This window comes from Mauremys reevesii, linkage group 3, assembly GCF_016161935.1.
Source record: "Mauremys reevesii isolate NIE-2019 linkage group 3, ASM1616193v1, whole genome shotgun sequence".
Classification (NCBI taxonomy): Eukaryota; Metazoa; Chordata; order Testudines; family Geoemydidae; genus Mauremys; species Mauremys reevesii.
Genome location: NC_052625.1, coordinates 2,050,641 through 2,154,657, shown reverse-complemented (window position 1 = coordinate 2,154,657; position 104,017 = coordinate 2,050,641). Strand labels below are relative to the sequence as shown.

At 45.6% G+C, this 104,017-nt stretch overlaps 1 protein-coding gene and 1 long non-coding RNA gene across 2 annotated transcripts; both read left to right on the top strand.

The window, feature by feature from the left end:
• The first annotated feature begins 14,053 nt into the window (after positions 1-14,053).
• On the top strand, positions 14,054-14,692 carry LOC120400322. Its single transcript, XR_005595722.1, has 2 exons — positions 14,054-14,210; positions 14,489-14,692. It is a non-coding gene; the product is annotated as an uncharacterized LOC120400322 (long non-coding RNA).
• Positions 14,693-41,881: 27,189 nt separating this feature from the next.
• Positions 41,882-86,309, top strand: BUB1 (BUB1 mitotic checkpoint serine/threonine kinase). Its single transcript, XM_039531011.1, has 25 exons — positions 41,882-42,017; positions 42,625-42,684; positions 42,771-42,915; positions 45,808-46,004; positions 47,232-47,275; positions 50,420-50,523; positions 61,912-61,961; positions 62,073-62,263; positions 63,487-63,647; positions 64,304-64,635; positions 68,459-68,517; positions 68,899-69,036; positions 70,504-70,599; positions 71,788-71,878; positions 72,292-72,373; positions 74,216-74,396; positions 75,958-76,045; positions 78,340-78,578; positions 79,092-79,232; positions 80,304-80,419; positions 83,438-83,599; positions 83,838-83,995; positions 84,077-84,254; positions 84,951-85,057; positions 85,817-86,309. The coding sequence occupies exons 1-25, from the start codon at positions 41,995-41,997 to the stop codon at positions 86,010-86,012; spliced, it is 3,339 nt and encodes a 1,112-aa protein (XP_039386945.1). The 5' UTR covers positions 41,882-41,994; the 3' UTR covers positions 86,013-86,309.
• Positions 86,310-104,017: the final 17,708 nt, after the last annotated feature.

The following is a 104,017-nucleotide window of genomic DNA, read 5'->3' as shown; positions in this document are numbered from 1 at the left end:
AACTAAACAGGTTATTCCCATGCAAGGGAAAGAAAACTCTGCAACTCGTTGAATTTCTCCTGGGCAGTGGGTTTGCTGTGCCATGCCCTCTCCCTCAGTGTACGCCAAAGATCCTCCCTTATTAGGACCTCCCAAGATTTGCACATCTCAGGGGGATCGGCTGGAAGAAAGACCCCCCCGCCACTTGCTGCCTCCCAGTCCCCAGCTCCCTGCAGTCACTGGCCCCTATGGGAATCATCATGCTCCCCCAGCCATGGCTGCCCTGGAATATTCTCAAGGGAAGGGTGGAGGACACCTGCAAATTGCTGAAGACTCTGCCTACAGCAGCTTGCTCCTACTGGCCCCATGGATTTTGGTGGGGGAGAATATGGAGGAAGATGTCCAGCCCCCAACCCTTCCCCCACCCAACAAATCTGGTTTCTTGCATCGCTTTGGTGGAAGGGCTTCTGTGCGGCCAAGACTTGGGGAAATAGGGGAACATGTAACTGAGCCGAATCTTCCCACTTTCCTCCTTTCCCAGCCATTTGCAGTGTTGGAGAGGAGCCTGGAGGGTGACAATCACTCCTGTGCAGGGGGCCAGCACAATGACTATGTCCTACTAAGCCCTGGGCAAGACGTAGGGCTTGGGCGGTCCCCCTGCAAAGGGGAGAATTTCACTCTGGCCGAAATTTAAAAAGCACAAACTGTCAGACAGTTTCAGTGACATGTTTCTCACATCTGCAGCCTGTTTGCAATGAGTTCAGATAATCATCTGTTTAAACTTCCCATTCTCAAATCACATTCTTCCTTGGTGAATCACAGTAACTGTTCTCTTGGAACAAATCTGTTTCGACTTTGTCCTGATCTCCATTGTTGTAAACTATTTCAGCTATTAAGTTATATTTATTTTGAAGCTGCATTTCAAAGGTCATATGACTTACACCATTGAGTTTGGACGAATCCAGCACACTGCTTGTCAATAAACAAAACAAAAGAAGCCCTCACTGACTCTGCGGTGGATCTGAAAGCACGAGTCTCTGCTGGCTGAGTGAAAGGAGCAGTCCCATTAGTCTGGAGACAGTGTGTATTTAACTTCCATTGACATTAATCTTTCATGTGTATCAAAGGCTGAACACATCCCAAATGACAGCACGTCTTTATCACTAGCAGCAATATAATTCTGAACTTGGTATTCCCCTGTTTATAAGCCAAAGGACCGCATTAGCTCTTTTAGCTACAGTATGGCACTGGGAGCTTATCTTTAGCTAGTTATCAACCACGACCCCAAGTCCTTTTCAGTCACTGCTTTCCAGGGCATAATCCCATCTGGAAAGCATGGGCTACATTCCTTGATCCTAGATGGAAAACCTTGTATTTGGCTATCCTAAATGTATGTTGTATAGTTGTGTCTGGCTTACCAAGTGATCCAGATCTCTCAGTGACCTGTCTTCATCATTATTTGCCAGCTCACCAACCTTTGTGTCATCTGCAAACTTTATCAGCAATGATTTTATATTTTCTTTAAGGTCTTTGATATAATATTGAATAGCGATGAGCCAGAAACCAGCCTGTATAGGAGCCCATTGGAAACACCCCAACTAGGTGCTAATTCTACATTAGCAAGCACATTTTGGGCTCTAACAGGTAGCCAGCTTTTAATCCATTTAAGAGGCGCTCTATTGACTTTGTATGGTGCTAATATTTTGATCAGAATGTTGTGTGGTATTGTGATGGGCTGTCCACCCCACACAGAACTGAGCAAGGTCCAGGTGGCTGGGTGGGCCAGTTAACTCCACAGGCTGCACCTGGAGCAGGAGATTGATTAGGAACAGGCTCACCCGTGCAGGAACAGGCGGGGCCTATAAAGCCAAGCAGCAGGTTACAGAAAGACAAGGGAGGAGACTTCTGGGAACTGGTACACCCAGCGAGAGAAGGGGACCAGGCAGTAGGAAGCAGTCCAGGGAAGGAGCAGAGAGAGGAAGCCCAGAACTGCTGAGCTGAGCGTCCCTGGAGTAGAGGGCAGCCCTGGGTTCCCACACCAGCGACTGAGGGAGTGGCACCAGGGCAGTGAGTGGCCAGGCTGCCTAGGACTGCTGAGAAGGGGGAATGCTGAGCGACCTAGCTAGAGGGCTATGTCATGAGCAGGACATGGTGGATCCCGGAGCAAGAGGAGCTGCAAACCAGTCAGAGTGATGGTGTGTGAACTGCAGATGGGGGCATCGGCCTCAAGAGCTAATCCCCAGGAGGAGGCACTAGACCAGTGGTGAGTGGTGCAGCCCCTGACAGGTTGTGTGGGCCTTTTCCAAAGCCCATTGAAGTAAATCAGGGGTTCTCAAACTGGGGGTCGGGACCCCTCAGGGGGTCACGAAGTTATTACATGGGGGGTTGTGAGCTGTCAGCCCCCACCCCAAACCCCGCTTTGCCTCCAGCATTTATAATGGTGTTAAATATATCAAAAAGTGTTTTTCATTTATAAGGGCGGGGAGGTCGCACTCAGAGGCTTGCTGGGTGAAAGGGGTCACCAGTGCAAAAGTTTGAGAACCACTGAAGTAAATGAAGGACTCCACTGACTTCAACATTCTTCGGATCCAGCCACTTCCTCGGACAACATGAATCACAAGGATTTCTGCTAATCCTCCTTGCCAGGTGGGATGGGCTCAGCCAATGAGGGAACTAGAACAAGACCACGTGACTCTTGCCCAACCTTAACCAACCAACCCAAGCAATGTGATGCCTGAAACCAAGTGAGAAGGCAGCTGATGGAGTGAGCACAGGGCAGGTTGGTCTGCATGGGAGTGAGGCCCTGAGTTAGGCGCTAAATTTAACTGTGAAGCATGCGGTAGACTGAGGAATTATAACCTCTATAATCATAAAACCTTTTTCCTGAACAGTTAATAGGCCACAGAAAGAGTTAAACCCACCCTGACTCAGAGTTAAAACCCAGTCTGTCTACGCACGTCGGAGACCAGCCACAGAGCAACCTGGGTGGATGCTACCCAGTTGATTGCACACAGTGCAGACACCAGACCTCACGGATACATGATACACGCCTGCCCCCTGTGCGAGTAGCCTCAGAGCCCATGGGCAGCATCTTGAGTCCAGAGCTGCTGAACTGGAGGAGCAAAGAAGCAGAATTGTTTATAAACACCGCATATAAAGGACACTGTGGAGTGGGCCCTACCTTAGAACGGACTTCCCTGATCCTTGCATGGAGAAAGCCAGTCTCCTGCTGGATGGGCACCTAGGGGGTCTGGAGGGAACATCGTCTCAGATGGGACTCTCCTTCCAGCTGAGCGGGTGGAGACTGACAATTCCTCTTGCCACTGAGGAGGCAGCGGCTCTGGGAGATGGAATTACAGTAGGGAAGAAGAGACAGGCCGTGGGGACAGCAGATTTGATCATCAGGAGTGAGAAGAGTTGGAGAGAACCGCCTGGTGACTTGCCTGCCAGGTGCCTCGGGGGCAGAGAGAACAGGCCTGCTAGACAGACTGCTGGGGAGGAGCCCGTGGTAGTGGTACACGCTGGTACCAATGATGTAAGGAGGTGTAGGAGAGAGGTCCTGGAAGTTAAATTCAGATGGCAAGGCAGAAGGCTTTGGTCCAGGGCCTCAATGGTCACATTCTCTGAAATGCTTCCAGTTCTGCACATATGTGCAGTGAGACCGAAGGAACTTCAGGGTCTCAATGCATGGGTAAGAAGATGGTGTGAAGATTATTAGGCATCAGGCAACATGTGGGGGAAAGAGGAGCCCCCACAGAGGTGACAGGCTTCACCTTAATCAAAATGGAACCAGCATGCTGGTTTGTAACCCATAAAGAAGATGGAGGAATATTTAACCTCAGCCCTAGGGGAAAGGCAGCAGGAGCAATGGAGGAGCACACAACTCAGACACCTGTTAAAGACGTTGGTGATACAACAGAATCTTTGTATCCAGTTATGTATACGATGCAAATTACAACAGAACAAGAACAAGGACATGGTAAGAGCACAGAGATAAATTCTGTTAAAAATAAATAAATAAACCAAAAGGGTGTCAGATTAAGGAGTTAAATAAAAACAGACACTTGGTCAAGAATAAAAGTGATCAATGTCCATGTGCAAATGCAAAAGAAGCTGTTCTCTCTTGCCACAGAGGGCAGGACAAACAGCAATGGGTTCAAACTTCAGCACTGCAGATTTAGATTAAACCTCAGGAAACACTTCCGAACTGTAAGACCAGTGGGACAATGGAACAGACACCTAAGGAGGTTGTGGAAACTCCTTCACTAAAGGTTTTCAAAAGGAGGCTGGGTAGCCATCTGTCTTGGATGGTTTAGACACAAATCCTGCATCTTGGCAGGGGTTAGACTAGATGACCCTGGCAGTCCCTTCTAACTTTCTGGTTCCGTGATTCTAACATATTTTGTCAAAAGTCTTATGGAAGGCTATCACACAACATTTTGATTAAAAAAACTAGAATGATATAAAATTACCACAGAACACATTAAATGGATTAGAAGTTGATTAACTGATAGGTCTCAAAATGCAATCGTAAATGGTGAATTGTCATTGAGCAGTGAGGTCCTGCAAGGATCAATTCGTGGACCTACGCTATTTAACATTTTTATCAATGACCTGGAAGAAAACAAAAAATCACTGATAAAGTTTGCAGATGACATAAAAATTGGGAGTTGTAAATAACAAGGAGGACAGGTCATTGACTAGATCCCAGGGTGAACTAGGCGCAAGTGAATAATGTGCATTTTAATATAGCTAAATGTAAATGTACACATCTAGGAGCAAAGAACGTAGGTCATACTTACAGGATGAGAGACTCTATCCTGGGAAGCAGAGACTCTGAAAAAGACTTGGGGGTTATGGTGAATAATCAGCTGAACATGAGCTCCAGTGTGACACTGTGGCCATAAGAACTAATGTGATCTTGGAATACATAAACCGAAGAATCTCAAGTAGGAGCAGAGAGGTTATTTTACCTCTGTATTTGGCACTTGTGTGACTGCTACTGGAATCCTGCATCCAGGTCTGGTGCCCACAATACAAGAAGGGTGTTGATAAATTGGAGAGGGGTCAAAGAAAAGTCACAAGAATTATTAAAGGATTAGAAAACCTGCTTTATAGTGAGACTCAAATACCTCAATTTATTTAGCTTAACAGAGAAGGTTAAGGAATTAATTGATTATAGTTCATATGTATCTACATGGGGAAACACATTTAATAATGGGCTCTTCAGTCTAGCAGACAAAGGTCTAAAATGATCCAATGGCTGGAAGTTGATGCTGGACAAATTCAAACTGGAAAGAAGGTGTAATTTTTTTAACCACGAGGGGTAATTAACCATAGGAACAATTTACCAGGGGGCCTGGTGAATTCTCCATTGCTGACTGTTTTAAAAATCAGGATTATATGTTTTCCTAAAAGCTCCGCTCTAGGACTTATTTTGGAGAATGTCTTTGGCCTGTGCTATCCAGGAGGTCAGACTAGATGATCCCAGTGGTCCCTTCTGGCCTTGGAATCGATGAACCTATCACTCTAGGACTGCACTCCCAGCCTCTGGATCAAGAAAAGGAAACGGAGTGCAAAATGTTGAGAAAAGCCAAAGCAGCAGCAAAAGTCAACAAAAGGGTAATAACGGGGATGTTAGCTACCCACCTAGAAAACGGACTGGTGGCCCAACAGGGCAGAGCTTAGAGAAACGATTGCTCAGCACTTTCAATGGGTGGTTCTTGGTATGCTAGTCCTGGAACCCCCAGGAGGAGAAGCTGTTCTTGAGGCAGGCTACATCTACACTTGAAGCACTGTAGTGCTTCTGTTGAAGTCACTCGAGGCCGATGGGAGAGAGTTTTCCTGTCTGCTTAATTACTTCACTTCCCACGGGAGGCAGTAGCTATGTCAGGGGGAAAAGCGCTCCTGCCGGCACAGCGTTGTGTACACCGACTCTTAGGTCAGTGTAACTTACTTCGCTCAGGGGTGTGGGTTGTTCGTTGTAAGTTATACCAAAGTAAGTTCTACTGTCGACAAGGTTTGAGTCTTTGGAAGTGCACAGGAGCTAATTGAAGAAGTGATAGTAGTTGAGCCAGTAAATAATAGTGACCTCAGTATAATTAGGTTCAACATCCAAAAATCAGGTAGGGTACCAAAAAGTGACACAGTGACACTAAACGTTAGAAAAGGAGAGTTAAATAAAATAAGAGATTTAATTAAAAAGGCCCAAAGTTAAAGGTAAAGGAAGCTAAACACCTAGAGTAAGAAAGTCACTCCCACTGTGCCTCAGTGCCCCCATCTGTGAAATGGGGATAATGATACTGATGTCTTTTGTAAGACGTTTTGAGATCTACTGGTAAAAAGTGCTATGTCAGAGCTAGGTATTATTAGAGGTAACTTGGATGCTTCTTACTAAAACAGTAATAGATTCTCAGAAGGCCTGTGTACCACTTAACAAAAAGAGGACCAGGAAGGCAACGAGTAAACCAACAGAGCTAAATGACAAAGTTCAAGAGTCTATTGAGCCAAACAGAAATCCTTCAATATTTGGAAATCTGACCCTAATGACACCAACAAACAGAGGGTTAAATAACAGCAGGCAGCAAGTAAGTGGGAATTTAGAAGGGCCCAAATGGAGTTTGAAGCGCAGCTAGTGAAAAGGTATAAAAACAAACAATAGATTATTTGGTATGTCAGAAGCAGGACACCTGCAAAATAATTCTTGTGTCCACTGGATCACCAGGGGCTAAAGGGAGCGAAGGACTTGCTGAGAAGCTAAGTGATTTCTTTGCATCAGTCTTCACTGCAGAGGATGTTTGCATTTCCTAACCCAGACCTGTTCTTTCCTGGTAACATAGATGAGGTGCTCTGAGTGACGGAAGTGACAGAAGAAGATATGCTGGAAGAAAATGATTATTTAAAATGAAATAAGTCATCAGGTCCAGACGGTGCACCAAGTGTTCTGAAGGAACTCAAGTATGAAGGAGCTCAGTTGTTAGTAAAGACATGCACTCTCGCATTAAAAACAGCCACTGTTCCAGACGATTGGATGGTACAAATGTTGCACCTATATTTTTAAAAGGTTCTAGGGGTGATCCAGGAAATTCTAGACCTGTGAGTGTTACATCTATACCTAGCAAGTGGTTGAAATGATCATTAAAAACAGAACAATACACTTGGAAGACTGTGATATGATAGGGTCTAACCAGCTTGGATTCTGCAAAGGAAAACTGCATCTCACTAATCAGCAAGTTCTTTGACTGTGTCAATGAAGTAATCGATAAAGGAGAATGGGTTGTCATAGTTTGTTTAGACTTCCTAAAGGCCTTTGACAAAGTCCCGCACAAGAGGCTACTAAGAAGCGAAGCAGACATAGGATGGGAGGCAAAGTATTGTCCTGGGTCTAAACCTGGCTAGGAGACAGAAAGCAAAGAGTAGGATTAAATGGTCAATTTACATCATGGCAAAGGTGAACAGCAGGGCCTCAGGGATCCGCACTAGGTCCCATGTTGTTTGATATATTTATTAATGATCTGGAAAGGGGAGGGAGCAGTGAGGTAGCAAAACCTGCAGATGACACAAAGTTATTTAGGATAGTCAGAACCAGAGAGGTCTGTAAGGAATTTCAAACAGACCTAAAGGAGCTAGGAGAATGGGCAACATAGTGGCAAATGAAATCCAACCTTGATAAATGCATAGTAATGCACACTGCAGGGGAAAATGTAAATTGCTCATACACCATACAGTGCTCTAAGTTAACTGTATCAACTCCAGAAAGGGACCTGCATGTCGTTATGGACGGCTCCATTAAGAGTTCTGTTCAATGTGTAGCTGCAATCAAAAAAGCAAACAAGATGTTGCGATGCATAAGAAACGAGATGGTGAATAATACAGAGAATATTCTAATACCTTCTATAAATCAATGCTGCAGCCTCACCGGGATAATGTGTGCACAACTGATCACCTCATCTCAAAAAGGACACTGTAGAACCAGAGGGAGCTCAGAGAAGAGGGACAAGAATGATTAGGGGTCCAGTAAACTCTCAGCTGGAGAGATTGAAAAAATTGTTACCTGTGAAAAGAGATGAAGAAATGGGGATGTGATAAAAGTGTAGAACATAATGAACTCTCTGGAAAAGGTAGATCAGAAACTTCTGTTTTCCCTTTCTCATTACACAAGAACAAGGGGACATTCAATAACATTGAAAGGTGAGAAATTCAAACCCAATAAAAGGAAACTCTTTTTCACACAATGTGTAATTAGACTGTGGAACTTACTGCCACAGGAAGTCACTGGGGCCAAGAACTTGACAAGATGCAAAAAGAGATTGGATGATTACATGGAAAACAAGAATATCCAGAGTTATAATTAATGATGACAAATTCTGGAAGGGATAGTAAACCTCCTGCTTAAGGGTTAAGCCATCTCTAACTCTTAGAGATCAGGATGAGACCTTAATAGGGGCAGATTATCTACATCTGCTACTGCACGGTTCTTACACCTTCCTCTGAAGCACCTGGCTCCGGTCACTATCACAGACAGGATATGGGGCCAGGTGGATCTTGGGTCTGTTCCAGTCTGGAAATTTCTATGTTCCTAACCCAGCTCAAAAATAAAATCTAGTGCTGAAAACTGACCACAAACTGTTTGTAGACAGCTCTTATGGGATGTCAGCCTTCTCCTGTTAGCCATAACATCAGCATAACCCCGGTGGCAGCAGAAGAGGGAGGGGATCATTTCTGTCATTGTTAGCTGAAGTTGTGTGACCTACCATGTCATCAATTAAAAACGACTAGGGAAGGAGGGAAGAGCTGGGCACCAGGGGAATAGCCCTGAAATATGCACAGGCCATAGTTTGTCAAGAACTCCATGCTGCAGCTTTCTGCATGTCATCTGGTGGGAGTGACCTTGGCCTGGCCACCACAGCTGCTCCACAGCTGCGACTGAGCGAGCCTTGACATGGCCATCACACTCTGAGGCCTAAGCCTCTATTTCTTGTGTTAACAGCCAATTAGAAGTGTTGCCTTTGGACACAGACTTACCTGAGCTGTTCTTGTCAAATGAAATATAACAAGCTCGGGTTGTTCTCTAAGGGTTTTCTTCTCTCTGAACAGAGACCTACGGACCTTTTCATGTTCAGTTTGTCGAGTCAGGTTTAGCTGGCAGGGCTGGGAGGCTGGCAGGAAATTACCGCTGAGCTGACTGAATGGGGAGGACAGAACTCCAGCTTTTAGAAGGGAACTTCAGAGAAGTGCGTAAAGGATACCAATGTAACACCAGCAAAGGAAGGAGCTATTGCTAAAAGTCCTTGATCTCACACACACACAAACACTTACACATTAAAGGCGACGGCCTGCTAAAATCTGTGGTCAGTCTGAATTTACGAGCCGTCTCCTGTACACAAACCCGTTTTATGTATGTAACAGCCATTATTTGGTTTACCACATGCCTACTGCATAACAACTAGATCAACTGTTACCTCACACTTGCAACTTCTAATGTTTTTCCTTCTCTTGCCCCACTGAAGCTGTGCGCTTGGTTTCTCTGACCAGGGTGAATTCTCTTCCAGGGTAAGAATGCTGGCTCGAGTCCGTCACCGGGGACTGCATGTGACATTGAGCAAGGGATCTGTGGTCTAAGTCAGTAAGGGAGGTGTCATTAAGGGCAGGCAGCTCTTTGTGTCCACATGGCTGTCATTAGATGCTCAGAACCAGGTAGGACGCAGGAGAGGGCCTGCAGGGAATATGGCTTCCAGAAAGTTTTGTGGCAGAATAAGAAACTGTCAATTAGTGAGGAGCCTTGAGGCCATGTTGCAGAGTAAGGAAGTGAATGCCTAGCGCTCTAAGGAAAGGGCTTCATGTGTGTGTCATCATGATACCAGCAGTGCCAGAGGACATACAGGCATTGACTGATCAGTGTCGTGGCCATCAGGCTAGTGGGTGGTTGTCCCAACCAGCACTGTTGTGGTGTATGTGTGTGTATTTACTAGTGTACCTCCACTAAGGAAAACTGTTCTAGATAGCCATGCCGAGTCAATCTAACTTCCTCAGTATTTGTGGGCCATTGCTCACATACTGTGTGGGCACAGATGGTGTCATTATGCGATGCTGACACACTACTAACACCAGAAATCTTAGATTGGGGACTGTAACGGGGTCTGCTACTTGCTGCTCAGCAGCGCCTCCTCATGGCACATCTGGGGAGTTAGCTCACCACTGTCTGTTCCTCAGTCCCTCGCTCGTCAGGAGCTTCAATGCCTTTCCTGCATGGCTTAGCCCTCTGGCCAAGACACATTGATCCTCCCCTGCCGGGGTCTCATCAGGGTCTCTTTCTGCAAAGTCTTAGGCAGCCTCCATCTCCACTGCACTGACTGTGCCACTCCCACAGTGGCTGCTTGGGGAACCTGGGCCCACCCTCTTCTGCGGGTTCCATTCCAGGGACCCTCACACCAGCCGCTGAGGTCTATGCTCCCTCAGACTTTACTGCTCCGACCCAGGCTCCTACTCTCTCCCTTGGATCAGGGAGTGTGACTGCAAGCTCATCTCACTGCCACCTCTTCTAGTCACAGCTCCTTGGCTTTATAGAAGCTCCTGCCCGGGTGAGCATCATTCTCAATGAGTGTCATCGCCCCTTTGCTGCCCAGCAGGTGCAGCCTATAGCTAATTGGCCTCTCCTGCCACTTTAACCCCATCATAGGGCCAAAGGTAGATATTCCCATTCGGCTCCTCAGTCAGATACGAGTGTTGCAGGGGAGAAATGCTTCAAGCCTCAAGACGACTCATGCCGATGTACACACAAGTCAGGCTTTTTCATTCTGAAGGCACTGATGGAGCTGAGTTACGCACTTAAAGCAAGGATTATTAGAGAAACACCTGTCAGGGCTGGTCTAGATAATACTTAGTTCTGCCGTGAGTGCAGGGACTGGACTAGATGACCTCTCGAGGGCCCTTCCAGTCCGACAATTCTATGATTAAAAGTCTCTCGTACATGAATAATACAGTGGAGCCTCCAGACACATTGTTCCACCACAGGAGTAAATTCTAAGTAATCAATCTGCTAGTTTAGGAGTCTAAAAATGGCAACAGGACCTTTCCTACCTCACTGTTCTTCCCCCCTCCAGCATATTCTTAACCCTTCAAACTCTGCCTTGGAGTTAAAACTGGTTGAAAACTATTGGACAAGCTACATTTTGGGCGGGGGAATTTGTAATTAAGCTAAGTGCTTGAAGACTGTATAATTCTCGTAGTTGCAGTTCCTACATTGGTGCAACTCCCCTTCTTCTTAGGGTCCCTTTCACCTTTGGAGATGAAGCCTCATACTCTAGTTACAAAGTCCTTTTGCTAGGTAACAAAAACCCAGGCACGAGTGGCCTGCTGGTCTCCATTCCGTCCCTATCCCACCCTGCCCCCCAGCCTCATTCCATCTCCGCAGCCTGTCTCTAAATCCCCTCCCCAGCAGCCTGTCTCTAGCACACTTCTACCCCATTCCCCCCGCCACAGCCTCTCTCTGCCCCTAGTCCCCTCCCTTGTTTCCCCACAGCCTCTCTTCATCATGTGCCCCAACTCCTCATCACTCTGCTTTGCAATCTCCTCTCCTCCATGCAACCTTGGTGCTAGCAGGAGAACACAGAGACCTTTCTCATTCCCATGCCCAGCTCCACCGCAGCCACCGGCAGCCAGGAGCAGCAATAGCTGAGAAAGTCCCGCTAATGCCCTGCAGTCCTGTGCTGCAGTATGCTCAGTTGCTCGGTCAGGATGGTATGTACACAGACTGGTCACACACAGGAGCTGTGAGAGGCTGGAGCATGGTCCATGCAGATGGAATCTTTGGAGAATTTAGCTGCCAAACTAAAAAGTCTCTACTGAGCATGTGCCAACTGAGATTTTTCAGAGGCTTATGATTGGGCTCAGTTTAGGCAGATTTTCAGTGAGATGGCAAAAAGTATCTCCCTGGCACCAGAGTGACCCCAGTGTCAAATTTCAAGTCCCTGCTCCAAAGTATGGAGGCACTTGAGCTTCTCAATGAAACTGTTGTCAGAATTTTTTTAAGATGGGCAAAACAATGGATTTTCCTTAACCCCATTCTCAGAAAGGGCTGAACCTTTTTTTTTTTTTTGCTGAAACGTTCAGAAAAATTCACCCTGTGTCAGACACCCAAAATGGGAAATTTCAGCCGAAACAGTTCAAGTCTGGCACAGGTTCACAGATTCCCAGGCCAGAAGGTACCACTGTCATCCTCTAGTCTGACCTCCTGTATCGCACAGGCCAGAGAACTGCCCCAGAGCAATTCCTGTTTGAACTACAGCAGATCTTTTCAAAAAATATCCAATCTTGATTTTAAAATTGCCAATGATAGAGACTCTACCACAACTCTTGGTAAAGGGTTCCAATGGTTAATTACATTCACCGTTAAAAATTACCCCTTATTTCCAGTCTGAATTTGTCTAGCTTCAACTTCCAGCCATTGGATCTTTTTATATCATTGTCTGGTAGACTGGAGAGCCCACTGTTAAATATTTGTTCCCCTGAAGGTACTTAGAGTGTGATCAAGTCACCTCTTAACCTTCTCTTTGTTAAGCTAAATTGAGCTCCTTGTGTCTATCGCTGTAAGGCATGTTTTCTAATCCTGTAGTCATTCTTGTGGCTCTTCTCTGAATCCTCTCCAGTGTTTCAACAGTCTTCTTGACTATGTGGACACCAGAACTGGGCACAATATTCCAGCAACAGTAGTACCGGTGACAAATAGGTAAAATAACTTCTGTACCTACTTGAGATTCCCCTGCTTCTGAAACCCAGGATTGCATTAGACCTTTTGGCCACAGTATCACTCTGTTTCAGAGTAGCAGCCGTGTTAGTCTGTCTGGGAACTCATGTTCACAACCCCTAAGTTGTTTTCACAAGCCAGGCTTCCCAGGCTTGTGTCCTCTGTCCTGTAAAAACACCTTACGTGACGCTAACAGCCTCTCAGTGCCAACTGGTAAAGGGTTCACTGTTCTGTAACACAAGCAGACAGGCCTGACAAACTCATTACACTCAACACACTGCTTTCATTGTATTTATCCAAAGAGGGTCAAGTGAGGTATCTAATAAAAGCTTATGTCATACTGATCCTCAGTCATTGTGAGATGTACATACAGATATTTAAGGAGTTGTGTATACGTACTGAAAAGATGTTTTAAAATCTGTGCCCTGGGCAGGGTGAACAAACAGGTTCTGATAGACAAAGGGATATTGATTCACCTGTCTGCCTTGGGTTATACGTAAATTAGGCATTGCAAACCAACACTATGGAAGCCCCATTTTGAACATGGAGTCAGCACAAGGATGTGTAGCAACCTGGAGCCAGCACACCAGGAAGGGACACATGGGCGTTGCCCTGCCTCTGGGAACACAAACAATGAGTTTGGGGAATATAATGAGAAGCAAGGAAACATTTTGTTACCCTTCACCAAGGGAGCAAAAAGGACAACACGTTTTGCATTTTTGGAAGGTGGATCCCAGCTAGAGTTGGTGACGCTGGGCATTTGCTTTAAGTGAAACACTACTTCAGACCAGGATGTTAGCCAGTTAAAGCTAGGTTTACAAGACTCTAAGGCCTTGTCCACACTTACCAGGGGTTCAACATGTGGCGATTAATACATCGGCGTTCAATTTAGCAGGTCTAGTGAAGACCCGCTAAATCGATTGCCGATCACTCTTCGGTCAACTCCTGTACTCCACCTGAACGAGAAGCGCAAGGGGAGTCGACGGGAGACGCTCTCCCATCGACATTGCGTAGTGTGGACCCCACGGTAAGTAGATCTAAGCTACGTCATCTTCAGCTACATTATTCACGTAGCTGAAGTTGCATAACTTAGATCGATCTCCCACCGTAGTGTAGACAAGGCCTAAAAAATGTGTTACAGTTTTGTTTCATATGTAACTATTTCAGTTTCCATTAGCCAAATTCACTCTCTCTTAAACCACAGCCTTTGATAATAAACGTAGGATTGTTTTCACTATATTTCAGTGATGTGATGTCATAAAGGACCTGGTCCTGAGTCAAGCGGTGTGTATGCTGTTCCCTTGGGGACAGCAAACCTGGTAAGTTCTGTGAGTGTTCAGGGACAGGGGCTGGATACTACAGGGGATGCTTTCAGAGGGGCTGGCTTTCACCTAGTGTTAACTTGCAAGGCAAAGTAAGGGCTGGAGCTCGGCGGAGATAGTTTGGGTGACTGAGAGACTGGTGGTGTCAGGAAGCTGACATCCAGGTAAGCACAAGCAAAATCTTCCTCTAGCTGGATGCAGGGGGTAACAAGGTGACTCACAATCCTGTGCATCCCACAAAAGTGCTACAAACTACACACTTTGTTCCGACATGTACATGTTTATGTTTAGCTGTATTAGAATGCATATTGCTTGCTTGTGGCCAGTTTACAGAGCAATCTGGATCACTTGGTATCAGTGACCTGTCCCCTTCATTATTTACCACTCCAGTTTGTGTGTCATCTGCAAACTTTATCTGTAATATTTTCATGTTTTCTTCCAGGTCAATGATAACAATGTTTAAATAGCACAGAGAGAAGAACTGATCCCTGCAGGACCTCACTGGAAACATGCCTGCTCGATGATGACTCCCCGTTTACAATTACATTTTGAGACCTGTCAATTAGCCGGTTTTTAATCCATTTATGTGTGCCATGTTAGTTTTGAAGTGTTCTAGTTTTTTAATTAAAATGTCATGTGCTACCAAGTCAAATGCCTTATAGAAGTCTAAATATATTTCATCAACACTATCAACTTCATCAACCAAATCTGTAATCTCATCAAAAAAAGATATCAAGATGATCTGACAGGATCTATTTTCCATAATCCCATGTTGATTGGCATTAATTGTGTTACACTCCTTTAATTCTTTGTGGAGTCCCATATCATCTCAGCTGCTCCATTATCCTGCCTGAACTCAACGTCAGGCTGAGAGGCCTGTGATTACTTGGGCCATCCCATTTACCCTTTTTAAATAGTGACACATCAATTTACTTCCAGTCTTCTGGAACATGCCCAGTATTCCAATATTTACTGAAAATCAACATCAATGATCCAGTGACCTCCTCAGCCAGATCTTGTAAAGCCTTAACCTTTTATAAGCCACTGAAAACAGGCTCTTATCATAGAAAGTGGCAGGCAGCCATAACCAGAGGCATTGGTACCAGCCCTGCCTATATAACGAAGTCACAGTTCCACACTCAACCTATGCTGATGAGGATTAAAGAACTTTATCAAACCCTGTGTTGCTGGAGTTGGCCTATCACCACCTTAATCAATTACTCTCCCTAAGATGTAGGAGAGGGTCAAAATTCACTAAATATATCCCAGACTTCACTAAGTGTATATGGGGGAGAATCAGAATGACCAGGAGGCCGTGGACTCTACTGAGCTTGCCAACATTTTGGCCCCCACTTTGTCACGGGCCGAGCTGTGCTTGTTCCTGGAGGCCGTAGGCAGCTCTGGGAGAAAGGTGCAGTTGTTCCCGATCAGTGGTGGGATTATCATCTTATCTTCAACTCTGTGAAGACCTTTCTAGGGGAGGGCCCAGGGGCCAAGAGGTGGCAACGTAAGCAGTGCCAGCAGGCTCGCACCTTCCATAGTGCTCTGCCCAAATAAAGGGTGGAGGGTGGGTTCTTGCATGGCATCGCTGGTGCAGGGGATGCCACCATCTGTGAGGATCCTCAACCTCCACTCTAATGAAGGGAACCGTCTTTGCCTCATTGAACATCCACAGCGGTAAAGTGAGTCTCTGCAGGTGCCAGATCCTCCCCTACCTTTGGACGGGGAGTTGTTCTGTGATTGCCCTGCAGGATACTCACATGGACTTAGATGCCAAAGCCAGCTGGCGGCTGGAGTGGGGTGATGGTGTATTTCAGCCATCTCATGATGTCATTGGGTGGGGTGCGACCCTGTTATCCCCAGACCTGCTGCTGGTACCAGTATATAAACCAGGAAGCCACAATGGGGAGCTGTCTGAGCCACACCATGGACTGCCTGCCTGTCTCTGCTCCAGACCCTGCTGGCAATAGACCCTAGACTCCAGCTTCTGACGCTGGTTTGTCCTTGTCTTCACAATTCGATTGCTGTCTGCAACCTGGCGCCCAACCCCAATCTCCTTGTAACCTGACCCTGCCTGCCTCCTGACACCCAGATCTCGGTTTGCCCTTGATCCTGTCTTGGACTCTGTTCTCCTCGACCTGACACCCAACTCCTGCTCTAGTCACTAGGTCCAACCGCCCATGTCCTGATTGTGACAGAAAGACACAGCTATGGAGCAGCTGGAGTGGGAGGTCATGGAGGTGGAGAGGTGCCAAGAATCCATCCCTCTGCAGAAAATGTCAGGAAAAGCAGGATGAGTTGTGGGCCCTTTACAACCATCAGGCCTGGGGCACATTTCTTAGGTCACATATCCAACTCCTTCAGGAGATGGATTCTGGCTCCTGCTTCTCCAAGGCTGTGGAGAAGAGGAGGAATGCCAAAAGACATATCACCTACCTCCTGGTGGAAGCTGGCACCCCCCTGGCAGATCCAGCGCAGATGTGAGAAAGGGTGAAGGCTTTCTACACTGACCTTTTTTCTCCAGATCCCACTGATGCCAATGCTTGCAAGACCCTGTGGGATGAACTCTCAGTGCTAGCAACCAGGACCAGCTGGAGTTCCTCTCACTCTGACATGCATCTGGCGAAGTGGGTATTCACCCACGAAAGCTCATGCTCCAATACGTCTGTTAGTCTATAAGGTGCCACAGGACTCTTTGCTGCTTTTACAGATCCAGACTAACACGGCTCCCCTCTGATACTTGTCACTCTGGCTGAGTTCTTGTCAGCCCTCTATCTGATGCCCACTAACAAATCTCCAAACATTGACAGGCTGACCGTGGAGTTCTACTGCAAGTCCTGGGGCATCCTCAGCCCAGACTGCGCCATTTTTATGGGCCGAGTCCCTGGGAGTGGGGTGCTCCACTTGCCATGCAAGCAGGCTGTGCTTGTTCTGCTGCCAAAAAAAGGGGAGGATGGGGCTTCCCTGGTGCCTTTCCCTTCAGGGGAGGGTGCTGGTTGTTAACCATCTGGTTCTGTCCATATTCTGGCACCTGTTCAATACCCTTAATTCACCCCCAGGCACACTGGCCAACCTCCAGAGGAAGGTCCTGGAGTTCTTCTGGCCGGGGAAGCACTGGGTCTCTGCAGGCGTCCTGAGCCACTCTCTGGAAGAAGAGCGCAGGGCCTGGTATGCATTCACAGCCTGGTCCATACTTTGTCTTCAGGCTTTGTGTAGTGTAGTGTAGACAAGACCTAGAAGAAGCTGAAGATACATTAACTACTTTCTCAGTATTACTTTCTATATAAGCAATTCCTGTTTACAGCCCTGATGAGAGAATGAGCCCCGCCTGAGGGGAATCAGGCACTCTCCTATGGAGGGCAGAAGATGGCTGCAGGAAGGGGGAAGGGCAGGGGGCTATAGTGAGAGTGCGGAGAGGGAGAGAGGGTCCTGCAGGGAAGACCTTGCGAGCAGGGTAGGTTCCAGCTAGGAAGGGCTGGGAGTTGCCTGACCAGATGGGGGAGTGCAGGCTGTACCCAGCGGAAGGCTGGAGGGAAGACGTTTGTGTTCAGTTCTGAACTTTAAATTAACCAATCTGACCCTAAGGAAGGCTGTTGTGATTGGACTGGAAAAATCTTGTGTGGAGTTTAGGTGGGAACCACGAAGGGAAACGGAGGGAAGGGGCTGCACATCAGCGTGCTCAATAGGCAGCCACTCATCTACACTGTTGTTGCCGCAGAGATGTTTTGTGATTTCCCTCTTCAGTTTCCATGCTGTGAAAATGTTTGAGAACGCCTGCCACAGGGACGAGAGGACAGAAAACAATTCTGAGCACCGCTGCTCAAAACAAAAATCCCCACTTACAAGTCACATTCACTGACTGTGACAAGACCCTCTAACACAGCTCATATGTATGCACGACAGAGAATGTTTCTCTCCCCTCACTCCACCCCTTTCTGGGTTTCTCTCCCAAAGGAAGAGGACATGACTGTATCCGTTTACCTTGGAGGAATCATAAGGGTCAGAAGGATAGGACTGGAAGGGACCTCACCAGGTCATCTAGTCCAGTCCCCTGCACTGAGGCAGGACTATTACCTAGACCATCCCTGACAGGTGTTTGTCCAACCTGCTCTTAAAAATCTCCAATGCTGGAGATTCTACAAGCTCACTGGGCAATTTATTCCAGTGCTAAACCACTCTGACAGTTAGGAAATTTTTCTTAATGTCCAACCTAAACCTCCCTTGCTGCAATTTAAGCCCATTGCTTCTTGTTCTGTCCTCAATGGTCAAGGAGAATCATTTATCACCCTCCTCTTTATAACAACCTCGTACATATTTGAAGACTGTTGTCATGTTCCCCCTCATTCTTCTCTTCTCCAGACTGAACAAAACCATTTTTTTCAATCTTTCCTTACATGTCAGGTTTCTAGACCTTTAATAATTTTTGTTGCTCTCCTCTGGACTTTCTCCAATTTGTTCACATCTTTCCCAAAGCATGGTGCCCAGAACTGGACACAGTGCTCCAGTTGAGGTCTTATTAGTGCTGAGCAAAGTGGAAGAATTACTTCTCGTGTTTTGCTTAAAATGTTTCTGCTAATACATCTCAGAATGATGTTTGCTTTTTTTTGCAAAAGTGTTACATTGTTGACTCATATTTGGTTTGTGACCCACTAAACCCCCCAGAATATTAAGTTAGCTCAGGGATCTCAAACTTAAGCCCCCCCCGGCCTTGCCCCCACTCCACCCCTTCCATGAGGCCCCGCCCCTACCCCACCTCTTCCCACTCCTGCCCCGCCCTCATTCCAACCCCTTCCCCAAATTCCCACCCTGGCCCCGCCTCTTCTCCGCCTCCTCCCCTGAGCGCATGGCTCCCTGCTCCTCCCCCACCTCCTGGAAAGCGCTAAGCGCTGGCAAACAGCTGTTTGGCGGCAGGAAGCGCCTGGAGGTAGGCAGAGGAGCGGGGACGCAGCGCACTGGGGTGGAAGGGGAGGCGGTGAGTGAGGGGAACTTGGCGGCTGCAAGAAATAACTCCGGGGGCGGGGGCATGGGCAGCTTGGCAGGCCGCAGCAAAACACTCCATGGGCCGCGTGTTTGAGACCCCTGAGTTAGCTTCTGAGGATTAACCTTTTGTCATCTCTTGCCATCCTCACTGAGGCAGGGTTCATTGTTTCAGCTGAGTTTCTACTGGCAACTTGGTCTCACATAACTATGCTTGTTACTAAAGTCAGACAATCTGGATAGCATGTAGGCAAAATTTATCTTCCTTTGCCAAAACTTTTCAGGCAAGAAGTCAGCTGTCTGCCAAGGGAGTACAATATGAGTAAATTTCATTTCAACCATCTATATTATTATCCAGTCAGTAGTTTTTATCAGTAGATAAGAAAAAGATTAATATAGTTTACAAAGCTACTTAACCATTACATTCCACAACCTATGCACCCCCCGCCCCAAATAAACACTGTGACAACATACTATCGCACCTCAGACTGCATAGAACTGACAACCACTAAATATTTGATTGCCCTAACCAATGGGTGGTTTGCCTGTATGGCACAACTGGCCCCTGAAGCAGCACCTTCTCCAGCAGGGCATATGCCAGTTCTGTATATCTGCAAGCTTCCCTTCGAGTGGGATCATCCGGTATGCTATCTCCTTCATTTCCATAGACAAAGCGCATGGTCATGGAGGGGACCTATATGCAGGAGCCTCCACAGAAATTCATTTCCTTTACAGGAAAGAATAACTTCTACATGGCTAACTCAGACAGTGTATTTGTGATTCTTCCCCTCAAGCTCTCACTTGCATTGGTGTTCCATTCTAAACACGCAGGGAGAAATCTTGATCCCATTACTGTCAATAGCAGTTTTGCCATTTAGATCAACGGGGCCAGGATTTCACCCACGTTGCCCCAAAACTGATGTTCCATTAAACTATTAAAATTTAATTGTAATATACAATTCATTGCACCAACCTACACATTCTCACAACCAACACTTCCTTTATGCTAAATCAACCCACAAAAAGCCATACTATCTGTACTTTGACTAACAAAAAGCAAGTGTTTCCCTCCTTTTAAAACCTCAAAGTCTTGGCTCCAGCTCTGTTATCTGTCACAAGATATAACATTTGATAAATATCAAAGACATTGCATATGTTCTAAAGTGTGTGTCTGCCTTCAAATTTGGCAAGATTTCTACCAACATGCATACATAAGGCATTTTAAAAACTCCAGGCTCAACGTCTATTGCCAATAATTCTCCCCAGATGAAATGTAATGTTATCATTGCAACAGAATATTAGGGGAAATATATATGTGACTTTTTACATTAAAGATAACAATTGGAATGTCTGACAGCCAGAAATCAATGGTGTGTCAGGAAATTAATGTACAGCTATCTGCCTGACCCAGATTCTGCTTTTAAATACTGGAATCCTTTCCTTTGTTTTTTGGCATGCACTCAGTTTGGAAATACATAAACTTGAAAACCAAGCCGCGTACAGTACACAGGAGCTACAATATAATGCAATTGTGCCTCTGTGAAACTGGCTGTACGATTTACCCATTTTGCCAAAAGACTCAACCGCTCGACCCTTCCAGATTTTACAGGACCCCAGTCTCTGCTATTGGAGTGCTGCCTGGATGATTCAAGCCGATGACTCTGGAGTTGAAAGTTCTATCTCATCAGAGAGTAGCCATTGGATTCCCTTGATGCAGAGCACATAGCAGTCATGGACTTTCAGTGTAATGCCAAAGGATGGTCTCTCCAGCAAGCCTCATCACAGTGATGCCAAGAAAGCAAATGGAGCTGAAGGCACAGTGCTGCCCTCTAGAATCCTAGGGTTGTGGACAAAGAGGTGTTTATGGCCAAGGAGCTAAGTGAGCCGTGGAAAGAGGCTACTGCTTTGCCAAGTCTCTTTCACAGGCTCATTGCTAGGCTTGCAGATTCCTACAGGACAGGAGTAAAGCTGGAGAAACTATTCCACACCAGAAAGAACCTCTTAGTGTAGCAACTGTGTGTTTCTTTGCAGCAGGAAAAGACACAGACCATTCAACGTTCTCCCAAGTTCTGAGCCCCCTCCCTTGGTTCCTTCCCCTTGAGTATGGAAGGAATAGGCTCCCTGTCACAGTAAGTCTCTTCTCTACTACAATGGCTTAGGCTCATTGAATGTTAGTGCCTTATTCATCCCATGCCACTTTTTCTGGGGCAAGGTGGTGCTCTGCAATCTGCACACATGCCCCTGATTTTGCCTGACTTTCACTCACCAGCCCACACCACTCTCAGAGTTTGGGGCAGAGGGTTCTGTTTCTGTTCTGCTGGAGAGTCTACCTCCCTTAGAGGGGAACCTGGGGAGTAAAATTAATTTCCAAAGGCTCACTGGTTTCAAGGAAGCAGTGTCTTCAGGGGTCAGGACTTACTCCACATTGAGTCACTGTGATCTTGTCTCAGACAGCACACAGCCAGCCTCTGCAGAGAAACTAGCATAGACACATCCACTTACTGCTGCGTGGGACCTTTCCTGAGGTTGGAGGCAGGGCATTCAGCAAGGTTACAGTTCTGTCCACTCCAAACAACACTTATGGGCCGGAGCCCTCGGGAGAAAACTATGAACTGAGAAAGGAGCAGAACAGATGACTGAGTGTCTGCGGGCACCTTATCCCTCTCACACCCCAGGCTGAGACATACACATCCCCCTTCGCCCCCCATCTGGCAGACTAGCAGAGCAGTCAGGGATGCTTAACTGCATTGGCCAGCTTGCGGGTCCAAGGAGCATTCCGTAGCTTGATCCATGGCTCCAATGCTGTCCTGTCTTTCTTTGGTGACCATGGATACCTCTCCTCTGTCCAGGCGAGGCACAGCCTCTGCAGAGGAGCCGGCCCACCCAGTCCACTTGCCAGCGTGCGGCGCCCTCTCAGGCGCTGCTGATCACAGTCCTTAACCATCAAGGAGACAGACGCTGGCATGAAGTGGGGCTGCAGCACCGTCCTCTCCCAATCACTCCACCCGCTGGATCCCAGAGGCTGGATCTGCCAGGGAGGGGAAGAACAGCTAGAGAAACAAGACATAAAGACCATCTGCCCGCCAGGACCGGAAAGCCATATGGCTCCCAGAGGCTCTGACAGTGCAACGCAAGGTAGACACACAGGCAGGGGATACCATCACTGGACTTAGCTAGGCAGAGGTAGGGTCCCCCATAACTCTTCACCTCTGTGAGCCCAGCTGGGCATGACCAGCCCAACAGAGCATTCCAGACTCACAGAGGGACTGCACAGGAGAAAGAGCAATGCCCTGTGTGAAGACAAGCATTTGCATTCACCCCAACCAGCAGAAAAAGCAGGAGAGAGTGCTCCCAAGGAAGTCCCTGCAAGGCTGTTTAGGTGACTTCCGGGAGGTGACTCCTGCCTAGATTTAGCAGCTGGGACAGACCCACTGATGCCCTTCTCAAGCCAGGGAGGGGCTCATTCAATGCCTTGCCTCCTAGGGGCATGGAGGGACCTATTCCTCGCAGCCAGACTTGGGGACAGCCTGACCCCCACACATGTGCTTCTCTCCCCTTCACACCAGCTGGGCTGGCTGGTTTTGCCTCTCTCAACCCAAGAGGCTGCTACAGATCCTGCCTTGCTCTGCTGCTGCTGCTGCTTTGGGAAGAGCCTCTGCCACTGAGGGTCTGCTGCTCTCCCCAGCAGAGGAGCTGAAGGGACCGGCTGGCTTTGTCGGCCATGGCTCTAGAAATCACCTCAGCCACTGTCTTGCTCCACTGAAGCAATGGAGCCATCTCTCCATGAGGGAAGCAGCAGCAGTAACAGCACCGTAGGGAAGCACTGCTGAGCAATTGCCCCCCATTAGCCTTCTGTGTTCGAGACACAAATGGGGCCAGTCGTGGCCAGGGGCCTCGTGTGTTACTCTGACCAAAGCAGTATTGAAGTAGGGAAGCACTGCAAAGTGGGAAAATCCTGGATGCTGACTGGTCCTCATCCTGCTTGGCAGAGTGCTGACACAGATCCAGCCCCAGACACAAAGTTTTATAAACTCACAACACTTGAAAAATACCCCCCTTAAAAATCACCTTGACATAGATCTCATGCTTAGCTACCTAAATTCAGGTCTGGGAAAAGGGTTCTGCTTCTCAAACCCATTGTGACAACACCAACATTTCACTTGAATCTATCTAGGCAGATAAAATCAGTTTAAGCCACACGCCTTAAACAGGAGGTTTTAACTGATTCAGTTTTGAAACTTGACCTTTATTGTAGTGCAGCAGAGCAACACAGTTTAAGATAAATACTGTACCTTTTGACATGCAAGGGTATAAACAAATATACAGATCTTCATGAATCATCTGAAATGCCTTAAGGATATCGCAGGAGCAAATATGAGTGTAAAAAAAATAAAGGAGATTGTTATCTGAAAGGAGGGCATTTTTCTGACATGTTTAGAGATGGGAGTGTTTTAGAAACTGAGAAAACTAACACGATGTGTATGTGTGTGTGTGTAGATACACTTCCCACAGCAGCAGTCTGATGCAACAGTGCTTTTACTATCCTCCATAACCAAATGAAGTCAGCTGAAATCATAGGAAAAGCACATGTTTAAAATGTCTACTTGCTGCTTTTGGATGTTCTCGTTAAAAACACCCTCCACCTAAACTTTCTGGTTAATATCCTCTTCACAGTTGAGTACAGATGTGGCTAACAGTACCTTGTGAAATAAATGTTCAGCTGCAGGCCTCCACCACAAAGCTCAGACACCTGCAGATGACATCACCCATTATCTAGCTGACACCAGAGGTTGATTAACATGCTGGAACAGGTGCCACAAACCCCAAAACTCTTAGAAAGCGTATGCTACCTCTCCTTAATAAAATGATTTATACAGTTGATATAGATATTGCAGGCCACTGTCTTCTTGGCAGAATTTTACATGCCACTATTATATTAGCAAAAAATATAGAAAGTCTCCTTACTGAGCCCACTGGGGTTTATTTCTATGTAAAATGTGTGTGCACATTTATATGTACATGTATGTACACAGGAGGGCCTGAATCTTACTCACTGCTCTGGAAGTAAATTCCATTTACACCCATTCTGAGGCCCCCTTTACATTGCCAGAACTGTGTAAATGGGAATCAGACCCATATGTGTACAGCAGAGGTAGAGGTGGAGGTAGTATCAGCCTTTCTGATTATTTTTAGTGTATGCACAACGTGTCTCAGGTGGCATGTGACCAGAATTCATCACGGAATTTGGTTCTCTGTTTGGATCATTAGCTTCCCTGGCCCAGGCCGGTACTGCTGGGGAGTGTGATGTGAACGCTGATCCATGCCCCCAGCCTCTCTGATGGAGGGTGGGTGTCTGCCTTTGGTATCAGCGTGCCACAACTTAGGGATGATTTTAAAACACACATACACACAACCACTGTTAGACTCTAGGATCTGCACTGGCTTATTGGTCTTCAGGTGGTGTTTACGGTGTTGGTTATAAGCTACAAAGCCCTAAATGGCCTGGAATGGGTGTACCTGCAGGATCACCTGTTTCTCTGGGCCACAGCTATGGTCAGCAGAGGGATGTGGGCTAGATCGCCCTTTTTATCAAAGAGAAGGGATAGTTGGTCTCTGTGAGGGCTACAGGACTCTGGGGCTTGCTCCCACTTTTGGTCTGAAATAACCTGAATCTGAGGAACTTCCAGGCACAGTGCCATCTATTTGATATGGTTTTAGGAGAAGGGACGATATGTTCCACATGGAGGGGAGGGTGATAGGAGCTTTTCTGTTGCTTTGATTTACTGAGGGGTTCCATTAATTTGTCACTGGTTTCTGACTGTTTCAGGCTGCAGGCTGGGTGAATTTGTTATCTCTATATGATTATTTAATGCTGCTGTTGCCTACGTTAATGTGTTACCTGTATAGAAGAATTCAGTGCTGATAAGTGCTCATTGCTATGTTGTTGTGAGATTCATAAATTGCTAGGGTACATACAGCTTTTAGAATGGGCATTTTTATTATTGCTTATCTCTAAATAAATTCATACATATGGAATCCATTGGGGCGTGGAAGAAAGATGTGATTGGCGAGCAAAACTTTGGGATGTGTAAATTATTCACAAGTGGCAAACCTACAAATGAGTTATACAGGATAATACAAATGAGTACAACTATACCTTACTTATCTCAGTATATCACTATACAGACACAGTGTTACAGCAAACTACTAAAAATGTGTAAACTTTGGCTTTGTGAAAAAAGAGACACCTACGCACCAGGAAATCTCTCCTCACTGTGTAGGTGGTGGAGGCCCCGAGATAAGTTATCTCTAAAGGGCGACTCTGGGGATACCTAGATATCTTCACCAATGTGGATTTAGCTCACACAGAGTGATGGAAATGTTAACTCTGCCAATTTATTTTAAAATGATTTAACAAAAAGAAATAAATATGAGACAGAAAGAATGGCCTCTCTGTTGTTCTGTTCCCAAAAAGTAGCAATTCTATCTAGCCTCACACATACTGGGACAGGCAACATGCAGTTGATTTTACCCACAAGTCACACTTGCTTTCCCAAGAACCATATTTATTGTTTTTAAAGAACAACAAACTCACGTGACCCCTGCTCACCACTTCACTGTTCATGATCACCTGACTATTACCATGTGCTTCTCCAACCCACCTGTTGTCTCTCCTTCATACTTAGACTGTATCTGGGGCAGGGGCTGTCTTTGTGTTCTGTATGTGTATGGGGGTTAGCACAACAGGGCCCTGACCCCTGATTGGGCCCCTCAGTGCCGTCATCACACACACCCCCACCCCCACACACACCACAACAACAACATTAGGCTACATCCAAATACACAACCAATTAGCTAAATTTAACTCCACTCTATGCAAACCAGATAATTAGTAAATACATAATCTACACACTGGGCCAGAGTTTTAAAACAGAGATGCTAAATATCAGAGGGGGAGCCGTGTTAGTCTGGATCTGTAAAAGCAGCAACGAGTCTTGTGGCACCTTATAGACTAACAGACGTTTTGGAGCATCCGACGAAGTGGGTATTCACGCACGAAAGCTCATGCTCCAAAACGTCTGTTAGTCTATAAGGTGCCACAAGACTCTTTGCTGCTTTTATAGACAGGGCCGCCCAGAGGATTCCGGGGGCCCGGGGTCTTTGGCGGCGGGGGGGCCCTTCCGTTCCGGGACCCGCCGCCGAAGTGCCCCGAAGACCTGCGGCGGGCCCAGGCCCCCACCCCGCCACCGCCGAATTACCACCGAAACGGGACCCGCCGCCAGCTGGTCTTCGGCGGTAATTTGGCGGAGGGGGTCCCGCCGCGGGTCTGCGGGGCACTTCGGTGGCGGGACCCGGAACAGAAGGGCCCCCCGCCGCCGAATTACCGCCGAAGACTGGGCTGCGCTTCGGCGCCGGGTCCCGCTCCGTCTTCGGCAGTAATTCGCCAGTGGGGGGGTCCTTCCGCCCCGGAGCGGAAGAACCCCCCGCCGGCGAAGACCGGGAGCAGAAGCAGCTCCTGCGCCCGGCCCCGCAAGAGTTTGCCGGGCCCCCCAGAGCGAGTGAGGGACCCAGCTCCGGGGGCCCCGAAAAACTCTGGTGGGGGCCCTTGTGGGGCTCGGGGCCTGGGGCAAATTGCCCCTCTTGCCCCCCCCTCTGGGCGGCCCTGTTTATAGATGCTAAAATTGCCCATCCCATGCTCTGCATGCCTCCCACCTCCCCAGTGATTAATAGGCCACAATAACGCACAGTTCCTCTAAACTGCTACAATTTACTGCTGACCACCAATCAGAATTTTCTTTCACCCTTTCACTCCATTATATTGCAATTAAGAATGGCTCCATCCAACTATCTCCCATCCCTGTGCCCATGCCTGCGGAAAGTGTCAGCCTCTCGATGTGTGTGGAAGGTTAACCTCCCAGGGCTCTGGCCCATTCCATGGTCAGGGAAAGTGGAAAAGGCCCTGCCCGCACATCTCTCCTGAGCTCAAGCTTGGGCTTCTCTGCTCACTTTAACCCAAGGAGTAAGGAATGAGGTGTGGGTCAATCTCTCAACTGACCTGGACCCAGTCCTTTTAGGGCCTGATCCAAAGCCAGCTGAAGTCAATGAGAGTTTTTCCATTAATATGATTAGGCTTTGGATCAAGCCTTCTGGGCTTCAAAACATCACCTTGGATTCTCCTTGGAAACCAACAAGGCAAGCACAGTTGCCCATAGAACACTAGTGTTCTGTGCTCAAAACAAGACGTTACACCTAAAAGGTAGGCTGATTTTAACATGCCATTTTGCCCAAATATTGTAGCATATAAAATTGCCCAAGTTTTTCAATGAACTTTGCATCACAGGCACAAAATAGGCCTGTTATCATCATTATTTACCATTGTATTCAACCGTTGTGACCTGCAAAGCTGTAAAGTTCATCACCAATGTGCCTGTATTTTCTACCAGGTCACCAATTACCAATGCCTGGGGGACCCACTTTAACCATCCCCACTCGATGGCGACTCCCCATTAACAAAACCATTTTGAAACCTATCCGCTATCTGTGCAACTTTGAAAAATGTTTTAAGATATAAAGGCAAAGTATGTTTTATTATTATGATTATTAAAGTGGGATGAAAGCCTGAACTCCCCCGACTCCTAGGCTATGCTTTCACTGCAGTTAACCCTGGTGATTGGCACTCAGGTCTGAGCACCCAGGTTAGCCTAGTGGGGGTGTGAACATCTCCACTGCAAAGCCCAACCGGTGTTACTGTGTCCTCACCATTTCTGCACTGGCCCACGTCTGTTTGGGGGCATAGCCAATGGTTCCTTAGGCTGACACACCCTAGGATTTTTTCCCAGTCAATTGCAGGAGAACTTGTCTATCTTTGGGGGGAACTGTGCGAAGACATTGGAGGACTATCAGCACTTGAGTGATTTAGTCTGTGTCCTTATTGCAAAGTGGATGGGTTCCAGTCTAATTTTAAATGGAGCCCGGGCTCTAACCCACATCCCCAGCTGGGTAAGCTAGCCCAGAGTTAAAGCACCGCCAAACCTAGGTCAGAGGTTTTTCTGTATGGACAGAAGGGCGGGTGGGCGTGAGCGGGGGAGGGTTGGGCTAAAAGCTGGGGAAAAGCCCAGGTTAATTGTCAGTGAAGACACACCTGGCAGGGACTGTATCTGTGGGTAAGGATTGGTGCACCAGTGTGTGGAAGCTTGTACTGCCACTATCTGCTCTACCTGATCTGTGTATAACAAATATGGGATCAGCATTTGGGGTTGTCAAGTTGGCACCAGTTACAAAGACTTAGACCCGGATCCTGCGTGTGTTTAACATCACGCAATGTGAGCAGTCCTGTTGACATGAACGCCAACAACAAGAAGACTATTCACAGTGCATAAAGTTAAGCACCTGTCTAAGTCTCGGCAGGACTGGGGCCTTACTCAGTATTTTTACTTTTTCTTCCTCAGTGGGTATATGAAGTTGTGTTATGATTGAGGAGGCATGTGCTGAGTAACCAGTATGGCAAATATACTCTGCCTGGCAGACATTTTTGCCTCATATGAGAAAATTAAGCTAAGAAGGAGAAAAGCACTGAAGTTAATGTTTGCATTTCCACCAGCTACAAAAAGGTTTCTCTGGCTGATCTACCTCATAGTGCAACTTGGTGCAGCTGACTTGTTAACCAGATGTTTTAAATCAAGTCTGAAGGCTTTCCATATGACACAGAAAGCTTAGACAACAGGCAAACCTGACTGCATTAAAGGGTAATCTGAGAGTAATTTGTCATAAAAACATCCAGAAGAGCCCCAGCTGCAGTTAGATGCTTCCTACAAATCACAACATAGGCTTCATGGTTCTTTAAAAAAAAATACTGCCTTAAGTGATCCTAAACGTAAGGCAATAGTAATACACTGCTACTTTGTTTATAGTAGGCTGTGAATGTGATGGCTGGATTTCCTGCACTACCAGCCAGGCCTACATTCAAATGCAAAGCCTAAACATATCACACTGCTTCCTATTGGAGGAGATTCATCTTTGTGCAGGTTTGCTATCAAGAAGCGAGTGGACATAAGTGGAGAGAGCAAACACCTTGGAAGTGGCAGAGTCTAAGTTTTAATGTTCATGGGATCATAGCAACTGGTAGTAAAGTAACGGTATTTCACTTTGATCCTGGAAGCAAAGTGCCAAGCCAAATGCTAACAACTTGTCATTCCCATTTAGAGTCCATGCATTTTTCCTCTGCCTCCAAACTCTAACCTATAAAGCATTATTTGAAAAAAAAAATAACTCTGAAAGTGGCATAAGCACAAACAAGTGGTGTAAGGACGAATTTTGCCTCAAATCTTAACTCTATTGTTTTTAAGGTGTTAAAGCTACATCCTTCATATTATTTTAGAACCCTGTGGATTTCAAAGTGAAGGTTCATTTGGCTTCTTAACAACAATTATATAGTGAAGTTGTCAAAATAAGGACATATTGATCTGAGAGATGGTTTAGGGAACTTGAATGTCAGGGTGATGAAGAGACCAGTCTTGATAGTTTTATTTGCTGTTAGACAGACTGGGAGCGAGGGGGCCCAACTTACGTACTCCTCCTTTTCTTCCCTTTTTGAGGAATAAGATTTTTGCCACTGCCACATTGCTCATCCTATCATTAGCCATAGGGGTGGTATTGGGTGTCTGAAGACAAATGCTTCCAGCTAAGATTTTCAAAAATGGGTAGCTGTCGTTAGGCTCCCAAGCACCTGTACAAATATTAGCACATGAGACTGAGGGCTGTATGTGATAAATATACTAGGTTAGCGGTAAAGTCCAGAGAATAATACATGCTCTTCCATCAAGCACAGAACAAAAGCTCCATACACCTCTGCTGTGCAAACTGTATCTAGTTTAGATACAAACATTTCAATAGCTGACAAAACTAACAACATGACCTTCCTTCTAAACACAAAAAGAACAGTAGCAGGCCCAGAGGTGCTTTGAAAATCTGTTGTTTGCTACCCTCTTGTGGATAAATGCACAATTCAATTTTCTGTACCGGGAGATCTGTTGGCTCAGGAGATTGGCAGTGGGATGATGTGGAGATGTTCACTTCTAGACCCATGGTCCCAGATGAAGTTTATGGTAATAGTGATGGATAGGCTTTGTCATCCCTTGGTATTTGGTAGCCATGTGAAAGGAGCTGATGAGGCTGTTGGGGAAAGCACAGAGAAAATGCCAATGCTTTATTTTATATAGAGGAGTTAATTTTCCAAGATTGTCAATTTGAGTTGAATGATTTCATGAGCACTGTGTGGCATGCATTTACAGAATCTGTGCTACCCCCGGCCTTGAAACAGCCTCAATACCTGTCTCCTAGCACCCGTTTCTCACATTGAGCTCTGCCCTGAGAGTCCCACTGAAGGAAACTCCTGTTTAGAGACTTTTATTCCCTTCACGGATCAATGCACTTCAGCTAGTATCTGCAGCAACTCCATGCAGCCTTTTCAAAACAGAGCAGGCTTTATTAGTTAGCTGGAGCACAGTGTTGGGAAAACCTCAGGTTAGCATAGAGAAGCAATACAGCCGGGTCTTTCCCTTCCTCTGTTGTTTCCAACTGATGAGATCCAGCTTATAGCAAAAATTAGTGCACAACCTTGCATTTTATATCATTAAATTTCATCCCATTTCTATTACTCCAGTTCTTACTGCATAATATTGATCCTCCACTGTATTGACAATGCCTCCCAACTGAGTCATCAGCAGATTTCATTAGCACTCTCCTAATTTTGTGCCAAGGTAAAACTAATGAAAATATTAAATCAGACTGGTCCAAGACATATCCTTGTGGAACTTCACTAGTAACCTCCATCCAGTCCAGTAGTTCTCCTTTCAGAACAACCCACTGTCATCTCCCCTTTAGCCAGTTCCTTATGAGCCTTACAGTTCCTGTACTAATCCCCATCTTCCCCAGTTTAACTAATAATTTCCTATGTGGTACCATATCAAATGACTTACTGAAGTCTAGATAGATTAGATCTATTGCATTTCCTTTGCCATGGTGCAAATGCAGGGACCTCCAACCATCAACACAGTGTGAAGAAGTGCCTCAATTCATTCCCAGGAGGTATAGCAAAGCTGCACTCTGTGTCTCATGAAGCCCTCAAATGGATTTCAAACCTTTTGATTAACTTGTAAATGTTCATATTTCCACACAACAGAAGGCAGGCACAATCTACCTGTGGTAAATCCAGGTGGCCTGTTATCCCATTTGCTGTTTAACTCCAGGTCATTTATAATGCTTTCCTTGAGACTTTGTTCTAAACCCTTGGATGCTATTGAGGTCTGTAGTCTGGTGGACCTGTCTACCAGCCTGGGGACAAAACAGTCAGCCACACCCAAGCTCTGTTTTAGCCTTCAGGCCAGACTCTCTCGTTCTTCAGCCACACAAAGGCAAGAAATAAAAGGGATAGTCCTGACCTCAGCAGGGCTGGTACTGCAGTGGCCTCTGCCCCCCAGGGGCTAAGAGTCCCTTAGCCTCAGGGGGACCATAGCCCTGTTGCAGCCTTCCACCATTGCTCAGAAAAGTGTTTGTCTCTCCCAACCTCCCCACCATTACAGTGGTGGGTCCTGACTTGTATCTTCCAGCTTGGAATCAGAGCCAATCACTAGCTGCTGCTTAGCTGGACCAGCTGGTTCCCCACACCTGCCTGCTGGGCTTCTCCTTAGGCCAGGGCTTGCTGCTCCCTGGCTCTGCGGGCCTTTAAAGGGCCTGACCGCCCTGCTCCAAGGTCAAACTAACAGGTCTATAGTTGCCAAGATCACTCGTTTCCCCTTTCTCACAAATATGTACTATGTTTGCTATTCTCCAGTCACACAGGAACCCCCCCACCCCCAAATTTGATAGATTTGGTAAAAATCCTTGCTAGTGGACTTGCAATGCCATACCGCAGTTCTTTCAGAATTCTGGAATGGAGATTATCCAGCTCTAAGTTTTGCTTCCACCATGGATGTGGTGACTTAGATTTCTAGATACTCATTTCCATCAGCCATCCTGCCTTCATTCCCCTCATTGAAAACGGAGGCAAAGTATTCATTTAGGTTTTGGGTCATACGTAGATTATCTTTAATCTCTACCCCATTCTCGCTGCATAGGAGCCCCACTTCTTTTCTTGTTCTCTTTTTATTTATGCGGCTATTTGTTCTAACTTCCTTTGCAAGGTCTAACTCAATTCTCACTTTGTCCCTATACTTTCTGACCTCCAAGAGGTAGCATGCTTTGTTGATCAATCCCTTTTTCCATTCCTTGTAGGCTCCCTGCTTGCTCCAGACATCCTTTCTGAGGTAGTTAATAACCAAGTTAGGTCTGGAGCACAAGTATTTTTCCCCCTTACTTGGATGTAAATTCCAGATAATTTTTTCCCCTCTGACTTAAAGAAATTCCAACTCTTCTCCACATTTAAGGGCTTGAACTCTTCAGTCCAGTTGACTTCACTAACTAGTTCCCTTAATTTCTCAAAGTCTGCCCTTTTGAAAAAAAAATCCTTAGCTGATGACCAGGTTTTGTTTATCATTCCATTTAATTTAAACTCAATTCGTGATCACTCAATCCAAGGTTATTTCCTATGACTAGCTCTTTTATAATGTCCTCATTATTTACCAAAACCAAGTGTAAAACAGTATCACCTCTTGTTGGTTCAGTGACTCTAGTGCAGAAATCTGTCAGTTGTTACATCCAGGAATAATTTAAACTACTCTTATTAGTGTCATCTCTTCTCCAATCTATACCTGAAAAGTGAAAGTTTCCCAAAATGACACAATTCTGGAACAATTTCTCTTTCTAATGTAACCCACACACCTCTTGGGTGTGGTGCTCTGTCCCATCTAGTGGCACTGAGAGCACTTAGAGAGATTAATGAGTCTATTCTACAGCCTTAGTTATAGGCCACATGTTTTTTTAGCTCATGGAGTAGAGGCCCATGCATTTAGCTCCAGAGGTTCTAGGTTTAATCCGGCCTGCTGATGACCGGGGTCTGTCAGTGTTACACTAACAATATAAAAGAGCTCTCTGTCCTTATCCAAATCTGACCCTGCTGTATGGTCTACAGCAGATCCATAATGTTATCGCAATAGAACCTCTTTTACAATCCTTTCAAGTGATTTTGACCCAAACTGATGCTGTTTTATCCACGTTATCACTTCTATTTCTTTACGGTCAACTGCATCACTGATTAAATTTTGAGTTTCAGGGCCATATAATGCAAGTGACCCATGCAAGACATCAACACTGAATGTTCCTAAGGTCACAGTGACTGAGACTGCTGTCAGTCACAGTAGGGCCGGGAAGGCTGGGCAAAGCGACAGAAGGGAAAAAGTCTCCTGCTGGGAGTGCCTCGCTGGGGGTGAGGACTCTATACAGGGTCCCAGATACCAGTGATCCCTCTCTAAGAGCTGAGCCAAGACAGCTGTAAAGCTGTGGCAGCAGCAGCCGTGGCAGCTTTGAGGGAATTGATGATGCAGAGCAGCAGTGGTAGCTTCGAGGTGATGGACAGCGCTGAGAGGTGGTGGCTGGAGCCCAACTGGGCTAGCCTGATCTGAAGCCGCAGAAGGAGCAGCAGCCAAAGAGACTGTGGTGTGGACCTCCCTACCCAGAAATTAAGGCTGGAACCATCTCAGCTGGGTCAGGTGGTTGAGTCCTCAGGGCTGCCCAGGCAGTGCTCACCTGCTAGCATCCTTGGACTTCTCCAAGCCACGGCAGCTAACTGTGAGTGGGTAGCTGGGGAGGAGGCCCCAGCCATTCTCCGTGGCCAGGAGCACTGAGATTGGGACTATGGATAAGGTACACTGGAGGGGGGAGGGGGGAGGAGTCTTACCTCACAGAATTTGTTTTTTAATAACTGTTTTTCCAAAGTTTATTGTGTTGTCTCCCCCTTTTCCCCATAAATAAAGTTCTCTTGTTTTCAACCCCAGGATTCAGTACTTACGGCCGGGGAAGAACGGCCTATTGGGGCACCCTAGGTGGTGTACATAGTTTCTCAGGTTTCTGGGTGGGAGCTTGAGCCAGTATTAATTACATCTTTAAGGAAACCCCTCAGAAATTGAACCGACTTTTTTTGCTGCTGACAACACCTGATGGACGGGTTACGCTAGTATTATACTCTTCTTATCAGGCACGCCAGCCTTGATCCTAGATGGTTAGTACCCCAGGTACTCCAATGGAATCCATCGGTCAAGAAGAGTCCACCCTCTGTGAATGTCTCTGTCCTAGGGGGTGTAACCCCACACCCATCATGAAGGGGTTAACTGGGCACTGTGAAGGAAGTGGTGAACACCTGAGGGCTCTATTAACCTCACTTGGCACACCTGGAGAGGATGTGGTTGGCTGAGCCAGGAGATTAAATACAGACAGTTCAGGGCAGCCAGAGGAGAGAAGTCAGTGATGGGGTGGAGGTGCTGGATCTACTCCGGAGAAAAGAGAGCTGGCAGGAGCCAGGGATAAGGGGACTAGACCAGCAGGGGAACAGACATGGATGAAAACTGTGATGAAGTAGTTGTCAGTAGTGACTTTGGGGATTTTAAAGACAGTGTAACTCTAAACTGGGGATGGGGGGGGAAAGAAGACTAGAGAAGGCTGAAGGCAGGTCCTACACAATGTCTGGGATGGTGGGGTTTGGGGGCAGGCCCTCTGGTACTAGCCACCCAGCCACCCCAGTACTCCCTTCCTCCTCTCTTCTTATCTTATCTCCACCTTTACTAACTGGAAGAAAGATTCCACAGACACCTGATCTCTTCTCTGAGCTCTCTCCCCCCACCCCACAGCAGTCCGCAGTCTGTTCCAGTGGGAATCTGACAATGTCATCTGTCCTAACATGAAGGATAATCAGTGGATTTTTCACCGTTCCCATCAGGATCCTTTTCAGCCTTAGGTCAACATCTCATATCCCCATTCTTGGTAGACAGTGCACCCTCTGTCCTCTCAATTCTTCTTAGTGTGGAGTCTCCAGTCACACAGACCTGCCTCTTCCTGGTGTGGTGTGAACTTCAGGTTCCCCCTCTCTATTCTTCCTTCTGTCTGCAGACCATTCTCTCACAGTCCCCTGTATATTATCCTCCTTCTTCCTAGGGCTCCGGGTCCATCATCTCTTCTTCTTTTCTGCGAGGACTCACTTCCCTTTTCTTCTTTCTTGCTACCCCATCTTCTACCTGCTTTTCCTCCCTGTTCTCCAGTGCAGCACACCTGTTCCTCAACTCTGTTCCTTCTCCATTAGCTGGTCTCTTCATCTGCCTTGCCCTTGTGGTCATGTTCTTCCATGGCTCCCCTCCTTGTCTAACCGTCTGCCGTCCAGGTCCTCTTTGTTGGCAGGTGTGTGCAAATTGTGAGTTGTCTGTGCAGCCTGCTCTCTCTTCTCTTGCATCAGACCATCAAATCCCTGACTGAACTCCATCATCGACGCCAGCTAGTCCTTGGATCTTCTTTGCCAGGAACTCTACCAGGAAATATTTCATTCATAAGTGTGCTGCCCCTCACTATGTGTAGCTGGCACAGTCCAGCCCATAGTCTTGGGTTGACAGGAGCAAACATCACAGTTGAAGCCGGGTGGCCTGGTTTACTGAGTAGCTCACGTTTTTAAAGGGAGTTAAACTTCTGCTGGAGTTTTTTGGTTTGGAGGCAGGCCAAAAAGCAAGACCAATAAGGGGTTAAGTGAAGCTGGCACATTCAATCTACAGAAAAGGGAGATGTAAGCAGTTGTACTCGCTGCCATAGCACCCTCTGGTGTCAGAGTATGGCACTGCGGGGACCTTCGCCTCTAGGACCCCCTGTTGACTGCCACTGTGGCCCAGCAATTACTTGTTTCTCTCCAACACTTAGTCAAAGGCTAAGTCACATATGGTTCAGGACCCCTTCCAGGGTAACAATAGTCCAATTAGAAGCCCAAACACACAATGCTTCTGCCCCTCAGGGGCTACTCCCCAACCCCATCCTCTGAGCTCAGTCCTGAGTTCCACCGTGGGCTCAATAGTCCTTGTGTTGGGGCTTTATGCCGCTTTCTTGGGGCTAGTAGGGGAACCCTGACCCACCCTCTGCTCGGGGGTCCTCTGATCCTTTAGCTGTGCTGTTGTTTCCCTGGGCCATTTCCTACCTCCAAGCCCTTTGTGCTGTTTCCCTTAAGTCTGTGGTTAGCACAGCCTCTCCTCCGGATCCCAGGCCTCTCCCTGGGTCCTCCCAGCTCCTTGCTCCAGCCCTGGGACACTGAGCCAAAGGACTGCCTTTTCCAGTTCAAGGTGAAGTGGCCCTTGAAATATGTGTTAACTTCTTACGCTAAAGAATTTGTTCCACATTGTATTTAGCTGTGACACTCTGAGTAACATTTCCCAGATCTGAAGATGAGCTCCACGTAGCCCGAGAGCTTGTCTTTCTCACCAGTAGAAGTTGGTGCAATAAAAGATATTACCTCACCCACCTTGTGTCTCTAATATTACGGGACCAACACGGCTACAACAACACTCTTTTTTAAATAAAATTTTCCCCAGAAATGGAGTTTGTGAGCAAGTTGGTGACTGCTTTGTGCTACAGAAGCCTTCTCTCTCATTTCAGGCATGGCAGATTTTGGAGGCCATGTCAGTTCTTGTGGTGCCTGACTGGCAAAGAGAAATGCCATTCCAAACTGCCAATGGGAAACCAGGTACGTATGTCACCGAAGTTTCTGAATGTATGGTGACTAAACAGTACATCTTACAAGTGGAGCGGGTTGCTGAGCTAACAAGGTGGCCCTGAAATATACGCCTTTCCCTGAAATGTGACTAATAAATCTGGAGTTCCTGCTACGGAAAAAGTTTGCAGCTATCGGCACCTGGGATTGGGTCAGAATAAATGAGGGAATCAACAGGATGCTGCATTAGCATCAGCATGGGTTAGTGCCTCCACATGGCTTCCGACAGAGCCTGTTAGGACTGCATGCAAACATGCATAACCTCACAGTCAGCCCCCTTCTCCCTCCTGGCAAATTTCTGGGCTGAATTCAACCCCCTAGTCATATTTGTGACTGATTTTGTCACCCATGGAATGCATGGACGACATTTAACAGAAATGAACTACCTTTGAACCTCTTCCCCCTCCCCACCCCACATTGTTCAGTCTTTTCAGGCAGCTCGTTACACCGGGGATTTGTACGAAATGGCATACGTACAGGGAAGATAATATAAGGTTCTTACTTTAACAAACTGGTCTGTACTAGCAAAACTGTAAGCCTTCCCAGGTTTATAGACTTTATAGAAGTCATCACGTGAGGCCCTTTTCCACTCCTGGCATCCCATAGGGTGTCAACTTCACTTGGTGGGTTTTCCATAGCTTGGCCTTTCAACCAGGTCACACACTCAAAACAAACCCCTTCCAAAAGTAACAAAAATCCCACCAAACTGTTTATCTGCCCTCAGTCTACAGCCCCAGCTCTGGGTCTTTTAAATTCAGTCCTTCACTTAGGCTTCCAAACAGGCCCTGTCACCTTCTCAGGGTTTACACCGCTTTGCAGGTGAGGGAACCTGGACCTGCCGACTGCTCCAGGTTCCAACCCAGGGACCCCATAAACAGCAGTCACTTACTGCTCACATCAATTCATTACTGGTACTTCCCTGGACCTCTCTCCACCTGGCCCCTTTATCTTCACCCCTTAGCTCAGAGTTACAGTTCTCAGATCCTCTCTCCACCAGCTTAAGTAATTGCAGCCAGACACAAACTCTGGTTAGTTCTTGAGCTCCTGGGAGGGAGGGAGGAACCCAGTCCCACCAAGGGATGGCCCTGCAGCTCCTTTTAGCTAAGACTGCTGGGCTCTGATTGGCTGCTTCCACAAGGCGTCTCTAGGCAGTCCTGGAGGACCCAACTTCCTTTCCTGGGGAGGGTATAGTAGGACTGCAGGGCCTCTAGGAGGAGGCCAGGAAGGTGCCTGGTACACCCATCACAGCATGTTTCTCTTTTGTAAGGCCGAGCAAGTCCAAGTGCACTGATGTAAGAGAGCCTCAAGCAATAACTTTAAGCAATTGCTTTTGATGTTTTCAACTAGTCCCAGTCAAATCAAACACTAGAAATAGTAGGGACCATATTCCTAAGAGTGCCTTGAGACAAAGTGCACCCCTACTCCTTGAAACATTAAAGAGTGAGAAGTGTTTTAGAGATAAAGAATTTGTAATAGCTGTTGCCAATAACACATAGCTTGTTGCTGAGTATTGTACTGGTAGGTGTTTCTGGCTTGCCTGCCAGGCTCCAAATGCAAGCCACGTGGATGATTTGTGCGTGCGTTTTTGCTGATCAGGTTGTTCGTGCACATCTGTTGATCACGCTCAGTACCTAATGATTCCCCCCACAAAATACTTGGTTCCTACCCCAAAGTTCCTACTATCATTTCATCTTTTATTAAAAAAAAATACATACAATTTAGCGGAATTTCAACTTTTTTAAGAGTTCCCAATTAGCTCTCTGAGATTTGGTAGGTTCTTGTCCAAAGATCAGAACCAGTATTATTAAAATTACTGTGATTGGGAACCCCAGTGTGCATGGTTGCAACACTCACATTTAGGAAAAACCTTCTGTAATAGCTTATTACCATAGTTAGTAAAGTTATAAACACTCCAACCCAACACATAACAAAAGTGGTCAGATCTAGCCAACTCAAACTACTCATAATGCAAAAATAGGATTTCTTCATAAATGAAAATAATCCATGTATTTTATTTTTACAGGCATATGCACTCTGAAATTGAGTGGAGACATTCCAAATCAAGGCCCTGTTCTGTAGACTTCTGCATGTGTTTAACTTTAGGTATATGACTAGGCTCATTGACCTTTTATCTGCTGGGAATTCTCAGTTTTGCCCACTACAAGAAATAACAAGATTTTTTAAATGGGTCTTCTGTAATGCTTTGGTGGGTCTACTCACATGGGTCAGTTTTAGCAGTTTAGCAGAACTGGGGTCTAAGCAACTATGACCAAAAAAACACCCTAAAACCAACCAACCAACCAACTTGCATTGCGTTGACCAATAAAATTGCTCTTGATCTATTTTTTTCCTTTCAGTTTTGGCTCTGTTGCTCCAGATGGACAGTATCATTCACCCATGACAAGGAAATGTGCCATATTTAGTGCTGGACCAATCAGATGAGCCTCAGGTTATATCTGCACTGCAATGGAAGCCCAGGCTGAGACTCAGGGTCAAGCCCTAACCTGGCTTCCATCTATACAAAAATATTTTGGACTTGGGCTCAGATGGTGGAGAGTCAGAGCCTGAGTCAAGCCAGGACCCAGGGTTCAAGCCCTATCGTTTTACAGTGTAGAAGCAATTCACCCCTGCCCCCAGACTTGGGTACTTGGAGTCCACTAAAAGTATCCCACAATGCTACAGGCCGACTTCCTTTGTCCTCTCTCTCCCAAGACTCTCCAATCAACTCTCAAGAAACTGACACACCCCCCTTCACCTTGTTCTACTACAGCAGCTTGGTGTTTAACCCTTCCATTTTATTCTGGCTGCAGAGCTGCAAACACACCTTAGGAGAACCTTTGGCATTTGCACTAGATATCGACCAGAAGTCCTTTACAAAGCGCACTGCACCATGGTCATGGGAGCACAGCCAGCTTTTGGTTAATCTCTGATGCAAGGCCAGCAAAACAATTGATTTTAGTAAGAGTACCAGGCATGACCATGCATACCAGCAAATAACGAAGAAGCTAGTGGTGTTGGAAATGTAGCAGACCGGTAACCAGTGCAGAGAACAGATTAAGAGGCTCAAGACCGAGTACTGGACAACCAGTGACCACCACCACACCTCTGGCAACTCGCCAACAACATGATTATTTTATGATGAGTTTGACCAAGAGCTGGGGACTGCACCGAGCATGAAGCCACCGGTGGTGCATGATGGCCTAGTCAGCCACGCTGGTGCCCTGCTGGCCCCAGAAGACAGCATGGAAATCCATGGGAGCCAGCAGCAGGTGCCAAATGAGGCAAATGAAGTGACTCTGCTGATGAAACTGGTCCTAGAGGAGGCTTTGCCACAGGAGCAGCTGCAGCACATCCTGGGGCCATACTTGGAGGAGCTGTTTGATGCCCCTCTCCTCCCCTCCAAGGAACAGCACAGAACTGGCAGCAGAGACAAAAGAGGGAGATGCTGTGTCAGAACCTGGTAAGTTTATGGCTCAATTTTTATGTTTATTCATATAAGAATGGAAGGGATTTCTGCTCTATGAACCAATGCAAAAGTTATTACAAGCCCCGGCTAGCAGTGTGTGTCCAGTAATGGTGGAGTGAATCCCAGCGCCTTCGCATCACCTCCCACCGCAACGTGGAATTCAAAATGGAGACCAGGAAATGCAATCGGTAAACAGGCATCATACATGGTTTTCAAGGAGACACTTGAAAGGTGACACTTAGGGCTTGTCTAAACTGGCACTTTACAGCAACTTTCTCGCTCAGGGGTGTGAACAAACATGCCCTTAGATGCTTGCCAAGGGGATCTCAGATTCTTTGCTACCTCTGTCAATATCCTGTAGGTGGCAGCAGTATATCGCAAATGTTGAGCCTTAGAAGCCTAAGCTTTTTGTATTTTATTAATTTATTAGTAGTTTCTTATTTACCTGGACTCTTAATTGGAATTCTCCCTCTTTTAAGCATCTTCTCTTAATATTTCAAAGTCATACACTGGTTAGGTGTATCTTTCACTCTTCGTTTTCCTTCCTGTGCCATACATTACCTCTCTTCTAGAATGCAATCAGCACTTCCAAAGAAAGCAAGCCTTGTGATAGCTTCCCTGCATTTAGTGGACATGGGCCCAGATTCACACATGATTTAGGTCAGGGGTGGGCAAACTTGTCCCAAGGGTGACATCAGGGATGGGGAACGGTATAGCGGGCTGGGTAGGGACGGCTGGGTGCATGTCCCAGGGGTGGAGGTGGAGGCATGGGGTGCTGGCCCCAGGGGAGATGGGTCCGGGGAGGTGCTAGGCCCCAGGAACAGGAGGGCAGGTGGATGCCTGGCCTGGGGGTGGAGATGGTGGGGTGCTGCCCCGGGGTGGCAGGTGAAGTGGGTCCAGGCAGGTGCTAGGCCCTGGGGGCGGGGGAGCAGGTGGGTGCCTGGCCCGGGGTGGAGATGGTGGGGTGGGGTGCTGCCCCAGGGGAGGCGGGAGAGGTGGGGCCAGGCAGGTGCTGCCCCAGGGGACACAGGTCTGGGCAGGTGCAAGGCCCCGGGGGGAGGGGGGTAGGGGGGGCCTGGCCCAGGGGTGGAGGTGGCGATGTGGGGTGCTGGCCCAGGGGAGGCGGGGCCGGGCAGCTGGGGCCTGGCCCAGGGGTGGGGGTGGGGGGGGCAGGTGCTGCCCCACGGGAGGGGGGGCCGGGCTCGGGGTGGAGGGGGCGGGTGAGGTGCTGCCCCATAGGAGGCGGGGCCGGGCAGGTGGGGCCTGGCCCAGGGGTGGGGTGTGAGGTGCTGCTCCAAGGGAGGTGGGGCCTGGCCCGGGGTGGAGGGGGCGGGGTGCGGTGCTGCCCCAGGGGCGGTGGGGCTGGGCCGGTGGGGCCTGGCCCAGGGGTGGGGGTGGGGGTGTGAGGTGCTGCCCCACGGGAGGTGGGGCCTGGCCCGGGGTGGGGGTGGCTGGGGCAGGGTGAGGTGCTGCCCCAGGGGCGGTGGGGCCGGGCAGGTGCTAGGCCCCGCGGGCGGGAGGGGGCAGGTGGAGACTGGGCCAGGGAGCGGGGGGGGGCGGGGGCGGGGCGAGGGCCTAGCTGCCAAGGGGCGGGGCCCGCGCGCACTCCCGCTGGGAGCTGGGCAATGGGCGCACTAACCCCGCCCCCTCTCCGCGGCCACCCGCAAAAGGCTTTTCAGGGCGCTCCCTGGGATTGGCTGCCCGGCTGCAGGAGCCCAGCCAATCCGAAGGCGCCGTGGGCCGCACTGCGCCTGCGCGGGGGATTTGAAAAGTCCGGCCGGGGCTGTTGTGCGCTGAATTGGGAGGCGGCACTCGTTGACTGTCCCGTGCGGCCATGGAGCTGGCGGCTCGCGGGCGGTGAGGGGCTGGCGGGGGCTCTGGGGGGCGGAGCTGCTGCTGCTGCTGCTGTCCGCCGGACTCGGCCCCACCGAAGGGAGGGAGCCGGCCCGCCCGGGGAGGCCGCTGGGGGGTCCGCGGGGGTGGGGGGGGCTAGGCTGCCGGGGGGAGGAATGGGAGGGGGCTAGGCTGCCTGGGGAGGAATGGTGGGGCTAGGCTGCCTGGGGAAGGAATGGGGGCTAGGCTGCCCGGGAGGAATGGGAGGGGGCTAGGCTGCCTGGGGGAGGAATGGGAGGGGGGGGGCTAGGCTGCCTGGGGGAGGAATGGCATGGGGGGGGGCTAGGCTGCCTGGGGGAGGAATGGACTGGGGGGGGCTAGGCTGCCTGGGGGAGGACTGGGGGGGGCTAGGCTGCCTGGGGAGGAATGGAATGGGGGCTAGGCTGCCTGGGGAGGAATGGAATGGGGGCTAGGCTGCCTGGGAGGAATGGGGGCTAGGCTGCCTGGGGGGGCGGTGGCTGTGGGGGGGAGAGGGAATGTCACATTCCCCTTGTGCCTGACCCCTGGGCTTTCCCCTGCCCCTCTCGTTAGCTGCTGCTATGTGCCTAACTTTTTTGTGTGTGTGTTGCAGGATGTTTGAAGCCCAGATACAGAGCTATCAAGGAGACGACCCCCTCGATCCTTGGGACAGGTTGGCGTTTGCATTTTGCTTTCCTAATAGCAACTATCCAAAAATACTGCAGGTGCCACATCCGTGACATGTTCCTCTTGTTCCAGATACCTGCAATGGGTGGAAAGTGCTTTCCCGCTTCAGGGTGGACAGGAATCCTTGTCCGCTTCATTAGAGCAACTTGTGAAAGTGTTTATCGGTGAAGAGAGGTACCACCAGGATCTGAGATTCGTTAAGTACTGCATTAAACTAGTAGGTACACTTAGATATGTACTAAAAAGTGAAAATATGTGGGTAGTTTACTAGAGTCAGAAATAATTTTAATTAAGGCTGTTGATTGATTACAGTTCACTCATGTAATTAACTAAAAAAATTAATTGGCATTAAAAAAATCGATTAATCTCAGTTTTAATTATACTGTTAAACAATAGAATACCAATTGAAATGTATTAAATATTTTGGATGGTTTTTCTTGTTCATATATGTATATGTACATGTTTGTCTCTGTCATGAAAGTGCAACTTACAAATGTAGATTTTTTTTTTTTTTGTTACGTAACTGCACTCAAAACCAAAACTATGGAAAACTTCAGTGCCTACAAGTCCACTCAGTCCTACTTCTTGTTCAGCCAATTACTAAGGGTATGGCTACACTTGCTGCCATAGAGCGCTGCCGCGGGAGCGCTCCCTCGGCAGCGCTTTGAAGTGCGAGTGTGGTCGCGGCGCCAGCGCTGGGAGAGAGCTCTCCCAGCCCTGCAGGTACTCCATCTCCCCATGGGGATTAGCTTACAGCGCTGGGGCAGTGTTTACACTGGTGCTTTGCAGCGCTGTAATTTACTGCGCTCAGGGGTGTGTTTTTTCACACCCCTGAGCGAGAAAGTTGCAGCGCTGTAAAGTGCCGGTGTAGCCAAGGCCTCAGACAAATAGGTTTGTTTACATTATGTTTACAGGAGAAAATGCTGCCTGCTCTGTTTTGTTTTTGTTAAAAAAGAAGCATGAGTTAAGTGAGTTCAAGGAAATAGATAGGATAAGTAAAACAAAATATGCTTTCCAATAGCTAAGACTTAACAAGCTATTATCTTGGTTCAAAGTAAAATCTTTATGTGCTTCCCGCAAGATGACTCAAAATGGCTAACCGTACTTCTGGCCAGGACCTCTTCCCAGCAGAACAAAGGGTTGGCTTCCCATGTCTCCCCAAGTGAAAGATCTTAGGGCTTGGCTACACTTACAGATGTGCAGCACTGGGAGTTACAGCTGTGTTCATACAGCTGTGTAGGGAAAGCGCTGGTGTATGGCCTCACTCACAGCTACCAGTGCTGCAGTGTGGCCACACTTGCAGCGCTGTTGGGAGTGGTGCATTATGGGCAGCTATCCCAGTGTTCAAGTGGCAGCAACGTGCTTTTCAAAAGAGGGGGGGTGGGGTAGAGTGTGACAGGGAGCGGGGGAGAGAGAGAGAATTTTTTGAGCCGACACTGTGTGTCAGCTCCCTGCCTTGCAAAATCTGAACATTTCCTCGACCCCCTCATTCACTCTTAACTGCAAATAGCCTGCAGACCAGATAAGCAGCTGCTCCAACGGACTCCCTTTCTCCCCCTCTTCCCCCCCCACTGTTTCTCTCCTCAAGCAAACACTAGCTGTAGACATTAATCCCCCTGCCTGCCTCATTCACAGCAAGGTAGTGGGTTATCTCAATTGATTGTTCAGTCAGTTACAGATTGATCACAGCAAAGGAGCTGTGTTTGTTTTTTAGATAAGCAGCTCTCAGAGCCCCGAGTTCACAACAAAACAAAGAGACATCATAACAAAACAAACAGTAATTTAGTTAAAAGCATTCTGGGATATCTCCTAATACCCTGGAGGCCAATAACAGTGCTGGTGTGTGGCCACACTTGACGAGCAGTGCTGCATCACTAGCGCTGCACTCGTTATACCCCAAGCAGACCAGGTGTACAGCCAGCGCTGCAGCCAGGGAGTTGCAGCGCTGGATGTGCCTTGCAGGTGTGGACAGTTACTAAGTTGCAGCGCTGTAAAGCCTCCACCAGCGCTGCAATCTCCAGTGTAGCCAAGCCCTTAAGTGCTCTCTTTCCCTTACTCTATAGTCTAGTTCCCAGAGACACCAACTGTCTCCATGGTTGGGTTCAAAGACCCATCTTTCTCAGCTTGCAAAGCACTTTCCTCCTGCATTTGTCCAGTGATGGATGCCTAAAATGGCTCTCTGTCCTTGCTTATCTCCCAAAGTTTGATGACCTTGCTTTAGAAGGCAGGAACCCCTCCTCTGTACTCAGCTTGCTGTGTCCATGAGGAAGCTGAACTCATGCTGTTCTTCCCTTCCTGTGGGCTTCCCATCACCCTGTATATAAATAAAACTTCCATTATTTTGATTCTACCATGCTTAATTTACATAGGAGACCAGTAAATAGGTACCCACAGTCCTGTCTGGGTGGCAATTGTTCCTTCCTGTGTTTAGTGCGCACAAATTTTTAAAACTATCAATGAGTATTAATATCATTGTACAAGTTATGCATTAATAACCAGTGTTACGGGCATTTGTAAAAGACCTTACATGATGCACTAATATTGTATGCAATCAGGTTATTCAATTGCTTATTATCTGAGGGTCAGACACTCTTCCTCCCCCCGCCCCCACCTTTATAGCTTAGGTAAAGTTTCTCTTCCCTGCTGGAGTATAGACACACTCTCTCTTCCTCCCACACTTGTTAGCTTTGTTTATCTGATGCATAAATACATTCTCATTGACTTACTTCCAAAGTACTTTCAATCTGCCTGGTGGATAAACCCTGATCCTTTGTTTAGGGAGGGATAACTCTTGTTTGACTAGAAAATACCCTTTCTACCCACCAAGCGCTTGAGAGGTGGGCTTCTGGGCAGCATGGCTTTACCTCCTCCTTCCTCAGAGTCTCCCTCTACATCAGAAAAGGAGTTCAATTGTGCTACTAGAAAAAAGGATAGTCTTTCATGGTAATGTATGGGTTTTCTAGGTATGCCATAGACATAAGAGTCAAACAGTTTTATAGTGGGGAATGTTGGACAGCTGTAAAATAAATAAAGGCACAGACAGAAGTAGTGATACTTTTGTTTTTCTTCTTTTTAATGTGCCAATGAGTATGTACGTTATGTTTTGTAGGCAGAATTCATCAGTGCTCCTAGTCAATTTTTTGACTACATCTACAGCCAAGGAGTTGGTACTAGGACATCTGCTTTGTACATTGCTTGGGCTCAACAGCTTGAAACTGAAGGGAATATACAACATGCTGGTGCTGTTCTTCAAAAGGGTATTCATAACCAGGCAGAGCCACTGGAAAATCTGCAAGAACAATACAGGTAGTTGTTTTTTATTTGTTCTTTCTTGGCGCGCACATCTTGCAAATAGGAACTGTTCAAAATGTGGTATTCAGTGAAGTACTGAACCTGCCTAAATATACATCTTCCAGCAGGGATAAAGACAACTGAATTTCCTCTAAAGCTAAACATCAACACTTCCTCACTGTTCAATATGTCTAGACTTGTGGGTTACCTTTTTTCTACTGACACTGAAGAGAGTTGGACTGCAGTGTCTTATTTGTGAAGATACAGTGGATCCAGAACTTAAGAACATAAAATAGCCATACTGGGTCAGACCAAAGGTCCATTTAGCCCAATATCCTGTCTTCCAACAGTGCCCAATGCCAGGTGCCCCAGAGGGAATGAACAGGTAATCACCAAGTGATCCATTCCCTGTTGCTCATTTCCCAGCTTCTGGCAAATGGAGGCTAGGGACGCCACTGACGGACCTATCTATTAATTTATCTAGTTCTTTTTTGAACCCTGTTATAGTCTTGGCCTTCACAACATCCTCTTGCAAAGAGTTCCACAGGTTAACTGTGCATTGTGTGAAGAAATATTTGTTTTAAGCCTGCTGCCTATTAATGTCATTTGGTGACCCCTAGTTCTTGTGTTATGAAAAGGCGTAAATAACACTTCCTTATTTACTTTCTCCACACCAGTCATGATTTTATAGACCTCAATCATCTCTCTCCTTAGTCATCTCTTTTCCAAGCTTAGCAGTCCAGTATTATTAATCTCTCCTCAAATGGAAGCCGTTCTGTACCCCTAATTTTTGCTGCACTTTTTTGAATGTTTTCCAGTTCCAGTATAACTTGTCAAGGCTTTTTGTTTTTCTTATTGTTGGCGTGCGGCTGATCCACTGGTCTGTCCTGTATGGCGTCATTTTTTACTGCATAGGTCCATTTTAAAGAACAAAATAGCCTGGTCCACTTCAATTAACATGCTCTGGAAGTACTCTGTTGGACACTTCAGTTATAATGGAAACTCAAGCAATTGCCTATCCTAGTGACACTCGAATTACAGTCCAGCTTCTCCTTTACCATGATCTTGCCATGAAGGGCCTAATTCATCATTACTATAAGCAGAGATACTGCTTGTGAAATCAAAGGTGTGGCATACATGGATGCCACTGGTGGGTTTGGCCTTTCATCTTTGATCTTTGGTCTATTGGAACCACAGTATTAAAAGTCAACCTTAACTAACTTCCATTTCTCTTCAATCTAGACTGTTCCAGAGTCGTATCCCTCGAAGTCATCCGTTGACGCAAGGTGAGGCTAATGCTGAACTATCCATGAACTACACTCACGTAAATGGAATATCTTGCCATAGTGTTTTTAATGTAGGTTTGGGTAAACCCCAAGATAGATTCAGCTTTTTGGAACTCTAAGGCTTATTTCCCTTAAGATACCTGCATAAGATGTGTAGCCATGTTTGTGGCTTCTGCTCCTTCCGCCCCTAATTGTTTCATAATCTTAGGGAGTTTTGCTCCCTTCCCCCCCCTCCCCAAAAAAGTGTGTGGAGGGGAATTACTGCAGGCTTCCTTAGTACCAAGTCATCTGAGAGCAGGGCTATACTTCAAATTTACACTGGCACAGCTGCACTAAAGCAGCTGCGCTGCTAGAGCATCTTCACCAGACCTGCAACAAGCCAAAGACAGAGCTCTCCCGTCGACTTATAATCACCTCCGCAAGAGGTGGTAGCTATGTTCGTGAGAAAAGCTCTCCCCCCTGACCTAGTGTTGTCTACATGGGTGGGTTATGGTTGGTATAACTGTCACTCATGGGGCGTAGATTTTTCACAACCCTGAGTGACTTAGTTATGTCGAAGTAAGTATGTAGTGTAGACCAAGCCTGAGGCTTCCACTGTCAGGAACTCTTCAGTTACTAATGCTTTATGTGGAATACTGACTTATATTGATTCTGTTCAAATAAAACACCACATATTACAGCTGTAATAATAACCTTACAGAAGGTCAGCCTTCAGAAGCTGACAGTCATTTCCAGTGAAGACCTATTGCAGTAAAGCAGTAACTGGCTAGAGCAGTGGTCCCCACCTTTTTGTCTGGCAGTTGCCAGATGAAGGACCGTGGCAGCAGTCAAGCATCTGCTGAATTTTGGCGGTGGATGCTCAACCGTGGGCCAGGATGTGGGTGCATTTAGATGCCTCTGCGAGTGCCAGGGTGCCCGCGAGTGCCAGGGCGCCCACGGGCACCGAGTTGGGGACCCCTGGGCTAGAGCATAGGTGGGCAAACTATGGCCTGGGGGCTACATCTGGCCCTCCAGACATTTTAATCTGGCCCTCGAGCTCCTGCTGGAAAGTGGGGGGGTCTGGGGCTTCCCCTGCTCCAGCTGGGGAGCAGGGTCGGGGTCTTGCCCCACTCCACATGGCTCCAAGAAGCAGTGGCATGTCCCCACTCTGGTTCCTACGTGTAGGGGCAGCCAGGGGGTTCCTCACGCTGCTCCCCCCCAGCTCCTGGGCTGTGCATCTGCATAGGAACTTGGGGGTGAGGGGGGAACATGCCGCTGTTTCTGGGAGCTGCTTGAAGTGCGTGCTGCCCGGAGCTACCTCCTGTGCCCCTGCCCCAGCCCTGATTCCCTTCCCACCCTCGGAACCCCTCAGTCCCAGCCCTGAGCACCCTCCTGCACCCCCAGCTGGAGCCCTCATGCCCTCCTGTTTGGCTAGAGCCCCCTGGGGGTAGAGCCATAGGCTGAGACCTTCTCTTGATTGCAGTATGGAAATATTCCCATTAACCCATGGGAATACTTTCAACAGGTGGACATGTGGGTTTTGGGAGAACAAGAGAACTTCAGCGTGGTCATTAAATGTGCTGCTTGTTCAATTGTCCTCAACATCACTATTGCTAAAATGAGGGCACAGTAAGCTATAATTTATGCTTTTGGAAGTACACCTCTACCTCAATATAATGTGACCCGATAAAATATGAATTTGGATATAACACGGTAAAGCAGTGCTCCGGGGGGGTGGGGCTGTGCACTCTGGTGGATCAAAGCAAGTTCGATATAACAGTTTCACCTATAACACGGTAAGATTTTTTTTTGGCTCCCAAGGACAGCATTATATCGAGGTAGAGGTGTAGTATGGCTTCCAGTTAGCACTCTTAATCAGATTCTTTTAATATTCATGTAGTCACTTGAGTATCTAAGGTTGTAGAAACTACATTGTCAATGTATTTTTCTGAGACACATCAGTTGGAAGTAACAGAGGAGGAGAAGGACCTCGGAGTATTGGTTGATCACAGGATGACTATGAGCTGCCAATGTGATATGGCCATTAAAAAAGCTAATGCAGTTTTAGGATGCATCAGGCGAGGTATTTCCAGCAAAGATAAGGAGGTGTTAGTACTGTTATACAAGGCACTGGTGAGACCTCATCTGGAATACTCTGTGCAGTTCTGGTCTCCCATGTTTAAGAAGGATGAATTCAAACTGGAACAGGTTCAGAGACGGGCTGCTAGGATGATCCGAGAAATGGAAAACCTGTCTTATGAAAGGAGACTCAAAGAGCTTGGCTTGTTCAGCCTAACCAAAAGAAGGTTGAGGGGGGATATGATTGCTCTCTATAAATATATCAGAGGGATAAATATTAGGGAGGGAGAGGAATTATTTAAGCTTAGTACCAATGTGGACACAAGAATAAATGGATATAAACTGGACACTAGGAAGCTTAGACTTGAAATTAGACAAAGGTTTCTAACCATTAGGAGTGAAGTTCTGGAACAGCCTCCCAAGGGGAGTAGTGGGGGCAAAAGACATATCAAGCTTAGTCTTAAAGCCAGATAAGTTTATGGAGGGGATGGTATGATGGCATAGCCTAATTTTGGCAATTAATAAAAGATCAATTGCCAAATTATCAGCAGGTAAGTATGCCCAGTGGTCTGTGATGGGATGTTAGATGGGATGGGATCTGAGTTACTACAGAGAATTCTTTCCTGGGTGCTGGCTGGTGTGTCCTGAGCATGTGGTCAAGGTTTAACTGATCGCCATATTTGGGGTCGGGAAGGAATTTTCCTCCAGGGCAGATTGGCAGAGACCCTGGAGGTTTTTCACTTTCCTCTGCAGCATGGGGCACGGGGTCACTTGCTGGAAGATTCTCTGCAGCTTGAGGTCTTCAAACCACAATTTGAGGACTTCAATAACTCAGACATAGGTTAGGGGTTTGTTATAGAAGTGGATGGGTGAGATTGTGTGGCCTGCATTGTGCAGGAGGTCAGACTAGATGATCATAATGGTCCCTTCTGACCTTAAAGTCTATGAGTCTGAGACCTCTGTAGAGGTTCATAGGTTTCAGACTGGGGGTTTGATTTTTTGCTATCCATTAACAATAGCAAAACTTTTTTTGGTAGCTTAGTAATGTCCTTAAATATAAAATAGCATCTATGTTGTCTGTTCTAGTTGCTGCCTCAAAACAACTTCACGATTCCCAGACTCCAAATCAAATGGCTCCTAGAAAAGATGTCTCAGAATCTGGTGACCCAGCCTGTCTCTCCAAAAGTCAGGTATCTCTCAACTTCTAAAATCAAAGACTTGAGAAAAGACCATCTTAGGCCTGGTCTACACTAAAGGGGGGGGGGGTGTCAAACTAGGGTACGCAAGTCCAGCTACGCGAATAGCGTAGCTGAACTCGAAGTACCCTAGTTCGACTGACTTACCCGTCCAGACGCGGCGGGGTCGAACTCCGCGGCTCCAAGGTCGACTCCGCCATCGCTGTTCGCGGTGGTGGAGTTCCGGAGTCGACCGGAGCGTGCGGGGAGTTTGAACTATCGCGTCTAGATTAGACGCGATAATTCGAACTCCGAGAAGTCGAACTCACCGCGTCAACCCGGACGGTGAGTATAGACCTACCCTTAGTGATTAACATGGTCATGCACTGGCCATGGGAATAAGAATTGAACACCTGAAGTCTGTGGATCACAAACCATTTTAGAGGCCTACAGGATAAATTCCAGATGGTGAAATCTGAGTAAACAGACCAACCTCTGCCACCTCCAACAAACATGGTATTTAGTATACATGGGCAGCAATAGTGCTTTAACATAAATGTACAGACAAGCTAGTATTGGGACACAATTCCTAGCCACCTTCAATCCACAAATTTCCATCTATTAGAAGCAAAGTGTGATCTAGCTAGTATACCTCAGTAGTAGGGCAGGTTACATAAATTGCAACAGCTACATAAATTTTGATTCTTAGTATAAAGATCAAATAAAAGTAATTCCATGTATTTCAAATATGAACACTTCTGACAGGGTTAAGAAAATAGCTACAAGAGTGATTTAAGATCTCAAAAACCTACCATTCAGCGAGATTAAAGTAGTACATAAGAATGGCCATACTGGGTCAGACCAAAGGCCCATCGAGCCCAGTATCCTGTCTTCCCACAGTGGCCAATGAGAGGTACCTCAGAGGGAATGAACAGAACCGGGAATATTCAAGTGATCCATTCCCTGTCGCTCATTCCCAGCTTCTGGCAAACAGGCTAGGGACACCATCTCTGTCCCTCCTGGTTAATAGCCATTGATGGACCTATCCTCCATGAATTTATCTTGTTCTTTTTTCAACCCTGTTATAGTCTTTGCCTTCACAACATCCTCTGGCAAAGAGTTCCACAGGTTGACTGTGTTGGGTGAAGAAATACTTCCTTTTGTTGGGTTTTTTAAACCTGTTGCCTATTAATTTCATTTGGTGACCCCTATTTCTTGTAAAGTAAAATCTAATTATCCAATAAATGGTTGAGGTGACTCAACCATGTTCTACAAGTACCTATGTGTGAAGAAGACTTCTGATAGCAGAAGACTCTTTAATCTAGCAGAGAGAGGCATAATAAGACCTGATGGCTGGAAACTGAAACTAGACACATCTTGTCTAGAAACAAGGTGTTATGAGGGCTTGTCTAAACTTACGGGGGATCGATGCATGGCGATCAATGCTAAAATCGACCACCGATGCGGGTCTAGACTCGTTAAATCGACCGCAGATCACTTCCCCCGTCAACTCCTGTACTCCACCAGCTCGAGAAGAGTAAGGGAAGTTGATGGGAGAGTGTTTCCCATTGACATCGCGTAGTGTGGACTCTGTGATAAGTAGATCTAAGTTGTATTGATTTGAGTTCTCCCACAACTACAAATAAGATCTGGACACCAAGGTCCTCCAAGACATATTCTAGAGATGGGGAATGGCCAGAGATCAATCTCTTCACCACCTCTGAAAACACTGTCCTCTTCTGTGCGGGGGAGCTGGGTCACCACTCCTTGGGGATGCCTTCCTTTTACAGTGGAAGAGGAGTATATTCTATGCCTTTCCTCCAGTGCCCCCAATTCTAACGGCGATGAACAAGATCAGGCAGGACAAAGCCAGAGTTATTCTCATAGTACCTACCTGGCCAAGCTTGGCACCGTCCGTTACGTACTTCAACTCTGTATCCAGTCATCAACCACGCTCCTGACCATTCCTCATCTCCTGTCTCAGGAGGCGGGGTGTGTTCTTCACCTCCAGCGTGGTGGTTGTGTCTCAGAGCCTGGGTCCTGGATGGACCTCAGCTATAGAAAATCCCTGCTCTATGGAGATGCCGCAGGTGTTCCTAAACAGTTGAAAAACATTAATCCGCACTACTTAACTGCAAAAATGGAAGCTATTCCCCCTTTCATGTGGTCATTACAATTTCTGGCCTGACTTGGTTTCTCTTTCTGGATTACTTGTCAGATCTGAAGATATCCAGTTTATCCCTCAGGCTGGGCAATGTACACCTGGCTGCCATATTAGCCTTTCATCCCCCTAGTCAAGGGATTCTCTACTTTTGCTCATTTGGTATCATCCAGACTTATTAAGGGTCTGAGTAATCTCTTTCCTCACATTAGACAGCCCACATTAGACAGGGGGGAGGGATAGCTCAGTGGTTTGAGCATTGGCCTGCTAAACCCAGGGTTGTGAGTTCAATCCTTGAGGGGGCCACTTATGGATCTGGGGCAAAAATTGGTCCTGCTAGTGAAGGCCAGGGGGCTGGACTCAATGACCTTTCAAGGTCCCTTCCAGTTCTAGGAGATTGGTATATCTCCAATTATTACCTTTACCTTTATTACCACTCCATCCTGGGACTTCAAGCTGGTTCTCAGCCACCTGACGAGTCCTCTCTTTGAATCAATGGCTACCTGCTTCCTTAATTTATCTATGAAGATGGCCTTCCTGGTTGCCATCATGTCAGCCCATAGGGTTGGGACGATTGGTTAAGATGAACATCTGATGTAACCTTGGGTAAGAACCTGGGATGTAGACATAGAGACCTTAAGAACAATGGGGAGGGGGTGAGGCAGGGGAGGAGGAGTCTGCCACCAGAGCTCCAATCTGCCCATCTACTGGGGGGGGGGGGGGAGTTCTCCCCAAAACCTCACTGTTCTCAGCAGGAATCCTTCTATACCCTGGATTTTAGAATGGCCTCAGCCTTTTACTTGGATAGGATTAAGTGGTTTAGGAGATCAGATAGGAGTCTCCTTAGACATAAGTCTATTTCTGCTCATACTTTTGAAATGGGCATCTACATCTGTTATGAGTGCAGGTGCTCAGCCCCCCAGGGCAGGAATACACACAACCAGATCGCAAGTGACATCTTCTGCAATTTTTGAAGAATATTCCAGTTTGAATAGGTAGGGGGTCTACATCTCTCAGTCCATACGTTTTGGAAGCATTACACCCTGCTCCATATTCAATCTAATGCGGCACTTGGAGCTGCAGTGCTGTCTTCAGTTTTGGATCCCATTCTGAAGTCCCCTTGGGGATAATGCTCAGATGTCAACTGAAGTAGAGCACCCACGGGGACACTACATGAAGGAAATGTTACCCTGTGCAGTAGCTGTAGTTCTTCAAGAAGTATTCCTGTGGGTGCTCCACTCCTGCCCTTCTTTCTCTCTGCTTTGGTTGTGTATCACAGCACACTATTACTGAGAAATTGCTTACTTTCTTGTTTTTACCATATAATAAAATAAATCAATTGGAATATTTCATATTGTACTTACATTTCAGTGTATAATATATAGAGGAGTATAAACAAGTCAGTGTATCTGTATGAAATTTTAGTTTGTACTGACTTTGTTAGTGTTTTTTATATAGCCCCTGTTGTAAAACTAGGCAAATATCTAGATGAGTTGATGTATCCTCTGGAAGAACTCTGCATACCCCCAGGGCTATGGGTACTCTTGCTTGAGAACCATTAGTTTAAAACCAACAGTCAGTTGTAGTGGTAGGTTACTCATTTGCCACACAGTTTTCCTGGAGGTGTTGAAAACCTGACTTTCACTCAAGTACATGAGGCTTTGTGATCAAATGGCAGCCTTGTGCTCCACTTGCTTACAGTCCTGCTTGCTGGTGCTGAAGTCACTACCCACCACTTAAAGAAGTACAGGCCACATGGTTGTGGCCTTTTAGGTTTGGCAGCAGCTAGGAATCCCTGAAATTCTGTAGTGCAGGACACAATGCTTGCCATTTTAAAAAAAAAAAAGGGGGAGGGGGGGAAGAGCTACCACCAGTCACTTTATGATGTTGACATCCATGCTTTCTTCTGCTTTGATAGTGCTGCATCTTAAGAAAAAAATTCAAAAAGGATATGCGCTGTGATTCACTTCTGTGGGTAGGACTGCTTAAAAACTGCATGTATCCCACAGTTCATCTTTATTAAGTGCTTTAAGAGCCTTTCTGTTAACCATTTGTTCCTCTTCAATCCCATTCCAAACTCTGCATTCGCCATTGCCGCTGCTTACGGGATGCCTTTGGGCTTCTGGATTACCACAGAAGAAGCACCTGTTCTTGAAAAAGTGCCATGGGACCTAGTATAAGGGGAGTCTCGCCCACAGCTGGCACTTGTCCCAGCATCTTCACATTTTTTTTCTTATGCTCCATGTACTTCCTCTCCAGTCTTGTCCGATTCAGTTTATGGGTGCAGTTCTTATAGCACGTAAGGCACCCCCAAGTATTTGGTTAACCAGGCCCTCTGTGGTGGTATTCTCCAAAGATTCAGCTCCTAAACAGTACTCTTTGTCTCCCCAGTTGATGCCTAAGAACAATGACCAAAGTAAATGGATTTTGTTATAATTACGATCCCAATGTAATTGTTACGTAAGGATGTACATGGATTCCAGTAACTGCTGGTGGCATGCTGATGTCTTAAAAAAATTAATCGTGCTGTTAATAATACCTTTTATTTAAATTTTTTTGGGTGTTTTCCACATTTTCAAATATATTTTCATTTACAACACAGAATACAAAGTGTACAGTGCTCACTTTATATTTTTGATTACAAATATTTGCACTGTAAAAAAAGAGTATTTCAGTTCACCTCATACAAGTACTGTAGTGTAATCTCTTTATCATGAAAGTTGAACTTACAAATATAGAATTATGTACAAAAAAACCTTACCCTTAAAAACAAAACCATGTAAAACTTTAGAGCCTACAAGTCCACTCAGCCCTACTTCTTGTTCAGCCAATTGCTTCTGCCACCATTCCAAAGGATGCGTGTCCATGCTGATGATGGGTTCTGCTCGACAACAGTCCAAAGCAGTGCAGACTGACGCACGTTCACTTTCATTATCTGAGTCAGATGCCACCAGCAGAAGGTTCATTTTCTTTTTTGGTGGTTCGGGTTCTGTAGTTTCTGCATCGTAGTGTTGCTCTTTCCAGACTTCTGAAAGTATGCTCTACACCTCGTCCCTCTCAGATTTTGGAAGTCACTTTAGCTTCTTAAACCTTGGGTTGGGTGCTGTAGCTATCTTTAGAAATCTCACGTTGGTACCTTCTTTGTGTTTTGTTAAATCTGCAGTGAAAGTGTTCTTAAAATGAACAACATGTGCTGGGTCATCATCCGAGCCTGGTATAACATTAAATATATGGCAGAATGTGGGTAAAACAGAGGAGACATACAATTCTTCCCAAAGGAGTTCAGTCACAAATTTAATTAATGCATTTTTTTTAACGAGCATCATCAGCATGGCAGCATGTCCTCTGGAATGGTGGCCAAAGCATGATGGGGCATATGAATGTTTAGTGTATCTGGCATGTAAATCCACCTTTATCCTGATATAATGCTGTCCTTGGGAGCCAAAAAATCTTACTGCGTTATAGGTGAAACCGCATTATATCCAACTTGCTTTGATCTGCTGAAGCGTGCAGCCCCGCCCCCCTGGAGTGCTGCTTTACCATGTTATATCGGGTCACATTATATCAGGGTAGAGGTGTACCTTGAAACAATGGCTACAAAAGTGCCATGTGAACGCCTGTACTAAATATCAGGTGACATTGTAAATAAGCGGGTAGCAAACTTGTTTTTTCTTTGCGATTGGCTGAACAGGAGGTAGGACTGAGTGGACTTGTAGGCTCTAAAGTTTTACATGGCTTTGTTTTTGAGTGCAGTTATATAATAAAAAAAAAACCCTTATGTTTGTACGTTGCACTTTCATGATAAAGAGATCGCACTACAATACTTGTATGAGGTGAATTGAAAAATACTATTTCTTTTGTTTATCATTTTTAGAGTGCAAATATTTGTAATCAATATAAAGTGAGCACTGTACACTTTGTATTCTCTGTAATTGAAATCAATATATTTGAAAACTTAGAAAAGTGCTTCTGCATGATACCCAGCTTGACCCATTTGTGTCACTATATTATCAAAATTTCTACCCATTGGTGGAGGAGCTGGGGCCTGGAGGCATTAAATCCTCCCTGAGATGCCCCTTCTCCCTGCGATTGCACAGAGGGGGACACCGTTGATTAAAATTATGATTCTGTAGATTTTTATCAATCAAATGATACTTTCCTTACCTTTCTATCGTTAACCAACCCATGGAATTACACATGTTCCCAGACTAAGAAGGTTTGTGACTGAATCTCAAGTGGAGTTAGGTACTCGGCTTTCTTTGAGAGGTGGGGCTTAGGCCACACCCCTCTCCTCAGCGTTTACTATTAACTAGCTTAACCAGATCCCTGTGCTCAGTGTGCTGGCTTTTATGAATCCCATTCTTAGGCACCTGATTCTTCCCATGCATTGCGTAGGGAGCCTGGGTGCCTAACTTGGCGGTTGTGAATTAAACTAAGGGCTGGTCTGCACTTAAAATTTAGATTAACATAGCTACAGTGCTCAGAGGTGTGAAAAATCCAACCCCCCTGAGAAAGGTAGCTGTCACATCTACACAGGGAATTAGGTCACAGCTAGCTTGACAGAAGACTGCTTTCTGGTGACATGACATTGTACTGGGGGGTGGTGTTCCTACAGTGACTGAAAAACCCCTTCTGTCTGCGTAGCATTACATCTGCATTATAGGGTTCTGCCAGTATTGATATGGCACCATCGTTATGCTGGGATGGTGTAGACGTAAGCGGTGCAGTGCCAAAGTCTCCCTTGTGAATCCCACCCTCCGTATGATAAGTAACGGTAGCTGTTCTTAACTAATGACTCGGACAGGGCAGATTGTGATTCCAATTCAGCTCAGGGAATTGAAACTTCAGCTCGACCACAAAGTATTCTCATTTTGTATAGTGTTGTAGTGGAGCACAAGCTCTGCTGTAGTTAAGGTCAAGGCCAGCTTTCTGTTCAATGCTCAAATCTTCTAAGTTCTCTAAAATCCACATGGTTATACAGATTGTCTTTGAGTTCAGTGTGCCTTATGGGGGTGTGGAATTAGGTCAGTGATCCAAAGTTGGGGCCATTTGACCAAGGAGTACCTGAGATACAGATTCACCCCTCTCAACCCCCCGCCCCCAGCTTTTCTAAAGGTTGACATTTTTGCAACCTCCTTTTGCACACAGAGATCAAAACAGAGTGACCATCATCACACCTTGGTCTCAAGTGCTTGAGTTACCCCAACAGTGTAAATGCCACTTACCAACCCTGTGGGGTAAATCAGCTTACATCAGTAAAAGGAGGGTTAGATTAGTTCTCGGGGCAGGTGGGGGCCAAGCAGTTATAAACCTTGTGAACCTACTGGATTATATTGGGTGTATGTAGCGGGAGGCTAAGGGGTTTGAAAGCTAGTTACACCTCATGGGGCCTGAGTGACTCAAGAGAGAACATTTCAGCAACTGGACCTGTGCACCATTTGGGCGCTGAAAGTTCAAATCCAATTGTTGGCACAAATCTTTAATAAAAAAAAGAGAGAGAGAGAAGACGTGTTCCTCCAATCTGCTTCTATCAAAAGGCTTTGTTTTACACGGGGAAAGGTAATCTGAGTACAGCAGAATATTCAGAAGGCCTTGAAATTATTTTTGAAGAGTGAATAAATTACACATACCAGTGCTGGGAGGGGTGAGTGACTGGGGTGGAAGAGTAGATGGGGAATATGAGGAGAGGGTTTGGGATGCAGGGAGGAGAGGTGGTTAATTGGGGATGAATGAATAGGAGAGGGATTGTGTGTGTCTAGTGAGGAGCAGGGAGTGGGGGTCACTGAGAAATAGGTGAGTCCTATGGGACTGTGGGAGACCAGGGACGGGGCATTTGTTCAAGCCTACATGCCCTTCTTGTGTGCAAGAATCTGGACCCCAGCTTTTCTAGGAGGGTCTGATCCCTCCTCCCCATCCTCTGCTATGAGCTGGGATCTGAGGAGATGTGTTCCTTTGGGGGTGTCTGAGCCGCTCAGCTTGCCCCTCTCCTGCCCCTCCCCCCACCCAGTGTGTGTTGGAATCTGGGGGGTCAGTCCATTTCTGGAGGTCTGAGCCATTCTCCCTGCCCCCCATGTGTGCCAGGATTTGGGGAAGTCCTGCTCCTCTGGGTGTGAAGCTAAGTAGCATACTGCGTGGAGTCGAGGGTGGTACGTAGCACGCACATAGCAACTGTGTGGTCTAGTGGAGAGAACAGTGGACTGGGACTCAGCAAACCTGGGCCCTATTTCTGGCTCGGCCACTGACCTGTGGGATGATTGTCCCAGTCATTTTAACCCCTGTGTGCCTCAGTTTTCCCCATTGGTACGTTGCAGATAATGTTTCTCTCCTTGAGATCTACTGATGCAAAGTGCTATGTAAGAGTTAGGTAGTATCATTACCTGGTCACAAGAGCATCTGAAGTGCACGCTTACATGATGATTACACCTGCCTAATGACCACCAACTCCTATGGACGTTACCTTCTGTTTTAAAAAAAAAAACTGTTGAGGAAACTAAATGACAAAAAATCTTTGTTAATACAGAATTAAGGTTGCCTGGTGCTATTGTGTGTCATTCCAGGATGTCAAGTTCAGCAAATTCAAACTTGTGAAAACCAGGAAATAGAGAATTATGGTACACACTCATGCCCTCTTTGAGCAGTGCTCCATTATGCTCATAAAACATACTCGTACGCTGCCTTTGCAATGGTCTGAACAGAAGTTACCTAAACCTGCTCTTCATTGAGTTTAGGGAAAGGTAATTGAAAGTATAGTGTTAAATGGTGCATAAGGGTGAAGGATTTGTAACAGGTTTAAAACTTAGTAGATGTGGTGTTGGCTAAGTGCAAGTCACACTCATCTCCCACCTAACTGCTGACAGTCCCCATGGCAAGAAGTCACCTGTACCCTGCTAGTGACACATCCTACACAACACACAACTGAAATGAAGTGTACAGGATCTCAAGGTATACATGCACCGCTTTTTCCTTTGATCTCTCCTACACACAGGGCTCAGAGGAGGTGCTCGTATATTACTCCTGAAGACATTCTGTGCAAAAAAAATAAAAAAATCTGTGCACAATATTTTAAAATTTTGTGAAATTCTGCAAATTTTATTTTTTCAAAATAACACTACATAATCACACCAGTTTCAATTGTTTTGGTAATTTATTTCAAAATACCTATCAGCAAGTATGTCTGTAACAATACAGACACACACAAAAATTCCCCCAGGAGTAGAGTTTTAAAGAAACCACTATGACTACCCAGTTCTTGTTTCTCTGCCCCTTCCCCCCAAGACCAGCTGGGGGGCCAGACACCCACAACCCCCCCCCCCCACACACACACACACAGCCCAGTTGTTGGGTGGGGGGCAGCCTGGATACCTGCACTCCCTCCCCAAGCCCAGATGCAGGGCCCCTCCTTGCCCAGATACCCTCTCCCCCAGATCCCAGACACCTGTCCCTTCTTCCTCCCCCACCCCCCGAGTGCAGCCGTTGTCCCCCAAGACCAGACACCCAAGCCCAGGGACCCAGAGGAAGAAACAGCTTGATGCTTGGTCTCATGCTTGCATGCTGTTTCCTGCATGCCAGTCTCCTTCCCTCAGGGTGTGCTGGGAACTGCAGCTGCCAGGAACCCTCTCTCCCTCTCCTCCTGACAGTGTCTTCTGTGTGCAAATTGGGCTCTGCCGGGCCCAGCAGCCCCTAGTGGTGGCCTGCAGCACTGCAGCCCATTTCTGTGGAGGAAAGGATATTCTGCGCGCACAATGTTAATTTCTGCAAAATTCTGCATTGTGCAGTGGTGCAGAATTCCCGCAGGAGTAACAAATGCCCCCAGAGAGCTACAGCTCCCCACTTTGCCTCATATCACAATCGTAGCTCTTCCAAACTGCTCTGATTAATCTATCCACCATTCAATACAGCTACACCTAACAGGGAAAGCTGCTAGAGTGCATGGAGATAATTCCCAATGGCTATTGCCAACTCCATGCGGGCTGTGGTCATGTACCGTAAGTCTGTATTTCCTGGTTTTCACTAATTTGAGGTTTGCTGACTTGACGTTCTGGAAGGGTATGAGATGCCACTTGGCAATCTTAACTGTTAACTAAGTTTGTTTTTGTTTTGTTTGTTTTTTTCATTTAATGAAGTTCTGCATAGTTGTAGCTAATCAGTATTGGAATTGTCTTGGCCTATCCATGCTTGTCAGCTAGACCGCTATAACACTGGGTTCCATCCATATTGGGGGGGGCTATGGTTATACTACACGCTGTCCCCAAAAAAGAAACCTCTAGATTTGCATATAAATTGGATACTCTGTTCAGCTCAATCATGCATGCTACACTCTTGCACTTCAATGGTTCAGCATGGGAACATGGTTAAAAGATGGTTTGCTTCCACCTGCAGTGAAAAGCTATGGACTACTTTGTGTTGAACTCTATTGTCGTAAATGGCTGCTGCAGCATGGTGTAGTGATTGTGAATGGCCCTGGAGACTAAATTTTGCAACACGGTAAATCTCTGAAGGCCAGTGTAGGTAGGGGGTGCTCTCTCCACAGGAAGGAATCATTGTAGTGTGGTCAATCATCACTGTCTCATATCACTTGATAATGAGCTTGCTTCTCATAGGAGCAGTGTTGACTGGTTGTAAAAAGGAATCCTATCTGGCTGGAAGACTGGTGTGTGATGTAGAACCCTGAATGTATTAATATCGAGGAGAAGCTATGCAGTGGCGATCCTCTGCTCTGTCAGACCCATGTGCATTTCCAGTGTAGGGAGGAAATGAGGAAGCCATCACACTACCACACGGGGGCAATGAGAGGTAAACAAGACACAAGAGTGAGATTTGAGATTAAATGATTGAGGAGAGAGGAGGCTTCTGTTGCCCCCACAAGTCCCTCACTTAAACTAAGGTTACTAATCAAACTTGAGGCTCTGGTGAGGGGAACAAAAACCGTGAGTCTGTTTTCTAGGTATCATGCTGTCCATTCACTGATGGAATGAAACCTTTAATAGCTGGTATTGCTTTACTAACATAGCTAATTTTATTGCTCTAACTATGTCTGTTATGGGTCTTCAACTAGCTCAGAGTCCTCAAAATTTGTAGCTTGGGAAGTTGGGGAGATCAATATGTCTTGCATCTTTCAGGTTTTGTATTCTGGGCATCACAAAGTGTTCAACAGTGAAAAAGTGGATTTCCTGAATTCTTGGCTGAACAAAATAGGTGGACATTTTAAGACTAGGCTCTCAAAGCTTCTTTCTACCTTTTAGGATCCAACGCTTTCTGCAGCTCAGTCCTCCCAGGATGGCACAGGAAAAGTGTAAGTAGCATTAATACACACTCAATTGTGCTAGACAAATGTGCTTTAAAAAAATATTCAGAGTTCTTCATAGTGAACTTGAATGCATCTTTCACACTTTTTTCTCCACAGAGAGTATCTTACCTACATTTCAAAGTCAGCAGTTCTTCCAAAGCTATCTTCGACCTCCAATGAATTTGAGCAAGTGGCGATGTACAATAAAAATATGCTCATCTGTGAAGGCTCAGAGCTTTCATTTGAGGAAGTGAGAGCGAAGATTGTTTACCGAAAACAAGAAAGATTGAGACGACAAAAAGAGTGGGGTACTCTATCTACTTCCCTTCAGAAATGTCGTTGTCCTTATTTCGAGGGAAAACTAGTTGGTTAAAGTAACTCTTCATTGCTGTCCCTATTTAGAGGCCTGCATACACTCCCTAGGCCAAAGTTGGCATCCCCTCTCCTGTCCAAAGAGTAGAAAAGACGTGCATGGGACCCTGTAAACATCAGTGAATGTGTCAGACGAATTCCTCTGTGATCTGAGGAACTTTCTGGGAGGCAGTGCCATTCAGCCCACCTGATAAGAGAGCAAGAGAATGGGACTAGGGTAAAACCCAGGATTCCCTAAACTGACTTCAGTGGCAGTGTCCAGTCAATCTTTTCAAACCCAGTCTTTCCAATATAGTATAGCACGCTCTCTCCCTTCTCCCCTGAGGGGTGGAAGCAGTGGCACTTGAAGGGCCAAGAGCAGCCTATCCCACTGTGATCTAGCAGCTGATTACCTTCTTCTCACAAACTACAAGAGGTTTGACTTTCCCAGATATACTGGAGATAGTGAAGGGAGCCAGGAGGTATTTGTGGACAGCTTTAAACTTGACACTCACTCTCGCTACATCTCTCACATGGCCATTTTTAAATATTTGAATTTTCCTTTTTAAATGGAAAATTAAGAACAAATTCCACTCAGCGCCAGAAAAGTCATACAACTGCATATATCACCTCACACCTACGCCATCCTTATTGCAAACAAATCCGTCCTCAATGACAGTAATGGAAGCGACATCCAGACAACCTTAATTCTTCCTTCTGCCATGCAAAACACACAAATGTACTGTACCTTTGCCTAGCAAACAATAACTACTCTACAAACCATGCAACAAACATAGTTTACAAATCAATTTTAGAGAAATACGGAACCCCAAAAGGGAAAACACCTAAATAAAATCACAAGCAAGGAAACAGTCACCCAACAGAAACATTTACCCCGAGAAGGTAGAGTTCTGTGACACTGGTTGTCTACTGTTGACTAGCTCATGGTAGGGCTATTGGGAGTGTGAGAAGCTGATGTAGGTAGCTGTATGGTTTTATTCTATTTCCTGATTAATTTAGTTTTGAACACATTATTTACATGTAGCAACCTAAATTGTAACAGCTTTTTATATATCTGCATTTTATTTAAACTAAAGCACCTCATATCTGAGCTGGGGAGAGGAAAGCCTAAATGGACATTCATTGTCTGTTTTGCTTATTATGGTCTTTCCACCTTCAGAAGAGGAAGAGAGGGAGTACGCAAAGAGAAAAGAATCTGCCATCCTTGAAATGCAGTTCTTGCAGCAGAAGCTGGAACAGCTCAATCAGCTGACCAAAGACTATCCAGAAGCTAAGCTGGAAGAGGCACCCGTGCTACAGTCTGTTCCAGATAGAATGGTGGTAAGTATACAGGGGCGGCTCTAGACATTTCGCCGCCCCAAGCACGGCGTCATGCCGCGGGGGGGGGCGCTCTGCCGCTCGCCTGTCCCGCGGCTCTGGTGGACCTCCCGCAGGCATGCCTGCGCAGGGTCCGCGTGCCTGCGGGAGGTCCACCGAAGCCGCGGGACCAGCGGACCCTCCGCAGGCATGCCGCTGAAGGCACCCTGCCTGCCGCCCTCCCGGTGACCGGCAGAGCGCCCCCCGCGGCATGCCGCCTCAAGCACGCGCTTGGCGTGCTGGGGCCTGGAGCCGCCCCTCTAAGTATATACTGTGATCAGTAGCAGCACTTTTGTATCAAGTAGTAAAGTTTAACTTTCTTGCTATGGGTGTCTAACTTTAACCCACATGTTTTGCTAATTTAACTTAGAAAACAAGATTCACTGATGTACCTATTCTCCTGTTTTGTATTTGTCTGACATGGCTTTCAATATGCATTTTTAAAAACACTCTGTAACCATTAAACCAAAAACCTACTTAGACCACCAAGGATTTATTTTTAGCTACACATGAAAGTTACCATTGTATGGTAAGACTGATTTCTTTTTTTGTTTCTGGATGGCTACAAGAGCAGTTTAGCAATGATACAAGAGTTTGCCTGTATGTTTTTTCTTGCAAAGGTTGATCCATGTGTGAAATCAATTCCTGCTCTACGGCAAGATTGGATAGCACCTTCTCAGACGACAAATCTGCAAACCTCATGGTGCCTGGGGCCAGACCAGCTGCAAACAAGGGCTGCAGCAAGTACTTCAACAGCAGATACTTCTATACCAAAGCCTGTTTCAGGGTCACTATCAATGGTAACATGTGAAAAGGTCACAGGCGAAGCTAAACTAGATCTTGGAGAACTCCGGAACACTCTATTACAACTTGAGCTCAAGAGTGGTGATGCTGTGTCTCCGCCTGTTCAGGAACAGTCCACATTCAGTCATGGCCACTCCATTGGACAGCAGTAAGTACAAATGGCCTTTCTAATTCTTGCTTCAGATGTTGTTCAGACTCTTTATAATTAGACTACATTACTTTAGCTGTGTATTTTTGCTCCTATCCTTGGAAGGTTGAAACTCTCTGCAGCTAGTCCCACTGTGAAACTATTGATGGCACTAAAGGAAGTCAGCTGGTCTGAATTAAGTGTTAATTATCCAATTGGCCTCTTTTATAACCCAACTTCGTGTCACATGTCTCACCCAAACCCCCTAGTGAGGATTCTTTTTGTGGGACTAATACCCACAATACTACAAAGGATCTATCAAGGATAGAAAACTGTGACACCAATGCTTTATAGAGATCCATTTTAGAAAATGCAATTCTGCTAATATGTATAATATAGTCACCGAAATATCTAACTCTTCCAAGTCTCAACTTTAACTTGAAGTACTACTTCTACTTCCTCTCTGCCACAGTCTGTATCTAAGTTGTGGTAATCAGAATGCTAGAGTAATCTTCAGGTACACTGTTAACTAATTATTCAGCCCCAATATCCCTAGCATGTCTAAAATACACCAATTTGGGGACAAACAGGGACAAGCTGAGTGAGTAAGCAATGCCCTTCTTCTGTTGTGCAGCTCTGAGGAGGAAAAAACCTCCGCTGTTCTCACAATCCTGCCTTCACTTATGCTATGCCAAAGAATTAATTATTGGCTCATGTAGCTTTGAGTAGCAGCTTAAGTATGCAACTGAATTAAAAGAAGGAAAAAATGAGCTGGAGAAGTAAGGTGGCCCACTACAATGCAAGGAGAAAAATTAGAAAGACTTGCGTGGGATGATGACAGACTGAACCTAACCATATTGCAGAATTGTCGCTGGATTCAAGCTACATCTAGCAAAACTTAATAACTGGTCACACTCTCATGTAAACATCCCATAACGCATCAAAATGCCATAGAATCATAGAAGAGTAGGGCTGGAAGAGACTTCAGGAGGTCATCTAGTCCAACCCCCTGCTCAAAGCAGGACCAACCCCAACTAAATCATCCCAGACATGGCTTTGTCAAGCTGGGCCTTAAGAACCTCTAAGGATGGAGATTCCACCACAAGGCATCCAGATCAGACTGAAATGAGGCATAAATTTAAGAGTAAGAGTAATTAACCAGTTGAACAATTTACCCAAGGTCATGGTGGATTCTCCATCACTGACAATTTTTACATGAAGATTGGATGTTGCTCTAGGAATTGTTTTGAGGAAATTCCGTGGCCTGTGTTACACAGGAAGTCAGATTAGATGATAACAATGGTCCCTTCTGGCCTTGGAATTTTAGTTGTACCCACTGAAAGAATGGACTAAATGAATTCCCCAACTTCTCTGCAGGCTTTGAGTCCATTAGTAGACATGCCAGAAATCTGTAGGGAGCATTCCCTCTGTTTAGGATTTATGGGACGCTGAGTTTCTTACCTATATTTTGTAACTTAAGATTCCAATACCAGGCATCATTGTAAGACATTTAAAATATAGTAATAGCTCTTAAAATGAACTGCTGGACCAAATTCTAGAGAACATTTGCAAAACCCAAATCAAAACTTGGAGGTCCAATGTTTTGAAACTGACAACTTTGTAAACATATGTCTTAAACAGAATATTGCAAAGTTCCAGGTTTTTTTAGTAAGACTAATGACTAGCTCCACTGCCCTGCATCCAGTGCATCACGCTGCTGTTTTGTAAGCACGCCCTACTTTCCCCTCTTACAGTACCCAGACTGCCCTGGGGCTTCTAGCATTGCAAATGCTGAGCCTTGCTGAAGGAGGCTGCTTGTATTACCCAGATGTGCTCTATGGGTTGCAATGAAGAAGGCTTATTTTGTTTTCTAAGATTGAGAAGGCACTTCTTGCTTTCTTAAACCCTCCGTGCTAATTGCTTTGTTAATATTACAACTTCTATGTTTTCAGCTTGTAAGTTACTTGTTTACACCAGCTGCTTACATTTACCCTTCCGAATCCAGCCCATAACAGTGTTGCAGTTTAGGGCAGTAGTTCTCAACTAGAAGTACGTGTACCCCTGGGGGTACGCAGATGTCTTTGAGGGGGTACATCAACTCATCTAGATATTTGCCTAGTAGTTTTACAACAGGCTACATAAAAAGCACTAGTGAAGTCAGTACAAACTAAAGTTTCATAGATAATGATTTGTTTATACTGCTCTGTATACTATACACCGAAATGTAAGTACAATAGTTATATTCCAATTGATTTATTTTACAATTATATGGTAAATTGAGAAAGTAAGCAATTTTTCAGTAATGGTCTGCTGTGACACCTTTGTATTTTTATGTCTGGTTTTGTAAGTTTTTAAGTGAGGTGAAACTTGGGAGTACACAAGACAAATCAAACTCTTGAAAAGGGGTACAGTAACTCCTCACTTAACGTTGTCTCGTTGTTACATTGCTGATCTACTGGAGAATGTGCTCGTTTAAAGTTGTGCAATGCTCCTTTATAACATTGTTTGGCAGCTGCCTGCTTTGTCCACTGCTTGCAGGAAGAGCAACCTGTTGGAGCTAGCTAGAGGGGGCTTGGAACCAGGGTGGTCTGGCAGCCCCCTGTCAGCTCCCCTAAGTTCCCTGTGCAGCAGCTGTCCAGCGGGCTATCAATTGCCGGGCAGTTCAAGTGTCCCTCCCCGCACTGCCGTGTGCTGCTCCTGCCCTCTGCCTTGGAGCTGCTCCCAGGAGCCTCCTGCTTGCTGTGCAGGGGGTGGGAGGGAAGAGGGGTACTGATGTCAGGGTGTCCCCATCCCCTCGCTCCTGTACCCCATCTCCAGAGAGATGGGGGGAGACATGACAGATCTCAGGATAGAGGGAGCTTGCTTGCAGCAGCTGCTGTCTCAACTTGCTGATCTATTTAAAAAGGCAGTGTGCTTAGAGTGGAGTCAGCGTACTTAAAGGGTCAATGCGTGTGTGTGTCACACACACACACACACACACACCCCGGCACTTTGGAAAGTGGAGGGAGTGGTACGCGCCAGTGAGATAGCGTGGGTTTCGTCAGGGAATGTTTACAGCCACTGCCATGCATCTATTGTGTCTTCTCCCTCCATTCGTGCTGCCTTGTAGAGTGTGAGGCTACATTAACAACAATGTGTTAACCCTTGAGAGCTCAGTCAAGTGCTAGTTCATCATTTAGCAGCAAGGCATTCCCTGGGAAATATCCTACCCTCTGACGCCACCACCTCAACCAAGCTTCATAATCATCATTGCTGTGTACAGTATTAAATTGTTTGTTTAAAACTTATACTGTGTGTGTTTATATATATATATGTATGTGTGTGTCTATCTATCTGTCTGTCTGTCTGTCTATCTAGATAAAATGTATTTTGTCTGGCAAAAAAAAATTCCCTGGAACCTAATTCTCCCCCCACCCCCTTACATTAATTCTTATGGGGAAATTGGATTCGTTTAACATCATTTCGCTTAAAGTAGCATTTTCAGGAACATAACTACAACGTTAAGCGAGGAGTTACTGTACAGTAGTCTGGAAAGGTTGAGAGCCACTGGTTTAGTGGATCTACTTGTTTGACTGCAGCTTTCCTGAAGAAAGCGCAGTTATAGTGTGAGCATGGGGATATCACTGTCTGGGAACAGCCCATCATGAAACCACTACAATTCTTATTTATCAGAAACTCTCCTCGGGGAAAGACAAACATTTCTTATTTGACACAAGCTGGGAGAGATGATGCTCAAAAAGCTGAAGTGTTTTACTGGAAGTGTCTGAAATGAAACTAGAATTCATGTAAAGAGGTTTTTTTATTAACCCCTCTCAGACTAACACTCTTACCCTTTCCTTTGAAGGCACTCAAATGTGAGCACTTCTGGTCTCAAATTAGATCACTGCACAGCGATGAAAGAAGGTAATTACTGAACAGTTTCAAAAACAGTGATCCCATAGCATGTGTCTTATTTATTCTGTCTGGGGATGCATACTATGCAGCTCTTCCAGTGTCCGTGAGTCCAGTCTTCTTACTTGGGAGTTACCAATATTTAATATAGATATTTAGAGGTCAGTTTATGTTGCAGCTATACATAATGCCACTGTATGCACTTGAGACAAGTTTAATTGATTGACATGCATAGAACAGCATTGTACTCCAATCTTTGTGTCTGCAGATCATAATGCTAGTTGCACTAAATAGTATTAGAACACTGGTGCTTACCACCAAACCATGGGAAATCATAGGCTCCAGAATCTGCTTTGACATACTCAAAAGTTGTTTAAACTCTTCTGTTTTTAGCACCTAGAATTGGAAATGCTTCTGTCAGCTTTGGACATGCTTCTCAAGCCACCCCGAATACCTCACTGGGAGGAGCGATGCAGGCAACTCCGTTCAAAGTGCAGCCCTCACCCACTGTTCATACTAAAGAAGCACTGGGTAAGCATATGGGGTAAAATCCTAGCTCCACTGGGCTCCTTTGTCATAGACTCCAGTGGAGCCAAGATTGCACGATAACCTCTTAAAACCAAACCTACTTACTACAAACTGGCTTTAGGATACCTGTGCCTTTGTTGGCAAAAGGAAACCATGTGACTACTAGCACAATATGAATTCTTTCCCATTTGGATGATGATCTGGAACAACATGATGTGTCCCTTTCTTAATGTTTTGTGTTGGAGGATGGTACAAAGTTCTTCACTTACTGAGCAGCCTACGTACCGAAAGAAATGCCCATAATCTTAATAGAACCTCTCTCTGGATCTAAATTACTGTTGCTAGCCTGCTGTGGTTCTGTCTGCAGCAAAGCCTGAGATCCTTTGTGTCTAATGCTGTTGCCAAGCAGTTTCTGTTTCCAAGTCAAGAGGAACTATAACAGATTAGTATAGTGGAGAGCTAAGGAATGGATAATTTAGCTGTGTAAATGGTCACCTTTGGTCTTCAGCAGCTCCTTGTCACAAAACTGGGCAACAGCAAGTGCGTCTCAGTTTTTATCCATCTCTGGTGGAGCATTGGGTGTCTAGCTCGCTTCTTGGTCCTTTGTCACAACCTCAGCCCTCTGGCTGGGTTGTTGGTAGTCCTGTCCCCTTTCAGGGTGCTAAAAGGTCCAGTGCCTGAGGAGGCCAGCCTTCATAGCTAGGCAATGCAGCTCTTGGTCACTGAGTGTGGCTCACTTACTCAAGGCCTTAATAAACCCTTTTTCTGGGTTTAATAGGGGAACCAAGTCTTACCCACTCTCTGGGTTCCAGGCCAGGCCCCTGTATACAGCAATTGGTACCAATCTCTCCCAACTCTTTGCTGTTTCCCTGGCCTGCTTCCTACCATGTTCATACTGTAGACTATTCTTCTGGTTCACCCCTATGGTCCTCTCCTCCCAGATATTAAATATAAATATTTATAATCAGTAAACAAAGAACTACTGATCAGCCTATTGTCATATGTAGAGCAATACAATCCGGATCCCACTGTATCCCTTTGAAAACTTGTCACCAGTTTTTGTCTTTCAGTACTAAAGCATCTTAACCACTGACCAAAAATAGCCTGCAGTTTAATTCAAATTGTATATATCTCAGATAAATGAAAATTGTTCATTGGCTCAAAATGTCTTAATCTCTACAGGTATTTGAGGGATCCACTAGGAAATAAAATTATTAACTACACTTTAAGCCTCATTAAAACACTAAGTAACCTCATGGTACTCAATAAGGTATAAAAGTCCACTCTTGTTTCCATTATTTGTTGTTCTGTTCAACACCTGCTGAAGGTGTTTAAATACAGAGTCCAGAAAGACAGTCCAGTGATTAGTGCTCTCTTTCGTACCTTTGACTTTTGTCCATAATGAAAAATCTGATAACTTTTGAAAGGTGTTTCTGCAGCTGTTTTGATGTGTTTATTTTCTCTTGTTAGGAGTTTTAATGGACATGTTTCAGACACCTATCCTGCCTGAAATGCCTTCTCTTCAAGAAAATCAGGAGAAATTTGAGGCCTACTGTAGAAAAAGTGGTATGTATAATAGGGTTTTTATCCACAATCAGACTGCAACCCAAAATAAACATATGTGTCCCATTTAGTTTTGGTGTGGGAGGAGAGCAGTCCTTTGGATATGCATGGGAAATGGAAGAAGCTTAATCCCCCAGAATTTCATATCATGAGTCTGATTTACTGGAAGGCTCTAAATTCTTATGCAAAGGATTAGGAAAAGTAAAAGCACACTTATATTGCCTACAAAATGCTGTAGAAGAGTGTGCATTAAATTGGGTTTAAATAATTTGTTGCTTCTTGTAACTATTTCTCTGGCACTTGAAACACAATTCCAGAAAAGACCTAGTTAATACTCTGTACTGATCTGCAAAATTTCAGCCTGAAGAAAGGTCTACCTTACCATAACTCTTCCTCCTCTCATTACTCTGAAGTTTGTGTGCAAATCAGTTTAGCATTTTTGTGTTGGGTCGGGGAAGGACCAGATCTAGACTATGATGTGTATAGTGTTCTTCGCCAAATATTAGTATCCTAACTGCAAGCCTTCATTAACTATACAGGTAATCTGGCAATTTAGCAGTAGCACAATGCTTTGGGAAGCAGAGATTGATATGGAGACTGATTTCCTCCAGTCCTGTACCTCTGAGCTAGCATGCTCTCAATTCCTAGTGGGTTTACAGTACTCTGCACAATAAGCCCCTGTTTGTGGCTTTGGAGTGGAAGAAGCTCCATTAATAAACCCCTGTAGTCTCTAGTATAGCAAAGACTAGACTGATTTGTTCTACTGGGTGCAAACTCTGAGGACACTTCTGGTAGATGGCTGAGATGTGAAGAGGCAGGACCATGTGTCAGGACCATGTCTCCTTTCATTTTTCTTCATTCCCACCCCAACCCCTTGCTGACCCTGTTAGCTTGCCCTTTCTTATGGCAGACAGGGATCTTCTTTGGAACCTATCAGGTCTGTCCCTTACAGCTGTCTCAGACTGAGAGACACCCTCTTTTGCTTCATCCCTACCCTGGGACTGAGAATAGTCTTCTGCCTAAAGGATGCATATATAATATGCTCCTGTAACATGCTTTGTACTGGAGTAGCTAGCATTTCCATTCCCATCAGTTCTCTGATTGTGTAGGGATGAGGATGTAGCCATTTATTATGATGCTTTTTAGGTAAAGCTGAAACAATATTGACTTAATTCTTTCTTTGTCGTCTAGAGCCTGGTAAAAGCATGAAAGCTAATGACGCTGCCCCTGTTGTGTCTGCTTTTTCCGTTTTTGAAGATGAGAATGAAAAAGAAAACAATAGGTAAAGAGAAGCTAGTCACAAATTGAATCTCTTGTCTCCGGGATATCACATGGGGTCAGTAGTACCATTCCATTTAGTCCTGCCATGACTGCATCAGCACTATCAGTCAGTTTAGATCTTCAATTTAGGAAGTGTACAGAGGAAATAAGGTCCCCAAAGATTGGGGAAATGCCACATGAGAAGGCCTTGGCTGCTTCTCCATGAAATGGCTGACGCCTTCTTAGCATAGTTACTGTGATCATGGTTCTCGTGTGGCTTGCCTGATAAGTGTGAGCAGATACCTGTCATGGTCTCAGAAAGTAATCTCGGACTTTTGCAGACCAATTTTCTAGAAAGCTAATACCAGCTCTGGCCTCTTAACTTTTGTGTAGATTGTTCTGCTAAAATGACTTCTAAACAGCAATTTCTGTTAGGTTCCCACAGCAAAAAAACAAGCTTCCCCAGGCCAAAGCCTTTGGAGAACATCCCTTACTCAGATGTGCTGAGCAATCAAAAGTAAGTGTGCGCTTATTTCTAGCAAAGCTTAGCCTAGTAGAGTAATGTGGAATTGGAGGGCCTTGAAGTGGTTGCCTTTAGTGCTAACCTGTAGTGATCTGCAATTCTATTCGAGCATTGCAAAATCACTAATCTGTATCTGCACAAAGAATCCTTGGCATATTAACTTTTGTCTCCTAGAAATTTCATGGGCAAGTCACTGGAAATCTGAAAAACCTTGAAGCCTGGGGTATGTTTCCAGGAGTGTGACTTTCCCATCCCATAAATACAACTTCCCCCAATGAAGTGTTTTTAGAAATGGGAAAACTATGGTAACACGTGGCCCAGATGTGAAGAACTTCAAAAAGATCTCACAAAACTAAGTGATTGGGCAACAAAATGGCAAATGAAATTTAATGTGGATAAATGTAAAGTAATGCACATTGGAAAAAATAACGCCAACTATATATACAACATGATGGGGGCTAATTTAGCTACAATGAGTCAGGAAAAAGATCTTGGCGTCATCGTGGATAGTTCTCTGAAGATGTCCACGCAGTGTGCAGAGGCAGTCAAAAAAGCAAACAGGATGTTAGGAATCATTAAAAAGGGGATAGAGAATAAGACTGAGAATATATTATTGCCCTTATATAAATCCATGGTACGCCCGCATCTCGAATACTGTGTACAGATGTGGTCTCCTCACCTCAAAAAAGATATTCTAGCACTAGAAAAGGGTCAGAAAAGGGCAACTAAAATGATTAGGGGTTTAGAGAGGGTCCCATACGAGGAAAGATTAAAGAGGCTAGGACTCTTCAGCTTGGAAAAGAGAAGACTAAGGGGGGACATGATAGAGGTATATAAAATCATGAGTGATGTTGAGAAAGTGGATGAGGAAAAGTTATTTACTTATTCCCATAATACAAGAACTAGGGGTCACCAAATGAAATTAATAGGCAGCAGGTTTAAAACAAATAAAAGGAAGTTCTTCTTCACTCAGTGCACAGTCAACTTGTGGAACTCCTTACCTGAGGAGGTTGTGAAGGCTAGGACTATAACAATGTTTAAAAGGGGACTGGATAAATTCATGGTGGCTAAGTCCATAAATGGCTATTAGCCAGGATGGGTAAGAATGGTGTCCTTAGCCTCTGTTCGTCAGAGAATGGAGATGGATGGCAGGAGAGAGATCACTTGATCATTGCCTGTTAGGTTCACTCCCTCTGGGGCACCTGGCATTGGCCACTGTCAGTAGACAGATACTGGGCTAGATGGACCTTTGGTCTGACCCGGTACGGCCTTTCTTATGTTCTTATGTTACATTTAGTGGAATTAAATGTTGCCCAGTCCAAACGTCACATAGCTGGAAATGTGAATTGGAGGCCAAGACCAACAAAATTAATCCGAGGAGAGAAGTTTGTCCCTGGAGGAACTGAGCTTCACTCCTCTGAGTGGTCAGGAGCCAAGCACGGGTCTGCACGTGGATATAATGTGCATCTGTGTGAGTGGGGAGGTGGAAGACGGTGCTTCAGTATTACAATGACTAGAGTAGTTGGGGTGGCTGTAGTGCCTTAATAGTCCTGCTCCTTGGCCTCTGGGCTGGGGTTATAGGTTAAGCTTTGGAATTTGGCAAAGTCCAAGTGTGCAGAGGTGGCCATGGTGGCTTATTTTTGCTAGCAATGTGGAGACTGTATTTCTGCCTGGAGAAGGTCGGACCAGAATACATTGATTCTCTCATTTGTGTCAACATGTTGAGGGTATCGATGACTGTTGGCTGGAAAAGCACTGTGAGGTCCTGCATGAACTGCAGGTATCACAGACTTATTGTTAGCTCCCTGGTGAACACTGCTTGATTCTTCTGTGTAGGAAGGAACTCGGACAACAGAGTTCTTGATGGATGACTCCACTGTGTGGGCTCTGCACTGTAATAACAAAACACTGGCGCCCAGTCCCAACAGCACAAGAGACTTTGCACGTGCTACACAGCTTGCTTCAACCCCATTTAACTACCTGTCAGCGCATTCGTGGCAAGCCATGGAGGACAAAGGTAAAGGGTTACATTATAAAATGATGTGTAATTGAGAACATGGCATCTGATTCACCTCTGCTTTACTCCGGTCCCGTGCCAGCATCACTTCCCATATCTCAGCAGCTACTTGGAGTTCATGACCCCCAACATTACAGTATGTGGGTGCTAATTAATTTCAGGAAAAAGAGTAGCAGGGACCCTGAGCCTACATAGCACCAAAGCTCCTCCAGGAGTTGTAAGTTGGTCGGGGAGAGAAGAGAGAAGATAGCAGTTTCCCATTCTGCAAGGATTCCCTGATGAGCAGTCCCTAAAACCCTCCTAAACTACTGTTTCCTGAAAACTCCCTTAAGTAGGAGTCAAATCTTAAGTTCCTTGCTTGTCTGTTTCCCCTATGAATACCTTCATGGTTGCTTCCATACTTTTCTCTTGTGTGGAATGCCCTCCTTCAAACCATAAAGCTACCATGCCTTCCAAATCCCTCCTTAAGAACTGCTCCTACCATAGTGCTTACAGAGCACTGGCGACTGACTGGATAGGCAGGCAGTGACCTAAGCCTGTTGCCACTGATCGTATGTCTCATTAACAAAACATAGCTGTACCTACTAATTGTACACACAGTTGTTCTAAAGGAAATACAGGCATGTATTACTATTGCCCCTTCCTGACATGTCTTTCCACTCTGCTCTGTCTTTGTCGTTAAACTGAATTGAAGGTTCTTTGAGTCAAGAACTCTGTACAAACAATAAGTGAGAGCATGTCAATAACTTAAGGGTAAAAAATTTAGAGCTTGTAGTTACCAAAATCAAGAAATTCAAAGTTGCATTTAAACTTGAACAAAAGACATTTGGAAATGCAGCTAAGGTTGCCCAAAGAATCCTGTTTGTACCCCTGTCCAGATGCCAGCTTTGCAGCTTCCTTGTTCCCTCAATATCTGCTTTTAGATATTGTTTTGGGGTCAAGAAACCTGTCTCTCAGCAGGATACTAACATCTGTTGTGTCGAGTGCTGAAAAATGTTTGCAATTAACGTTCTGTGCTAAATAATAGAGAAGTGTTCCTCTCACTTTTTAACTTTAGGAATGAAGAAAACTTAGACCCTTGGGATTGTACTTGTTACTGCAAGAGCAGAAGCAGAATGCTTTTCAAAATGGGTTCAGTGCCTATTTGAAAAGCTTCTCTGATTCAATGTGCAGTCAGCATTCTGGGACTCTAATGCCATCCACAGCAACATTTTTAAATGAAATGTTTAACAGTGACTTCTAGTGTACGTAGGCCACAATCATCAATCCTGGACAGCTAAAGTTAGTCATGTAAATGAATGACTTGAATTTCAGCTTTTTTGAGCTTGAATTTCAGCTTTTTGCTCAGAACTCATTGAAGTCGAGGGGAAAAACATTGGGTTGGGAGTTTTCACTACTTTGCTGAATGGGTTAATACGTTCCAGTACTTCTGTCCCAATGAACTTCTTGCTAGCTAATCACACAATCCATAGCAAATATTTGTGCTGAGTTATACTGAATACTTATAGTTCACAAACTGCTCTTTAGCAGTGGGACAAACTTGTCATGCACTTTTATTCAGAAAATGCAGTCCACAACAATGATGGTAAGATGGTTCTGGATTCTTCTGAGGAGCAATACATGGAGGGGTCCAAACCCAGGAAGCTAAGGTACAGTGTGACTTGTTCAGATGTTTGAGATTTCAAATGCCTATACGAAGACTTCTTGAATGATAACAGATTCGGCACCTCTTCCATAGTTAATGGAGACCTGCTGTTTCACAGATGCATTTCTCTACATGCTCTAGAATCCATATGCTTACTCAGATTGTCTCAAAGTTTTGTGATGCCTCATGAGGGGTCTGGGTAGGATTAGTTAAGCTTAAGGCTAGAGAGATAAAGCTCCCTGAAAATCACGTTATCAAAATCCTGTGCACACAATATTTCTTTTTGTGCACACCTGCGGCTCAAACTGTCACTCTAATCCTTCTCAAATTAATATTGCCCACCTGGAAGGGAAGGATAGCTCAGTGGTTTGAGCATTGGCCTGCTAAACCCAGGGTTGTGAGTTCAATCCTTGAGGAGGCCACTTAGGGATCTGGGGCAAAAATTGGTCCTGCTAGTGAAGGCAGGGGGCTGGACTAGATGACCTTTCAAGGTTCCTTCCAGTTCTAGGAGATTGGTATATCTCCAATTATTACCTTATTACCTTTACCTGGAATTGATCTAAGTTAGTGCACAGTGCCCACTGCCCTTTGGCAAAGCAATATTTCAGAAATTATGAGGGTAAAGTTGGGGACTGGAACATGGGTTGACCCAAACTGACCTGCCAAAGAGTGAAATGCATTTGTTCAGCAAAACATCTGAGTAATTGAAGGTACGTCTACACTGCAAAAAAAACCCAACCTCGTGGCACCAAGTGTCTGAGCCTGGGTCATCTGAGGTAACAGAAAGGGTTAATGAAGGAACTGCTGAAGGGGTCCTAAAGGAAGCAGCTGGAGAAGGTTCTAGAACTGCTGTGAGCAGGAGTCACACAGGTCTATTGTAAGACCTTTGAGCATGGGAAAAAGTTTGGGTTGGAGAGCCAGAAGGCTGAGGGACTGGGAGAGCAGACTCCATGGGAGTAGAAAAGATTCCAGCCAGGAAGGGCTGAGAGTAGCCTGCCAAGGCCAAGAAGAGATCCTGAGACCAGACTCAAGGGGGAGAAGAGACAAGCCCCAGGGCTGAGCATTATTTTGTGTTTTAGGCCAATAAATTAGGCCCTGGGAAGAAGGGGTATTAATGGACAAAAATAAAGCTTTTGTGGAGTTGGGAAACAGAGGCAGGGCTGCTGCAGAGCTATACCTGGCCAGAGGGTATTGTAAGACAGGCACGCCCATTGAAAGGTCAAGTATGTCTTTGCTCGGAGTCCTGTAGTTGTCAGAGGTGCAGAAGGGTGTCTTATTGCAGTGGGGATTGTTGGTAATTTGTAGGCATATTGGGTAATGGTCTCCAGGTGTTGGTGAGAGGTGAGTGAAGGCAATGTCTCAGAGGAATTCTCAAGGTAAGGGTGAAGGGGTGGCACCATTTAGCAAGTTGGGAGTGGCTTGGGCTACGCTCAGTGTTTGAGTGTAGGCCAGGTGCAGGTTATTCCTCTCTGCTGTACCTGAAATAAACCAAAGTTTTGCCTTGACAAAGCAGGTCCTGGACACTTGGAAGGGAGCACTGTAGGTCAGTGTTCTGTATCATTTATAAATGTTGAGTGCTTGCTATTACGTGTTGTGGTGGGGCATTGCTCAAAGAAGGTAGGGAAGGTTGCATTACAGAGGTAGCATGTATATACCTTAACTTTATTTCCTGGGTTTTCAGAGATTTGACTTTAGGTACTCTCCATGTTCTGGAAGGACATGAAGCAGCACTAGGCAAAATTTCAACTGTATATTAAAGCCCTTTGGGGCAGTTAATTAGGGCTTCCACACAACACTATTATCCCAAATAGCTACATGGAGAACCCTGTGGATGGCAGAGGAGCATCTTGCAAAAGCTCTTGCTTTTTTTCTCTTTCAGTATGAATTTGCTGTCCTTCGTTGTCTGGGGTTGTCCTTGCATCTGGATACGTGATGCTTGTTTGTTTTAATTGGAAGTAGATATTCTGGACCACAGCTCTGCAGCAAGGGATGGAATCTGTGGCTGGGGAATCAGTACATGGGGGCCCTGCCCATTGGGAAAGTTCTCCTGAACCCTAGGCATTAAAGTAGTTGACTCAAGCCCTGAAGCGTCAGGATTTGTTTCACATAAATTTTTTCAAGAACATACAAAAATATAGTGACATTAATTTAAAGGAATACAGATACATGCCATTATTGACATTAGGGCAAACAAATGCAAACATAAGTTTATTGCTTTAAATGTTTTTATCTTTTTTGGGACATCGGGAGGGCCAATTCATTATTGGCAAGTAACTTCATGTTTGTTTAAATATGTAGCCCAGTTTTGGAGCAGAGCCCAGAACAAGGATCTCTGCCAGGAAATGCACCCTCTGCAGCTGCTTCTCTAGTGTTAAACCAGCAGCTAGCTACTGAGAAGGCTGTGTTGGAGACTTTGCAAGCAGCCAGGGGATATTCAGATGAGGAAACGGTGCTAACTGCATGTAAAGAGTCCGTCAGTACTCCACAGATTCTCGTGTGTGCAGAGGACAGGATACACCAGAATGTTAAAGCTCCAGGTACTAAGGGTCAACCGTATCATTCTTCTGTTAAAGCTCGGATTTAGGTAGCTGTATATTTTCCTTCCAATGTGCAGTTGGTCTGAAGCAAGCAACTATGAATCTATGAAATGTCTTGCAATTTCTCTAAAAAGTGTTGCTTATGAGTAGTGATCCAACAGCATGTGGTGGGATAAGGCTGCATATTTCCTGCATCTTGTGAGGTGCTGAGTGCCCTCAACTCCACTGAATTTACTGGAACCTGGGGATTCTCTCAGCTCCTCTGTCAGATCAGGTCCAAAGGTTTGGCTTTATTAATGCCTATGTTTTCAGGTAATAATAGCTTTTATATTCCTTTTATTAAACTGTTTCACTCACTCAGCCAAATCTTGGATCGTCAATGCCAAGACATACATAAGAGTTCATGGTAGGGATAATCTGTCATTCGTGCTTATCACTAGATTGTAGACTTGTGTTCCCCTATTTACTCACATTTTACATACAGCCTACAAATTCTCTCTCCCTTCCATGAAGTCATTGTTGAAAACCCTTGGGACGAGGGCTTAATTCGCAGACTTCTATCAAGGCTACCTAAACCGCTGAGTACCTACTCCAATACTTTTGAATGGAAATCCAGTCTTCCCACTATCAAACTGAAGACTGAACTTACATTGGGTAAGAACCGCCATTTTGACGTATTGATTGCACTCTGTCTGAAAATTGCTTTAGATACACTGGGCAGTAAAAAAATAAATTCTTAAATTCTTTTACATTTATTCAGGAAACCTTCCAAAAATGGCTCCCAGATTGTTTAAAGATTAAAGAACTTAGGGTTCAACAGTGGACCCATTGAAAAATTGCTGTATTTTGATATTATCTGCCTCTCTGTTTCTGAGAGGGAACCAATAAAGTACTTAACATGGAATTCTGAGGCTTGTATGGAACAACAATAGTTCTGTTTAAACATAGATGTTGTATGTTATAGTAATTACATCATAGCTGCATGACTTAAATGTTAGTGTTCCCACTAATGGGGTACACTTTAGACTCTGACTACTCACATGCAGTTGTAGGCAAGCAGCAGACACCACTAGTTTGGTCAATGTAATATACCCTCTCTACACACCTGCTCGTCATTCGAAAAGCTTATTATGTCTACTTTAAGATGAGGTCTGATGTGGAGCTGTCAAAGGGTGCTGTTACCAAAGAAGCAGAGATAAACAATGACACCAGTATGTTAAAATGACCACTTTGAAATGTTTGCATTTGTTTCTGTTAGTTTACTGACTGTATTATTTCAAAACTTAAAATTGGATTTCTTTGTGGCCTCAAAGCATCACAATAACAGTCTAAATGGTAAAAACAAATCTGATTATAAAGTTGTACAGGTATCATTGAAATGTAACTGGTGACGTTTCTAGTCAATTTCATTATCATCTTGCTCACTGTTATGATCTCTGTCAAGAATGCTTGGGTTACCACAGTGTTCATTGCCTTAGCACAGGGGTGGCAAACTTTGGCCTGAGGGCCACGTCAGGGTTGCGCAATTCTGTTTGTTACACAGCATGAGGGTGCACCGAGAACGACAGTAAAGGTGTTTATAACACACCAAAGCAATAACATACAGTGCTGCTGTAATGCGCTTGGACAGTTCATTCTGTCTAGAAAGCTTTGCTGAAGAGGAAGCTTTGTAAATAGAACTCATTAATCTATTGTATCTTTCATCCCCTTCCTAAACTCCCAAAGGTCCTAAATCATTCCATGTGGATTGCTTACTTGGAGAAGGGGCTTTTGCTCATGTCTATCAGGCTTCTGTCCTGGATACAAATAACCCTAAAAATAACCAGAAAGTAATATTAAAGGTAAGTGGCTTTGGTTCTGAATAGCTTGTCATATAACGTTTAGAGCTGGCTTCACTGAGGTCCCTTAGTAATTCAACCAGTAGTTTGAGATGTGTAACTAAGTGGATTCCTTAAAGTGCCTAACCTCTAAGGCAGTGGTTCTCAACCAGGGGTACACGTACACCTCAGGGTATGCAGAGTTCTTCCAGGGGGTACATCAACTCATCTAGATATTTGCCTAGTTTTACAACAGGCTCCATAAAAAACACTAGTGAAATCAGTACAAACTGAAATTTCATATAAACGACTTGTTTATATACACTGACATGTAAATACAATATCTATATTCCAATTGCTGTATTTTATAATTATACGATAAAAATGGAAAGTAAGCAATTGTTCAGTAATAGTGTGCTGTGACATTTTTGTATTTTTAAGCAAGTAGTTTTTAAGTGAGGTGAAACTTGGGGGGTACACAAGACAAATCCGACTCCTGAAAGGGGTACAGTAGTCTGCAAAGGTTGAGAACAACTGCTCTAAATGGACTTTGTCTGGCTTCAGTTTCCAGCCATTGGTTCTTGTGATGCCTTTCACCGCGAAGTTAAAGAGCCCTTCAATACCTGGTATTTTTTCCCTCTGAATATACTTAGGTGCTAATCAAGTCAGCTCTCGATCTTTTTACATAATTCACTGTAAGGCATTCATTCCAGCCCTTTAATATATATTTATATATATTTTTGTGTGGCTCTTCTCTGCACCCTCTACTTCAGAGAATGAGAAAACCAAGTTTTTAAATGTGATATTTTTTTTTTACCTTAATGGTTTCAGTACATAGATTCCTTGGTCCTAGTTCTTAATGCGAAGTGGAAATTGGGTTTCCAGAGTTGGACTAGCCTCCTCTATGGCTATTTATCATAAATTGTCACTTTAAGCAAGAAGTGTACTGCCTGCAGTAGTTTAAATGCCAATTTTAGTCTTATTTTAAATAAAAGACAATCTATATAGAAATAAGAACTTCTAACCACATGGGCATTCATATTGCTGTGAGCTGAATGGTTGGAGCACTTTTTCAAGATCAGTCATACAGTTCAAGACCGGAAAGTTTCAGATCACCTAGTCTGACATGCTGTATATCACAGGCCACCAACGCCACCGAGCAGAGAACAGAAGGACTAAGGTGCACCAAGGCCCTGCCATCGTAGGGTATTAAATGAGAGAGACCCATAATATTAAATCTCAGCAAGGTGGAAGTAGTGAATTAGCCTAAACAAACAATCTTCTTTGAGTAGCATTCCTATGGGTGCTCCAATGTAGGTGTGTCTGCGTCCCTGCGCTGCTAATCAGAGAACTTCAGTAGCAGTGTCCCTTCGCCCCACGCATGTGCTGCAACCCCTCATGCTCTGCCACGAGGCGATCCAGTGCTGTGCACACGAACCCTCCTCAGTTCCTTCCCAACCGCCCCTGGCTAGAGATGGAGCTTTAGCTATCCATTAGTGGATTGTGAACTTCTTTAGAATTGTTAGTTTTTAGCTATCTTTTGGCGCTTCCCTTTAACAAAAAGAAAGAAAGGGATAAAGAAATTACTTATAAACACCCCATACCCCCTGTCCCCCAACCCTTTATTTTAGATTTTGTTCTTTTCTTTGGGCCCCTGTCTGGGGATTCCCCATGACAGGGTATATCCTAAGTACACTTAACAGCAAGGGTATTCAATTTTTTTCCCACCCAACTACAAAGAGGTTTCTCAAAGGCATAACGAACCTCTTTCCCCAACCCAGACTTCCTAGCCCACAATGAGATCTCAATCTAGTGTGAAAAGGACTGACTAGATTGCCATTTGATCCCATGGCCACTCGTTGTTTAACTCACCTTTTCATGGAGACTGCGTTCCTGATCTCCATCACCTTAGCAAGAAGGGTAGAGGAGATAGCGGCTCTGATGGCGCATCCCCCGTCTTCAGAGCATTCTTCCCTGACAAAGTCACACTCAGACCTCATCTTAAATTCACCCCCAAAGTGACTTCTGCATTTCATGTGATCCAACTTTTTCACCTTCCAGCCTTTTATCCCAAACCCCATCAGGATAATAGGGAAGCCATCCGCCTTCTACTCGACGTAAGGAGGGCCTTGGCCTTCTATTTGGACAGGACAAAAGCTTTTAGAAAATCTTCAAGACTCTTCCTCTCCATTGTGGATAGGTCTAAAGGCATAGCAATTTCAGCTCATAGACTCATCAAATGGGTCTCAAACTGTATCAAACTCTGTTGCCACATTTGCAGTTTAGCACCCCCATCCACAATCTGCACACACTCTACGAGATTGGTCTCCTTTTCCAAGGGTATCTATATCCAAAATCTGCAGAGTAGCTATCTGGGCATCTGCACACACTTTTGCTGAACACTATGCCAAACTGGGGGACTCTGCTGCAGACACCAGCTTCAGCACCATGGTTCTATCATCCATAATACATTTGACTTCAAAGCCCCAGCCTCTGGTGTGGGGTACTGCTCGGGGAGTCACCTACAGTGAAGCATCCATAGGGACACTTACTCAAAGAAGAAGTTACTCACCTTGTGCAGTAACAATGGTTCTTTGAGATGTGTCCCTATGGGTGCTCCATGACCAACCCTCTTCCCCTCTACTTTGGAGTTCTTGTCAACTGTGCAGAAGAGAAGGAACTGAGGAGGGTTTGCCCACACAACACTTGTTAGTCTTGTGACTAACAGAGGCATAGGGGGGAAGTAGCACATGTGCAGGCCGAACAGACGCAGCTACCAAAGTTCTCCAATTAGCAGTGCAGGGATGCAGACACACTTACGGTGGAGTACCCATAGGGACACATATCTGGAAGAACCATCGTTACTGCACAAGGTGAGTACCTACTTCTTCTAATGGTTCTATAATTTATTATCTAGATAAGAAAAATGCCCAAGCACTCAGGTCACTGTAATTATATAGGAAGATTTTCCCATCTTCCTTCAATTTACTAGATAAACCTATTGGATTATATCACCATTTAATATGGAGTGTTTGGTTACAGGTGCAGAAGCCTGCAAACCCTTGGGAGTTCTATATAGCATCTCAGCTGATGGAGAGGCTTAAACCAAGTGTGCGACATCTCTACATCCAGTTTTATTCTGCTCACTTCTTCCAAAATGGAAGTATATTAGTTGGTGAGCTATACAACTATGGAACTTTACTGGTAGGTGCACTAAGACTTGTGGTCTGAAGAGATATATTTGTAACCTTTTAGGAATTAAAATACATTACAATGCATAGTAATCCATTGTTCCAATTTGCTTTACAAAAACATGTGTTGTAGGTTTATTTTCCACTACGCTGTTTTGCAAATATGGAGCTACAATGTGTATTATGTAAAGCTATCTTTCGGTGTGGTTGACATTCTGTCTCTCTTCCCATCCCCATATCTTTGTTTACAGAATACCATAAATATTTACAAAAAGCTTCCTGAAAAAGTGATGCCTCAAGCACTAGTAATCTATTTTGCTGTAAAAATTCTATACATGGTGGAAGAGCTCCACAACTGTGGAATCATTCATGGTGACATTAAACCTGATAACTTCATACTTGGAGAAAGGCAAGTATTTCCCTTTAGCACCAAAACTACTATCCTTTTGTATTGTGGTTTTAATAATTATGTGGCGATCGTTTACTGCAGGCTTTTGGATAATGACACCTGTGACATAGACAGTCTCTCTCATGGGCTGACAGTCATTGACTTGGGTCAGTGTATCGACCTGAAACTCTTTCCTGAAGGAACTGCGTTTACAGGAAAGTGTGAGACATCTGGATTTCAGTGTATCGAAATGCTGACACAGAAACCATGGAACTACCAGGTATTAGATTACATAGATGTAATAATCTGAGAACTTGGGCCCCGATCCACAAAGGTACTACAAATCCATTACATCCCAGTTTTAGGCTCCCTGCAATCCACAAAACCCCTGCCAAACCCTATTGGTGCCTAAACTCACTCAGCTCTAAGTTTCTGCCTCTGAGCATGCACGCTTCCATCCCATTGTAGGCGTCGGGATGCCTTGTGTAGGGAGCCTAGGTGCTAAACTCAGGCTTCGTGGATTTTAACGTTTATGTGGGATTCTGGGTTTGTTTGAGGGTTTTTTCCCCCCTCTCTAGGTGCCGAAACGTTAGGTGCCATGATGCTCCATGTTGCAATGCCTAAATCTCTTTGTGGATCTGGGCCAAGGTGATTAAATTCTGGCCATCTGATATGAGTCCAGCACTTAAACTTGATAGGCAGGATTCTGCATGGATGAAGCAAAACAGGTTTGCATTTCTATCTGCTGTAACTTCTACTGATAACTAAGTTCACAACTGTTGTTACATAAAGGCCTGATCCTGCAACTTCTGCTCAGATGACTTGTCCAGGTGAAATCCTAAGGTAACAAGAAGGTAGCAAGAAAATATGTTCCACAGATATTTGAGCAGCATGAGTTTTCAGAGCACCTTTTAAGTAATAATGCTAAATCATTAATCTGAACTTCTTTGCAATAGACACATCTCTCTCTTTTTAGACTGATTACTTTGGAATTGCTGGAACAATATACTGCATGCTCTTTGGCACCTACATGAGGGTAAGAAATGAAGAAGGGATCTGGAAAACTGAGGGAGTCTTCAGAAGGTTGGTCTCACTGCATCTTAAGGGGAGCTCCTCAGGGGAACCTTTTTATAAAATGCAGCTAAAACTACTCGTTTTAGATGGCTAGAGAGGTTTATCTTCTGCACCCAGTTCTGGGGAAGCTGCTAACATAGAATTAGCATTTAAAGTGTCTTAGTTATCCTCCTGATGATTTTTAAAACCCATGATTCCAGGCTGAAGTGTGGTGAGTTCATACGCACACATGCTGCTTGAGGAGGCATTGTACTTGATGCCGGAAGCCTTTCTGGCACAAACTGCTTTTTCAGCAGTGGACGTGCCAGATTCCAAGAAGTTAAGGAAAATTTACAACAAATAGACTTAACACATGACAGTACACTAGTCAGCAAGTTTGACTGGCTCCTTTGTAACATGTTGCTTAGTTAAATTGCATTACCTTATCTAAGGAGTAAGGTCCACAAATGCCCTGGGCTGGAAGTTCCTGTGGGGATGAAAACATTGGCCTGTTTAAGAAGGCAATACACTCTATGGGGGAGAGTGGGGCTAGAAAGAAATTCAACTATACAGTCAAGTACCATAACAGGACAGTTGTACTTGTTGCCACTGAATGACTAGAAAATACACTTGTTTCTTCCTCTTACAATGGGTTTCTCTAAGTGTAGGTAACTCACTTGTTTGCTGTAACTGGAATAAGTGTACTGAGCAGGTCAACTGAAACTAAATATATTAAGAACAGTCTTGATATGCTGACGCTGTAATGAAGTACTTGTTTTTCTCTTCTAGGATTCCTAATGCAGAATTGTGGAATGAGTTCTTCTGCAGCCTCCTGAACATACCAGACTGCCATCACCTTCCATCTTTGGGAGCTTTACGCAAAAAGCTAAGAGACTTGTTCCAAAAGTCATATGCTAAGGAAATAAAGTTCCTCCGCAATCGGCTTGTGGTGTTGCTCATAGAAAAAAAACGTTCACGAAAATAACCCTTGAATTTAAAGACTTCAGTTTCTCTTACTATGAAGAGAAGCTTTCTACATATACTTTTTAAATGTCATGTCTTTTCAAAATACACTTGGTTTGCTACTGATCTTTGAGTGAACTTTGTCCTTGACAACTTGAATATTTGCCTCTGCTGTCACGGAGAAACTAATCTACACAAGCTATATGACTTTTTAGGAAATTCTAACTTGAATGTTTAAAGTTACTTTGGCGGACTTCAATGTGGGAGACCAGCTGGAGGTCTCATGCAGCAGTAGTAAAACCTCCTTTGCTTTCAAAAACGATGATTTTTTTTCTACCACAAGGTATTGTCCATAATAGTTACATCATGTTGGGTATATGATGCATAAAGATGAACTGATAAACTGATGGAAAGTAGTGGCTGCTTTGAGACCAGTCATCATGGTCAGTTAGGTTCATTATGGGCAAATGGAGGAAAGGCCCAACCAGTTCATAGATTCCATGGCCAGAAGGGACCATGGTGATCATCGACTGACCTCCATAACATAGGCCAGAGAACTACTTTGACCTGAAACAAAATGTTTCCTGCTTGGAATCCCTTTTAGAGTGTCTGACAAGGCTGTAATGCCCATTCAAATAGCTTTCAATAGGCCTTTTTTTGTAAAGAAAGCAAATCTGACCTGAAGAAATGTGGAGTGCAACATAAAAACTGGATTTAATATCATCTCTGACAATTGCAGGAATTTATCCAGTATAGATTAACGTCTATCCTCGTCTGAAGTTAAGGCTTCTGTTCAGACCACCAGAACTGATTAGAATTCTGGACCAGCTCTCTGCACAGGAATTGTAATTGTGCCTGTGAAGATGCCAGGATTCTTTATCTGGTAGCTGCTGCTCAGAGGCAGAGACATTAGGTGTCACGATTGCCACTTTAGGAACAAAAAAAGAACTGTACTTCCATCATGCTTGGCGATGTAATTAAATGCTGTGTCCTTTTTTAGAAGGTCACGTGTTTCCAAACCTGAGCTCACCAGGAACACAGCATCTCCAGCCGTCGGAACACTTGTTTACTGAAAGGAATGGTATGCAAAGTAGTGACACTGCTGCTCCCTAATAGGCTGGATGCCAGTGAATAGAGGTTACACCATAACTCAGAAGACTGGCAAGCTTAGGCAGAACCTGCTTTACAATTAACTCTGAAAGAGTTACTGTTTAATGTAGCTTTCCTCAGGAGCTTGAGACAATAGTGGATGCCACATGCTGATGCAGACCTTCTGCTTCCTTTGGTTTGCTCAGCCTCAGAGACCTGTAGGACCTGAAGCAGGTGTTAAGCTTTCTGACCTATGTCATACAGGGCTTGAAATAAGAAGAAAGTGTTCCCTGCCACTGTAGCATAAAGGTTTAAACAATGACACCCTGCTTTCCAGCTGGAATCTGTGCTGATCTTTATGCACCGCTGGGAGACTGAAACAGTGTCCAGGACACCATGTGCTGGACATTATCACTTCTGTGCTTCAGAGTAGAACAGTGACCTCGAGGGAGGGCATTGCCCAGTCAGTGACTGGCTGGGTTAAGAGCACTTGATTCTTCAGCTAGCCATTCACCTACAGACAGTGACCGGTGTGGAGACAATCACTACTTTACCCCAGTACACTTTCTTGTCTAGAAGCTTTATGGTGAGTTCCCGTTACAAGTGCTGTGACAGGGAAATAGATTTGTGACAGTTTGGGATGCCCATCCTGTTCATCAGACCACCCTTTCCCTGCTTTTAGACTTATACTGCCATCTGATACCCAGCTCCAGCTCCCACATCACACAGAACCAAGAAAGGCAGAGTTCAGAAACCCAGTGGCAGCTCTGGGTAGAAGTCTCCTGTTCCAGGGCTGATAGCACTACTGGGCTGAAGACAAATTGTGACAAGCAGAAGGCTTCCTCCACTTTTAGAGGGAAGTAGGATGGAGCCAATATGGCCTGGGGAGAGGAGAATATAACTGACACAGGCTACTAATTGATAACTTAGAATGTTACGGGAATTTTCGTCACATTTGTAACTATTATGCAGCAATATGACTCATATTGCACGCTTATTCTAGCAAACTTGCCTCGCCAAACTCACAGAAAGCCTTGAGGGAAAAAAAGTAGTCAGTCACTAGAATCTTAATTAGATATGTGAAGGGTAACCTATTTCACATCTAGCCCAACCTCTGCCAGCAAAGGGAGAACAAGCTTTTATGGGCACCACCTTCCCTTTCAACACCACCACCCTCCACTGCTTGCTTTGTTCAAAACACTCGATTCAAAACACAGAAGAACCACTGACTTACAGTATTTTGCAAGCACTTCAGTGGGTCTAGTCTCACATGCCTCCAGAAATGAGGCTTTCGCTGTTTTCATAGGAGACTGTTCAAAGGATGTGCATTCCCTCCTCACCACTGTTTATCTTTTGTCCTTTCTATTTGTCTTGTCTATTTAATTTCTGTTTTGTACCCTAAAGGCTGTAACCCCTCCTCTATTTAGGAGCCCCTCTACCTGCCTCATTTTCCACTGTATTGTGGAGTTTGCAAATTGAAACTTAATTAGTTGTAGTAAGAATTCCCTTGCAGCCTGTAATTAGAACATAGAATTTAGAAGAGAAATCCTTGCTTCACTAAAGGGCAAATTACAAAGATTACCAATTTGCTAACACACAAACACAAATGCAGCTTGCTGGCAGAGGGCTTGCACTGAGGTTACCAAGGCATCACCCTCTGGTACGTAAAAATATGCAGAATGCTTTGTGGACTCTTGCATTGGATTCTTAGATCATTATGCTCCAGCATAAGATATTGATGCTTTCTTAGTACATTTTACAGAGCTTGTTGCCTGGAATACATTTCCAGCATACGAAGTGACACCTTTTGTCCTATGTCTATAGAAAGGAGTTAGAGTACTCATTTTTACCTTTTTTGTTTTTGCAATAAGTGGAAAAAGTGGCTGCAGTATGTAACTGGAATAAGTATCTAAAGCACCCACATGCACTTTGCGTTATATGTAAGAGTATCTTAATTCTAAATACAAAAATGGGCCTGGTCTTTTAAATAAACAGGGAGCTCAAAAAAATCCAACTATAGCAAAACATGCATGCCCAGAGACCTCAAATTTAAGACTTAGAAAATAAGCGATAAAGATCAAAAGCAATTAAAAATAATCTGCTTATTTTGCAATATTGTCTACGTTCTGACATACTGCAGTCAGAATTTGTGTCATGGGAAAAGTCTGAAGAAGAGCTTAAGGAATACCTGCTTGTATATTTACATTCTCTTGCAGAGGCAGGTTCGCTGTCCCATCAGGAGTAGCAGTAATTTCTTCCGCAACCTTTGGATTTGTTGTTTTCATATCAATCTCAATCTACAAAGGCAAAGAAAGATTTAGACAGAATGGATATAATCTTCTAACTAATTAAAGACAATTTACAACTGAGCACTAGCATTACCAAATCCAAGCCATCCACTTGGCTTGATGTGGAAAGTTAGAGATGCTTTCACTAGCAATGTAGTATTCTAAATTGCACTTGAACAATCTAATCTGACTATGAAAGAAATCTGCTAGTTAGGCCATCTACCAGTGTCTGCCAAATGCCGCGCAGTTCAGCAGGAGCCATGTGGCATGTCTGAAGCCACAGGCAAAGCACATTTAGCACTATTTTAATCGCTAGTGGCTAATCTTTGAAAATCTGTTACTCCTTGATTTCTGCACCAGAAGAGTTGAGCATATGGGGCAGCTGTGCTTTCTGAAATAACTTCAGTAAAGAGCTATTTACACAGAGGTAAATGAAGCATTATTCAGCATTTAATCCAAGACAATTCAATTCATCTGCATTTTTCTGTATTCACCCCTCGTTATTTGCAAGTGTGAGGGAACTTAAGTGTGAGGTGGAATCACTTATGATTCTGTTTCCGCCCACCACCAACCTCCTACTTGACTCTGCACTGAATTCATAACCCTGTGTTTATAACATTCTGCAGTCCTGGGAAAGTGGGATGGCACAGCTGCCCTTATGGCATGCTGGAGCAAGGAGGGAATGAGCTGAGATGGGAAAAAACTCGGGCACAGCAAACAGAATCCTCTCCCTCTTATTCTGACTGGAAAAATAATCTTGTGAACACTGAGTGTGAGAGGGTTTGTATGCAAAATAGTTGTCTAATGTGTCATCCATCCTCCACTGAAACTCAGCTAAACAGCATCTATTCTGCACCAGAAAACTTTTATATATTAAATATTAACCTTTATAGACTTTAGTAGACAAAGAATGGCAATGCACAGGAAAAAAGTCTCTAAAACGAGTGAAAATACTATAACTGTACTTAAACAAAGTGAAATCATTCACCAATTTTTTGTTTATATTAGATGATTTTCCCCCCCCCCCCCCCCAAGACCTAAAAATCAATGGTCTTTACATGAGTAAGGGTTTGGAAGTTTCTGAATAGCCAATATGCTAAAGTGCCACAGACACTTTAAAACTGGGTGATAGGACAGTTCTTAAGATTTATTCTTGAGTCCAGCCTAATTCTTAAAAAGTGCCATAGAACTTGGTGAGAAACTCAATATTTGCTCACTTCCTAAATAAGATTTTGTTAAATGCCAGTCCCTCAAACTTACCCAGGCTGTGACATTCATGATTTCTTCCCATCTCATTCAGATCCAGAGATTATGATAACTGCTCTGCAATTTGGAGGTTCTGAAAACCAAACTAGGCCCTCCTGATATCAGTGGAATTTGATCGTGGGTTAGCACAAGTATAGCTCAGGGTCTAATGGGGCCTACAAAAATCTGTTGATGGTGATTATGCATAACATGCAAAGAACCCAGCTTCACAGTCAACGCCTTCTAGCTGGTATGTGTAGCCTTCTGATTAGTGAGAGCCTGATAAATGTTTCAAATCTTAATGCAATTAGCAGTCAGGCTCTGGCCCAAACACCCTCTGTTGTGAGGAAATGTGGGATCTCAGGAGCAAACTTCCCAGTATGAACACACACTAATAGTTTTGGGGAAAGCATAAGTGTAAATAAAATGAAGAAGAACTGAAGACAGGAATGTGTTAAGTTATGCAAGCTGGGAAATTCCAAAACAGCCAACAGAGTGGGAAGATGTCTGGTAGAATATTAGAAAAACCTCCTCTGCTTTTCTTTCAAAGAAAATAGAAATTTTATTGGATCACTAATTTAAAGGATAGTTTCAGTGTATGGCAGGGTAGGGGGATGTCAGAATTATCAAAATTAATCTCACATTTTGGTATATGTTGGAGAATTCTTGGAGCAAACTTGTAAAATATTGTTAAAGATGCTAAATGCCAAGGTGGCGTAAGCCTGGGCATTGTCCAATTCCAAAGCAGCAGCTCACAATGCAAGATGGAAATCTGGCATCCTTATCAGTTTACAGTGTTGTAGCCCTATCGGTCCCAGGATGACTTGAAGAAGAGCTCTGTGTAGCTCAAAAGCTTGTCTCTCTCCCCAACAGAAGTTGGTCCAATAGAAGATATTACCTTCCCCACCTTCCTTCTAATAACTCATCTGTGTAAACTGGTAGGCTAAGAGCACCACAGTACAGCACTAACGGAGAAGTCATAGCATAAGTGATTAAAGTCATGACAGATTCATTTAAGTTAATACATAAGCATTTAGTTTTATTCTTTCTGAATCACCTACATTCTTATTAGGAAAATCATTACCCCTCTGTCAGCAAGAGCCCTGTAATTATCATGTGTATGCACGTTATAATCATCCACTTTACAGAGATGAGCAATAAAGGTCTCCCCCCACCCCACACACACACACTTACTGCCATCTTGCCCTCTGAAAATCCAAAGACACTGCAAGGTCAAATATGACCTAGAATTAAGGGTTTGTACAAATAAGATTACAAAAATTATGGCTAATAAAATCTTACTGATTTTATTCCAGTGGAGATGTTTTATCTATTAAAACCTTCACCTACAGCATTTGCAAGCCAAACATTGCAACATTTCTCATGTGCATTTTAATTGGAAAGTTAGAATATACTGCAATCAGAAATTGAACTGGCCAAGGTGTTTCCCTGGTCCTAGCTGAGAGAAATACTAAAGTTATGTTTTTAACCCGACAGTGTCTTTTATAAAGTTAAGAGGATCCTCTCCATGGTTTAGAACTGAGCAGCCACTTTGAACTGCACTACTCCAGATAGAGTGAATGGGGGACACTTCTCTCACACACTACTTTTTCCTTTGGTTAATCCCCCTTCTGAACAGTCTACTGAGAGACAGCCAGCCTTGCACTGTTCATAAGCTTTATAGCTGCACTGTGAGTTATGCCTAAGGAGTGAAGGGAAATTCCCATTTCATCAGGTCATTCCATACAAACACTTGTTCTCAGCAAGAGTCAAGTCCTGCAATTTAGCTCTGGAATACCAGTTCAAGACGGATGGCAAATTCCTCTCAGATTAAGTAGTCCTCTACTCTAGGGGCAATTGTTAAAATCTGTGGGCATGGCATCCGTACTATAAATATTGAGTAAACATTCAACACAATAGGTAATGAGCACAAAAACTGAGCAGGTCTCTGCTGAACACTAGCCGTTTCCTGCGGGTACCAATGCTCTGGAGTTTGTGGCTGGCCAAAGGAAGTTAATGCCTAGCAAAAGAACATTGTTAGCTTCAAGATCGCATTCCTGTCAGGAGAGTTTTATGGCTATTTTGAGAGCTCTGACACTGAAAGTCTTCTGATTTACTTGCCTTGTTTTGGCAGCAATTTGTGTGTGGTTTCCCATTTGTATGGGGTTTTCCTACACAGCTCCTGGAGACAGCTGTAAAATGCTACAGAGATTGTCAGGGGGGTTGAAGGGCAGGTGTCGGATGAGAAACTCCTTTCAATATTATTGAAATGTCTGCTAGACTTGAAATCCTACAGCATTCCCTCATTTCCTGTCTCCTTAGGAAGGGAAAGACGGCACCTTATATGCCCTGCGTCACTGGGAAGTTTCTTTAATGATGACAACGAACATAGCCATGTCTGTAAAGGGGAATTTGTTTTCAGGATCCTAGAGAGAGAAGCAAACAGCAAGCGCAGAGGCAGCCAAAGGCAAGAGTGAGGCTAGGATGGGCAGGTATCTGGGTTAAACTGGTGGAGAATCCACAGCCAAAGGAGCAATGCCATTCTCTGGCAATTGCCCTAACACCCTGCCCTTCCTTGTGTGGGGTGGACCCCCCAACAAACGGTATCACTGCTCCTCTCTGAAGGCAGCAGCTCCAATCTATGCAGTCTCTCCTTCCTTTACAGCAGCATCTCTTGTGGGTTTGTAGCCTGGGTTCCATCACCAGTGCTGAATTTGTATGATTGAGCTGCCAATCATTGCTTGCAGCCACAGACGTGTTACAGAAAGAAAGAATACGTGAGTGTCTGTCTCAAACCCTCTGAGCTGAGTTTGAATGTAATACTTGGCAATCTGTTTCTCTGTCATTAAGGTTAATAATGAGCCTAGCACACTGGGTGCATTACGAGTTTTGGGAAACCCTGAAGGATGAGGTTTGGCTGAAGCTTGACAGCAAATTGATCAGGAATGCTTCCATAACACAGGAATGGTCATTCGAGAGCTCAGAGAGGCAGTGACCATTCAGCTGCTCTCAGAAACTGGGGCAAAGCTGCACTCAGGAAATAAAAGTGAAATAAATCTGCCTACATCCTAATTGTGTGTGCCGCTCACAGCCGTGAACTTAATAGCAGAGGGCTCCATGTGAGGTGAAGGATCCATCCAGGGGCCAGTGGTGCAGTGCTCCTAACTGCATAGAGCACATTCCACAGGGAGGGTCCAAAATAGCAGCACTTTATGGAGGGTGCTGGGGACCTGAACTTCACTTAACAAGCTGATAGCCACCAAAGACAAGTCAGGGTGTTGCACAGCTAATAACGGTTGCATTGGTGCACCACAGCAGAGAAGCAATGGTACTGTAACGATGATGATACATGGAATCACGAGCTCTCTTAAATGAGAAAGATTTACCAAAGACAACAAGTACAAGCTATTGACCCAAACAAACAGGCTTCCACACACCTTGAGCTCCAGCTTTGTCTTTTTTTGTTGACCAAGGTACAAATTCTGTCTGGTACTCTGTACAGCATACAAACACTTCTATGGCTAAATCCACAAAGGTATTTAGGCAACTAACTGCCATTTTAGGCATCTAAGACCAAAAACTGGATGCTCAAAAGCCCCACTCAGCTGCTACCTAACCCTGTTGGAACCTGTAGTCCCTAGATACCTACATTTCCACTGGTGGGGTGTCCTAGGTGCTTACATTTCTAACAGCCGGCATGCGGAAAGCTACTGAAGTTCTGACACTGCTGAGGTACTCAGAATCCTCAAATTAGCCCTTTCCCCACCTGCTGGGCCTAATGCAATAATCAACAGCACTAATGCCCTCATAGCACAGTGGCTTGAGCACTCCTTTAGAATGTGTGAAACCTGACTTCAAATCCCCCCACTCTCTGGTGAGGAGAAGGGACTTAACATAGGAAGCCTGCTTCCTGTTGGGTACTCTGGGGTGTAGATTTCTCAGTCTCTCTTATTGAAGCTGTTTTACTTTATATCAAATATGTAAACATTCATCGGGTCAGAGAGAGAACATGGCTGATTGTCCAGCACAGTGCTTAGAGCTGCTCTCCTGACAGACCCAGGCTCCGGTCCCTGCTCCAATGAATATTTAAGTACTTCATACAGTGGAACAGCTCCACTAGCCATGATTGTGGGAGGTGGGAGACCTGCATTCGTGCCTTGCTCTGAATTAGGCGGAGGTAGGCTATGAACTGTTGTCTCCTGCCTGAGAGCTCTAACCACGGGGCTATGACTTTGTAAGAGTGGTGGGGGCACAGCCGCCTTGGCTTTTCTGGGAAAATGGACTGAGTGGGTTTAGGCACCTGCTCCAGGAGAGGGTTCACAGCTGTGAATCCCAGTTGGAGCGAGGTGCCTCCCTCTGACCTGGACTTGGGCACCATTCTCTCTTTGATGGCTGGGGCTTAAGCCTCAGCCCCTCCTCCAAATTTCCTATTGGCTGGCTTAGGTGGCTTCTGGCTCAGTGTGCTGGCTTCTGTGACTCCCATTCATGGCCGCTTAGCTCTCCACTGCATTGTCTAGGTGGGGGCTGGGGCGCCTAGCTCGGGGGTGAATTCCACGGGGTGGCACTGTGCCTCAGGTTAGCTGTTGTAATACTGAGCCGGGGTCCCCTTTGTGGATCTAGCCCCTTCTGGCAGCACACTGCACGGCACGTTAACATACCATTGCAAAGCCAAATGCTTGGCGTTTGCTGTTTTATTGTACCTAGGGATGGCCCACAACTATTTTGGAATCACTGGAATTGTTTCGAAGCCCCTTTATCCCCCAGGGAAAGCACCAAGTCCTCCTTGTTCCTATAGGATTGTTCGTGTAATTGCTCCATTTGAAAAGCAACCTCCAAAAACTTACTTTTCATTAAGAAAACACTCTTCAGAAAGCTCCCCCCAAGCATGACATTGTTCTGTATTTTATTCTCTGAAGGCTAAATTAATGTTATTTTCTTTCTGCCCTGGGCGACCTCTACCAATCTGTAGGCCTTGTTCACAATGAACTATCTGTACCAAACCCCCAGACGCATGTAAAGATTCTTTTAAGTTATCTAATTTTGTTCTAATTCTCTTCACACAGGAACAAGGACCGATGGCGCATATATTTGTAATGCGGTTATCAGTCAGGTTTGACATTACTTCTGCCCTGATGTATTTTACTGTCTCTTCTTTACAGCACAAAGAAGAGTCTATGCTGAACAAAGGGCCATGCTAATACAGAATTGCAAGGAGTGATACAAGTTGGGCATCAGTTCTGAGATGCGTGTACCCCGACAGGGAGGACTGGACAGGTCTGTACACTCTGCTATATCATTCTAATGACACAGTCGTGTAGCAGAACCAGACAGCTGCGTTATTCTCCAGTTTTTTCAGTAATGGGCTATGGTTTGATCTACACTTAAAAGTAGGTTGACATAGCTATATTGGTCCACGGTGTGGAAAAAAAACCACACCCCATTGCAGACACAGCTATGTCAGTGGTAGATGGAGGGCCGGCTCCAGGGGCTTTGCCGCCCCAAGCAGCCAAAAAAAAACCAAAACCCGCAATCATGATCTGCAGCAATTCAGCGGGAGGTCCTTCGCTCCGAGCGGGAGTGAGGGACCCTCCGCCAAATTGCCGCCGAATAGTTGGATGTGCCGCCCCTCTCCAGAGTGGCTGCCCCAAGCACCTGCTTGCTAAGCTGGTGCCTGGAGCCGGCCCTGGGTAGATGGCTTCCATCAGTGTAGCGACTGTGTTTGCGGAGGTTCCTACACTGACACAAAACCTCTTCAGTTGGCATAGGCTGTGTCTGCACTATGGTTTATGCCAGCATAGCTACTGTGATGTAGCTATGCTGGGGTAGGGTAGACATACCCTAAATTTTTATTTCTTATTCCTCCTCCCTCCCAAACACAGTCAAATAGGAGCTGATTCTGCTCTCATTAAATCAATAGCAAAACTCCCATTAATGTCAATGGTGTAGGAAAAGGCCTATAATTAGGAACATATTGTTAGTAATAATAATAATAATTGTATTTTTATTATCATAGTGCTAGAAGTCCCAATCATTGGCTAGGACCCCATGGTTTCAGGAGCTGTACAAACACAAAACCAAAAGGCAGTTCCTAGCCCCAAAAATATACAACTTAAATATAAGACACGAAACCACAGGTCTATAGAGATAGACAAGGGAGTACAAAGAACAATGAGACAAGAGTGGTTGACATGAGTGGCTGTGGTCTCAGCACAGCAGCAGCCTAACTGTTGTCAAGTTTTTTGTAGGCATTCTGGCAAAGGAGTGTTATTTTGAAGGTGGATAATGAGATTGTTTGTAGGAGCTCCAGCCAAGCACGAGGGGCAGGTTGGGAGAGAGCACAAAGGGGCTTGTTTGAAAATGTAACAAGTAGGTGATGGAGACCGGCATGATGGGTCAATTGGAGGCTGAAGTTTCCCTCTTGATAGTGATAGGTAGGGTAGAGATAAGCCTTGCAAGTGGCTCAGACCATCTAGTTTGATGGCCTGTCTCCAGCAGTGTCATGATGCACCCTAATGGCCCATAGGGAAATTCCTTCTATTAGGGCCTGACTTATGCCTGAAAGCATGAAATCTTATATCCCTTAGGATGAAAAGTTACACTGTGGATGTTCACATTCTCTGTAAAAATGCCTAAGGCTGTTCTGAACCCTACTAAATTCTCAGCCTCCATGATATCTTGTGGCAATGAGTTACATAGGCCAATTGTGCATTAAGTCAAAAGTACTTCCTTTGGTCATTTTTCAGCTTGGTTCCATTTAATTTTATTGACTGCCTTCTGGCTCTTGTATTCTGAGACTGAATATTGACTTTGGCTGGATCTGCTGGGCATTCAGTCCTTGTGAAAAATTAGGTGCCTCAGTTAGGGAAAGATAGGCCAAATTTGAGTGGTGTTGTGACCCTATGTGCCAGGTTGCTGTTTCCTCCGAGAAAGATTGATTCCCCTCTTGTCTTCCCGGTTGAGAACCTCTGTGTTATCACAGTGCAATGGGAGCAGGGCCGGTACAAGGATGTTTCGCGCCCTAGGCGAAACTTCCACCTTGCACCCCCCCCGCTCCGCCCTGAGGCGCCCCCCTGCGGCAGCTCCCCCCCTCCGCCCTGAGGCGCCCCCCTTGCGGCAGCTCCCCACCCTCCGCCCTGAGGCACCCCACCCAGCCCCAGCTCACCCCTGCTCCGCCTCCTCCCCAAGCACACTGTGGCCGCTTCACTTCTCCCGCCAATCAGCTTAGGCGCCACAAGCCTGGAAGGCGAGAGAACTGAAGCAGCCACGGCGTGCTTGGGGAGGAGGCGAGGCGGGGGTGAGCTGTGGCGGGGAGTTCCCCTGCAGGCCACCCCCCCTGCCTTACTGCAGGCGGCCCTCCCCGTGCTCCCCTGACCCAGCTCCCTCCGCCTAAATGCCGTTGGCGACTGGGGCGGCCGAAGATCCGGCCACCATGGCGCTGCCGAAGAAAATGGCACCCCCCAAATCCCAGCACCCTAGGCGACCGCCTAGGTCGCCTAAATGGTTGCACCGGCCCTGAATGGGAGCTGATTGCACAGGGGTAAATAATCACACCACCTGCGAGGATGTTGAGAATCAAGCCCTGAGTTTCATTCACCAAGCTAACCTCAGCCTCTCTCAGCCCCTGACCTACTTGTAACAGGGACAGGTTGTCACATCAGCTGCAGAAATGGAACAAGCCAAATAAACAGTGCAGGACTCTATGGTGGAAAATGATCCAAAGCAAAAGGGTTCTTTAATTTAAGTCAGGGCCTGATTAGCTGTTGAATTACTCCAGTTTCATGCTGATATAATTCCAATGACTGCAAAGGAGTTACTTCTGATTTACATCAGCAGGCATGAGATGATCAGTCAGGATAACCGTTTTCCCATGACATTACACAGATGTTAACTAGTGATCCAAAGGACCCTCTTGAACTGGTTTGACACTGGTGTAATCTCATCAATTAAAATGGAGTGACTCCTGATTTACACTAGTGTTTAGTAAGAGATAAATCAGGCCCATGGCCATTCTAGCTAGCAGGATTCAATTGTGAAATCATACACATAACATGACTGTGTTAAACCAGGCTTGAAGCATTCGATCTCCATCACAATGAGAATGCGTCCCCTGCTGCTGTTCATTGTTTTTATCAGATTCATTAATCAAGGTCTTCTCGACACCCAAAGCTATTCCACACTTAATGGTAGATGTTATATATGTAGCAAAAGCAACATGTCATGAATATTTCATGGCCCTTTCCAGGCTACACTGTACAAGCAGTTCCACCCGACCCATCCAGGCATACCAAACGTGCACCTGTTTTCAACACACACCGTAATTTATTACAGGCTAGGGAGAGACTCGTAAATCATTACAATCCTCCTGCTATGGAAATTAGGGGAAGGAAATTGGCATAATAGAACCGCACATCTTCAGATGTTTCTACCGTCTGGAGAAGCAAAAGTGGAAAAACACAGCCAAGATCTGCCATTGATTGAAAAATACTTATTGCTATTACAGTACGAACCATCCAGCCAAGAGCATGGCCCCATGGTGCCAGGTGTTGGAAGAGATAGTCCCTGCCCTGAGGAGCTTACAGTCTAAACAGACAAGGCAGACATGAGGTGGGAGGGGAAACCGAGGCACAGAAGGGGTAAATGACTTGCGCAGGGTCACCCAGCAGGTCAGATAGACTCGCTTGTACACTTTATCGTGATGTATTTCCCCCAATGGACAAGGTGCACCATGCTGTTGGCTCAGCAGTTGGTACGTCGCTGCTAGAGCAGGAGTAGGTAGCGCGTGTCCCACCTGTATCCCAGGAGCAGCCAGGGGGCCAGTCATGTTTGACTGGAGGGGTTTGTCAGTCCCTGGAGAGAGGGTGCAGTGTGGTCACCATTAGGCACCACCATGCTAGCGTCCAGTTTGCAGAGCAGCGTTGCCGGATGCTGGGCACCAGGTGGCTTCATGCTTTTGGAGATCGAGACAGGGAGCCTCTCTGACCACCACCCCAACGGGAGATGTGCACAGCCCTAAGGCTGTGGTGGTGGCTATACAACAGCAATGCTTGTGCTCAGCAGAGCAAAGAGCACTGCCCTCCCCCACCCGGGACTCAAACTCACACCCCATTTATCTGGACACTCGTGAGGCCAGGACTCAGCCCTTAACATCTGCCTCTGAGAAGTAAGGGCCACTTGGTACATTGACCAGTGGCAGCATCCTGATGTCCAGATGGGTCCACTTCCCATGGAGAGGACGTGGATAGAATGGGCATAGGAGAAGCAATGGCATTGCCAACAATGGCTGCTAGATCCCCACCAAAACCATTAGCTACAGCTCTTGCGTGGGAGCTATTGAGGCAGTGAGATTTATACCAGGTGCCCCAGATCTGCCTGTTCGCAGAGGGCCAGATTCTGCCACTCTCACCGGAATAGTTTATAACCTTGCAAGTAGCCCCTCTGACATCACTGGGGCTAATCCCAGAGAAGGTCCTACCAGCATGAGTAAAGAGCTAGGCCCATAACAATTATTTGCCAGATCCAATTTACGCCAGCGCTGGGGTAAATCAGCATCGCTCCGTCTGGCCATCAGTGGGCCAGATCTCCAGCTGGCGTCAATCAGAGTAGCTAGATTCAAGTCAGTGAAGCTAAGCTGATTTATACCAGATGAGGATCTGGACCCATCTGTAAACCTGAATCAGCAGTTTATATTTTGTGCATAGCTGTTAGAGTCCAGCATCAATTAGCCACTGTGCTTCCTAAAACACTTTCAGGTGAAAAAAAGCATCTTACTCAAATGAGCTCTTTATATTCTGTTTTTGCACAAAGCTATCTGGACAGCAATTAAACTGCATTGTACCCAAGTAAAAGAAAATGATTTCTGTTGGCCATGTAATCAGAAGAGTGGGATGATAAGTCATTCTGCATGCACACTGCTTCTGGTTACGATTCAGGGCTCTCATTAGAGAGATTTCATTTGGCCTTTCATTAATGACATTTCCAGCTTTTCCTGATAAGTCTTAAATCATCCTTTCTCCATACTAATACTGATGACTCCCTCTAGAACCTGCTCGATGGCCTATCGTCAATAGCCATTGAACTCGTAGTGGAGAAGTGGGAGACGTGAAATAATGTGAGCTTTAATCATTCATGCACCGGACTCCAAAATATGAAAACCGGCAGCTGGTTAATGAATGGTGATGATACAAAAGCTTTGACAAAATGGTCTTGCATCTCAGAGAATTTTGGCTCAAATATTAGTGCAGTGACGTGGATAGACTGATACTCCAGAGACAAGGTTAGTCCGTTGCTAGATGGTTGCCTGGTCGATCGTTGTTTACATGGTCTGTATGTTGTATAATCCTGACCCTTTCTTCTTTCTTCTTTGCGAGTAATAATGGGCACATTTAGCCCCTGATTGCATGGGTGTGGGTGGGTGGGAGGGTGGGTGTGTGGAGAAATCTGCCAAACCAACAGCTCTGTTTTGGAGCTCTCAGCTGGTGTCACTGCAGGGCTTTGGTGGCCCCTGTCCATCTCTGCTGTGGAGACCTGGCCCACCGCCACAGAGTGCAGGAGGCTCTGGGCGATCAGAACCTGCTGGGGATCTTTCCCCAAGGCCTGGCAAGTGAGGAGAGTTGGGGAGTAATGGGGCCAAATTCAGAAGTGATGCCTAAGGGGCTATAAGTTAGAACTTCTTACGTTCTCCCAGGCCCTCTTATAGTCACCCAGACCAGCACCAGCTTTAGGGACTGACTTCAGGGAGGACACCAACATTTGGGGGTACCACATCATCACATGTGAGGGTGCTGAACGCTGGGTTAGGTTTGGGGTTTTTTTGGCTTGCATCTTTCAGTGGGGGTATGTGCTGAAAATGTCTTCCGCCCTGGGCAGCAAAACACCTACAGCCAACCCTGCTCTGACCCCCTTCCACGTTCCCTGGCTGCCTTACCTACCCCAAATCACTTAGGTGCTTTCACCGTTCTCCTGCTCCCCAGACAGCGAGCTGTGCCAGGCAGGCACCACATGTGTTGCATTTGCAGCACAGAAAACCCTGGCGTCGGTTAACTGCTAACGTAAAGCATGAAATGGGACCCCTGAAGCTGAACGTCTATATTTTATCTCGCACACCAGGCTGGGCTAAGCAGGCCTATGCCATGCATGCACGCCATGCCATGCATGCACGCCATGCCATGTTGACAGCAGCCTTGCTACTGTGTCCTTTCCCTGTTCTGCCCCTGGATATAGCATTAGCCTTCTGGGAGCTCGAAATCCTAATGTCTGAGTTACAAACCATTTTGTCCCGATATGCATTAGCCTGGAGAAAATCGCTGCTGCTCTCAGGCCTCATGAGGATGGGCTGAAGTATATCAGTCATGCGTCTCCTTTCCAAGGGATCAGCATGCATGTCACTCAGAAGAGAATAGTAAATATGGGGGTGATTGAGTCCTCATCTACCTGCCAGAGGCCCTGCCTGTGAGCGGCCTTTGGATGTCCACACACTTCGCCTGCACACAGTCACTAGTCAACCAAGAGCTAGCCCATGTAACTAGGAATAGATTTTTGTTCTTGCAGATTAACCCAGACCTGGCTGCTTATTCCCTCCTCATCTGGGTACAGCCAGCACTCAGGATGGGCTGATCTGCAAAGCAGGCATCTATCTGGGTGTGATGGGTTATCCCCCACTCCGGGGTGCTGGGAACCACTGAGCAAGCCTGTTCCACCAGCTGGGGCTCCCTTACACTGCCCTGCTGAGACAGGCACTGAAGCCTCCTCCAGCAAACACACAGGTAGGACCACACCCAGCTGCAGAAGGACAGACACTAAGATCAGCTCTGCCTGGGAAGACTCAGATAGGGGATTGCCCAGCACTCAAGTGCTCACCCCCTCTGGAGAGTAAACCCCAAATTGTCTTGTCTTGCGCTGCACAGAGAACTGTACAGCTGGGCACTCATTGAAACTCGCCCCCTCCCTCAATGTGGAGGAAGATCTGCACAGCTTTTTGCCCCTCAGTTATGAATTCCACAAACTGGTTTAGAGAAAAGAAAACCAAGTTTATTCACTACAAAAGATAGAGATTCTAAGTGATTGTAAGGGACAGCAAACAGCTCGAAGACGATTACTGAACAAATAAAACAAACACACAAACTAAGCGTAATACATTAAAGAAGCTGATGCTGAAATAAATGTGTTAGTCTCTAAGGTGCCACAAGTACTCCTGTTCTTTTTGCGGCTGCTACTCTGAAACCTGGTTACAAGCAGTAATTCTTCTTTGAGTGTTTCCTCATGTCGATTCCAAGTAGGTGTGTGCACGCCACGTGCACAGTCCTCGGAACGTTTTTCCCCTAGCAGCACCCGTTGGGTCGGCTGTGGAGCCCCCTGGAGTGGCACCTTCATGGCAGTGAATATAGGTCCCTGCCGACCCGCCGTCTCTCCAGTTCCTTATTACCACTAGTGATGGTAATTGGAAATGCAATCGCTTGCCTTCGTAAGTGCTTCCCCATGTCTTGTAGTTAGCCTGTGTAAATAGTTTTCTAGTTATAGTGGTTAGTAGTTAGTTAGATAGGAATGGGTTTTTTTTCCCCACACCAATTTGGTCCCCCTTTGGGGTTCGGGGCATGCCTCAGTCCCAAGGGTTTAAGCCCTGCAGGATCTGCAACAAACCCACGCCAACAGGCACCCCCATGACTTCTGTCTCAAGTGTCTGAGGGAAGAGCACCAGACAGAACGGTGCAGGATTTGTAAAAGGTCCCGACCAAGAACCAGAAAAGAGCAGGACTTCAGGCTCAAGCAGATCCTGGTGGAGGCAGCCGTCTGTCCCCAACCTGCTCCAGGCTGACAGGATCCGGCACCGAGCATCTCAGTGCAGAGTGCTCCGGCCTCCATGCATGAAATAATGTCATGGAAGGACTCTGGCCAAAGAGACCCTCAGCACCAGCGCTTCCCGGCACCGAAACCTGTGGGGGCGGTGTGGCGCCGTTCACACTCCCTGGGGCTGCACAAGTGGCATAAGAAGGTGGACAAGGGGCGCTTGCCTGCACTGAGAGCAACCGCATTGGACAACATGGCTGGAGTGCGTTGCAGTTGCAGACCGGATGAAAGGCCTTCTGGTCTCGTCCCAGAGGATTTCATCATGGATCACGTCTTGCATCTGTGCATGCTATGATCTGGCAAAAGTACTGCCCCCTGCATTCCACAAGAGCCCAGGCCTCCTGGGCAGCATTCCTGGCCCAGATCCTGATCCAGGAGATCTGCAGGGCAGCGATGTGGTCCTCAGTTCACACTTTTCCCTCTCATTATGCAATTACCCAGCACGCCAGAGACGATGCAGCATTCGGCAGAGTGGTGCTCCAGTCAGCATTTCCATAACTCCGACCCCACCTCCTGGGTAGGGCTTGGGACTCACCTCATTGGAATCGACACGAGCAAGCCC

What these genes read in the sequence shown, in the direction of transcription:
- BUB1 (XM_039531011.1), top strand. Translation starts at nt 41,995, where the DNA reads ATGGAGCTGGCGGCTCGCGGGCG. An exon ending in CCCCTCGATCCTTGGGACAG is followed by an intron (nt 42,685 to 42,770) that starts GTTGGCGTTTGC and finishes CTCTTGTTCCAG; the next exon opens with ATACCTGCAATGGGTGGAAA. An exon ending in AATCTGCAAGAACAATACAG is followed by an intron (nt 46,005 to 47,231) that starts GTAGTTGTTTTT and finishes TCTTCAATCTAG; the next exon opens with ACTGTTCCAGAGTCGTATCC.